This window comes from Archocentrus centrarchus, chromosome 24, assembly GCF_007364275.1.
Source record: "Archocentrus centrarchus isolate MPI-CPG fArcCen1 chromosome 24, fArcCen1, whole genome shotgun sequence".
Taxonomy (NCBI): domain Eukaryota; kingdom Metazoa; phylum Chordata; class Actinopteri; order Cichliformes; family Cichlidae; genus Archocentrus; species Archocentrus centrarchus.
The window spans coordinates 19,462,326-19,605,466 of record NC_044369.1 but is presented as its reverse complement, the minus strand read 5'-3'; the positions used below and the strand labels follow the sequence as shown (position 1 = coordinate 19,605,466).

Here is a 143,141-nt window from a genome sequence, read left to right as displayed (position 1 = left end):
TATGGAGCTGGACAGCACAGGTGACGAGGGACGTAGACTAGAGCCTGTAGAATAGATCAGTCGTTCACTCTGGTTGAACATTTAATCCTACAGCTACCTCCAGGGCTTCTGTTACCACAAACATGTTCCCTGTATTTTATCAGGTAATCTGGGTTTTAACAAGGCTATAAAAAATAAATTTAATATTTTAATCTCATTAGTAATTGAATATTTGTGATATCAGCTGATATATGATTTTGTGGTGTCCTCAAATAAGATTACAGTTAAGGTGGCAGTGGCTTTTATCACGTGCCACATTAACTTTGCTCTGGCTTTTTATTTCCCAGACACAATGAATAACAACAAAGCAAACATGCAGTTGTCGTCAGTCAAAAATTCACACAGAATTTCATATCTGTTGCATCTGTACTGATATAATTAAAAGCCAAATGCAAAGTGGCTGTATTATAGGCAGATTCAAGTATATTTCAAGTATATTGTAGGCAAACCAGTTAATAACTGGAAAGTTTCATCATACAGACCCCCACTGTTTTCATTACAGTTTGCATTTTAAACTCAAATATAAACCACACGGAGCCAAACAGCAACTATAAAGAAAATCTGATTAAACAATTAACCAATTAGATAAATTTGATAAATCCAAATTCCTGAAATAATTTTATTTTGTGTGTCTGTTTCCAAGAATAAACAGTGTATTAAGTGTTCAAGCAAAGTGAAATGTTTTATTGTTGTGGTTAGCTCCTGCAGACAGTTGCACAGAAGATGGCACAGGAGCAGGTTATGAAACAATGACAATAAATATTTAGAATTTGATCTAATTTAGCATTTAGTAACTTTTCACAAAGTTTCATCTCCTCATTGTTGGATGTTGCCGGCTTTTTTGCCTGCACATTTCCAGTCACCTGGTGCTCCTGTTTATTAAAAAGCCTCAGTTAGTTATACCTTAGGCATCAGTCTCATAGGCCCAGAAACCAGTTTTTGGCCCCTGTTTGCTAAGGAAAAATGTGAATTCCCTAACTGGTTGATGAGTGGTTGCTGGAGGTTGCTGACTGTTGCCAGGTGAAATCAGTCACACAATTGAGAGAGGGTGCTACACCAGTGATTATGATTACTTTTGTCATTAGCATATTGCTCATAGTTTGCATGGAAGACACAGACTTGTCTGAAAACACTTGCTAAGTAACCACCGAGCTGTAGTGAAACTTGAAAAAGTGCAAAAACAAATGTCCTGCCTTGTTGCTGCAACCAGCACATTTCAAGGGGTGCAACTTTTACTTTGAAGGCAAACAGTTTGCCCTTCCAGTGCGGCAGCACCGTGCACCTCTTTGTAACCAGTTTCTTACTAGCGACTGCCAGCAACCACTCACCATCCAGAGAGCACACTTTTTTTTTTTTTCTCTCTTACAACCAGTGTCTGTCACAGGGTCACCAACTGGTTTCTAGGTCCATGTGACCGGGGCCTTGTCAGGTGAGGCTATCAGGTTTCCTTAGTACATGATCTTACTTTGAATCCTGTTTTCAACAACCATCTGTTTGATTTTACTCAGTGAAGAACAACTTGGGCCATTAACTTTTCTGCAGGTCATTCCCCTTTCACTCTTGCCCATGTTTGCTTTCTCACTCTGCTGTCACTGTCAAATAAAGGTATAACATGCCCTAAAACTCGTCCTTAAGAGGGGTTTTTCATAGGTAGTGCAATATTTTGTCGGCCCCCAAAAGGTTTTAACTAGAGCTAAAGAAAAATCCCCAACATTGTAATGATTTTTTTAAACTAGTTTTGGTTATTGGGCTTTTAGTTACACTTTTTTTTTTTGTACAATTCTAACCTGTTCTGAATTGTGAGTACAAAAAATTCCCCTTTGGTAAACACTTTCCTGCAGCATTACTTTAGCTAGCTGTGCTAGCCAGAAATAAAACCCCTGTTATCTACAAAGTAAAATATGTTGAGTAAATGAGAAGCCTCTGACTGCACCTGTGTCAAGGTGTCATTAGCCCTAATTCTGACCCCTGGTGCCACCTTCATGCAATGACGTGGGAATGGATAGTGCTGTATTTTAGCGGGCAACTTCATTCAGTCCTGCCTTCCCTCAGTCTGCAGTCAGTCACAACCTAGTTGAAAAAGAAAATTGTTATCTAAAAATAAGAAGAAATTATCAGTTAACAAGCTAAGAAGAACCCTTTCTATTGTGGTCGGTCATTGTTACCTTGAAATGTTTTTCTACCTTCAAATTCTTTCATCCAAACATTATAGACTAGCTTCAGTGGACATGGTGTGTTGTGGATTGTTGGCTTTTAGTGTGTGATGTTTCTTAAGCTTTACTGACTGGTAGAAAATATCTACACTGGGGCTCTGCCTGGCTTTTTAAGGTCTTCTCCTGGCTGTGCAAACAGGGACATTGGTTTCTTAGTGCACTTAAGAGAGACATGAAAAGCCTCTATTGAAACCGCAGGGGTTTAAAATCTCATTGTCCTCCTGCTGTGTAATGTTGGCAGAAAAAGCTCTTTACTGTAGAAAGGCCTGCAATGAACTGCTGCAAGCTGTGCTTGAGTTTAGTGCTGTATTCTGTATTTGTGAGCTTGCTGCATGAGCTGCTGCTGTGTCCCCTTTAACCTTAGTTTTCAAAGCACTGAACTGCTACTCTTAGTGTAGCCACTACAGTCAGTAGATGGTGTCGACACAGTGCAGTACATTAGTCTTTACTAACCTCACTGTCCCCTCACCTGTCTTATAATGCGGCCACATCAAGAGAGAGGACACCTCACCGCAGGTACGTGAAAACGTTTTATTTCCATCCCGTCGAAATGGTGTCTGAGTCAACATTTAAAGGCATAAATTTCACTGCTCACTGACACAGTGCCTGTATGTATTTACCTTTCTCGTGTTGTGTGTACACTGTCACCCTGCTGTTTCCTGGTGCTGTGTGCTGCTGTTAAGGCTTTTACGGATATCATAAAAGGGAATGCTGCAACAATATGAGACTAATCACAGTAAAATAGCTTGAATGAGTTCATCTTTAGCTCCTGATTTATTTTTGGTCTTTGCATCTGTCTGCAGCTGTTTTTTAATAGAATTTTAAAAAGTAGGTAAACACTGCAATTTTGTGTAGAATTTCTTCTGTGGAACTATGCTGTATGGGTGTCATATATAAAAATCAAGGCTCTGCCTAATCAGAAAGTGTATTGTAATTGTTTCATTCAGGATCTGTATCTTGTGTGTGTGTGTGTGTGTGTTGCACAGTTCTGTCAACAACAGCGTATTGTTGACAGGAGTACAGTGCAGTTGTTTCTGTTGGAGGCAGAATCTGACAGAAAAATGTTTTCCACATACACCTGTCTTGTCTAATTATATTTCATTTGTTATAGCTTGTAAGTTGGACAGACGTCTGTGATGCTGCTGGTGTAAACAAGGTTTTACATAACATCTTTAATCTTGGTTCAGTGCTTTTCCCCGTACGCATGTTTTTCATTCCCCACAAAACTAAAAATCAATTACTGCAACTTAAAATTCAGTCTGCTCCCTGAAATCTGAACGCATCTTGTTTGAGTGTTTGTCAGTGTTTGTGTGGTGTTGGCTAGCAGAGTTAAAGCACGATAATCCACATCAGTTAAGCCAGATTAGAGCGCTGCAGGCTGCGGCCACAGATTACATAACTGTCAGAGACACATTCAGACATGGAAGTGGACACAGATAACATGGAAAGGTGGAAAGGGCACAGAGAGTCAGAGACAAACAATAAAGCGGGAAAAAGTAGAATGAGGCACACAGGCCCAGAGTGTGTCTGACATGGCTTATTTTAAAAAGCCGTAATGGCATCAAAACAAGGAAGTGACTCCTATTCTTACAGGAACTGAATCAGGATCGGAGACCAGTTTTTAGACAAAACTATCACCTTGAAATATTTAATTCACACGCTGTCATTATTTTCTGTTTCCTTCAGTCTCCTTCAGTTTTAAGGTCACACACTAACAGATTAAATACATTTATCCTTTGTGTGTGTTTCAAACAGGTTTTCTAGACTCTGAGCCGCTGAGAGAGGCTGATGAAGATTTGGCATCAGAGGTCAACCTGAATGTCTCCATGACAGAGGAAGAGAGGGAGGAGATTCTGCAAGAATTAGCTAAAGTACACACACACACTGGCGCACACACACACACGCATGCACGCACACATGCGTTTTCAGCTGCAGAACAATAACTTTTTGATCTGATGTATGAAGTCGTTTAAGTAGTTCTTCGTCTTTCTGTGCGTGTCCAGCTGGAAGAGGAGATCGGTACACTGAGGCAGGTTTTGTCATCCAAAGAGAAGCAGCATGCAGAGCTCAAACAGAAACTGGGTCTCACTCCTCTGAATGAGCTCAAAAACAACTTCAGCAGAGGCTGGCACGATATGCAGAGCACAGTGGCGTAAGTTAAAGTGTGTGTGTGTGTGTGTGTGTGTGTGTGTGTGTGTGTGTGTGTGTGTGTGTGTGTGTGTGTGTGTGTGTGTGTGTGTGTGTGTGTGAGTGAGTGAGTGAGTGAGAGAGAAAGAAAGAGAGAGGCTGCGTCATATAACTCAAAGACAAAGAGAGAATTTGTATGCTTAATAAGGTGTGTGTGTGTGTGTGTGTGTGTGTGTGTGTGTGTGTGTGTGTGTGTGTGTGTGCGCGCTCGCTCGCAAGTGCACACGGCAGAATGGCTTTTATGTTGGCTGTAAACACTGATGCCCTTCATGGAACACACACACACACTCAAAGTAATCACACAAAGAGCAGGTTTCTCTCCAGCATAGACTATCCAAGCTGAGTGCCAGATATCAAAAAGCTAATTAAAATAACATAATATTCTGCTCCTGGTTGCACAGCATGTGTGTGATTGGTTATCTTTGTTGTGCTCACTGTAACAGACACCATAAACCTGATCAAAACGTATCACACAGTGCTGAAGGCTATTGTTGTGCTCAGTGCACAATTAGTAGTACATGTTCCCTTTAGTAGCTGGAAGTCATTCTACTGTACTGTACTATTACTTTCTTGTAAATGTCACTTCCCTACGTGTAACAGAAAACATTTATTGTTTCTGTACTTCTTGTTTTTCAAAAGAGAAGCCGTCTGTGTGTTTGTATAAGGAAAAATATTGATTTCAAACATACTGTTTGAAAACGTGTACCATCATCTAACAGTCTAATAATGGATGAAGTGGAACAAAACGTGCAGCCCTGCACGTTTAAACTTCCATCCATCCATTCGCTTCCGCACATCCTGTTAAGGGTCGCGGGGGGGCTGGAGCCTATCCCAGCTGTCATAGGGCGAGAGGCAGGGTACACCCTGAACAGGTCGCCAGCCTGTTGCAGGGCCAACACGGAGTGACAACCTTTCACACTCACATTCACGCACTCAGTCACACCTATGGGCAATTTAGATTAGCCAATTAACCTAACCCCAGTAAGTGCATGTCCTTTGGAATGTGGGAGGAAACCGGAGTACCCGGAGGAAACCCACGCAAGCACGGGGAGAACATGCAAACTCCACACAGAGAGAGGGAGAGGCCTGGGCCAAGGTGGAATCGAACCCAGGCCTTCCAGATGGTATTCTAACTGTGAGGCAGCAGTGCTAACCACTGCGCCACCGTGCTGCAGGTTTAAACTTTGATTTTTTTTTTTTTTTTAACTGTGTTTTTGATGTTCCTGCAGCTCTGCATAGGACTTATTTAAAGATTCAAAGGAATAATTTAGAATTTTTGGTAAATATGCTGGTTTGTGTTCTTTAAAAAAAAAGTACAAGAAAAACCTGAAGCCTGTAGTAGGGGGATCTGGTGGCTGTCTTATGCTCTGCAGGTATGGACCTGTGAAGGAGCGGTAATCTGTCATGGATGTAGGCTCGAGCCTGTAGAGAGAAAAGCAGAGATAGTTGATGGATGGACGAACAGATGGATGTTTTAGAGGGGAGGGTTACTGCAGTGCAAAGTGATCACCTTTACCCCGTGATGCAGCATTTCTAGATCAATAGGAGTGGCCTCTTCAAAGGTGACATCCAGATGGTTTGAAGAGGATGAAAAATGTGAGTCATTTGGCCAGTCACCACATCTTATCTGAATTCAATGCTTGTTAGACAGCGCTCCTTGCCACTTTAATAGGGAATATCTTCTATAAGAAAGATTTTCATCCCTCCAGTAAAGCTCCAGAGACTTAAAGAATCAACATCAATGAAGCTGTTCTGGCAGCATGTGTTAGTCTAACACCTTACTAAGACACAATGTGGTGGTTTTTCTTTGTCTATATAAGACCTGATAGTAATAATGAGTTCCAGAGGTATTTGGTAAGTCTCTTGATGGCAATGCTAAGCTAAAGCGCTAGCTTCTCATCTCTAATCAGCCAGAAGGTGAATAAGCATATGTTCCAAAATGTTGTTTCTGTGAGATCTTTTAGAGCAATAATCAAATTTCCTGATCAGAGGGTCAGCACTGAGCTTTTATCCAGACAACAAGAGACAAGGAAGAGCAAGTGGATAGTCTCTAAAGGCCAGCTTTCTTATCCAGTTACACTTTACCCTGAAGATCACTTTACACACAGACTCCATCCTCATCTATAATGAACCAGGGTGACCACAGCGATGTGTGTTCTTAGAAAAAAACGGGTAACACAGACGTGTGAGTGCTTGAAGCTGTGATAGATGATCCAGATGCAAACAAACCCAGCATAATGTGAAACGCGGGCCTTTAAATTCACATCAAATTTTTACAGTCCAAAGAGCAAATTAGGGCCTTAAAGTAGTGTGTGCACCTTTTTACTTACCAAGTGTGAAGCGGGTAACTTTAATAAAGTAGAAGAAGGAAAAGTTAAAAGGTGTGACTGTTAAAAATGAAACCACAGTGTTGTGATGATAATTAAAATGATCACAAAGTATTTCAAAAGAGGCTGCATTGGTTTTATTACCAGTGATTTTGATGCTGCTTTGTAAAAATTAGTGCACACGTACGTGGATTATCAGCTAACACAATCACCCACAGTGCACTTTGACCTATTCCATTTGTTCCTGTAAAAACTCAGTAGTGCAGGTTTTAATTATAGTGCGTTTATGCTTTTGTTCCCTTCGTGTAAGCCTGTATTGTGTGTGCGTCTGCTTTTTTCATTGCACGCATGTTTGTGTGTTTTTCAGCTACAAGAAGACATCAGAGACGCTTTCCACAGCAGGACAGAGAACCTCAGCAGCTTTCAGCACCCTCGGCAGCGCCATCACCAGGAAGTTTGGAGATATGAGGTACAGACTGATGTCACATGGTACAAAGTTATCCCCCTGGCACCAAAGCTGTGTCACCGTTTTCACTGCGCTGAGCTAAATTTCCTGCTTCTCACCTGGCAAACGGCTTTTACAGTGACAACAGTCTCATGCAAACCGTGTGTGCACAGTCACCCACTGAATTTGTTTGAACTGTGGACACACCATATTGCCTTCTGTGTCACCTGACCTGCAGACAGCTTTAAACATAGATTAGACGAGCTGTTTCGTACATCTGATGCCATTTTTCCTGTACAGGAAGAATTTAGAGAAGCATGTTAGCGAAATATTAAGAAATGCAGAGGAATATGTGCTGATGAATTAAAACATTTTGGTTTATGAAGGTTTTCAGTCACTGTATGTCTACAGGTGAGTTTTAGCTCCATAGAAGTAGTTAATTAGTAGTTCTGATGGGAGGTCAAGAGCATCTTTTAAAGTAACCCCAGCTGCCTTTGTCTAAACACTTCCACATGAACAGATCCCACTAACTGCTTTAGGCTTTCAGCTTTTTCACTCGCATGCCATTCACAGTTTTTATGTTGTTGTGCTTGTAGCTCACAAGAGATGATATCATTTAAACATGCCCGTTGCAGTCATTTGCTCATCTTAAGGCTCCATTAATAACTCATCTGCTTAACTAACAGTCATACCTGTTTAACCCATCTGCCCCATGAGCACTTCCACTTTCATCCAGCCCAGTGACATGTTTTTATCTGCGCTGCCCATCTCTGTGTCTCAGAGAGCAGAGTTTTGACTCTTGTTCGAAACGGTTCAAGGGAGCATGGGATTATGTAAGAAGCATTAAGCTGCTTTCTGAGTCGAAGGGCTCGAGGCAACGGCTGTCTACTTTCTCTCTCTCTCTCTTGTTGTTGATCTGACAGTCTGCATTGCTCTGTTTGAGACACAGAAAATATATACACAAGGTTTTGGAGGGAAAACGTGTCCCTGTGTAAAATGTGCATGGATGTGTGTGCGTGCTGTGTGTGTAGCAGCACATTCATGATGCAGAAAGTATTTCCACGATGTGCGCGTGAAAGCACAAGAAAAGCTTTTGAAGGTTAGAAACCAAAGCCCATTGAAGACACCAGAAAATGTCATCAGGTCCATGTTGCTTGTACTTCATATTAGTAATAGGTGGTATTAATCATGTAATGATGGAACAGTCTGTCGAGGTAAGTGTTTGTGAACAGTTCAGCTTTTTTGGCTTTATTTCAGCAGAAGCATCAAATAAAAGGAGGAAAAGGAACGTTTATAGTCAGTTATACACAGATGACTCCTACAAATACAGATTTACTAACAGAAGAAAGCTGAGACTGTTGTACAGAAATTATTTTTTTTTTTTTTTAAAGTCATGCTTTTGGTACTTGTATAATCCAATGTATCCTGTTTTTGGGATATGGATTACAGATAAGCAACAACTTATTATCTTTGGTATATTCCAGCATGTTGGGTCTAGAGTTACTGTTCCCACGCAGGTATGTTTCCACAGGTTTGGTTTGTGCGTGCATGAACCTGATTGAATATTTTTGCTGTGGATGTTTTGATGTTGCACTTGTTTTGTGTTGCCAAATTTTTCAAACATGTAACCACATTTTTTTACATTTAGCTCCTGAAGAGTTTGATCTGTCTGATTAATGACATAATTGTCATTTTATAGTCAACAAAAAATGTTGAACTTCCAGATTTAGGAACAGACTATAATACTGTTCGACAAAATGTTCATGCACATATGAATAGGAGCTGCCTGTCTGGTATAATGTGTTAATGTTGTGAAATTAACACTAACCAATTATGCTGAGAGAAGCTTCCTACAATGTGCAGAAAGTCATGTTACATGGGGAAAAAAAGCTGTCAATCAGTTTAGTAACACAACTCATTTATACAGTTCCAAAGATGATTTACTCACTGTTTGTTTATTATTTCTCTTTTGAATGACATCTGTGCCTGTAATGAATGGTTTTCTTCTGTAATGTGTGGATAATGTTTGTTTTTGTCTCTATTAGCAGAACTAAGATTCTTTTTGTTACCTCAAATATAAATGTAGTAGTAGCAGATTTTATACTTAAATACTGTAGTTTTATGTTGATGGCATTCACGTTTGCTAAAGAGTTACTTTAATGTTGACAGTTGCTTGTCCAAGGATCTTAAAATGTTTTTCATCTCCCTCCATGCTTCCTAAGGTCCAACTCCATTGGGTAAGGAGTCACACAGTAGGTTATATCACAGCAAAGACTCAGTGAGTAGATCTCAGTCAGATCAGCTGGTGGCACTAAGTAACTGGACGTCAACGTTTGGACTCAGCTGACTAAATGTTGCAGCCACTCTGGACCGCAGTACTCGGTCAGCTGCTTGTCTGAGACCAGAATCAGATCTAATTGGTTTTGGTCTCTTAAAAGGCAGAGAAACCATCTTAATGAGTCACGTGAACGCCTGCAGTGAAATTTCCTGCATTTCCTAAGCTAATGACAAACTCATTTAGGACCACGTGGAATTTTTTACTTTTAAAGTCATAGTTTTAATGAATGAATCGATTAAAGAGCAATTAATGAAGTATACTTGTGAGACTGTAGAGTAGCTGCTGTTAATTCCCTGCTTGGATATCTTTTGAAATCTGTACGTAATCCTGTGTCAGACGCTGCACATGCAGAGTGAGAAGAAAACAGCTGAGCTGACTCTTGGCTTTGTTTCTGGTTTTGTGACCGCGTGCAACCTGTGCTAATCATTAACTCTTCTCTCACCACGCTCTCCGGGGACAGTTACTCTATCAAACACTCTATGAGCATGCCTACCATGAGGTAACCACTCTGTGCACGTGTGTGTGTGTGTGTGCGTTCGTGTGTGTGACGATCATTTCAGATTTGGGGTTTTTGCGCATTGACTCAAAATACTGTGTAGTTCTTAAGTGTTAACCTGGTAAACATTTTGTAAGGTGCTACGTCAGTGTGTGTTTAAAGAGAGAGTTCATGTGTCACTCGCACTTGGCTGCGTGGTGATGACGCTGATGCACCTGGAAAAATTGTAATACCTGGGATGCTTTCATGTGCTCACTTCTTTAGTTCAATTAAACTAAAAAAAATACACTGTTATTTCAGAAGATGATTTATCAAATCAAACATGCAGAGCTGCTCGCTATAGTAACCCTGTGTGACTAAGGGAGGAGCCAAAAGTAGCTGCTTTTATTTGCCAAATAATTTTGTTCTCATGTTCTAAAACAGCAAGCACGATTTCATTCATTTTAAAAATTTTTCCCCTTTTTCACAGAAACTCTCCCAGCTTCAGGTCTTTTGAAGAGAAAGTTGAGACCACAGTTTCCAATATCAAGGTAGTGTGTGTGTGTGTGTGTGTGTGTGTGTGTGTGTGTGTGTGTGTGTGTGAGAGACAGAAACATACAAAAATACCTTAAAATAAGTGAGACTACTTAGAAGCAAACACACTGAGGATTTTGGTGTTTGCTTCTAAGTAGTCTCACTTATTTTAAGGTATTTTTGTGTGTTTCTCACGATAAACTAAACTATTTAGTTTGAAAGTTGCACACAGTGATGCTGGTCATGTTGCTGTACGTGACTGATGCACACAACAAATGGGCCTACACTCTGACAGGGAAGCAACACTGTGTGTTGGTTAGAGGAACCACTGATTTATAGCATGCTTTAAGCTTGATATAGAGTCTCAGCTGTAAGAATACAGTTTACACAGTTGGATCATGATTTGTTGGACAAAAATGCAGTTTTTGCCTCTGTACACCACCACAGTGGATTTTAAATCAAACAACTATGTGGATGAAGAGTCAAAAGACACGTCAGACATGAGATTGCACAGACTGAAACAAAGCATGGGTTAGCAAAGGCCGTTAACCACAGCTTTAATAACCGTTATCTCTGACTGAGGTTCTAGGTTTTGTCAAGCCTGCTGACACAAAGAGAGCCTGGCTGTGTTGGAACTTGTTTCATAGTGCAAGCATCCACCCAGTCGGGGAAAAAACAATAAATTACTGCTTACTACTTTATTTCCTGACTTGCAGTTTTCATATCAACTTTTTTTTTTTCTGGGTCCTCAAGAAAAATACCAACTTCTTGAGTTTGAGACCCTGTTAACTACAGGTGCAAGCTTTAGTCATCAAAGTTAAATAAAAGCTGTTAAATTACTCGTCTTCATGCACACACCCTGCAAATGCCCGACAGCTTCAGTCTTTGCAAAAGTCTGCCACCTTGAGTCGACTCTGCAGCACAGCACACAGAGAAAGGAAAAGAACGACGGCTTCAGTGACATCTCCTGTTTTTGTGCCTTTTGCTTCTCATCCCAGACAAAGGTTGGTGGGACAGGGAGCGGAGGCAGCTTTGAGGATGTCCTGTCATCAGCAGCACATGCCAGCTCACAGGACACGCCCACCAACAACTTGATGGACAGCTCTGGGAGGCAGTGTTAAGGCTGCACCCTCACCTTGAGGCAGGGCTTAAACAGGAACTCGGCTGCTGACGTGTCACAGCACTTTGACTCAGAGCTCTGACTGAAACCGTGCAGAATACTTCTTTTGATCCTTAGTGTCAAGATGCTTTTGCAGACCATGGATTGTCTTACAGTCTAAATAATTACAGTACATTCACCCAAAATGACCCCTTAGGCAGCAGTTGCCTGGTTTTATTTTAAAAGCTCCACTCTGCACCTCATTTGATGATAAAAGAGGACTAATGAAAGCAAAGAGCCTCTGAGCTTTTCCTTCTATTTATGGTGTTAAAGGGTTTTTAGTGGATTTGATGAATGCCATCTGTCCTCCAGAGGTTTCCTAACCACAGATGTCGATCAGATGAGGTTGGGGAGGAGCAGCCAGCAGTTAGGCCTTAAATGACCTGAAACATGACACAAAAGGAGTCTGAACACATTAAACATCAGCTCCAGGAGACAGACTGAATCTCAACCCTGCATTTCTCATCTGTACTTCTTTTTTGTCATGCTTGTGCTCATGTGGTTCACTCAGCTGTCACATCACAGCTGGGTTTTAGACACAACAAGAAGCAATTAATAATTAATTCCTCCTGATATGCGCATTTGAGATGAGTGGAGAAAGACTCAGATGTTCAGCACAGCATCAGTGTGAGAGTTTAACGGTTATCTTATATCAGGACAGTGGAAAACTACAGTTTCACATCTTTATTAGAAATGTTAGTGATTTAAAAAAAAAAAAAAAAGTTTATCACTTAATGCTGTAAAAAGGAAAAGTCACTGATCATCCTGGGTGGCATTTGTATAAGTTATTTTGCACTGGTACACAAGATCTTGTTATGGCATTTAAAAAGATCTGTTACTAATACGTTTATGATATAAACAGCGCACTAATACACACACGTCCCACTGTTTGAATATCTAAATGCAAACTGAGAGGAACTACAGGAAGCAATACTGTCTGTATATGTGAAAAAGCATCATTATGATACTGCATCATCTAGAGTACAATTCCTGGGTTAGGGTTAGGTTATGTGATGTGACACATTGATCCAGTGCATGCTGCTGTTCATGTGCTGAAACTACATGAGGATTTGATTGCAGCTGTACGACTAACCTTTAAATGCTAAAGAAAAAAAAATTTCTGCTTGGATTCAGTTTCACTAAAACGTTCAAGGTGTCGGTGCCGTAAACGATTAAAATGATCCATTTATCTTTGCAGCTTTTGAAATCTGGTCTGTGGGGCGAACTCATGACTTTTTCTTTTGTATTATTTTCAGTAAATAATCATGTGTTTCATAGTTCTTGTGCTGTCTTTCATGTGTTAAAGATTTGTTTTTTTTTCTCTGCTTTGAGGGTCTGCCAGGTTTAAATCCATATCAGCAAAAAAAATCAGGCCCACTAAAAATAACTCAGCAGAACATTTTATGTTATGTCTTTACAGCATAAACACGAAAAGCCGTAACTGTGATCATTACGTACAATAACGCTGTATGTGACTGTATGATATATATGTTTTTAAGACTTTAGTATCTATAATAAAGATTTTTTTGACCCAAACCAAATGTTACTCCACTGTTTTTACAGCAGCGTCAGGAAACAAGAACTCACAGTATGAAACTAGAATTACCTGCAACATACTAAATACTTTATCTGCAGCTGTTTCAAAAACACTTTCACTTCTAGACTGTTAGAAAATGCGCTGAAGCTGAATGTACAGCTGGTGGTGCAGCAGCACTTTCATCAAATACTGAGAGCACTACACGAGCCAGATGTTATTTGATGTAAAAATGTCTGATAATTTAGCTCTGCATTAAAGCTGGACTTTGCCATATTTTTTGGTGTCACTGATCTGCAAACAAAGATCTGCAACAACCTTTCAGCGGGAGGGAACCAGATTAATCCGTCTCCTCTGGGCTCATTTGGCAGACTTCACATTTAAGTCTAACCCCTGACCAGAGACTTCGGCCAATCACAGGTCTAATCAGACCAGGACAGGTGAGAAATCTCACCACAATGACATCGACCTTTGGTTTTTGAAACCTCCGTGCTGCCGTTTTGGCAGCTGTCATGTTTGCTCTTTGGAGCCAAGGGTGAGCACGTTTGAACCGAGGGCTGGACTGCTACTTTATAATGCTAGCAGGACACTTCTTGGACAGGTTGCACTATAAAAATGCTACTAACATGGGAGGGAGGTTTATGTCAGTGCCTGAGCAGATGTGCAGCAGCCACACCCTCTAACTCCAGGTTTTTTTTTTATACTTAATTTCATTTTCCCCCTGTGAGACGGGTTCAAATCTTGTGAATTCATTTGAAGGGCGTGCATGTGCTCGTCTGGTGAGCGGAGCTTAAAACAGAGCCGCTGTGCCTTGAAATAATAAACCGTAAACAACAACATAAGATGTGCGATATGATGTAACCAAAAAAACAAGCTCACAAATGTAAGACCTAGAAATGTTAAAATAATAAGCAGTTAACTTGAATCCAGCATCTCCGTCAGCCCCCTGAGAAGTTCACTGTAACGCTCACTGTGTGTGCGTTACAGTCAGGAAGTGCGTGAAGTTGTGTGGTCTTGTTCAGATGCCCCATCAGCAGTCTCTGGTTTCCCAGACTGCCTTGTGTCATCAGCGTTGGTCATGTGACATTCTCGCTCTTCATTCAAAGAACTGACCAGCTGGAGAACGTCCGGATGCTGGAAACGACCTAAAGGAAGCCCAGTGAAAGCAGAGTGAGTTGAAGTCGAGCCCACAATAAATGCATAAATGCTACGATGGACGTGGTGGAGACGTGCCCGTGGTGGAGTCGAAGAACTCCTGCAGTCTTCCAGGTGTTCCCTCCAGCTCTTCATACTCATGTGCCTGCAGGATCATCTCCAGCTGGTCGAACTGTTTCACCAGCCGGGCCTCTGCACTGCTCTGATTTTCATATTCCTGCAGAAAGGATCACATCACAGTCTTAAGCGCATGGCTGGGCATCACCAAGCACCAGGTTTGTAGAGACATACTTCCCACAGTGCATAAATCTCCTGTTTGAGCCCCTGTGGCAGAAGACTTGTTAGATGCTTCATCGCTTCCTGTGAGGGGAGATGAGGAGAAGTTAAGACTGAAGCTAAAATTTCTTATTTGCCTCCTGTGTGATGAAGTTGGGTGCTGCTTGCCTCTTCTCTCCTGTGCTTCTCCGCTTTGCTGATGTTATCTGAGGGAGTGATGTCTCCCACAATGCACTCTGCCATGTCGTGAATTAAAGCCAGCTTTATGCACCTGGAGACAGAGCAGTTCACAACAACAGTGATCTCAAGGTGCTTTATACTGCAAAGTAAAAACCCTACAATATTAGAGAGTGGACTCCAACAATCACCTATGAGCAACACTCAGCGACAGCAGGAAGGAAGAAATCTCTTTTAACAGGAAGAGACCTCCAGCACATAGTTTTCCTTCATTTAAAGGTGTGCAAACAGATATTCAGGTGTGTGTAGGACTCACCTGTCCCTGTCCACCGTGGGGTCAGTGATGGTCAGAGACATTATGGCCATGCGGTACATGTGGTCCGATACGCTCTCCGGCTGCTTCACACTCCTGTACACCCAGCCGGTTCGCGGCACCCTCTGCAAGTAACATCAGCCCCAACACACGAGCCATCAGCCGCACAGAGGTCACGCAGAGATCTGTCTCAGGACTTTTCATTTCTGGGCCTTCTGGAACAGTCTGTGTGGATACTGACTTCACTGTGTTTGATAAGTTGTCACGATTGCAAGTAAAAACCTTTTAAAGCAGATGTAATTTGCAGTTTAGAGGTAAGATGATGAAACAGACCATTTAAAAGATAACATTTGGATAACCCTTTGTGAAAGGACACTTGTACAAATAAAAAACAGACATTTTAAAGCACCCTAAGCTTCAGGAACACATTTCATGTAGCCTGCATCTATATAAAAATACACAAATGGGTTGTCTGGTATCCACAACAACCTACTTTGAGTTGCCCAACGAGTTTCATGAATTGCAGCATTTTACTCATGCCGGCTGTTTTGTCCACGGTGGCCGCCATCATGATCCGCCGACCCGGATATAAAAAGACTGGGTTTGCTGATGCAGTAGCGCAAAGGAGCCGCCAGATGGCAGCATACACAACGCAATGAAACCAGGTGGACGGTAAACTGCGCGCTCACGACCAGAGCGTCGTTTATTCAGCGCTCACAAATGTCCTCTCCCTGCCCTCAAAATTCACATTGAGGTCTTTATTTTCCTGCACTTTGATTTTTTTAGGAGTTAATGCAAATTTGTGGATATTCATCTCTCTCTCTCTCATTTGCACATCACCAACAGTGATGCTGTGCATATACCCACTGTTATTGTTTCAATGGCACATTTCATACTTATGTAGGGTCTATGACACTGTTTTCTCCTTTGTCTTTAATTTACAAATGCTACAAATTGTTTTGGGGGGTTTTCTGTTGCCAAACGTGATATTTGAGCTTCCTGTTAACAGAGTAGCCATTCTCAAACTGCTGCACGGATCACAAAAAGACAATCTAATCCTCACAGCACAGTTAAAATTAATCATGATAATCATGGTTAGAAGCAATAAATGGTGAACATATGAAAGTGCAGCCTCAAAGTGTTGTACCTTGATAAATTTAATGCAGTCCAATTTGATGGATCTTTCTCAAAAATGTCTCAGTTGTTTATAGTTTTGTGTTAGGGTGGCTTACCAGGCTGCAAGTCGTCGTAAGATGTTTACTTGTGGACATGAGAGGAAGAAAGTGGTTAACAGTTATTCTTTGCTAAACTGTAGTATTCACACGACAGTTGCATGTTCAGCGCAGCCACTGAGTGATGCTGTGAGAGCAGGGCTTTCTTGAGAGTCACATTTTGAATTAGTTCTCATGTAATGTTTTCCAGCTATAATAATATTTTTATTCGGTGATCGGTGGCCTAAAGTTAGTTTATTTGAACAAAGCTCTGATGAGAAAATCAAATTCAAAGTCATCAGAACATGTTCTTGAATGGAAAAGAATCATTTTTTATAAATATGATATTTTTACTACTAAATAGTGGATTAATATTTAATGAAATATTTACCATAAATGTTTTCTATCCCTGATGGAGGTCAGCTTCTATGATGAGTTATGAGTTTGTGGCCTATTCTAAATGCTTGTATTCTTGTTTTTCTGTTTATTTTGTTTGATTTGAAAATATTTTTGTTGGTTTGAGACTTCAAATCTCATTTTAAAATAAACATAATTATTGTTCCAACACCTATAAAAGGTTATTTTTTTAGTCTTTCTGTCGCTTACGGCCACACCACCCTGAACACGCCCGACCTCGTCTGATCTCGGAAGCTAAGCAGGGTCGGGCCTGGTCAGTACTTGGATGGGAGACCGCCTGGGAATACCAGGTGCTGAAAGCTTTTGCACTTCTTTCTACACACTGCAGAGGACGCTACTGCTCAGGGAGAATCGTAAATGAACACATCTAAAAGATTTTGAATATCAAAAAGAATAAATATATAGAAATCAATGGATAAATTCTTTACGCCAAGTAAAATTTCTTTAAATGAAAATAAACAGGAGCTGACAACAGAACAATGCAGATAGTTGCACAGATGCATTCACGCCCTGATAGGTTTTCAGCATTCAGTATACTGTTGATTTTGGATGGCAAATATTATTCTATAAAATAATATTTTATTGGGAATCAGAACGTCTCACTGTAACCTCGGTGTGAGAGGACAGAGAGGGGCTGCTGTTAAAGCCTGATATTACTCTGAGCAGCAGACTTGATTTCATGTCTCAACATGAGAGATTTGGGCTTCTTTCTCAGTTTCCCCTGATGCTGTGGAGCATCTTATGAGTAAATGATTTTGTTTGCAGTCCCATGAGAAAACGGATGACAAGTAATAACTAGTAACAATAAACATTTTGGAAGCAGCGAGAACATCTGATTCACCAGCCTGAATTTGAGTTTGTGTGCATCTCATGGCATAAAAACATTAATTGAATACCAATTCTTTTAGTTTTCCAGGTTATTGGCGCCCCACCCGTCGCAACCCTGTGCCCCACGCTTTGAGAAACACTGATTTACACTAACACATTCATCCTGCTGTAACTAGGTCTCTGTAAGGCAATATAGATCGATATGTTGATAGTTTCTGTACTAATTTACTGTAAATGGACCACAAAAAAGACTACATAAATTCAACTGTAAGAGATCATACAGTAATTACAGTCTTCAGTGGTAAATGGACTAGTTCTTATATAGCGCTTTTCTGCTGGGCACTCAAAGTGCTTTATACACCATGTTTCTCACCCATTCCCATCATTCATACAAGCACTTCCTCCTACAGCTAAGTGCTTACTGTCAAACATTCACACACGTTCATACTCCGATGGCTGCATCAGAGAGCAACTTGGGGTTCAGTATCTTGCCCAAGGACACATTGGCATGCAGACTGGAGCAGCCAGGAATCAAAGCAGCAACCCTGCTATACCACCCGAGCCACAGCCACCCCAAGTTTTTTTAGAGTGTAGGAATTTCATTATTTTTAGTTTCCTGTGTGCTTACTGCATATCATTAGGAGTATTTAAAGCAAAAATGTCATCCATCTGTCCGTTTTCTTCGACTTTCTTCCAGGGTCGCAGGGCGGCTGGAGCCTATCCCAGCTGCCAGGGCGAGAGGCGAGGTGCACCTTGGACAGGTCACCAGTCTGTGTCGGGGCTGAGAGAGCCCTAGTTCATGTGAACCATTCACACTCACAGTCACACCTACGGGCAATTTAGAATCATCAATTAACCTCACCCCACTAATGTTTCCGTAAATTGGCTTACTGGTCCAGAGGTAACCACAAGTTTTATGCAACTTTCATATTTGTGTGGTAAACATTTAGCCTAATCATGCACAGAGACTGTAAGTAAAAATAAATAAGTGAACATCCACAAACAGAAGTAATTTTAGATGGAATATGATTGCCTTTATTATATATATAATATTTTATGTTATTACATTATTATTATTGTATCTATATCAGTATATCAAAAATGTGTCCTCATACACCTCAGAAAGTATATAGCTGAGCCCCTGCTATCTATCTATCTATCTATCTATCTATCTATCTATCTATCTATCTATCTATCTATCTATCTATCTATCTATCTATCTATCTATCACATTGTAGAAATGAGCACCAAACTCTAGATGGCGCTAATGTAACAAGCGAAGCTATAAACTGCAACTAAACCAAACAGGAAGAAGAATTTACACCGGAAAGTAGCGAAGCGGGAGATTAGAAAACCTAAACAAACTTTTTTGGAGGTCGACTTCTGAGTTATTGTTATTTTTTGTTTGTTTCATATAGAATATCTATCGAAATGTTGAAGAAGGCGCCCAAGCTGAAAAGTGTAATTAAAACGAGGGCGAAGGGCAACATAAAAGTGAGGCCGGCGTCAGAGGCGATGGTAAGGCAGAAGCTACGCACACGCCCGACTCCTCTATACCAGGCACAGCAGTCGGTTCAGTAACCGGTCACTTTTGTTACCGTTTGCTCAGATTGAACTGATGACTCTGCTGTTCCTGAACAGCCTGGCTGAAGAGGCGAAGACCAAAGCGTTTGAAGAGAAAGCTGTGACGATCAGAGCTCAACATGTTAGAGCAGTCTCCAAGGTCAGCCCGCGTTTATGTTCACGATAATGCCTCAAAGATTCCGTGAATTAGCCTCACGCAGATTTCACTGTAGTTTTAATCAACCTTTAATTTCCTGGCTTCAGATACTTTTATCCACTCCAGTGTCCAAACTATTACAGTTTGGGAATTTTTCTTTTAAGAAATGATAACAAACGATCTCATTCTGTGTTTACTGCATTTTACAGGCAGAGATATTCTTAGTTTTTAGAAGTCTGGACAGCATAGTGTGCTCCAAGTTTTGTTTAAATTATATTATATGAAGAAAATTTAGACAGTATCAACTATCAAACAAGTACATGAGTGTAAAATTGTAAATTATACTTATGTTATATCCTGATTGGATTTTTTTTTTCTTCTATGAAGTCTGAATAACCGGTAATTCTAAGACAGGTCCACTAAAAGGTGAACTAAGGTTGGTGAAATGCATAAATATTTCTTATTTACATTTGAAAAAAAAAACATTACAGGACTGGGACATATTTAAAATTTAGAGCCGCTGCTTCTCCACATCAAAAGGAGCGAGCTGAGGTGGGCGCCTCCAGACCCAGGACACACTGGAGAGATTATATCCTGCGGCTGGAGGAGGTTGCTGGGGAGAGGGGTTTCTCTGCTTAGGCTGCTGCCACTATGACCCGGCTCCAGATAAGCAGAATAAAACTGATGGATGGAGGATTTATTGTTTTGCTATCATTTTAGATTTTAACTTTCATTGAGACAGGTCATGAATTGTAGAATAACATACATTGTTCATACAGCAGAGCACAATGTGCCACACATTTCAGTTTATTAGTTTTTCAGATGTCAGTTTGTTGTATTTTAACAATACGTGAACATCTTTTGCTGTAATGCATTTTCATTTCATATTTAACATCAGTTTATTTGAAGTGTTTTTCTTCATCGTTGTCTGGAGTATAACATGAAATGTTCATAATGCACGATGCCACACAGTTAAGCAGCATTTAAAGTGCGAGTCATTATTGAAGGATGTGATTAATGGTTTCAAATGCCTTTGTTTAGACCGTTGTTGACATTGTCCATTAAACAGCCCTCAAATTTAACTTAAAATCTGAGTGTTTCTTAGTTTCAAACTAGTCAGTCTAAATTTTTTTCCTCGTTTAGTCGGCAAAGAAGTTAGTTGCCAGGAGCATCCTTATTCCTGATGCAACCGTGAAGGGATTTGTATCACCTCCTGGGATCAATCCAGGGATCTTTCACTTAGTTAGGTATAATGTGTAAACCACCATACTATGGAGACACTTAACAAGAGTGTTATTATACAGTATTGTTAGTAAAATATAGTTTTTTTTAAAAATGTCAATTGTGAATATGTGGAACAGTTACAGTATTAATTTTCCAGAGATACACCAGTGCTTGCTTCTTTTCTCTGTACACACGTGTGTACAAAGAAAAGCTCTATGTGAGGAAGCTTCCTCGTTCTATGTGAGGAAGCTTTATGATTGTAAAAATTGATCTTGTTACATTATTATATTTATCTTTTAATGCGTATTCTTAAAACTATACATAATACAACCATCATTTTGTTCCCTGAGTGTGTCGGCACTTCTTCCTGGTATTAATATTTTAAAGGTATTGTACTGAAGTCAGAAACTCCAGTGTTGTGACAACTTTAGCTCACAGAGATCTTTTCTTTCCTTGTAGAAAGTGCTGAAGAAGGCAAGAGGATGAAGAGAGTGAAGAGCATCATTTTATTTTCATAATCATTATTTTGGAAAGCAGTAGCAATAATATTTTTTGGAATATGACATCACATTTTGGTATTTTTATTGTATTTTTGTGCAATTTCTTTTTTGTTCTATATTAAATTCTCATGAATCTAATACTGCCTACTTTTTGTACCACAACTTAAAATATTGAAAATAATGGTATTCTTGTCTGAAAACATTTGTAAACAAATTCCTTCTAGAAAATACTGAAATGGTTTCAGGCACTTATTTGGACATTTATGTTGAAGTTAAATGAACTAACTAGCTATCTAAATTCAGCTGAATTTCAGTGTTCACTGATCCATAAAAACTGCATGTATTGAATCACCTGTCAAATCTGATAAAATCTGCTTAAGTTTGTTGACTTTGCCCCAAAATGAGGTTTTAAAAAAGCTTTATGTGACTGGATCAGTTCTCTCAAGTCTCTCAAGAGGCTGCTTTGTTCTCCTGCCATCCTTCATGATTCACAGCCTCTTCAAATTCCTCACTTCTTCACGCTACATATATTATCTGAGGTGATATCCTGCTGGTTCCACATCACTGCAGGGTTCCTCGCAGTGAGAAATTTGCCATCTCAGGTGTGCAACTAGATGAAAGGTCAGAGTTATGTTGTAAAAGTGCTCGATTGTGCTTGCACACTATCTGCTAAGTTATTAATGAAAACAGGGTCACATCTGCTCAACCAGAGCCCTGACAGCATGTGGTGACCCACAAGCTGTTTCTGGTTTCTTTTAGAGTGGACTCCAAACCCGACGTTAAGAATCGTCATTCACAGAAGAGCTTCGTTATGACATCGTCTGTAGCTGATGTCTCAGTATAAAAATAAATTAATCCCATCTGTCTATATGATTTTCCCCCTGCTCTCCAACCTTCACTTTATTATTCATTCAGCTCTCTTATTCTGTGTTGTCCATCTTTATAGTTTCCCTTCAGTTTCTGTTGGACAGTTAAGGCACTCCTTTGGCTTCTGGTGGTTTTCTTCAAGAATCTGATCTGGCACCCCAGTGAGCATAGCCATGTCATATTTATGTTCCCTGTCAGACAGAGCGGGGAATTTGTAGAGCCCTATCAGTCAGACCTTTGAAACCTTTCACACATGTCTCAGGAGTCTTTCTGTCTTCATATCTTTATGACAGCCTGAATACATTTCTGTCTTTGCCACACTGAGACACGTGCTTTACACATAATCTGTATCTATCTAGAAATTTAGTGGTGATCAGGCTATCATGAATCCAGGGACTCCCCTCAGGTATTGTTTCATTGGCCTTTGAAGGTTTGGACAATTTTTTTTAAAGGGATTTAAAGGAGGCTTTGCTTTTATAATGTTGGGTGCTGATATTTATTGTGGCCAAATTTCAAATAATGAGGTCAGTGTGTGTAAAATAAACACATCTTAAAAAGACAGGAACTAGAATGACTTGTTTCAGACAGTAGATAAATTGAGTGGTGGCATAAAAGGGTCAGTATAAGGTTAAAAAGCTGTAAATCATGCAAAGCTGCTCCAGTAGATTCAAGCAACACTGAAAGTGAACATCGAATCGCTTGTCCTGTGTATGGCTGTGCTTTTATCCGAGTACCTCGTCACAATTTAAGCCAGGCTGCGCAACCACTTTCAGTTTCTCAGTGTACCTCTTTTACTAAATTCTTGTCTTTACAGATAACTCCCCTCCACTGTAAAATCCCACTGCAACGCTCTTGTTGATTCCCACTGTCATTTTTTCACCAAACAAGCCAAGAAGGAAGACCTTGCTTTGCCTCTCGTGATAAGGAACACATGGTTTCACAAATCTGCTGTTTCTGATTCATGTCTTTCTCGAGATGTCAGATTGAAAGGCATTTAGAAATAAGCACATGCTGTATCATCACAGTTGGCTTCTTAGTCAAATTTGATGCACTGGCAGTTGACAGACTCTTTAAAGATTATGAATAAAAGCATAAAATCATGACTTAAAGAGGGAAAGCGTTTCCCAGAAATGGCCTGCTGCTTGAAATGGAACGTCGGTGAGGTCAGATCTGTTTTGGAGAAATGGGAGAAGAGTTCCCAAAACAGCAGATAATACACACGGAGATGCCAAACAACAAATCTTGAGGACAGAAACTTTCATCACCTTCCAGCATTTTGTGGGAATCGCAGCTCCTTTCTAGCGAATCCAGTTTTCTAGTTTTTTTTCCCTCACTGGGAGGTAGTCCAATAATCCCCTTACTTTTTTCATGGACTGTCCTAATGGGAAACATGCAGTTTCCAATCAGGGTTTAAATCGAACTAAATGTAAAAGGTGCTGACACATGGGAATTCTGCTGTGGAAGCTTTTTTTCTGTGTTAGGTTTTGATTTGAAATTTAATTAATGTGATATTTTTACCACTTTAGTTCTATATCTTTTAAAGGATTATCAAAAATGTACACACCTTTGGATTCCCTTTCACACAGTTGTTGCAGATTTGTCAGCTGCACATCGATGATGCGGGGCAGCATGGTGGTTAGCACTGCGACCTCACAACAGGAAGCTCCAGGGTTTGAATCTGTGTGGAGTTTGCATGGTCTCCCTGTGTCTGCGTGGCTTCCTCCCACAGTTCAAAGGTTAATTGGGGATTCTATATTGGCCAAAGGTGTGAATGTGTGAGTGTGAATGGTTGTCTGGCCCTGCGACAGACTGGCAACCTGCCCAGGGTGTACCCCACCTTTTGCCCTATTGGCAGCCGATAGGCTCCAGCAGCCCCCCCACCCCCACCTCCTGATGATGCAAATCTCTTGTTCCTCCACATCCCAAAGGTGCTCTATTGACTTGAGATCTGGTGACTGTAGAGGTCATTTGAGTACGGTGAACTTTGTCAGTTTGAGATGATGTGAGCTTTGTGACATGGTGTCTTATCCTGCTGGAAGCCATCAGAAGTTGGGCACACTGATCATAAAGGGACGGACATGTCAGGAACAATACTCAAGTAGGTTGTGGTGTTTAAACAATACTCGGTACTAAGTTTGCCAAAAAAAAATATCCCCCACACCATTACACCAGCAGGAGCCTGAACCGTTGATACATGGATCCATGCTTTCATAGTGTTTATACCAAATTCTGAGCCTACCATCCAAATGTTGCAGTAAAAACAGACTCATCAGACAGGAAACATTTTTCCAGTCTTCTATTTTGGTGAGCCCATGTGAAATGTAGCCTCAGTTTCCTGTTCTTAGCTGACAGGAGTGCCACCTGGTGTGGCTGCTGTAGCCCATCTGCTTCAAGGTTCAACGTGCTGCGCATTCAGAGATGCCATTCTCTTATTTTCTCTGTTTCAAACCATTCTCTGTAAACCATACAGATGGTTTTGTGGGGAAATCCCAGCAGTTTCTGAAATATTCAGACCAGCCCGTCTGGCACCAACAATCATGCCACATTCAAAGTCACTTAAATCGTCTTTCTTCCCCATTCTGATACTCGGTTTGAACTACAGCTGCTATGTGATTGGCTGACTAGATATTTGTGTTAACGAGCAGTTAAACAGGCTTACCTAAAAGTGGCTGGTGAGTATATAAAAATATCCCTCCAGAGATTTGATATTTAAAAAGATAATTTGCTTATGTTTTGTTAACTACTTTTAACTAAAAAAAACCCCAAAGCCCTCATAAAAAAGAATCCAGGACTTAAAAGTCCATTCTCAGTATGTGTGCTGGAGGTTTCAAATATATTCATGTATCACTGGCTTAAAGCTTTGATGTCATAAAAACCTGCTCACAGTCTCAAAAGCTCTCAAAACAGTCAAATCAGTGTGTCAAATTCTGCACAGCGATGATCAAATGTCCAGTGAGCAAAACACACTTCTAAATCCAGAGGGGCTCATAAGCTTTAGATAATAAATACAGAGTATGCAGAAGATGAGGATGGATATTTCCAGTAGGCTTATTTATCCTTTGGAAAGTGTTATTAATCACATTCTCCATGGTTTATAGTGAGGGACGTTGCTGATGTGATAATGGATCGGGGGGAGGGTCGAAAAGGAATGGCAGCACTGGAGAGGAGGGTGGGAATATGTGTGTGGGAAACAAAAACAAGCCCACAGGAGCTTACCCAAACTTTGCATTGCGGCTGCGACTGCGACTATCGTATGATGGCTTCACTTCTGTTTGCATTCTTTGTGACATTCAGCCAGCTTAAGTGATCTCATGGAATGTGCATGGATTCTTCAAGAAAACATCTCTGCGCTTAGGTGCCATGTTACCCAGGCTGGAGTTTCCACATGGAGCCATTTGAATGACTTGTGAATCAGTGTACATCATCAGCATGTGAAACAAGGCATCTTTGTTCACAGAAAATGCATTTACCATTATTAATTTGGATTCTGCACCTAATACACTTTTCAAAAAGTCAGGATACCACAAATGTGCTGCGACGCAGGCGTAAGTATCAGGCAGGACTTGTCATTCCTACCTCTTTAATTCTAGTCTTAGCGATGGCTCTTGTGAAATATGTTGATTTTGCCAATTTCCTTGTAGAAAAAAAAAGCAGACAGACATACATATGGAGGCAATGAGTGTGAATGATATGGTCATGGATTTCCATTGGATTTATGCATTTGCAGGCTAGAGATTTTTGAAGCTTGGCCATGTTCTCATAAAATCAAGCTGCCTATAAAATTGTGAGCTATGAATGGACTACAGCGTAGTGAGTTGAGTATTTCCTTTGCACAAAAAGAGGAAGTGAACAGAATCCGAACCACTTCAGATACAATCATTCATTTCCTGTCACAGGTAGCTCTTCGGTGAGCAGCTCGTGTCAGGCAGGTTGTGCGGCATGCTCGGCCCTGAACGGCTGTCTGTCCTGTAAACCTCGCTTCTTCTTCCACCTGGAGCTGAACGGGATGCGGCAGAGGGGGGCCTGCCTGTCCTCGTGTCCCCGAGGTCACTACGGCACGCGCTCACCACACATCAGCACCTGCAACAGTATGTACCAGTGAACATGTGACTATTTCAAACAGCTTGAATTGTATTTTAAATATTATAGAATCAACAAATGGAAGTACAAGGACCCTCTGTTGTCCCATGCAGGTGTATCCCATAAAGAAAAGTTATCTGGTAACAGATCATTGTATATACATTGATGTGCACCTCTGAGCACTTCTGTCAGACTGCCCCAAGGCAGCTGTGGCTACATTAGTAGCTTACCACCACCAAGTATGATTGAGGTGCGAATGAATAGTGCATGGAATTGTAAAGCGTCTTTGAGTGCCTTGAAAAGCACTATATAAGTCTAAGGCATTAATAATATTATCAAGATAATTCAGCTATTCAAGTTTCATTTTCTGCTTGGAATAATAATACAACTTCAATACAATGAAATATTGACTCTATAGCAGAAATTTCAAATCACATCAATTTTATTATTTATCACCAAATTATAACAATAGCCATATCAAGGCACTTCATAATGTAAGGTAAAGGCCCTACAATAGAGAAGCCCAGCAATCCTACTAATTTTGGGTGTTGATCTTGGCACTGGGCATTAGAGGAGAGGAAAAACCTCAGGGAGAGCAGCCATCTGTCATTACTAGCCAGGGTGAGAGGTCACCCAGCAGTCTGGGTCTGTAACACAAAACTAACGGATGTATCAACCTTAAAAAGAACTAATCTTGGTGCCTGGGTGGCTTAGTGGTGAAGCCGGCGACCACATACACACGTTGCGGTGCGGGCAGCGCGGGTTCGCGTCCCGGCCTGTCGCCAATTTGCCCGCATGTCTTCCCCTCTATCTTTCCCCCCATTTCCTGTCACTCTCCACTGTAGACAAAAGCCGCTGTGGCCAAAAATGCAAAAAAAACAAATCTTAAAAGATGGAGGCTGCCTCCACCTTTAAACTTAATCATAAAAAATGGAGGCTGCCTCCCAAACCCTAAACTGGGAGCTGGAGAGAAGCCTGATGGCTGAAGGTTCTCAAAACTCTTGCATGTGTTCTGTTGGGAAAATATAACACCACGAGCTCTTGAATGATGAAGCCGTTACATGGAGATAATGAAGTGATGCTAATATGGGAGGGATGTAATCTTTTAAGAGAGCTATTGCAACATCCTGTTAATGAGAAATGATGTAATGACTAGACTGTGCAATTTCTGGAGAAAATGCAATGGGATTGTTGCTACTGTCAAACACTGTTGCATTTCCCAGTACACATTGGGGTGTAGCCCTTTAACATTAGAACTCCCAGAATTTTAGAACTTCTCGAACTCCCATAGGAGTTCATTCTGACCACATACATTATTTGCTTAAATTTATTAAAAAAATCATATAATTTCTAATCCATAAAAACATTGAAGAATACATGGATCTGTAATGTTACCAGTCAACTAAAGATGCTTGTGGCAAGGAACATCAGCAGCAGGAATTTATGTCTGTGTAGATTCTCAGTCATCCAGGTCATAGTTTTCTCAACAGCTTGAAAAAAGGTGAGTGGACTTCTTTAAATTTTTTTGAAGTCGGTTCCTCTCTTATCCAAGAAGGTTCTTCAGTCTTCTCCACCTTTTTGTGGAGAAGCCCAGGCATTTAAACCCTAGTGGGAGTTGTCCCCTTTGGAGGTGGTCACTGACCCATTATTATTCATTATGATTCATTCATTCATTCTTGCATATAAGCTAAGGAGTAAAAAAGGTGTGGGTCATTACCACCAGGGTTTTCAGGTGGATCTCTGATAAACCTGCTATATGAGAGATAATTTTAGTTAGTGTCTGACTTTCTTTCCTGTGCATCCTCACTGATTTGATGAAGGACAAGTTGGGATAACCACGTCTTTTGAGGATGTCACTGTTCATATTTTGGACCGAGAACAAAGATTGTTTGAAAGAGGAGTAAAAGAGGCCATCTATGTCCACTGTGAATGACCATCATTGAACAGAGGTGGTGCCTTATGACACCAGCTGTCAGCTTCCTACAATACAGCCTAGAGATCCCTTCCAGGTGCCTCAAACCCCACTCACATCAGGTGACGTATTGAGGCCACCTGAAGTGACAAGGTCTCACAGGTCTCCTTTTGTGGTCGTGACCTACAGGTAATTTTCACACCTTGGCTCATGTGATGATGAATAACAATGGGTCAACAACCACCTTCAAAGGGGACAACCCCTACTAGGGTTTAAATAAGGCCCCGTTTACACGACATTTCCAGTGGAAACGGTGTCGTTTTGCCGTTGTTGTTTCCGAAAAGTGACGCATTTACATGGAGACATTTCAGAAACAATCTCTGTTTACATGGAAATGCGAAAACGCTGCAATTCCTATTGCCAGGCCACAAGTTGGCAGTGTGGCTATAGGAGCTGCAACCATAGTGCATGTGTGCGCGTGCCCCCGTTTCCAGAAAGCATTGTTTTTGTCCGTTTACACAGAAACGAAGGCCGGAGGGTTTCAGAAATGCTCCAGCCCATTTCCAAAAAGTATCATTTTCACTCCGTTCACGTGTAAATGGGAGGCTGAAACGCATGAAAACTTAGCTGTTTTCATTTTGAAATGGAGCCTAAAAGTACAGCCAATTTTTTTCAAGTTCATGAAAACACCAGGAATGACATTTTGCCCATCAACAGTGGGCACCAGGTGGTAACTATCAGGGATCAAAAAGCTTCCAATTTCACCAAATTACGCTGAATATACATATGGTCAATATGACTGCTATGACCATGGCCACAACCATCTTTAGTTGACTGGTAACATTACAGATCCATGTATTCTTTGATCTTTTATACATATATTTGTTTATTATAAATTTATGTAAATAATGTATTGTGGTCAAAATGACCACCTATGGGAATTCTAGGTAGAAACACTTCTAATAAAATGACAATGTTAGAATACAATATACACATTTTTAGGAAAAGTTAGGGTCCTACAGTTACATGGGATTTATAGCAACAAAGATATCAAAATGCAAAATTTAAAAAAGGTCAAACTGACCACCTCGGGAGTTCTAGTGTTAAGACCTATAGTAGAACAAGTCCATCAGACCATATCTTTACATTTATACATGCTGCACTAACCCACAAAGAAATTGAAAACCATTTTCTGTATCTACATATTATGCTAGATCAGGGGTGCCCACACTTTTTCAGCTTGCGAGCTACTTAAAAGATGACCAAGCCAAAAGGATCTACCCAAAATAAAAATGCAAAACGCATATTTATTTTATATTATTTAAATAACTATTATTGCATATTTTGTGCTTTTAGGATAAAGTATATTTTAATTGAATTAAAATTTTATCTATAACACATAGTTTGTATTAGTTTGTCTTGAAGATAATATTTCTGGTGTTTTTTTAAATCTCGCAACAACGAATCAGCTGCTTCAACAAATGCCTCTATGGTCATTTCTCCATCTTGGAAGGACTTCTTATGCCTAACAATTAAGTGGCTCACCCGGAATGATGCTTTGGTGGCTGCCTTCGCTTTTGTGGTCAGTTGTGAGAAAAACGAATGCTGTCCAGACAACTGGGATTTTAGTTCCTTCACCTTTCTCAGCTCGCTTTTCAGAGGAAAGTCAATGTCATAGTTTTTGTGGACAGTCCGAAAATGCCGCTCTACGTTTCCCTTCTTTGGAATAGCAATGGCGCTCTGACAGATGAGGCAAATGCACTTCAAATATGACATCGTGAGAAAAAAAAAAAATCCTCCTCCCATTCCGTATGGAAGTGGTAAGTTTTGGGTTTCTTATTTGGACCGGCTACGGAACTCATTTTTATAGCCTTTCCTTTCTTCAGTTTTGTTTAAAACAAACTGGAGACTAGCTTTGCGACACGGAAGCTTGTTAAAGTGGTTAAAGCAAATCTAGCGTGGTTAAATGCACATGCGTAGGGTGCCGTGCAATCTACATTTTTTCCCCAATTTCACTGGGAGTTCCATGCAATCTACCTGCACTCCTCTTGCGATCGACCAGTAGATCGCGATCGACGTATTGGGCACCCCTGCTGTATGCTGTAGTGTCACACTATAAATAAAATAATGTAAAAAAATAAGAGGCTGTACATTAAAGGAAAACTTAAAACATAAGGAAAAAATACAATAATAGGATGTGCAACTGGGTAGTATAATTTTGGGGAAAAAAAGAGCAAATTTACAGAATAAAATAATGTACAGACTGATGTAGTGACAACCGACAACAGCACAAATTGAACCTGAGCTCATGTTCCAACTAATAAAGCCGCCCATTACAGCACAAAGTAATCAAATTTTGTCATTAACTCTGGCATTAACTTTGGGTAACCGGAAGTATAAAACCGTACAGCGGAAGTAGCAGTCTGTCATGGCAGCCTGCGTACACTCTTACAGAAACCTGTGGATTACCGCCATAACCATAGCCTTCTTTTTTTTTTTTTTTTTTTTTTTATTTAGAACAAGGATTTACAGACAAATCAAGGTAACAATATCGAAAATAAAGTATCAACTAGATCTCACAGGCTGAATGGTACATATGCAGATTATTAGAGACAGTAACAGGAAGGAAAAAAATTAATAATAATAAAAAAAAGGGGGGGGGGGCATTTAAATAAGGAACAAACATCGAGGTTTACAACAAATCAAAATTGCTTGTGGGGGACCAAGTCAAAAACCAAGAGGAGTCACAGGAAATACTAAAAAAAAAAAATTGGGTTTTTTATTTTAACCCAAAAGATCAAAATTACAAAACGCTGAGCTCATAAAAGAGGTCAAAGAAACAAAACTGAACTCAGGCAAAAATGTGCACAACAAACAAACTCACTGCACAAACAAAACATAACTGACCCACCTAAGAAATGACACACAAGGGTATATATACTGGCTGATCAGACCATTGACACACAATAGGGGTAACTAAACAGAATACACCAATCACAAACACCACAATACAGGTAAGTTTGTTAATAAACTAAACACCAAAAAAAAAAACCCCACTAAAAGCAAAATCTTAAAGCTCCCATATACAAATAATTAACTTAAACGGAAAGCTTTATTTAACTAAAGAAACAAAGCCCCTCCCCTCTACCAGAGCTGGTGGTGCAGCCCAATTTATCCAGTGTGCAGGTGTGGTCAGCCCTGGCCAAAAGCTTGTCAGGCAACTCCCCAGGATTACAGCAGGTAAGTACCGGTAAAGAAACAAACTAATTATGAGCATCATTTTGTATTTGTATGAATAATGCATAAGGGAGTTACCGACTTTGCTGGAGTGTGGCCATAGATTTGGCCATCACACACCCCCCCACTTCTTTGTCTTCACCCTGGCAGCGAGAGAGATAATCAGCAGTGATGCTGTCCTTGCCAGGGATATAATGAACCTTAAACCGGTACGGCTGCATTGCAAGATACCACCTGGTGATTCTCCCATTAGTGTCCTTCATTCTGTCTAGCCACTGCAGGGCTCTGTGATCAGTTTGAAGGATGAATTCTCTTCCAAGCAAATAATACTTGAATGAGTCAAGGGCCCATTTAATGGCCAAGGCTTCCTTCTCCACAGTTGCATACCGCCTCTCCCTTGGTAACAACTTACGGCTGATGTAGGCGACTGGATGCTGGTCCTCCGGTGGTCCCTGCAGAAGCACAACGCCCAGACCCCTTTCCGAAGCATCAGTTTGCAATAGGAAATCCTTTGCAAAATCTGTTGAGTGTAAAACTGGAACCTGCTCAAGGACTGGCTGACATCCTTAAAAGCTGCAATGGCATCTGCTGTCCATCGAATCTTGTTGGAACACTTTGAGCCTGTCATATCTGTTAGAGATGCTGCTCTAGCTGAGAAGTTGGGAATGAATCTATGGTAGAATGCAGCCAAGCCTAGAAAAGATCGCAGCTGTTTCCTGGTTTGTGGGAGAGGACATGTTATTGCATCAATTTTATCAACTTGTGGTTTAATCATGCCACCTCCAACAGTAAAGCCAAGGTACTGTATTTCTGTCCTAGCAAGAGCACACTTTGCTGGATTGATGTAAGGCCCGCAGAACGCAGCCGATCCAGAACCTCCCTCAGATGGTCCACGTGCACATCCCAAGTCTCACTGAAAATGACAACATCATCAAGGTATGCACAGGTAAATGCGGAGAGCCCATCTAGTACCTGATCCATTAGTCTTTGAAACGTCGCTGGAGCCCTATGCAGACCAAACGGCAGGACGACGCGGCCTCTGAGAACGACGCGGCCTCTGTATGGAAAAGTTTTAGGCAGATTACCAACTACAAGCCTAAAACCCCCCACTCCACAGACGACCTACAAACTGCAAATAGACTGAACGAGTTCTATTGTCGTTTTGATGGTCAGTTCAGCAGCCTTCACACCTCCACCAGTCCCAACTACAATACAGCCAACACAAATATTCACCCCCCAACCTCCCCCACTCCCCACACCTCAGAGAAGCCCACATCATCAAGGACTCCCACCCCAGAGTCCCCCTCCTCCCCCACCCCCACAGTCTTTTGTATTCAGGAGGACCAGGTGCTAAAGCAGTTCAGGAGTGTCAAAGCTCGCAAAGCTCCAGGTCCAGATGGTGTCTCACCTGCCACACTGAGACACTGTGCTAACGAGCTTGCCCCATTGTTCACGAACATCTTCAAAACTCCTCACTGGAGGCTTGCCACGTGCCTGTCTGCTTTAAAACCGCTACCATTGTTCCTGTCCCCAAGAAGCCAAGGATCACTGGACTAAATGACTACAGACCTGTGGCACTGACTTCTGTGGTCATGAAGTCATTTGAGCGTCTGGTGCTGTCCCACCTCAAGTCCCTCACAGCCCCCCTTCTGGACCCCCTGCAGTTTGCCTACAGAGCCAACAGGTCTGTGGACGACGCCATCAACCTGACTCTGCACTTCATCCTACAGCATCTGGACTCCCAGGGAACCTACGCCAGGATCCTGTTTGTGGACTTCAGCTCTGCCTTCAACACCATCATCCCTGATCTCCTCCAAGACAAGCTGTCCCAGATGAACGTGCCAGATCCCATCTGCAGGTGGATCATTGACTTCCTGATGAACAGGAAGCAGCACGTGATGCTGGGGAAGAATGTCTCGGACTCCCGGACCATCAGCACTGGCACTCCTCAGGGCTGTGTCCTCTCTCCTCTGCTCTTCTCCCTGTATACCAACTGCTGCACCTCTGACCACCAGTCTGTCAAGCTTATTAAGTTTGCAGACGACATGACTCTCATCGGACTCATCTCAGACGGGGACGAGTCGGCCTACAGGATGGAGGTCAAACGTCTGGTGTCCTGGTGCAGCCACAATAACCTGGTACTGAACGCCCAGAAGACAGTGGAGATTATAGTGGACTTTAGGAAGCACACAGCCCCTCTACCCTCCATCATCCTGACTGACACCCCCATCACCACAGTGGACTCTTTTCGCTTCCTGGGAACTACCATCACCCAGGACCTCAAGTGGGAGCCCACCATCACCTCTGTCGTCAAAAAGGCCCAGCAGAGGATGTACTTCCTGCGGCAGTTGAAGAAATTCAACTTGCCAGCAAGGACCATGGTGCAGTTCTATACTGCCATCATTGAGTCCATCCTCACCTCCTCCATCACTGTGTGGTACGCTGGAGCCACCACTAGGGACAAACAGACTACAGCGCGTTGTGCACTCTGCTGAGAAGGTGATTGGCTGTAACCTCCCATCTCTCCAGGACCTGTACACCTCCAGGACACTGGGGCGCAGGTCGGATCACAGCCGACCACTCTCACCCTGGGCACAGCCTTTTTGACCCTCTCCCCTCAGGCAGGAGGCTACGGTCCATACGGACCAGAACCTCCCGCCATAAGAACAGTTTCTTCCCCTCTGCTGTTGGACTCATGAACAATAACCCTAAGACTGTTACCACCACCCTCCACAAACGCTGATGACCCTATGTCTATGCACCTGTCTGATTGCACTGATGTACATATTAGTGGAATATAGTTTACATTCTTTTATCTTTTAATTAGTCTCTGCACTGTATATTTTGTAATATTGTGTTATAGTTATAGCTCTAATATCTCTGTATATTTGCAATTTGTATACTTGTATATTGTCTTATAGTTTTTATACTTATTTGTTTTTTCTGTAAGCACGAAGTACCGCAGCAATTTCCTAATGCTGTGAACCTGTTCACCCATATGGCAATAAAAACCTTCTGATTCTGATTCTGACAGTGAACTCGAACAATCCCCAAGGGGTACGAAACGCTGTCAACTCTTGGGCCTGTTTAGTGAGGGCCACCTGCCAGTAGCCTTTTGACAAATCAAGAGTTGTTAAGTATCTGGCTTTCCCCAGGTTCTCAATGAGATCTATACGAGGCATTGGGTAAGAGTCAAATTTTGAAATGGCGTTGAGGTACCTGAAGTCAATGCAAAATCGTATTGTCTCATCCTTTTTTGGAACCAACACAACAGGGTTGCACCACTCACTTGTTGAAGGTTGGATGCTTCCTAGGGACAGCATAAGGTCCATCTCCTTCTTCAGCTCCACCCGGAAGCGTTCTGGTATCCTGTAACTCATGCGCTTTGCAACAGCATCAGGTTTTAGAATAATATTATGCTCCACCAAGGTGGTGCGACCTGGACACTCTTGAAATATGCTTGAAGTGATCAGAGGCGTTACCTGAGACTGTTGCTCACTAGTGAGATGGCTTAGGTCCAGGACCGAAGATGTTACTGAAGGCAAGTAATCATTAACTTCCACCTCCTCATCCACGCTGTGAATAAACAATGCCTCTGTTTCATTCTCAGTACGTGGTACCCACTCCTTGAGAAGGTTGACGTGAAGCACTCGACTCCCTCGCTGGAGACCTGGTGTGGAGACTTGGTAGGTAGTCGGTCCAAGCTTCCTCAGAACTTGGAAAGGTCCCTGCCACTTTGCAAGCAACTTGCTGTCAGAAGTTGGCAACATTACCAGAACCTTCTGACCAGGGACAAAACTTCTATGGCGAGCTTTTTTATCAAACCAACCTTTTTGGCGTTGCTGCGCAGCTGCCATATGACTCTGAGCCAGTTCACTCATCTGCTGTAACTTATCCCTCATTTGAACAACGTATGAAACAATGTTAACACCTTCCTCTTTACCTTGATTTCTTTCCCATGAGTCCCTTAGCAGAGTCAGAGGACCCCTCACTTCACGGCCATAAAGGAGCTCAAATGGAGAGAATCCAGTGGAAGCCTGAGGAACTTCTCTGTAGGCAAAAAAGAGATATGGTAGCCACTGGTCCCAATCAGACCCTGTGTCATTAACAAACTTACGGAGCATTTGTTTCAAAGTTTGGTTGAAGCGCTCCGTCAGTCCATCTGTCTGGGGGTGATACGGGGTTGTCCGCATACTCCTGATGCCCAACAGTTTATAAACCTGTTTCAATAATGTTGACATAAAGTTAGTGCCTTGATCAGTCAAAATCTCCTGTAGAAATCCAACCCTTGAAAAAAAGTTGAATCAGGAGGAAGCTACAGGTTTTGCTTTGACAGATTTCAGTGGAAAGACTTCGGGATATCTTGTGACATAGTCTGTAATGACCAGCATAAAATGATTTCCAGCTTTACTTTTTTCCACAGGACCAACTATGTCCATGCCAAGATGTTGAAATGGTGTGCCAATAATTGGAAGAGGGTGGAGTGGTGCTTTAGTTGGCATTCTAATTGAAGTCTTCTGACACTGGGGGCAACTTCTGCAAAACAAGTCAACATCTGAGCGTAAACCAGGCCAGAAAAAGTGCCGCTTAATGCGAGCAGTCGTCTTATGCTTCCCAAGGTGGCCAGCCCAGGGAATAGAGTGTCCCAAAGTAAGCACTGTTTCACGAGCCACTTTAGGGACCACTAACTGCTTAGCCTGGCTATGTTGGTGATATAAAATGCCATCTTGCAGAATGTACGGCTCTTTATTTGGGTCAGATCCTGCAGCATATTCCTTCTCCCTAGCCCTCAAAAGTATGGCAGACAAAGTTGGATCATCCTGCTGCATTTGCGTAATGTTCATGGGTATTTGAAAGCCCAAAGGCATATCTGGAGTAATCTCAACTGAAGCCTTTCCAACTGAATGTTTAAATTTTTCACACCTTCTTTGACTGCGTGTCTTCCGAGACTTCCCAGGTTTTGTCTCGAGCTCAACCTCAAAGAAGGGTAAAGCACTAAGTGTTACATACTCTTCATCCTGGTTTTTAGCTTGGGCCCTTGTTATGGCAGCATTACAGCTCTGCACTCCCCTTAATAAGTCATAGATAACTGGCAGATCCTCCCCAAGAACTACAGGATAGGGTAGATTATCAGCTATCCCCACCTTTAACAGATAGGAAGACCCCTGCACCTCAATAAACAGATCAGCAGTGGGGTACGATCTTTCATCCCCATGTACACAGCGAACAGATATTGTTTCAGAAGGATATGTATAGTCCATTGGTACATATTGCCTGTGCGCTGCCAGTATCTATTAAAGCATCCATTTCTTGTTCACAGATCTTCACCGTGATGATTTTATTGGAACACTTTATCTCAGGTTTAATATCCACATTCTGGTGAGGCACAAAACACATCTGAGATAACTTGCTTTGATTCTTAGCACACATAGGCTTGGTGTGACCTTCCTGTCCACAAAGGTAACACACAGGTGGTCTTTTACCTGACCTGAAAACATTTAAAGGAGGGTTTTCCCTTGAAGGGAGCTTACCCACACCTGTTGCAGACTTCTGATGGTGCTGAGAGGGCTGTGACCGGCGTGAGTCTCTATCAGCCCTCCATGCACTATTGCTCCATGGCTGGCTCCTATTTCGGGCAGCTACAAATACATCCGCCAGTGTGGCAGCTTCTGCAGCAGACTTTGGATTATGCTCCTTGATCCAAACCTGCAGCTCAGGACACAGCATTCTCAAAAATTGTTCCAAGATAATCAGTTCACCAACTTCCTTCACAGTCTTATTTTTAGGCTGAATCCATTTCTCATACAATTCTTTTAACCTTGCATACAGTTCCTTCGGACTCATCAACATCATCAAGGCAGCGGAACCTTTGCCTGTAAGTTTCTGGATTTATATCATATTTTTGCAAAATGGCAGCTTTTACCTTCACATACTCCTGAGAATCGTCCACATCCATATTAACATATGCACTTCGAGCCTTACGAGTCAGAAGAGGAATAAGGTGTAAAATCCAGTCTGACTTGGGCCAGTGATAAACAGCTGCAATTCTCTCAAAAGTGGTCAGGAAGTGTTCGATATCATCTTCAGCAGTTAGTTTTTCCAATTTAGGATGATAAATGTGCCCAGACTGACCTGTTAAGCTGGAAACTGAGTCAGAACCCTCAGGTTGAGATGCCACTTGAATCTGTTGATCATCTGGAGTTTCAACAGGCTCTGGATCATTTGACGTAGGCTCAGGAACAGGGGTTGTCCTGGACTGCACTTCCGTCTGCAAAAGCCGAAACTGGTGTTGCAAACTCCTGAAGCGCTGCTCTTGTTGTGCTGATTCCTCTCTCTGCTTTTTATGCCGAGTTTCCTGTTGTCCCATGAAAGCCTGAAGAATTCCTGCTATATCACGCAGAGTTGGCTCCCTAGTACCTTCATCCTCAGTTTCTTCAGCCATGGCTGCAGCTCCTCCCTCCATCTCCGTCTCCGGCTGTGGCAAGGCCTCTTTAATCTCCACTCTATTTCCTTTTCTTGGGCGCCCACCATTCTGCATAGCTCAAAGAGATTGTTTGGCGGAAGAGGGGGGGAAAAAATGCTGCTCAAACTCACAGCAAAAAGAAAAATGGGAAAAAAAAAAAAAAAATCCTGTCTCCTCAACTCAAAGGATCCCACTCCTGACACCACTTGTGGGGGACCAAGTCAAAAACCAAGAGGAGTCACAGGAAATACTAAAAAAATTGGGTTTTTTATTTTAACCCAAAAGATCAAAATTACAAAACGCTGAGCTCATAAAAGAGGTCAAAGAAACAAAACTGAACTCAGGCAAAAATGTGCACAACAAACAAACTCACTGCACAAACAAAACATAACTGACCCACCTAAGAAATGACACACAAGGGTATATATACTGGCTGATCAGACCATTGACACACACAATAGGGGTAACTAAACAGAATACACCAATCACAAACACCACAATACAGGTAAGTTTGTTAATAAACTAAACACCAAAAAAAACCCCACTAAAAGCAAAATCTTAAAGCTCCCATATACAAATAATTAACTTAAACGGAAAGCTTTATTTAACTAAAGAAACAAAGCCCCTCCCCTCTACCAGAGCTGGTGGTGCAGCCCAATTTATCCAGTGTGCAGGTGTGGTCAGCCCTGGCCAAAAGCTTGTCAGGCAACTCCCCAGGATTACAGCAGGTAAGTACCGGTAAAGAAACCAACTAATTATGAGCATCAACAAAAATGAACCATGGGTTGAGAAAAATACAAGTGAACTAAATGTGCGCGTTTACAAACAGAACAAATGCATTTAAACCAACCAATTTATTACAAACTAAAATAATGGTATTTGTATGAATAATGCATAAGGGAGTTACCGACTTTGCTGGAGTGTGGCCATAGATTTGGCCATCACATTGCTAATCAAAGAATAGTCGTTGGGCAGTTTTACTTTTAACCATCTTTAGAGCCTCAAAGAAACATATTAGGAAATTCTTCAAACTATCTAAATTTGGATTGACTTTAAAGAATCTGCATTTATGAACAAAAAATTTTCCCAATAAAATTAAGTTATTAATTAAAAATTCTGTGTTGGAGTTTTGAAAATATATACCAAATTTAATTATTATTAGGCTCAGTACTGGCAGTTCAATTCCCTGAGCGTGGAGCCATTCCCACATCCTGCTCCACATCTCTTGAATGACAGCAGTGAAAGAAGAGATGATCTAGATCCTCCTCTTCATTATGGCAGAATTTACATCCAGCAGTATCAAATTTGAATTTAGACTTTAGAAAAACATTAGTTGGATAAATGTCATTTAGAATTTTAAAATGGACTTCCTTTACTTTTGGAGGTAGGGGAAAAGAGATATATTTTTTCCTAATTTTAAAAATTGTATCTATTTAAACCTCTATATAAACCTTTAAGAATATACTGCCGTTTAACTTGACCAGGGTACAATTCCTTTTGTAAAACTCTCCGAGTAAACTTGTTTGTCATTTTTTTTTAAACTTTAAAGTCTATATCTTATATATACAGTTGACTCAGAGCAGGGGAGATTTTTGAGTGACACACATCTTCTCTAACCATAGCTTTATGAGGAGTTGGGAATGCTTTTATCAACTTGTTATAAGTTTTGACATCAAAAATAAGATTGAATTTCAAACAAAATTCATTAAATGATAATATATCACCTTTGTCATCCATAAAATGTGAAATGGCCCAAATACCTTTCGAAAACAGGTTCTCTAAAAATATAGATTTTCTATTCAACAAAATATACCTGTTGTTCCATACTGGAGTATTATGTGGTGTGAAATTATGTTTGTATAAAAGTTTCCAATAAAGCAAAACCTGTTGATGAAAATCTGACAGTTTGATCGGTAACTTATTATAGTCAAAATCGCATCTCAAAAGAAAATCAATTCCACCTACAGTTTGAAAAATAAAATTAGGGATAACAAACCAGAAAGACTGAACAGTTACAAAAGGATTTCAGCCAATTAAGTTTTAGAACACCATTCATGGATACTGTAGCCTTCTTGCTGGTTTTCCCGGGCTTCTCTCACTTCCGGGTACATCACTTCCTGTTTCTTGCCATTTGCTGACAGTCTTAAAGGGACAGCAGCTATTTTAGGGTGAAAGCCCAAAACAGTCATCAAAAAACTAATTCAGTCATCTCAGACAAAATAGCCTTGAGGTATCAGCCTCTATGAACTAACAATACATATAAGAATATGAAACATGAATATAAGAATAAGAATATGAAATTAATACAAAGTCAAAAGATCAGTGCCAAGAGACTCCATTGTTTACATATTCTGCACAGAGATTAGACACCTCCTAATATGTTATTAACATGTCTGTAAGTTGGTGCCACATCAACCAACCAGTAATCTTCCCCATAAATAATTCCAAAGTATATAAAACTACTAAGAATATTTTATGAGGGGACAACAACCAGAAAAATCACCTTAAAGGTTTGGTTACTTAATTTGTGTGTCTCTTATTCTGAACTACCTAAAAGATGCAAAACAAATTTCAGTGCAAGCTGACAACATTGGATTTTTGATACAGTTTAATAAAAACGTCAAGTTGTCCCTATACCAGCTCACAAATAAAAGTGAAATGAATGTGAAAAAAAAATACAAAGTGAATCTCCCATCCAGTATCTGTAGAGTAAATGATTGTGAATGCTGATTAGATTCATTTAAAATATCCATCCATCCATCCATTCGCTTCCGCACATCCTGTTAAGGGTCGCGGGGGGGCTGGAGCCTATCCCAGCTGTCATAGGGCGAGAGGCAGGGTACACCCTGAACAGGTCGCCAGCCTGTTGCAGGGCCAACACGGAGTGACAGACAACCTTTCACACACTCATTCACACCTATGGGCAATTTAGATTAGCCAATTAACCTAACCCCAGTAAGTGCATGTCTTTGGAATGTGGGAGGAAACCGGAGTACCCGGAGGAAACCCACGCAAGCACGGGGAGAACATGCAAACTCCACACAGAGAGAGGGAGAGGCCTGGGCCAAGGTGGAATCGAACCCAGGCCTTCCAGATGGTATTCTAACTGTGAGGCAGCAGTGCTAACCACTGCACCACCGTACTGCCCACATTTAAAATATATTATTTCAAAAAAGGAATAGTTTACATTAGTTTAGAAACTCAAAGAATTAATAAAACAAGTCTAAATTATGTGGACTTATTAGACTATATGTCTTAATTATAATTTGCCGGATATATGCTTTAAGTAAAAGGGGATCAAGTTTCTAAATTGACTGAAATCTTTATAGCAAAAATGAAATACAGTGCTGTGAAAAAGTATTTGCCCCATTCCTGATTTGATTTTTTATTTTTATTTTTTTGCATATTTGTCACTGTCATGGCTGGCTGTGTGGTAGGCAGGATTGGACCCCAGGATGCAGACTCTGAGACAGAACTGAACTTAAAACGTGATTTATTAATGGAATGACATAACACACTGTACACAAATAACTGGACCAGAACTAAACAAAAACTAATGGGCAAGGTAACACACAGCAGGGATACAGTGACAGGGATACATTGACGATGACGCAACAAAGTAACCATGGTTACTGCATAAAAACCATAGTTAACCATAGTGGATTTTCATAAGGGAAACAACAGGATTCAGGTGATAGTTATTGTTGTAAGTAAGTAAAGTTTATTTATATAGCGTTTTTCACAGACAGAAAGGCGCTGTACAATAATTAAAACACAGTACCCCCCGCCCCCAGAAAACACCATGTTAAAAACATAATAACATTACCATGTTAAAAGAAAAAGAATAAAAATAAAGTCAGAAACCAGAAAGCCTGGTTAAACAGAAAAGTTTTCAACTGTTGATTAAATGATGCCAAAAAGTCAGCTAAATGGAGCTGGAGTGGTAAACAGTTCCAGAGCTTTGGTGCCACTGCCTGAAAAGCTCTGCCCCCCTGGTCCTTAGTCTTGTATGTGGGATAACTAAAAGACTTTGATTTTGTTGTGAGAGAGACTGTTGACTTCTTTTTTTTTTATGTTTTTAAATGCCTGGATCAATTTTAAATATCGGATTTATATCGGTATTGGCCCATATCCAAATGTAAAATATCGGTATCGGTATCGGACATAAAAAAGTGGTATCGTGCCATCCCTAGACTGGAACAATTGCAGGGTAGGTTCTGGACTGTAGGCTGCATGTTTTGACCCCCCAGCCTCACACAATTAAAATGGGTTATATAAATAAAACTACAATTCTCATGAAGGGAGAAGCTTTAACTTTAGAAACCAAAACCATTTCTGTACCAGACTCTAAACATGTTCATTTCTGCTGTAAAGTTGGGCATTTTTAGCACCGCTCTTTTAAAGAGGAAAAACTTCTTCCTGTTTGGCATTTCAGGTAAATGTGCTGAGTCTGCTGATCTGAATGAAATGTGAGTTTTGACTACAGACTGCATATAAGATGGAAACAGTCACTGTGATGTCACTATTGGGTTTCGGGATTCCAGATTTTGAAGCCTCAACAAAGTGGGAATAGAGCATGGCATATTGTTTGTGCTCTGGTAATCCCATGTCTGCATACAAGCAAGAATTCTTTGGTCAGAAATCACAAGGTGAAACTAAAACCTTTGGCTGAGTTAGCCTCATTGTATGATGCCTGTGTGGATCTGAATTTTGTTAGACAAGCATATGAATGCACAATAAAGTGTCAGGCTTTGGGAGCTCCATAGGTTTACAATAGCAAAAACTTGAGTAGTTCATCTGGTTCTGATCACTAATGTGGCCTGAACTGATTTGTCTGCATAAAAAACAAAAAGAAATTAAATTTTTTTGTATGTGTCCTCACGTTCCCGCTGGCCTACAGGGTGCAAGGCCGACTGTGCTTCCTGCTTCAGTGAGAACTTCTGCACACGTTGTCATCCAGGTCACTTCCTGTTCAGAGGCAAATGTGAACGCACCTGTCCACAGGAGCTCACTGCAAACACAGCACTGCGAGAATGCACAGGTGAGACAATGTGGCGTGTCACTGAAATGAGTTTGTCCTTGTCCAAAAATAGGGTTACTTTTGTGATTTGTGCCCATCTGTGTCAGAGTGCCCTCCAGGCTGCGAACTGTGTGTGAGTAGGAACATGTGCGTGAGGTGCAGAGCAGATCTCTTCTCTCTTCATGGCCGCTGCCACCTTACCTGCCCGCAGGGATTTGAGCCTGACATACAGCTGATGCAGTGCACTCCCCAAAGTTTGAAATATTCCTTTCTCATATGGCAATTCACTGTGGAAGTCTTTTATATTCCCTACATCATAATTTGATCATGACTTTTAATCAACACAGTGTCTTTTCAATGATCTCCTCTAGCTCACTGTGAGGTTGGGGAATGGACACGTTGGGGTCCATGTGTTCGGAAACAGAATGTGCGGGCATACCGGAGAGGAGAGAAGACACGCACCCGGCCAGTCCTGAGCTTTCCAAGTGTATACGGTGACCCCTGCCCACATGTGTCAGAGATCAGGAAGTGTACCATCAAAAAGAGTCTGAGTAGCAAGCGGTAATGCATTCAAAGAAGCCCCCTACAATTTGATCTTCTTCTTTCAGCTGCTCCCTTTATGGGTCTCCACAACATTCATCTGTCTCCATCTCACCCTATCCACAGCATCCTCCTCTGTCACACCAACCCTCTGCATGTCTTCCTTCACTGCATCCATGAATCTTCTCTGAGGTCTTCCTCTTTTCCTCCTGCCTGACAGCTCCATATTCAGCATCCTTTGTCCTGTAAATCCACTATGATGCTATGGCATATTCTACATTGTCCAGTAAATTAGAAACATGTAAATTTGAGTGATCTAAAGCAAAACAGATTTTCCTATACAGCCCAAACAGTTGGATGAAAAATGGATGGATGGATGAATGTGGCTATCTTTAATAAAGCTCTTGTATACATCTGTGTTTGCCTTGTCTGGACATGCTTGTATGTTATGTATTCATTTCCAAGCTTCATCTGTGGTTCAGTTTATGCCCTTAACATTTCCTGGTAGCAAGAATCCCACAAACAGGACCCTAAGGATTCTTAATTAGGCAGGTGTTTTTAATGGTAATGTTGAGGCTGATCAGTGTATATTTACAATTGATAATTTTGTCATCCTGCCTGTCCATCTGATATAAGACATTCCTGTGGAATACTTTCAATGCTTTACCCCTGATCTGTTAACACAAATAATAAAGTTCAGAGAATTTAATTATATTTGTTATTTTACTTAGCAAATATAATCATGGTATGTAGCAATTTCTTGATAATGTAATAAAGCTACAACATTTTCTGTGTCATGAGATGGAGTGTTGTGGAAATGAGGACCCAAATGCAGGCAGAGTTAATGAAAAATGAGTCGTTTATTTTGTCTGAATGTTCAGAGCTCTAAAGATGAAATAAAATACAAGGGGAACTCTAAAACTGAAAATACACTAGCGTTAGGGAGTGCTGGAGCTGGAAGAAGCAAAAGGATGGTGAACATATGCACACTGTCAAAGAGAGGCTGAGACAATTTAAGCACAAGGAAGTGATTAAAGGAAGTGGAGACAGCTGGGGAGGACAAGACAGGTGAACGAAATCACAGCAGACAAGACAAAAGGAAGCAACACTAAAAACAAAGAACACCATTCTCAAAATAAGATGAAGTGCAAAACTACACAGGGAAACAGACACATGAATGAACTTTATACAAGGAACTTGACACACAAGGAAGGAATTAAACGCTAAAGCAATTTAGAGCAGAGAACATGACTAAATGCATTGAGGAATACAAAAAATACTGTTAACATTACACAACCGTGGAATCTCATAACCACAACTAGAAAGTCTAAAAAACCAAAACACTCAGTCCAATAAGCCATTACCATGACATTCTGACAATACATGAATTTAAAAACAATTCGTGCACAATGCACTAAAATTTATCTGCCCTGTGAAAAAATGTAAACCTAGTTATTGAAAAAGTGGTTCCAAAATATTTCGAATACAGTAGGTAAAATAAGTATTGAACACATCACCAATTTTCTAAGTAAATATTTCTAACCGAGCTACTGACATGAAATTCTCACCAGATGTCGGTAACAACCCATCCAATCCACCCATGCAAAGAAATCATAGATGCCTATAAATTAAGTTACTGTATGTGTAATGATGAGAAGTGACAGGGGAAAAAAAAAACATAAATACGCTTACTGAAATTTATTTAAAACTTTGTACAAAAGCCTCTGTTGGTGATGGCAGCTTCAACACACCTCCTGTATGAAGAAAATAGTTGCATGCATTGCATAAGTGTGATCTTGGCTCATTTTTTCACACAAACATTCTTCAAATCCTGAAGGTTCATGGGCTCCTATGAACTCTGAGCTTTAGTTGTTTCCATAGATTTTCAGTTTGATTCAGGTCAACTGATTGGCTGGGCTATTCTAGCAGCTTTATTTCTTTCTCTGAAACCAGCTGAGTTTTCTTGACTGTGTGTTTGGGATCATTGTCTTGCTGAAATGTCCGCCCTCATTTCATTGTCGTCCTGGTAAATGTCAGCAGATTTTTTTATTAAGAATGTCTCAGTACATTTTTCCATTCATCCTTCCTTTGATTATATGAAGCGAGCCAGTGCTGTGTGCTGAAAAAGACACACACCATGATGTTCCCACCTCCAAACTTCACTGTTGGTATGGTGTTTTAGGATGATATGCAGTGCCTTGACCTCCAAACATGGTGTGTATTGTGGCATCCAAAGAGTTTAATTTTGGTCTGATCTGACCAGATTATATTCTCTCAGTATGTCACAGGCTTGTCTAAATGTTGTTCAGCAAACTTAACATGCTTCAAAATGCTTTTTCATCAATAATGGAGTCTTGCTTGGTGATTGTGCATACAGGCTGTGGCAGTTGTTTTCTTTGAAACATTTCTACATGCTGATTCCAGGTCTTTCTGTAGCTCTCTACAAGTGGTCCTTGGCTCTTGGACAACTCTTCTGATAATTCTTTTCACTCCTCTGCATGTGTGAATTGGATGGGTTGTTATGGTCATCTGGTGCAAATTTCATGTCAATCTCACAATAGCAAATATATTTATTTAGAAAACTGATGATGTGTTCAATAATTATTTTATACACTATAGGCCTTGAGAACCCCCCCAGAAATTGCATTTTTTTCTTGTCTCTACTTTTTTTTTTTTTTGGTCACAGCAGCTTTTATGAACAGTGGAGAGAGACAGGAAATGGGGGAAAGACGTGGGCAAATTGGCGAAGGGGTGGGACACGAACCCGCGCTGCAACGCGTGTATATGGTCACCGGCTTCACCACTAAGCCACCCAGGCGCCCTCTTGTCTCTATTTCTTGACAACCAAACTGCATGTCAAATATAAAAGTTAAAATAAGTTATAAACTCACTTTTCTGTTTTGATTTTATTGATACATGTCTTTTATAGCTGGTAAAGCTTTTCTAAACATCAACATGTATTAAAGAACAATAATTATCCACTGCGAGTTGTGTGCCATGACATATATGCAGGGCCATTACTCAAACCTATTTAGTCTGGAAAAGAAAGCAACAAGGCAGTAAGATGACATGAAAAAGAGGAGGTGACATGATCCAGTCATGTGCCAGCACCGTGGGTAGACCTAGGGCCAGTCCTCTTTAGTATATTTTGTATTTTTCCAATCTTTTCTGGCTAGATTGAGTCATTTTAACCAATGCAACACTGTCACCCATATTATCAAAAGAAGACTGATTAATTCCAAAGTTTCCTCCCTTTACTTATAGAACTACTTTTATCCTTGACTTTCACAATCCATTACATCCCATGCTTCATTTTGTTGTGCCTTTTCCACATAGTTATTTTTCCAGGTATTGCTTGTTCTGTTTTGGTATGTTGTCTTTTTTCTGTTTTTTTTGCAGTTGCAGCATTTGAATTGTTTTGGTTAGTGTAGTGGTGCTCTGTCCTCTTTTTCTGTTTTCTCCCCTTTCTCTCTCTCTCTCTTTTTTTTTTCCCCCAGCCTGTCAACTGGAATTTAATTATATGTATACAAATAAATAAATAAATAAAACAAACAAACAAACAACAAAAACACAAAACATTAAGAAAAGCTTATAGAGACTCTATAGAGCTTATCTTGGAAGAATAAATATGTTTGGCACAACAATGCATTCAGATCACAATTCTGCTTGCAAACAGTGCCAGATATGACAGGCTTAAAAAAACAAAAACAAAAAAAAAACAATCCATTACATCCCACAGCTACCATCAGTTTCTAAGAAAACTAATGCTAGCATTGATTTGCAACCCTGTTACCATACATATAAAACATGACAAGCATAAGTGAAAAAGATATAAAATTTATTAAAAAGTATTCATGTGGTCCTGAGTATTTATTTGTCACATGTATGTCATAATCTACAAATAGAAGTAATATATCCATTCAGCCATGTTAACTTGTGCAATTTGAAACCTGTTTCCATATCATATTTAATAAAAAATAATCATAAATGTTTTACTTAGCTCACAAGGATTTAATATATTGCCTTTGTGATACATTGAACAGTGCATTTGAGCAAAGATTTGAAAATAAATATAAAAAAAATTTTTTTTTAAACGTCAGAATATTGAAAAGTTGGATAAGGTAGGTTTTGAAAGTTGTTTAAATTAATATAAGCTAGTATTATCTGAAACTGAATGAGTATTAAGTATGAATGTGACTGTCTTAAACTTAATGATCAAAAATTAATTAAAAATTTTTTAAATCATAGTTTTCAGATTTTGGAGTACCGGGGACTGGGTTATACCAAGCACAGCACACATCAACTAAAATATTTCATATAAAGTACCGTTGATGCCTGAATTTTTGTTGGTTGATTATTTGTTTTAACTAAATACATAACAGAAAATTATGAAAGCAAAGTTATAGAATTATGGAATGGCCCACTAATAATATGAATAAAAGGATGAGAAAAATACTGTGGCTAATAGTTTGAACAAAGAAATTAGAGGAATGGCGTTGTGCAACAATTTTTTAAAAATTTTTTTTTATAGTGTGTAACATATAAAACCAAAACTATGCATGGGTTTAATGAGGCGCTATTTCACTGTGAAACACTCACAGCCACAGTAGAGCTAAACAACGTGTGCATCAGCGGTGGTAAGTGTATGGGACAGATTCAGCAGTACTGAAGTCAGCTGGGCAGGGCATAGAGCTGAAGAAACGTAGCAACGCAACTCATTTCCTGCCATACATGATTTCATAACCAAATTTAAATGCAGTTGTGTAAATATCTCAACCTGGACTTCTGCTGAGGACGCTGCTTGAGACATCCCGTGTTCAGGTGAGTGTGTTTATAATAAACTTTAGCTGCCCGGAGACACACTGACAGCTAGCAGGCTAACTTCATACACTAGTAGTGCTGTCAGGTCAGCGTTAGCTGAATGAGTGTTTTACCTTATCCGACTGTAAATTGGTTACAGCCACAATAACACGGTGAGAGTTTAACACTATGACACGCGTTAAAATATCGGTTTATAAAATGTGCGACTAGAAAATAAGTCAAAAGCTAACGTTAGCACAGCAGTAGCCTAGCTGGGTGGCTACGTTAGCTCTGTCAAGCAGAGAGAGGCCTTTGTTGTTCTACTTGTAGCCCGATAAAGTCATGAGAAGAATGCTAGCCTGTTTGTTGCTTTACATGTTTGTTACGAAACTACAGTAATTTAGGAACATGTTCGCGGGGGTTAATATATGCCCAGAAAATAGTCGTGAGTTATATACGCAGGAGGGCGTTCCCAGAAGTGTCAGCAGACTGCATTCCCATGTTTTAGTCAGCGAGTCATTAAACCTGTTTAGCCCACAGCATGCGTGTCCCATCAGATGTACTGTGACTCTCTTTCCCTACAGCATGGCAGGCTATGGAGAGGTGGACCGCACAGTAAACGCCCTGCGACCCTCCAAGCTCATAGAGGACGTAGGAGATGCTACCTCTTCCAGCTCCAGCACCACCTCAGAATGTGCCATCTGCCTGCAGAGCTGCATCCATCCTGTACAACTCCCGTGCTGCCATGTCTTCTGCTTTCTGTGTGTGAAGGGTGCCTCCTGGCACAGCAAACGCTGTGCTCTCTGCCGACATGAAATCCCTGAGGACTTCCTGGAGCGGCCAGTTCTCCTGTCACCTGAAGAACTGAAGGCGGCAGCTTCCGGGCTGAGCCGAATCGGAGGGACCGGGGGTGAGTCCCACGAAGACTATGCATGGTACTATGAGGGGCGCAATGGTTGGTGGCAGTACGATGAGAGGACCAGCCGAGAGCTGGAGGAGGCCTTCACCAAGGGCAGAAAGAGCACAGAGATGCTGATTGCAGGGTTTCTTTATGTGGCCGATCTGGAAACCATGGTGCAGTACCGCAGAAATGAGCATGGTCGCAGGCGTAAGATAAAGAGGGACGTTCTAGATATCCCTAAAAAGGGGGTGGCGGGATTGAGGTTAGAGCCTGAACCTGCCCCTCTTCCTGTTTTACCTGTCGTTGCTTCAGCAGCAACAGAACGTGTCAGCTCAGCTGATGGATCGGACTCTGCCAGCCAATCGCAGTCTTCCTTTCCTATTATGGTGTCTTGTCCCCCTATTAGGCCTCAAACACTACTGGGGCGTCATCATCTCACCAGTCCTTTGTCTCCATCACCTTCAACTCTGGAAGACTCTTTCTCTCAGCTCCTAATAAGCCAGCCTGAGGGTGAAGAAGTGGAAGGAGACGATGAGCTGCAGACGTACGACTTTGCGTCCGGCAGCAGTGAGAGTGAGGAGGAGGAGGAGTGCGAGAGAGGTAGAGCAGAATCAGTGGCACGAAGAAGACATGGGCAAAGACCGCTAAGAGAGAGCCAGCCAACCAGAATCCCTCCAAGAGGTGGGCCTTCCAGCTCTGCACTCAGTGTCCGCTCACGTAGTCCTGACGGACAGTGCACTGTGACAGAAGTGTGACTTGACCATGTGAAATGTTCTCAAACTCTTCTCAGTTCAGCAAAAAAGTTCAAAAACCAGTGTACATCTTTAAAAGGTCCCATGGAAGGAGAAATACTTTTATTGTGTTGTTACCTGTGTCACTGGGTGGATATTCACCTGTCGATTGATGTGCCAAATATCATCCTAACATGTATTCGGCCAATTTTTACATCCGGTAATTGTCAGGTTAATTAATCCTTGTAATGTCCTGGGGTCATTTTTGACCCCAAATGAAATCTGCCATCAAAATATGTTTTGTATTCATCAAATAATAATCTAAAAATAATAAGGGTTGTTCGATACTATGCTCTTCATGATTAAAATAAATTATTAGAGTAACTTGATTGGTTTATGGGTTTTTATTAAATTTAATAACATGTTGTCAAATCATTTGAGGTCATTTTGACCCTAGAGGACAAAAGGTGTAGGGCAATCAGGAGGACATTACAAGGGTTAAAGATCTCAATCCACTTTAATGTAAACTTCATTTTGTTGGTGGCTCTGAGCTGTGTTCAGACTGAACTCCTGAGAATATGGAGAGAGATATCAGTGAGCAGGAGGAGGACAAACAATAGCTGGAATCAAGTCCTCCATTTCTGAATGGTTCGTACGCACCTGACAGTCTATGGGAGAGTCTCAGCAAAAATTTTCACTGAAGTTGAAATATTTCATTTTGCATGGACGCATACTTGCCCATGTTCCCTGTCACCCATAGCAAATTTGCATTAGTTTATATCTTTGCATAACTTTGGACTTCTTGGTCTGAATGCCCCATAACAGTAGAGATCTTTGTAGATCTGTGGGAGTACCCACATTAGAGGTTACAGCTCTCTCTACACAACTAACATAATAGCTAACACCTATGATATGGGATAATCCCATCTTGTCTTTGTTGTCCTCCACTGTTGTGTAAGCAGAAATGGGTAAAACTGTAGACGAGATTACGTTTTTGTTTTAAAGGCTTTTATTAAATTCTTCTGAACTGTTTTCAGCCAGCAGTATATGGAGCAGCGGTGGTTATGCAATCTCTCTCAGCAACAGCAGACTTGTTTGTAAAACAAAACAAAACAAAAAAAAGTGAGGAGCTTTGGAAAGTTATCCAGTCCATAAACCACCATCTGTCATCTGCCTTCGCATAAGTTGTGACAGCGCAATACAGCCTCTTTGAAACAATGATACCCTGCTCACAAACTCTGTGAGCTCAATGTAGATGTGGCTGATATTTATAGTCTCTCTTTTAGTGATGGTGTAAAAATCAAGCCTAAATGTAGCACCTTACATACGAGTTACAGAGGATTAAAATTGCTTAATTGCTGTGGTAATTTTTTAAATTTTTTTTTTAAAGCTTAATCAGGCTCTAATAATTAGCTATTTGAGTTTGTGTGCGTGTGTGTGTGTGTATGAGGAGGAGGGAGGCCACATTCCCCCCGTTTTAGTGTGAAAGTCTTGTTTTAATAATGTAATAATGACGTGTTTGTTTTGTCGTGAGCACCATTGGGTGCTGAAAAGCTACTGGCAGAACCACTGGAAAGTGTTAGGTTATATATGTAGAGAGACACATTTGGGTTTCTATTTCTTGTCATAGGGCTACTATCAAAGCTTTGGCAGTGATCTGTACTTGGATGGGCTCACACTGTGTTCACACGCTCTGTCCCCCACCCGCTGTTGCCTTTTTTTTTTTTCCTTTTCTCCAGCTGCCCCCCCCCCCCCCCCCCCCCCCCCCCTTCCCAATTCTCAACTTTTCACTGTACCTGTCTTACTGAAGTCTGAGTCATTTCTCCTGTGGTGTTCTGTCAAGTTATTAAAAGTGTTTACCTATGATTTAAAATCACATGCTGGCTGTGTTTTTCTTTTTAAATGGATGCATTCATAATGCAAATCATTACAAGATTATGGGAGAACTGGGAGCTCTGATCCATGGGGCTGTTTGTGAGGTGTGTGTCGCACTGTACTTTAAGAGTCCACATGATGGAGGTGTTGCTCAAATTTGTGAGGGCTTTAAACGAGCTCCACACAGACTGGCAGGTTTTCAAGCAGCCGATGAGGCAAATGAAAAGAATGTGTTTGTGAATATTGTGAATAATAACTTTTAAAATTTGAGTGGCAAACTCAAGCAAATATTGGTATTAAGATGTTCCTAAATTTGGATGCAGATTTTGGCAAGAAAGTTAACGTGTAAACATATTTTTCTTTAAGAATGACTTGCTCTTAAGCACTTTGATACTTGAGCTGATCCAGTCCAGAACGCTGATTTATTCACAGCCTTTAAAAGGTGCAAACAGGCTAACAATTAACACCATTGCACTACTACTGTGTCTCCATCAAAGTCTCACTCACACTTGCTTTAGTTTATAGCGCTTAGTCTGTGCATCATTAAAGGCTGTGAATTAAACAGTGGACTCCAGTCCCTTCTGTCCTTTGGATTTATTTATATGATGGTCTGAAACATCACCAAAGCCTCTGAGCTGCAGCATTTGCCAAGTGAAGAAAACCACAGGCTCTGTGTGTGCAGTTGGACTGTGACTTGAATTAGAAGCATGGCTCTGTGGGCGAGACTTTGTCCTGTGTCTTTTCAGAGCTTTCACAAAGCTGTGTGTACTTTATATTCAGTGGTCATGGTGGCCATATGTTTGTGTTTTGATAAAATAACTTTTATTTGCAGTGTGTAAAATAAATTAATGCAATTAAAAATTCTTCATTTTTAATTGCATTAATTTCATTCTTTCAGCTGATCTAGGAAGTATTTACCTTTTGTATACTTAGTGTTTTAGATTACTTCTATAAGCAATTGTGTAAGAATGGGCTGCTCTCTGGAGCTCAGTGAATTCCAGCGTGGTACTGTGATAGGATGCCACCTGTGCAACAAGTCCAGTCGCAATATTTCCTCACTACTAAATATTTCACAGTCAACTGTTAGTGTTATCCATATTTTATGGCAAAATATATTGGCTGTTCCCAGTGAGCTGTATACAAATTTTGGGGTAACTAAGCAAAATGGGAAGGTCATAAAAGGAAAACATACAGGTAGATAGAAGATGTTAGACGCTCAGGACAGGAAAATAGAAAATGCACAACAAAACAATAAAAATTAAATGGGCAGAAAGGAGTTAATGTTTGTGACAGAACTGTAAAAATGTGAGCTGCATACAGAACAACCAAATGAAAATCAGCAGTAACACCTAAACAGAAGGAAAACAAGGTTATTGTGTATTATGAAGAAGCAGTCAAGGAGTGTGAAAGTTGATATTAAGTGACGAATCACATATCTGCATTGGCCAAGAATTTGTCTGATTGAAAAAATGGTTCAAGACAAGGCTCGAACAACAAGGCTGTCAACAGTCACAGGTGCTGCAAAGCAAATTGTGTTGTTTTATTGTGTTTTTATTGGTAATTCCATAATCCATTCTCTTCTGCTTATCCAGTTCTGGGTTGGGTCAGGTTGGGGAGTAGCTATCCCACCTACCATAGGGCGAGAGGTGGGGTACACCCTGGGCAAGTCACCAGCCTCTTGCAACTTTTGATCTGGAAAAAAATCATCCATGAATTAAAATAATTATTTGATGGTATGTTTCAATAAACCGAAAATGTTTGGGTATCAAGCAAAAATAGTTTTGTGTCAAATCTTTTTCTTGTTTTTTGCTGCTTCTTCTTTCAGCTTCTCCCTTTAGGGATAACCACAGAGTAGATCATCACCTTGTCCCTAGCATCCTCCTCTGTAACACCAACCCTCTGCGTGTCCTCCTCTACTACATCCATAAACCTCTGCAAATGTCCAAACCATCTCAACCTCGTTTGCCAAATTTTCTTTCCAAGCTGCTCAACCTGAGCTGTCGCTCTGATGTACTTATTTCTACTCCTGTCCATCCTGGTCACTCCACAACGAAAATCTTAACATCTTCAGCTCGGCCTCCTGTCTTTTTGTCAGTGTCATACATCATAGCAGCTATTTTATAAACCTTCCCTTTTATTCTTGCTGCTATCCTTCTGTCACAAATAGTAATAACCAAAATACCATTTGTTGCTGAGGAGGTGGTTTATAGTGAGTTTTGGGATTTTCTTGTTCACTAAAAACAGCCTCCAGCTGTGGCTGAAAACCAAACCAAAACAGTAAATCAGATCAGACAGGACTGAAACACAACGCCTTGTAGAGCTGAGGGGTGCCGCAAACTCAGGGGCATTTCTATGGGTGGTTGTCACTGCAAACAATCACTTTGACATCACATGCAATTTGATCTATTGTTTCTATAAAAGTATTGATTTACAGTAGCTTTAAATTTTCCCATTAACAAATATGGAAACCTATGCCATCACTTACATATTTGTGTATTTCCCATTCATTTAGACATGCAGGCTGAACAATGTCACATTTACAACTATCAAAGGCATTCATCAAATATGCTTAATAGAAACATAGTTGACAAAATTTTGTATACCTTGTTATGCAGCAGTCAAAACATAACTATCATCTTGAAATGCCTACTGTGACGCACAACATGAATAACACATATTACATAGGGCATCTCTTCTACTGCTTGCTACACTGACAGATCTACATCACATGGAAACAAAGACTGTATTTAGACTGAACATGTATGGAGGAACATCTGCTGATGATGAGATGTGGTGACCGTGTGAAGGACAAGTGAAGAAGAGCAAAGAAACAAAGAGATCTTTCTGAATTCAAAGGAAAAAAAAAACCTGCTTGTGAGTCTCATCGCGTGCATGAAGAGAGGTCAGGGCTACTTCTGGTCTGGGCGTGCAGTATATGATACGGCAAATGCTGAACGCAGACAGACAGACAGGAGACAAGTCTGCTATATGTTTTCAGACACATAGCTGCCCACTAATGCTCTCATGTGAGCCTCATGTGCTGATCAAATGCCTTCTGTAGCCTAACTTTTCACACTACATAAAATACATACCCTGTCTCCAATACATCCACAAATAGTCCCATCATACTCACATCTCTCGCCACCCTGAACCCCAAAGTGGAGCATTGTTGCTACAGGGATTATTTCTAACTTTATTTTGTTGAGCAAAGTTGTACACTGGTTGAGCCTATTAAAAGTAGACGAATGTTTTCTTATACAAATTCTGTTTAATACTGAAATTATTATTTTATAAGACAATGAAAAATATGGATGCTACATGCTGCAAGTAGCTCATTGTTGCAAAAACCTTTAGTATCTGGTCTCTGTCTTGCAGCTGTGCATGATGTGTCTGTCTATACATATGTGCATGGTATGCCACCAGTATTTCTACCCATAATGCAGAGATGCACAGACTAGGTACCTCACTCATGCAGGAGCCAGGAATGACTTCACTTGTACTGTAACTCTCATCGACCTAACACCATTAGCCTATCAAGTAACATGCCTCACTAAGCTCAGTGCTACTGAACCATTTATAACAGTGACATATGACGTTATTACTATGATGATCATAAAGTTTATATTATGGGAGTGCTCCATTTCTAAAAACAGTTTCATATGATTTCACACTGTAATTTCTGTTTGGAGTCTTTGTGCTATCAGATGAAGACTGAAAAGAGAAATAGCTAGGTTAGTACTAAGGTATCGTTATTGGCTTTTACACGAGAAGAAATGCTCTGCAGGGATCTTGCTACTGTCGAGTTTGTAAGTGCTAATTTCATTGGCACACACCTTTTATTTCAGTGTGCAAGGTTAACACTGGAAGTTGGAGCACTTGTAGAAACCAGATGCAGAGGGCACCTGTCTGTATTTACACTCATTGGACACTTTATTACGTAAACCAAGCTAATACTGAGTCAGACCGCTCTTTGCCTTCAGAATTGCCTCAATTCTTCGTGGCAAAGATTTAACAGGGTTTCTTGAACACTGTCATGTTCAAGAAACCCTGGACGCTTTACAGAAAAATTCTGTCCAATTTTGATGAGTCCATTTACACTGTCATGTTCAAGAAACAAGTCTGAGATGATCTAAGCTTTGTGACATTGTGTTATACTGCTGGACGCAGCCATCAGGACATGAGTACACTGTAGTCGCAAAGGGATGGCCATGGTCAGCAACAACACTCAGGTAGGCTGAGGTGTTTTAACAATGCTCACTCGGTACCAAGAAGCCCAAAGTGTGCCAAAAAAATATCCCCCACACAATTACACCACCAGCAGCAGCCTGAACCACTGATGCCAGGAAGGATGGATCCATGCTTTTGTGTTGTTTACACCAAATTCTGACCCTACAATCCAAATGGTGCAGTAGAAATCGAGACTCATCAGTATACTCATCAATATATTTCTGTCCAATTTTGGTGAGTCCGTTTACCGTTTACTGTTCTTTATTGTCAGGAGTGGCACACAGTGTAGCCTTTTGATGCAGTTGCCTGTCTGGTTCAAGGTTTGACATGTTGTGCATTCAGAGATGCTCTTCTGCATACCTTGGTTGTAACAAGTGGATATTTGAGTTACTGTTGCCGTCCTATTAGTCTGAAGCAGTCTAGCAATTCTCCTGTGACCTCTGACACCAACAAGGTATTTTTGCCAAGAGATCTGATACTCACTGGATATTTTCTTTTTGTGGACCATTCTCTGTAAACCCTAGAGATGGTTGTGTGGGAAAATCCCAGTAGATCAGCAGTTTCTGAAATACTCAGACCAGTCCGTCTGGCACCAACAAAGTGAATGTGAGAATGTAATCAAACTGTTTATCAGAGGAAATGTGCGGTTTTTAAGCTCACTGTCATATGTCCGGGTCTCATGTCTAATCTGTGATTAATTCCAACAATATCAGGAATAAATAACATGTTTATGCATGTTTCCATGTGTTAGAGTCCTTACTTAATTTCAGATTAGGCTTGAGGTCATAGACATACTTACATGTTTGTCTATGCTTGAGGTGCGGAGGAAGAGGATGACATTTTATCCAGATGCTGGTCGCGTTGTCTCTTTCCTTTGCATTTTCACTTCTTTGGTGCAGGGGACTCCTCAGATGATAAAACAGAGGTATGATCCTTCATATCTTGAGTCTGAAGGTGCAGACATGAAATCAAATTAGCCTCCACAGCATGTGAACTCCTACAAGTTCTTTTCTCCTCCACCTTTGGCATGCTATGCATGTAGCTGGTCTCTAGCTACTTACATAAAACATGATTAGGTGGAACAGAGATGTCCATCTGGGGTATTGTATTCAAGATGGTGGGGCAACACTGTGCCAAACCGGTGCCTGTGTTTTTTTAATGGATTAATTCTAAGTTTATGAGAGTTCATCAGTTTGTTGGGAGACGTAATTACACACTAATCAATGTGTATTTATAAGTACAGTCTTTTTTTTCTAAGCCTCAAAACATAACTTACTGTACCTTTAAAGGGATCCAGTAATTTAATTGTGTTGACTGCTTTTACAAAACCTAAGCTATAGTTATGAAAAACAATAGTTACAGAGGTACAAGGAGAAATGGAGACAAGGAGCCTGCAGCAGACTGAACTCAGCCCTGGATGGCATGGACACAACCTCCACAGTGTGAGACATCTCCCCACTATTAACATTTTACATGTCATCTCAACACACTTTAAACTTTTCACAGAAACTTGTCATCTTAGTCTTTTGTGGTGGTCATAGGGGTAGTGAGACATTAGTTTGTGGTGGCTGTGGCTGCCCCTTGATTCCAGCTTTGCTGGATGGCTCTCCTGCACTGAGATACATACACCCACTGCAACAACTGTTCCAGCCATGCAGTCAACAGCAGCATCCAGGTGCATATTAACAGCCAATCAGATGACATCCCTTCGTCCTGAAAATATGTGTGCGCAGGAATATTTATGTGAGGTGATCATGGGCACACCAATTGGCCACAAGCTAGTCGTGGGGCCATGTTGTCGCTCCTAGCTGACCACTCCACTGAAGCCAAATTAAAATTGGTCATTCGTCACACGATAAATGGACCGCTATAGTCACCTCTGCCAAGCAACACCAGCTAATCCCACGAGAGCGCCCCGCTCTTGTTTTGAAAATCGACCCCCGTGGGTCGTCTTTCAAAGGGGAGATATTTGGGCCCCATTCTATTTTAATGAAGGGGTCTGGAATTTTCAAGAACACTTTAGGCTCCCCCCTGGCTGTCCTTAATGGTCCAACCTCTTGTATTGCTACACTCATCATCCGGCATTTGAGATGGTCGGTTCAATGGACAGATGCAGGCACACTGACAGTTTGGACAGGTGGACGAAAATAGAGCAGGACAAACTGTGACACTAGCTCCAGTCAAATGGGACATTTTGTACCATATGGTTAAGGTGGGCACAAAATGGGAGTGTAGAGCGGTGGAATTTGAAATTACACCTATGGCCCAACAGTGTTGACCCTTATATTCATAATTTAAGCCGTCAACACTCCTGGGAGATGAACAACATGTTACTGATACAGGCACTCAAGAGGAGCAGGCTCAGCAGCTACAGAAAATGTGTGAATCTAATTGCACTTGAATTCTTATCATCCTATATCTTTGAGAGACAAGTAGATAACTTTATTTACTAATGTGTGATAGGAAATGTCAAGTTCACATAGGTGTCTGAAAGAACATTAAGCAAATGGTCTTACAAGACTAAACAAAACAGGTGCCAGTCTAACCATGCTTGTTTCTGCAGCTGTGCACTCACATGTGCAGTGGCAGGTGAATGCCAATGAGAGGACACAGGCATGCTTGTTGTTTGAGACATGCAAACATTTCTTGCCTGTTAAATTTTAAGAAGAGAAAACATACTATAAGATGTAAAGAAAGCAGAGAACCTCGTCAAAACGGCTGTTAAAGAGCTCTTTTTAGATGAACATGCAACATAATGACTGTTAACTATTTTGAGTCTGTTGCAGAAGCAACTGAAAACATGCTGAGGATGTCATTGAAGACCCCCAAGCCCAGCTTTAGAGAATGACAGTGAAAGACAGAGAGGCAGTGCAGGGGTGGAGAGCAGAGGGCAGAGGACAGGTGGATGTGGGTGAGAAGTGACAGGAAGGAACTTAAGATTTTCACATGCTTCAGACATCCAAGAAAACATTATGTCAGCAACCAGGGTCTCAGATATATTTAACACTCATAATAGACATTTTTCACAGCACACATCCTGGCATGCCTTCACAGGAAAAGCACAGGTGTACAGGTAACATAAAAATGACCTGGATTCTTGTTGTTCATGCTGGCTCAGTCAGTGGTGTACATGATGGACCTGATTCATAGCTAACAAATTTGTTCCACCTGTGCTTTCCTGCTGTGACTAGTCAGATGTGCACAGTGTAAAATCTGACGGCTGACAAATTACTGGAAAAAATAGTGTCTTGATAAGGTGTGGATGGGCACATATCAGTCCTTCTTCTGATTCTGCGAGTCTATGGAACTCTCCTGGAGGGATGGAAAACCATTCCTCCAAGATTATCCCTGTTTTAGATGAGCTCTGGTCTGAAATGGTTTAATTGAAATCTAAAATCAATTAACATTTTTCAGCTGGCTTTAAATAAATGTTGCCCACATGTACAGCAAAGTAACTGCGTGTTCAAAGTGTGCATATCACAGACCCAGAAGTGTTTTTTTAATAATATTAATGCCTCAGTTCCATCAGTAATCCAGCAGTTATTTTATTAATTACACTTATGCCTTTCTTGTTTTCACACATCAGTATAATGATGTGAAAAAAAACACCCTTAAAAGTGATGTTCCTGGCATACAAGATTTGTTTTTGAATAAAGTTAATATTAAGTGTAAAAGGACTACATTTAATCCAAATCTGGAAAAATGGCTGAAAGACTGATAAGCTCTTTTTGTCTCAACAGAGGTTAAGTTAGATTTAAATGCTGACCATCACTGCTACGGGTTTAAGTCTTTAACGGGGCACAAGTGCTGCTTTGTCTGGGCTGTTCCCAGGATCTCAGCACGCTGACACACACACACACACACTAGCAACTCATTCAAAAGGGCAGTTCATCGCCCACAGCATGGTCAAAGCCATGAGGCCAAATGCTGCTGGTGTCATAAATAAAACACTGCAGCTGTATGGACAGATGTATCATGAATGAGTGTGTTTGGACAGTACTGTACTTTTACAGCATATAATAAAACTTTGATGACCACCTTTTGGTGGGTGTTACCCCCTGGGTTATGTTAACTTGGTTGCTGACGTCAAGGAAGCCAAGGCTACACTTCAGCTGTCTGCTCCTCTGTTCTCGTCCTTTCTCCCTCTGCCATGTGTCTGCCTCTGCTCTCATGAATAGGCTTACCAGTGTGCCAAGCTCTGCCATGCTGTGCTGCTCTGATAGCAGTGTCTTCAGTCAGGGAGGCAGGGAAAAGGGGGAGCACACTGGAGCGAGGGTGAAGAAGGATAAAAAGTATATGGCAAAGGACGAGATGCCTTTCACACTTTATACAGCAGATCTCCCGTTTAATAGTTCGCTTATGCAGGCGGGAGGTCGAGTTAGCAGGGGGCCTGATGAGGATAGCTGAGATGGCGGGCAGGCTGCCTCGTTAAAATACCGCCATGCAGCCTGTGGAGGTGTCAACCTGTAAGCCAGGCTGTCATTTACTCACACAAAGAACCTGGAAGCAGAGATGGAAAGAGTGAAGAGTAATACTGTAATAGGGATAGCGGAAGAGAGCAGTAATATTTTGATACCAGATTTTAAGGGAAACCATTATGATGTGCCCAGAAAACAAAAACACACACACAAAAAACACAAAACAAAACGACTTTAAAGAAAGAAAATGAGTGAGTATATCTTTGATGAGCAGATGACACCCCCAAATTGAAAGGCATTTCTACCTTAGGAGGCAGAAATGGAGATGGATAAGATAAAGGAAAAAGAGCTAAGGAGATACAGAGAGGCACCAAAGCTCCCTTCCTACTCTTTATTAATACCCCTAAAGACAGCAGGATAAGATTTCTGGCACCAAAACACACGTCACGCTTGCTATTTCTGTCTGAGGTGCCACATAGCACCGAGAGGTTGGGTGACAGGCATGATGCATCATGGGGCCAAGAGACGTCCACGCACCCACGCAGCCTTTACATGACATTTCACACTTGAACTGCCTCTTTTATGGGGTAAAGGGTATAGCAGTGCATGAACGTGTGCACAATGTCTACTAAATATATGGCTTGGTGCTGAAACTGTAAGATATATGTTTTTATGAAATGGAAATGTTCTTTGATGTAAACGTGAGAGTGCATGAATGTGTTTCCTCACCCTGCCCAAAGCAGGGGGGTGTCAGGGACCCCTGAGGTTGTTGATGGAGTCTGATGAGGCGAGAAACACAAAGCATGGAACATGATCTCTGCCTGTCTGGAATATCTGGATAACAGCGGGTAACATAACTGCCCTTGAACAAATGCTGCACAGTGTTAATGTGCTTCACGGCATCATCATTGTGACAAATGTTTTTTTAGAATATGATTAAACCCGACAAATCAAAGCACTGTGTCATATGCCAATCTGGAAGTTGCAATGTAAGGATTTTAATCATCCAGCTCCTTTCAACCAGCTTATGTCATGTTGAAGATGGTGGGCAATTTGCAAAGTCATCTAGCACTAGAACAGGGGTGTCAAACTCAGTCACGGAATGGGCCAAAATTGAAAACACAGTCAAAGTCACGGGCCAAACAGGATTAACCTTTATTGAACAGTCTAAAACTGAAAATATTTTTATCAGTAATATGAATTTAAATGGCCATAATACAACAATTTTTTCCTTACCACATAAAATAAAAAGCTTAAATGTCACTGTAAAACAAAAAAGAAAGTGCTGACTGATGTTTTTATCCGCTCACTGATCACTGTGTCATTGGCAACACTGGAAAACGAGTTAGTGCACAGGTCTTGCCCTGCGCAGCAGCTGTTGCAGTGCATAATGGGATTTGTAGTATAAGTGGTGGGAGCGCTATTTACCAGCGGACCATTAATCATAACCATATTAAATTATCTTGCGGGCCGGATGTGGCCTGCGGGCCTTATGTTTGACACGTGCACAGGAAGATGGGCTGCCATCTCACTGACGTGCTGAAAGCTGCTGGTATCAGATATCAGTAGACATCAGTGGGCAACATCCTGCAATATGAGCCATTATTAATGAAACAAGACAATGTAATGCTGCAACACACAGAGAGAGAGACAGAGTCTTTATGTCAAAGCACTGTCATATTTATTACCAAGAAAAAATACATTAAAGGCATAATATAGTCATTTGTCACGGCTGTTATTTGAACATCTTAAATATGTTTTGACAATATAATACAGTACAACACGCTGTTGTTGACAGAAGGTTGCTGCTGGGAGGACAGTTGCAACTCAATCCAGGCTGAAAACAGCCATGAGGCTCAAACACACGGGCTTGCACCCTCAAAAACAGGGCTGCATGCTTCATCACATTACACAGAAAACACCTGAAATTCAATACAAAGAAAAAAAAAGTTTTATGGATACGGAGCAGGACTACAACAAAGCCAAAATGCTGATGTGTTGGCAGAGTTTAGGCACAGGACTTACAAGCCACAGCAGCACTGGAGAATGTAGTGGATATGTTTCATTTCACAACAAAATGAAGCATTTGTTTGCAGCGCTCTTGTTGGACAGAAACTATTTACAAAGTAAGAGGAAGGGAACAAGCTCAGTTCAAATGGAACTATTACATAATGACAGTCTCAGTAGGAAGAGAGTAAGAAACAAGAAGCCTGTGCTTCAGCGCGGGGCTTGGGGTTCTGGTCATGGGGCTAGGGGGGCGAGTCAGTGGGCTTGGCGGGCGGTAGATTGGGCCCGATGGGGCGGTGATTCTGGCAGGAGGGGTGCAGCTGGCCCATCTGGAAGGAGGTCGCTGGTTAGCTGGCCGCGCAGGACGAGAGAAGCTCTTCTTAGGTGCAGCTGGTGACAACTCTGCTAGATTTACCTGGTTACAAACACAATGACATGAATGTTAGGGTGTCTCACAGTTTTCTGGTTTCTTGAATTGATACTAAAAAAGAAGCAGACATTCCCCTACCTGCTGTGGCTCTTGTCTATAAGCTTTGTATCCTGTTCTGGGACCAGAGCTGTACTCGTGCTGGATCTCTAGCATGTCCAGCAGTTCAATGAGTCCTTCATCCCTCAACTGGCTACAATGAACCAACTCCTGTCCTGACAGCATTCCCCTCTGGATGCTCTGAGCTCCAGAGGGAGCACTTGAAATCCTGTGCTCCATTTTGGGCTCCACTTGCTCGACTGCAGCCTTCCGTGATTTCTCTCCTTGAACCAGTCCTCCATCTCTGTCTGCCCCACTGTGAGCCCTGGGTCTAATCTTTGGGCTCCCTGCCACCTGTGATCTCCTCTGAGACTGCTGGGGACCAGGCTGGGATCCTCTGGAACTGCTGTAGCCTCCTCTTTGATCCTTGTAGTTCTGCCTACCAGGGTCTAATGCTAAACCCCGTTCTTGGCTGGGCTCCATCTCTGCTGTCAGCACATCAGAATCTGTTTGGCACTTTTGGGTAGACAAGCGTGTGGGCACCCTGCCGGTGACTGCAGCAGCTCCCAGAGTTCTGCGCTGACAGCCGGGAGTGGGGCACTTTGCTTCTGGAGCCGGTCCCTGATGGGTCACCACCCCTGATTCTGTCAGCATTTTACCCTCATTCTCCTGCAACATAGCTCCAAACTTCCTGAGAACAGAGGGGCTGCTGCACTTCCTATCACCCAGGACTCCTGCACTGAAGGATTTCCTGTCCAGAGCAGGAGATTCAGCTGCCAATGGGAGCTGCGAGCGTGCTTGTGCAGAAGGAGCATCCCTTTGTCCAAGAGGGGGCTTGGCCGAGTTTTCTTTATTGGGGGAACTCTCTCTGCGGGTGAAGTTCTTCATGTGAGAAACTCTGTTTTTTCTGTTTTCAGTCTCCTCAAAACTGCCCAAAAACTGTTCTTTACCAAGCCTGGTTCAACACAAAGATGAAAATAATAAACACACAAAACAAAGCACAAAAAGCTTCTCAGTCCATAAAGAGTTGATGATTGAGGTGTACAACCTCTTACCTTTTATCTCCAGATGTTCTGATCTCATCCTGGCATGCAGAGGGGTCCTGGCTCACTTTGATTGTGTCACTGAAGTGCTAAAAGAGATCAAAAAAATATAAAAATAACTGTATCAACATACTGGAAGATTACTGGCAAGGTATCTTTTACTGTACCTTTACCAAAACTGAACCTCAATGCTTGATATAGCACAGCTGAATCTATCCTTATCTACTGTGCTTCCATGTTGCACGTGGCGACTCATGTGGGAAGAGTCAAACATCTTGGCTTTCTTCTCGACTGCTCTGTCAGGTGTTGAGACTGAATGTGAAACTAGCTCCTATCTGGCAGCTTGTCTGTGTAAGCAGACTTGAAGGAAACTGTAATCAATATGTTCCTAACTAAATCCCTACTTTTACTTTTACCTATCGGGTTTCTTTGGACGTGCAAATGCCAATGGAATGAGGCACCCAGAAGGGAAATAAAAGAATTTCTTTCCTCTACTTACCACGTGGCGAGCTCCATTGTTCTTGCGGCTCAATTGTTTCCCTTTCCCCAAATAATCCTGCAGCAAGTCTCCAATCTCAGAGACGCTGTTGGCGTTGCAGAAACTGTAGCTGTTCTGATGAGTCACAGGATAGCTGTACCCATTGGGACCACAGCCATTACTATAGTGATGTGGCACAGTTATAGCTCTAGTGTGGCTCTCTCTGTGATGGTCAGGCACAAAAAGGCCGTTGCCATGGTGACCCAGGCCACACTCCAACAGGCTGCCATTTTTCTGGTTGTCAGCGGTGATATCGTTTGCTCCTCTGCGGGCCTGAACATCATTGTACAGCTGGAAAGCAGAAATATTAATGATTACAAAACCACTTCAAGAGCTAACCTAGATTTCTGATGAACACGTTATTCCACGATGCATCTGTTTCCCTTTGCAATCTGTAATACTTTGTTAGTATCCATTTTTGGACCATGCGTGTCTCTGTATGTGTCCAGCGTATCTGTCAGCACATCGCAGTTTAATCAGCTTGTTAACATCTGTCTGTATCATTGCTCCAACAAGGCCAAACGGTTGAGCCAGTTTGTGTGCTGCCAACAGTTTATTATGGGACAAGAAACACTGTAGGGACAAGAAAGGCTCCTCCCTGGAAATAGAACATGTACCACACGTCTGCAGTCATGTTAAGAGATAATTGATAAATCTTTCTGGGAAAAAACTTATTAACTTCACTTTAAATTAAATATTGGAAACAAAATTTATCCCCAACACAAACTAGTGAATTTTACTTCTGCACTTCTACATTAGTAGGTGTGTTATTAGTAAGTAAAATTTCCATGCGCTGTTCTAAACTGTGCACAAATCCAAATTAAGTTTAAACATAGATCCATTAAGTTTTTGTACCGATGCAATGTGCGACCCTCAGATTACAGATCCAAGTTTTGGCTCAAGTTTAACCTGAGATTGTTGCAGTTCCTCAAATGGCCACTTGAGGCTGCCACTGAAATGGAGTCAATTCCCTGACTCCCCTGTTAAACTACTCAACTTTACAGCAGAAATAAACACGATTAACCAAAAACTGATTTCCACAAATATACACCTTCAGAAAAACTGTACAGGACCCATTTAAAGCCTCTTATATTTTATTAAAACTATAAATTTACATACATTTTTGTTTTAAACCCATTTTTTAGTCCAATTTAGCCTTCTATTGTCCATTTATGCACTTTGGTAAAACTAGCAAGCGTGGTTAGTGACTCTCCCAGATCAGATCAGTTCAGATCTGGCCCAAAAACAAAAACAACAATATAGTGATGATCATAATGCTAGTGCTGAGGTTTCTAAGCATATGTCCTCAAGCTAATAGGTGACATCCCAGTGGCTACATCCATATTTTATATGCAGTCTATGCATTTAACAGTCCAGCATTTTTCTGTAAGGTCTCACCTCTTCAATTTTCCTCTGGATGTCCTGCAGCTGGTCTTCCCACTCCTGCATCTCGGAGTCAAAGTTGTCCATCAGCTCTGGCCTCTCTTGCCCCCAGCCATGACCCCTGTGCTCCAGCCCTCGCTCCAGATCTATGGCTGCCATGACACAGGCTGTTTAATAGCCAGACGCTCTTTCAGATGGCTGTTTCGCTTTTCAGTCAGAGGTCACTGTCGGGCTGCAAGCAATGGGCAGAAGGATTGATGGCCTGAAAACACTAAAAAGTCAAAGAAATGGAAGGGAGATGACAAGGGTTGTTAATTAATTTCAGTGTGTTGCTATATAAAGTGGCCTGAAATCTGGTTTTGTTATAGAGTTTTTGACACTGAAACCAAAAGTTGGTCAACCTATTCAATCAAGACTGTTTTTTTTAATTCTATGCATCTGACATTGTCTTGAATATTTAAGTTAAGCTGAATGTTTTCTGCCCTCGGAAAGGTCAGATATTTACATTCTTCACCAAAAATTACAGGCATGTAAGAACTACCAATGTGGCACGTGTGGACAAGACCGTTACACGACAGCACCACGGCCATCTGTTTCAACTCTCAGTCAGTTTGACCTCCAGCTTGACCCGGCACACCTCATTATAAAGGGAGAAAAAATTTCATGTGTGAAATGGGATGGCCATTGTGCACGCGTGGTGTCATCTGTAAGGCATTTCATTCACACCATCCTTCTAATGCTGTTCACCACCAAATGTCATACACCCATCTGTCTTGTCAAGGCATTATTAATTATTACACTAAGATTTGTTGATTAAAAAAATAAAATAAAATGTGGAAAAATCACTGATATGTGACAGACTCAGTTTAAAAACAAAACAAATTAATTATCTGTTCTGCATCTGACCTTCAAAGAACCACCTGAAATCCACCCTAAGCTCATTGCCTCTGAAGTGGGGTTCAATATCAAAGATGTCCTCCTGCAATACACCTCAGATGCATGCAAGACAGCCAGTCAGTTCCCTAAAACCAGCCAAAATAAAGTGCCTAACTGGTGTGATAAATTCAGACAACCAGGCTTCTTTGTTGTTGTTGTTGTTGCCCTCACTCAATATCACAAGTATCCTGGTAGAAAGTGCCCGAATTTACCAGCCACTTCCCTCCCACCTGTGATGTAAGACTAGAGATATTAATAATCTTGTAACTATGCATAGTAAACTGACAGCATGTCCTGTGGAGATGGGAGGGGCACAGAGAGACACAAAGTATGTCAGACACCGAGCCCAATGAAATGACTCAGAATATATATATAAAGTCATCTTGCCTTTTTTAATTTTAAATTATTTTTTAAAGCTCTTTATTTACATTTTAACACCGCTTTTTATATATATATATATATATATATAAGCTGTCGTTTCTGCTAAAGTAATTAACAGCTTTTCTTACCTGCCTCAACACAAAAGTTTTCTCTGCCCTCCGGTGTAACTCCTCAGTCTAGTCCCTGCTTTCTCTGGTCCTTTCAACCGTTCCTGCTCGTCAAATGTTTTCAAGTACCCTCTCTCCGGTGCGTCCCCCTCGTTTTTGCCTCCGCCGTGTTACGTAAAAACCCCTCACGGGTTGAATTTAAAGGGCCCCCTTGTCCTCCGCCTCCTTCTCCGTTGAGCTAAAGGGTAAACAACTTCTGTTCCAGCCGGGGTACCTACTCTTTATACCGCTCCCGGGTGTTTACGTGAAGCCGGGGTCAAATATCATAATGTCAAATTTATTCCAGCATTTGAAGTCTCGATGGGACAAACTGTCGTCACTAGCATCCCTGCTATAATTACCGGGGATCACGAAGAGAGGGGAAAGTGTTTACATAGCTATTTCAGCTGCTGCGGTCTCTCGGCCAATCAGCTTCTCTGTTGCTACTCCGCTTTAGGACGCTTGGGCAGATTTTGCCTTGTGACCGTCCAGTGCTGCAAATCATTTTTCCAAGCGATGCCAAATGAGTGCGGGTGACACGGTGAGTAATAATGTGTCACACTTAGTAATATCTTTACTGGAGATAGTCACGAAAAAAACAAAAACAAAAAAACAAAGTAGTAGTAGTAGTAATACTAATCAGCTTTTACATCTAATTTCTTTAGATTTCAAGTTTTAATATCTTAAAACAAATATTGCAAACTAATAATCAAGCCACACATTCAGTAGAGGCATCACATACTTTATGCTTCAAATGGTGCAAAAGAGCATGAATGAACAATCCCATCCAGTGCCCTGGAGTAACCCCAATCTGTGACTCATCCTGCTGCAGTTAACATCTACAGACAGTTGCTACTGTTCATCAGCCACGCCAACAATTACTAATACCAGCCCCTAATCAGGACCCTGTTGGGAATTTTGGGGGTCCTTGACCCTTCACATGATGATGATCAGGATTCCTTCCAGTGTGAAGTTGCCCGGGATCATCAGTGTTATTCCTCCACCTGTTGTGTTCCCGAATGAATAATAAACCCTTCAGGAGTTAAGGAGAGGGACACAAAGAAACTTTCACCTTACTTTACCTTGAGGCAGCAGCAGCGGGGCGGCACAGCAAGTGTTGTTCTGCAAAACAAAGAAGAGGTTACTGCAGTCACAACCTGTTACAAGAGCAAATGTTCTAAGTAGCAAAGTCATTCAGATTGCATCTAGTCATGCAATCACTGTATGCCCACATTTTCTAAACTATGAAGTCTTTTGTCCTTTTACACTGTTCTGCACAAATATGCCAAAAATATCCCTGTAAGATGGGCTTTAGCTCAACATTTAATACTCCCATAGAGAAGAAATAAATAAATAATAACAAATACAGTATTTCTGTTGGTACTGCAGAGAATATCCCACCTAGTGGTTACATTTCTAACTGAATAATCTCTGCAGAGCCTATTTGGGATGCCCGTAGATACAGAATAATAGCACTCTGTCCCATAAAAAGTGCTGACATACACTTGTTTCTTGTTTTAATTGTCGTCATTAACAACTGCAGTCCTCAGTAAAACCTCTCTGACAGCACAGTAACTCACCATCTCGAGGGCCGTATATGGATAGTAATGTGTTATGATAATGCAGATTCCAGTGCTGAAGCTGGCCGCGCTTCCTCGAATGTGAGTGCAGCCTTGGTAAGTGCTGTGCTTTTTCTGTGCTGTCGGTTACCTTGGCAACAAATGATGCGGGGATGGAAAGAACAAATCAACGGAGCAAAAACAAATAAAAGGATGAGGCGTATTAAAGGGAGGTGTATATCACAGAACAAAGAAAAGAGTAAAAAGGAAGACTAGTTTAAAGATGGTGGCGTAAGAGAGGGATGAGAATAACACGAGTATGAGGATGAGTAAAATGATTGGCTGGAACATCTGGGAGAGAGAGGAGTGACAAACCAACAGATGAGAAACAGGAGGATGGATCAAGTAAGAAAAAGGAAGAAATATAATTAACTCTTAAGGATATTTTAAATGCTCAAATTAGATACTTTAGTCTTTTTCTCACCGACAGCGGCTCTTCTGTCTCCCTGTCCTCTAGTTTCGGCACTTCTAGTCTGTCTATGAAAGCCTGTAGTTCCTTTCGGAAGGCTTTCATTTGGGCATTAATGCGATACAGTAGCTCATGTTCCCTGATTCTGCTCCCGTCGTCCTCTCCGCCCTCCTCTCCCGGCCTCCCGAACATTAAGTCGCCATTTGAAACATAGACCCTCGCCTCAGAGATGATGGTGGCAGTATCGGCGATGAGCCTATCGATGGTGCGAACGAGCCTCTCCGCTTCCACGCGAATGTCTATCATCTGCTGCCTTTCACGCAGGCTGCACCGACCACCAGGCAGGAAACGGGCCAAGGCGGAGGAGGCTGCGCCCTCTGGCCCAGTAGGGGTGTAGAGGCCCCGCGTGGGTGTCAGGCAACGACTGCTGCCGTTATTGTTTCTCACCTCATCGGAGTCACTTTCCCCACCAACAGGGCCCTCACGTTTGCGGTGAGGCGGGAGTAGGCGGGAGGAGGTGGAATCTTCGTCACTCTCGCGGCGACCGCTCGTTGCACCGCCGGCATCGCTCTCTGCATCGCTGTCCCGTGGGCTCGGCCGCAGAGAGAGATGAGAGGCCAGATCATAGCGTTGCATGTTGGAGAGGAGCACACGGTTCTCATACTGCAGCTGCATTACCTGATGGGAAAGAGATGGTAGAGAGATGAGAACTGTTTTTCGATGGTTTAGCCAAGCAATGACCTCCAGGGTGGGAAAATAAAGCCATAAATTGCAGTTCCTTGAATGGCCTTTCAAGGCTGGTTCCAAAAAGCAAGTCAATTACAATAGACTGTGTTAAAATACCCAACATTGCAGCAGCAATAAACATGTTTACAGCCTGGTATAAAAATGGTTTAGGATTCTATGGGTAATTTTTACTCTTTGCAACAGCTGTGCTGTAATTTCACCTGTTTAAACTGCATAATTCAGCTGTACTAAAAGACAACATAAGGAATTCACTGTTTAGTTTTCCCATAAGAACATTTGTTTTAAGCCTGTTTTTCACCAAATGTTAGCATTCTATTTATTATCACAGTGACTTACAGATACAACTTCCTAACAAAGCTTGCCAGCAAATATGGCTAAAACCCTGACATCATCTCCCTGATCGAAACTGACTGCAAAAACTGAATTATAGACACAGTATATATGTAAGTAGTAAGTAGGTATCACACAAGCACTGATCCCAGTGTAACTGTGCAATACCCAACACTGTGCAATATTTATTTATTACTCATACTGGGCAGCATCTTCTACTCAAATCTTTTTATGTTTTGTGTTTCTGAAAGGAAAAAAATGCAAATATATCAGAATATCGTCTCTTTTAAATATCGGTGTATATTTTAAATATTGGTATTGGTAGCAAATATTGGTATTGGTGATATATATCAGTATTGGTAACATATCGGTATTGGTACTGGTCTTTTTTAGGGTTCCACTAGCTGTCTGCTTGGACAAAAATCGTATATTGGTTGTGCTCAGAAGTACTTTCAGTTCAATGTGAGCTAATTAGAAAAAGATTCAAACACTAAATGGTTAACAGAGAAAACATCATCCCTAAAATCCGTAAAATTCACGATGGTATTGTTATTACTGCTACCACAGAGCCGTTAGCATAGCTGAGGACTGTTTGTCTTGCTAAAACGGAATCAGTTACTTCTTAAAACTACATATATTTACACTGATTATATAAGCATTAAATTACTTTAATAAATCCTCATCTTATTTTTTTGAATGTATTCCACCTTTCATACCTTGCCACTTAGATCATTAATCTGTAGCCTTGCAGCTTTCAGCTCCTCCTGCAGGGCTTCTGCCTTTGCTCCATCAATGCCTCCTCCCCCTATAACCCCTCCTCCTCCATGTCTGGCACCTCCTTCATGAGTGCCGGCCTTGAAGCGTAACTTATTCAGCTCAGCCGTCACCCTCTTGTTCTGTTCCTCAGCATCAGCCAGGTTCCTCCTCAGGAGCTCTGCCTCATCCTCCACCAGCTGCAGCTGTTGTCTAAGCTCCGTCAGATCATCTCCCAGGCCTCGCCCCGTGCCTGGCCCACCCATCGCTCCACAACCAGAGCCTCCAGCGCTCTCTCCTTCGCCACGGAGGTCATCAAGTTCAGCCCTCAGGCCACGGTTCTCAACCTGTGTGATAAAAGGGAGACGTGTTCAAAAATTAGATGATCTTCCATTCAGAAAATTCACACAGCACTGTCTTGCTCTTACCTCTAACTCAACTATCTTTCTCCCCAGAATGTTTGCTTCCTCCTCCACCAGGCGAAGCCGCAGCTTTAGTTCTGACTCACGCGTGGTGGGTGGCCCGCCAGCCTCGCCTTTAGGATGGGTACTGTCCAGTTCTCCATAGAAGGAGCGGTACTTCTGTAACTCTTGCTCTAGACGGTCCTTCTCCTTGTCAATCTTGGCTGTTTTCTTCCTCATAAGCACAGCCTCCTCTTTGATGAAAGCTAGTTGGCACTTCAGGTCCTCATTGTCCTCCTGGAATACGAAGAAAAACAAACTGTAAACACTAATGTGCACTGAAATGGTTAAAATCTAATCATTAAGTTAAGACGGCTGGTCTCTGCATTAAGACCTGAGACTGACGATTAAAGTAAAGAGAAGATTTTGTGCCACAGTCTTTCTGAGCCAGACAGTTATCTCTCATTGGACCGAGAGGATTTTGGCACATAAGTTGAACAAAATTGCTGCAGCTCTGCAAACTCTCAGCTTAAAACTTTGTAGCCCGAGGTGAAAAGCAAAACATCTGACACAAAGGATATAATAGAAGCTCATACATAAACTGCATAAATAGGATAAAAACTGTTTATTCTTTGGCCTGACTGATTCATACATTTGCATTTGCACTCCAGATAATACTGAAAAAAAAAAAAAAGCTCAAGGCTGTACTGCAAGTTTGAAAATGGCTAAACCAGGAATAGCTATTTACAGATATGTCCACACAGTGTGAAAAGTGATGTACTGTAGGATAGCCCATTTTACTAAGAGAACTACATTATAACAATTCACTTGAAGCAAGTGTTTATGTTAAAAAAAAAAGAATATATATATATATATATATATATATATATATATATATATATATATATATATATATGAAAATACAAAGGAAATTAAAAAAATAATGAATTGTAACAGCTCCTCACCTCAGTAGGAATCTGTGCTGCTTTCTTGTCACTCTTCTGGACGTCCTTGCTTCCTCTTCTCTTTTGAGACTATTAGAGGAAATTGAAACTAAATCACATTTTTTTAACGTATGTGTTGTGTGTATATGTGCACTCACTGGCCACTTTGTTAAGTACATCTGTTAAACTGCTTGTCAACACAAATATCTAATCACCCAACCACACAGCACCAACTCAATACATTCTGGCATGTAGACATGGTCAAGATGACCTGCTGAAATTCAAACTGAGCATGGGAATGGGGAAGAAACACGACTTAAGTGCCTTTGTTGGTGCCAGGCGGACTGTTCTCAGTATTTCAGATCTACTGCTGATCTACTGGAATTTTCCCACACAACCATCTGTAGGGTTTACAGAGAATGATCTCAAAGAGGGAAAATATCCAGTGAGCAGCAGTTCTCTGTGTGAAAATACAATGTTGATGCCAGAAGTCAGAGGAGAATGGCCAGAATGTTTAGAGTTGATAGGAAAGCAACAGTAACTCAAGTAACCACCTGTTACAACCAAGGTATGCAGAAGAGCATCTCTGAACACACAACATATTAAACCTTGAAGAAACTCCTGTCAGCTAAGAACAGGAAACTGAGGCTACAGTTCACACGAGCTCACCAAAACTGGACAATAGTGAACTGGAAAACATTGCCTGGTCTGATGAGTCTCGATTTCTGCTGTGACATTTGGATGGCAGAATCAAAAAACAACATGAAAGCATGGAGCCATCCTGCTTTGTATCAGTGAGTCATGGTGGTGGTAGTGTAATGGTGTGGGAATTATTTTCTTGGCACACTTTGGACTTTTTATTACCAAAAAAGCATTGTTTAAACACCACAGTCTACCTGAGTACTGCTGCTGACCATGCCCATCCCTTTATGACCACAGTGTACCCATCTTCTGATGGCTGCTTTCAGCAGAACAATGCCCCATGTCACAAAGCCCAAATCATCTCAAACTGTTTTTTGAACATGACAATGAGTTCACTGTACTCAGGTTGGCCTCCACAGTCACCAGAGCTCAATGTAATAGAGCACCTTTGGGGTGTCATAGAACAGGAGATTCACATCGTGGATGTGTAGCTGACAAATTGGCAGCAATTGTGTGATGCTATCATGTTAACATGGACCAAAATACTGAATCTATGCGATAAAGAATTAAGGCAGTTTTAAAGGCCCAGTATTAGCGAGGTGTACCTAATGAAGTGGCCGGGGAGTGCATATCTCTCAAACATTTGCTATGCATATGTGCATATCTACACTGTAAACCCAGATTTTGATTCCTCTTAAAAATATTGAGTTCATATTACTTAAAATTGCCTAGAATATGATTGCCTTGTTAATGCTGAGTAGACTGTACTTTTTGATGGTCTATCTTATTGTAATCATGTGTTTGAGTTCAAACAACTTAATATCATCAAGTTTTGCACCTGCTAAAAATCTAGTTTATACCAGTGTTAACAGACTGGCTTAATGCGCAGCTGCATGGTGGTGTGATGGTTAGCAGTGCTACCTCACAGGTAGAATACAATCTGGAAGGTCTGGGCTCAATTCTGGCTTGGCCCAGGCCTCTAGCTGTTTGGAATAGAAGACATTTGGTGTTTTTGTTCACAACGCTCTCTCGTATAGTTTTTTTTATTGTTCCATGGACAAATGTTATTTGTAAATGTTAATGTACCAGCATTCAGCAGGGCTGAGTTTTATCATGTTTATTTACCAAATTTAAACAGACACAGTTCAACACTGTAAAAAATATCTGTTACTTGGCAGCACGGTGGCGTGGTGGTTAGCACTGCTGCCTCACAGCTACAATAGCTATCTGATAGTCTGGATTCAATTCCACCTTAGCCTGGGACTCTTGCTGTGTGGAGTTTGTATGTTCTCCCTGTGTCTGTGTGGGTTTCCTCCCACAATCTGAAGACATGCAGTTACTGGGATTAGGTTAATTGGTCTCTCTAAATTGCCCACAGGTGTGAATGGTTGTCTGTGTCAGCCCTGCAACAGGCTGGTGACCTGTATGGGGTGTACCCTGCATCTTACTGCCTTGTCAGCTGGGATGGGCTCCAGCCCCCACCACCCCCACACAACCATGAAAAGGATAGGGGGGAATTGATTGATCAAAAGACATTTTATTTTTTCATGAACTATAAAAGATAAGTTTGGTCAATTAGAACATACAATTTAGTTCAATTGGATATGGAGTAGTGCTTACTTAATAGGCTGAGTTAAATGAACTGTTTCATTACTTAAAAAATTTAAGGCAATGAGTTACCTTGGTTGTTTTTTAAGTAGATTCAACTTATCCGGGTTTACAGTGTATGATGCATTACGTCCAGGCTCCTCTGGTATATGGTGATGGATGTGTGGAAGCGTTTACGTACCTCTTTGGTTTTGTCCAGTTCATTCTGCAGGGCTTGTTTGGTCACTTCCACCTCTATGAGTTTCTGCCTCAGCTTTTCATTCTCCTCCTCTGTCTTTGTGCGTTTCTCCTCCACTTTTTCCAGCTCATGGTGCAGCCTCACAGACACATCCTTTGCTACCTTTAATAATCATAATGGTTAACTTGAACCTGCTGCTTTGGTGGTGTGTGCTTTGCCTTCATTTCTAATTACTTTTTCACACTCTTTCCGCATGAAATAATGTATACTTTATGCTTTAATCATTTTTACTCCTATAAAATGCATAGGAGTTGAGTTACTATGATGCTTCATCTTAACTTATAGTAAAATCTTGCATACTTACCGTATTAACCTTGAAAATACAATATCAGAAAAGACACATGCGGAGTCTTCTCCTCCCCTCCCCTCCTCTACCTTAAGGTCCTGTTCCAGACTCCTGAGCAACTCTTCATCGATCTCTCCAGTCTGGGCGTAACGCAGCCTTTTCCTCTCAGCCTTCCGCAGACGATACTGCAGGATTCTGCAGTTTTTATTGGCTCTCTCTAGCTCACGCCTCATTTCCTGGAGTTGGCAAGTGTCTTCTTCATAGAAAGTGTCTCGCATCTCTTCCATCTCCGCCCTCATTTCTTCAATCTCACACTAACAGAACCATAGCAAAGACATGATTACTGCATGTGTCACACTGATAGTAGGAGGTGTGTATACTTCAAAAAAGAGCTGTCAGAATCTACTGTTATGAGTTTAGAACCTGACTGCTAGCTCCAGATGTATTTCAGCCAGCTAGATACAGTCAGTGTAGACTTTAAAATATACACTCTGATTTTTTTAAAATTATTTTCTGGATGTCAGCTGCATCATTTTATTTTTCCACAATTAATTTCAGTGATATGTATAAAGACGCCAGCAGGGCAAATAAAACATGCATACAAGAGCTGGAATTTAGATGGTTCCAGCTGTGGCTTTGTGGGTAGTCCTCTCTAAACACAAGATATAATTGATCCCTATGGATCAATACCACTATGATCAATATCCAGTTACAAGCCAGTGCATTGTCAGGGAAGACATGGAGGATGTCCCACAAACAAACTGACTTACTTTGCTTTATTCCATTTCATGAAAATTAAAGCCTTTATGGATTTTTGAAATCCTAATATGATCAAACATTTTTCATCTCTTTAGCAGTGGCCTACAATTCGGGTTTGGCGTCATATGTTACTGTATTTTTTATTATTTTCTATTTTACATAAAAAAAAAAGTCTATCAAACCTTGAGATCTTCGTTTTCCTCCAGCAGCCTCTCCATCTCCTCTTCCAGGGCCTGGTCCTGCTGTGTCACGGACCCCGCCTCTGTCGCTTCTGCAGCCGGCTCTGGCTCTTCCAGCGCGGCCTCCGACGTGCCCGTACTATCCGCTTTGGCTTGCATCTTGGCACCCCTCCTCTTGAGTCTCTTCTGCAGGTGGAAGTGAATCAGCTCAGCCTGTAAGCATCCCCCTTTCCAAAAACCCAAACGGAGGCCCGCTCCGCAGCCCGCGGACACTCCGCTGCTCTCCTGGCCGCCTTTCTCTGCCGGTTTTTTGTCCTTTTCTCTCAGAGAATATGCTCTGCCGGACAACAAACGCTGTGTGGAGTCACCTTTAAAGCAGGGCGTGCGTAAAACAGAGCGACGGCCTGGTGCTGAGAAACGATCTGCCGGATCTTCCTCGACAGCATCCGCCCTGTTTGGTCTGACGAGATCAGCTTCAGCACCATCCGGGTGAACAGCTGCCCCGCCGCGGCTCTCGGGCTCCCTCTCCCTTCCGTCAGCGGACCTCAGGCTGTCCCTTACCCCAAAGTTCCTGCTTCTTCCTGCACAAACAGGAGACCTAGACCTGCCCGGGAGTCTGGGAGCAAGCTTGGTTGGCCCTTCCTGGGCTGCAGCCGGCGAGGGATCCCGGTGCTGCCTCCTCCTCCCTGCGCTATTGTCTGCTGATGCTGTTGACGGGGTTGAGAGATCTGCAGCGCCGCTCACGGCCGGCTTCATTTCCCGCTACACTCAAGTAAACTCCACACATACACTATTTTTGTGTTTGTGTTTTTGTTTTTATACATGATAAAATTAAGTAACCGTACAAGATTTTTTAGAAAACTTAACCCAACTGGAACATGCTCAAAAAACTATAAACGTTCAACTCCCAGAAAGATAGTGACCCAGTAACCCACTAGATGTCGCTATTGTGCAGCTGCTGTAAGCGCCCCTCTCCTCTTATCCCGAACCATCTGCATATGGCCTAAAGCTTTAACCCACTACCAATAAAGGGGGGAACACTCGAGCGATGCGACGGCTCTATAAATGTATAAAAAAAATAAAACAAATGCCTTTTAACACTGATTTAGAGTTTTACATAGTGGCTGAATCCTTACCACGGCGCACTAGAGACGCTGACACAGGGTACCACCAGGCACTGCAGGGCAGGGGCACGGGGGGGGGGGGGGGGGGGGGGGGGGGGGCGTAAACGTTAGGGTGCACGTCAGAACCGGAAGCCAAACAACCTCCCCCAACAGCCTCTTAACCATAGACATGTCCCACTGTTGTCTCTCTCCCACTGTGCACCCTTTTACTGTGCAGTAATAACAAGCAGCATGGTCCCTCTCATTTTTAGCCCCCATAATTTTCAAAAATTATTTTCCTTAACTTTACTTAATATTTTTATTAACTGCTAAGCTGTTTGCTTCACATTATTTTTTACAGAGTGCTGACCCTCATCCTATGTTTTTTTTTTTTCCCTGACAAACTCAGCAGTTGATGCCTCTCTTATTTATTATTATTATTATTAAAATTTTCACTCTGTTTCATTGCAGCCACTTGCTAAAATCAAAAAAGTTCATTTTATTTCTCATTGATGTACACTCAGCACCCCATCTTGACAGAAAAAACCCAGAAATTTAGAAATTTTTGTAAATTTATTAAAAACTGAAATATCACATGGTCATAAGTATTCAGACCCTTTGCTCAGTGTTGAGTAGAAGCACCCTTTTGAGCTAGTACAGCCATGAGTCTTCTTGGGAATAATGCAACAAGTTTTTCACACCTGCATTTGGGGATCCTCTGCCATTCTTCCTTGCAGATCCTCTCCAGTTCCGTCAGGTTGGATGGTGAATATTTTTGGACAGCCATTTTCAGGTCTCTCCAGAGATGCTCAGTTGGGTTTAGGTCAGGGCTCTGGCTGGGCCAGTCGAGAATGGTCACAGAGTTATCATGAAGCCACTCCTTTGTTATTTTAGCTGTGTGCTTAGGGTCTTTGTCTTGTTGGAAGGTGAACCTTTGGCCCAGTCTGAGGTCCTGAGCACTCTGGAAGAGGTTTTCTTACAGTATATCTCTGTACTTGGCCGCATTCATCTTTCCTTCAATTGCAACCAGTCGTCCTGTCCCTGCAGCTGAAAAACACCCCCATAGCATGATGCTGCCACCACCATGTTTCACTGTTGGGATTGTATTGGTGATGAGCAGTGCCTGGTGTTCTCCACACATACCACTTAGAATTAATGCCACAAAGTTCAATCTTCATCTCATCAGACCAGGGTTATTATAGTTAACGAAAACGAACGAAATAACGAAAACTGAAATTGAAAAAACATTGTCGTTAACTGAAATAAATAAAAACTATAATTAAAAGGAAAAAACGATAACTAATTAAAACTGAATTGTGAGTTTACAAAACTAACTAAAACTAACTGAAATTATCGATAAACTGACTTTCATTTACTTGTTTTTTTGGGTTTTTTTTAAGCCTTGTGGATTGATATGAAATCATTGTTTCCGCTCTCCGAGTTTAAGCTGGGAGCGCCACAGGACAACTGGGTGAGTGCGCATGTGCGTGCGCTCACCGCGCTGGTCCGCAAAGTAATGGCTGCGGTCTGCCGAGTCCCGTATGGAGGTTCTTTGAGTACAAACACCTGCACACGACCACAAGGTAATTAACACACACAATCCAGCTACACAAGCATAAATGCGGACATGAGGTCGGCAACTTCTGTAGGTTGTGTACAGAAGCCGCAAAGACCCTGCAGGTTTAATTAGCGAGCATCTAACCAAGCTAGCTCCTAAACAGAAGCAGCTTCAGGTGGTGAGAACATCAGGATGCAGATGGATTTGAGCTTTGACTCCTTCAAAGAGTTTGTTTTTGTTTAACACCACATGTAGGCGTTATTAATCTACTGCACTGATGCTGAAGTTTATTGTGGAGTTTATTGTAGAATTTATTGAGTTTGGGAGTTCATGTTTTTCTTTGTTTCTCTCTGATTATGCTCATGTGTGTCCTTAATATTACACAAATTTAGCATGTCTTGTGAACAGTTGGTTGTTGACTATATTTCTTTAAACTGTATCTTTTGTCAAGTTTTCATTACACAATAGTCACTTTTGCGCCTTGAATCTTGCACCTGATCAGGTATGAAAATACTAAAACTAATACTGAAACTAACTGAAACTAACTAAAACTAAGCATGAAACCAAAAATAAAAATGAGCAAAACCACTCTGAAAACTAATTAAAACTAACTGAATAAGAGAAAAAAAAAGTAAAAACTAACTAAAACTAAACTATAATGTAAAATCCAAAACTATTATAACCCTGCATCAGACCAGAGAATCTTATTTCTCATAGTCTGGGAGTCCTTCATGTGTTTTCTGGCAAACTCTGTGGGTTTTCATATGTCTTGCACTGAGGAGAGGCTTCCGTTGGGCCCCAACTGGTGGAGGGCTGCAGTGATAGTTGACTTTGTGGAACTTTCTCCCATCTCCCTACTGCATCTCTGGAGCTCAGACACAGTGATCTTTGGGTTCTTCTTCTCTCTCACCAAGGCTCTTCTCCCACGATTGCTCAGTCTGGCTGGACGGCCAGTCCTAGGAAGAGTTCTGGTCGTCCCAAACTTCTTCCATTTAAGGATTATGGAGGCCACTCTGCTCTTAGGAACCTTGAGTGCTGCAGAAATTCTTTTGTAACCTCGGCCAGATCTGTGCCACAATTCTGTCTCTGAGCTCCTTGGGCAGTTCCTTCGACCTCATGATTCTCATTTGCTCTGACATGCACTGTGAGGTCTTATGTAGACAGGTGTGTGCCTTTCCTAATCAAGTCCAATCAGTTTAATTAAACATACCTGGACTCCAATGAAGGAGTAGAACCATCTCAAGGAAGATTAGAAGAAATGGACATCATGTGAGTTAAATATGAGTGTCACAGCAAAGGGTGTGAATACTTATGACCATGTGATATTTCAGTTTTTCTTTTTTAATAAATTTGCAAAACTTTCTAGATTTCTGTTTGTTTTTTTTTGTTTTTTTTGTCAAGATGGGGAGCTGAGTGAACATTAATGAGAAATAAAATGAACTTTTTTGATTTTAGCAAATCCCTGCAATGAAACAAAGAGTGAAAAATTTAAAGGGGTCTGAATACTTTCCGTACCCGCTGTATATCCAGTGAGGGTACTGAGTTAGTCACTGGTTGTGAGATGCTCCATCAGATGTGTGTTTTCTCTTACATTAATTTTGGAGTCTTAGTTGCACATTATTATCTTCAATTTTATTTACATTTTTACACATGGTGCCAACTTCTTTTTGGAAACAGGTTTGTATTACTGGGCTCATCCCACCTCCAAGTAATCAAGAAATATAACTGTGGCCCAATAGAGGGTGCTCTACATACACAAAACTGCCTCTGCGGAAGCGCTGAGGGTAATCTGTCTCACAGAGACGGGGAGATTGCCAGTAAAACACTGACTGTTTCCACTCTCTGTTCAACTACGAGGAGCTCCTTAGTCATATAATTGCTAATGAGATGAGTGAGAGACAGGCCAGGTTTGCATGGATTTAACCCTCATCCGGAAAACTGACCCTTCACCCTCCAGCATACTGGCCCTTTTGGGTCAGTATGCTGGACATAGCTTCTATTGTCTGTGCTTAGCTTGTTACTTTAAGTTCCACATCAAAATGTTGACATAGTGGTCCATTATACGCATATGCATATATGTTTTTGCGCCTTTCTGCAGCAGCAGGTTTGCAGGTTATAGTGTCCTGCGCTAAATGCCTTTGATAGAAAAGCCTTGGCCCTTCTGCAATCCTATTAGTCCCTGGCTTAGATCCTTCTGTGTCCCTGAGGAGGACAAATACACCGCCTCTCACTCATCTTACCCAATCTATCATTCACATCTATGCTCTTCTACCTCCTTCCCCCTCCATCCTGATGCCATCAGTGGAAAAAATATAAAAATAGCCACTGGTATACAACAATAAGAAAGGAGTTTAAAGCAGTGCATATGCACTAGGATGGAGGGCTAGGAATGTGGGAAAAGTATGTAAGGAAAACATGGAAAAAAACACAAAAAAGGATGCAAAAAAAAATGCAATTGATTTTTCAGACATGTTGTCATGAATTATAGCATGAGCATCAGCGGAGTCTGCGGGACAGGAAAAGGCATAGACAAGGAAAATGATAGGGCCTAAATAATTGAATAGATGCCATTAGTGACTCACAATGTGGCGAAAGAAGACTGGGTTGTAGTTTGCTTGTTACAAGAAATTCATGGTGAGTGTATGGGAAGAACATAAGGGTGATGAGAATGGTAGTCATGAATCAGGTCACTAAATTTGCTATTTAAGTAAAATATTTTTAAGGTGTTAAGTCCGTGTACTATAGTCGTTCACACTAACTTAACTACATTTCAAGGCCAAATATTAAAATACAGTTTGAGAGTTACAGTAGCAACCTGGTGGCAGATTAGTGAAGGCTTCTCTTTCAGTGACCTGCTTTCCTGAGTAACCTATGGAGTGACGTGGAAATAAGCTCTTTTGGAGCTAAAGCCAATTTGCCCCCAAAGATTAGGGCAGATCTGTCTGGGCAGGCCAAACACACGCCCTACCTCTGCCTCTCTCTCTCACACTCACACCTTTCCATCCTACAGATAGAAACAGGAGAGATGAAGTAAGTAGGGCAGAGGGTGAAAATTGGAGGATGGAGGATGGGAAAACTTCAGGCTGAGATTAATGGGTTTAATCTAGCTTCTAGGTGTTTAGTACATGATTTGCAGCTAAATGCACAAACGCTCACACTAAAACTAACACAGAGACACACAAACACAGCCTATGGGATACTGACACTGTCTTTATTTCAGTTACATGTGCAGCCAGGGAAAGCTGTGTCACCTTTGTTTTAATAAGACGATTCTTTTCCTTAAGAAAAAGCTCTTTTCAAGACGAGTTTCCCCTTCAGTCCTACGTGGCAGTGAGACAATACTGAGCTGTACATCAATCTCTTATTCTTGCACATCAGCTACATTGCACAGCAAAAAGAATTAAATCATGAGGACCCTCACAAAAGTGTGTTATAACAAAGATAATCATAAATTAGCATTGACTCTATAAAAAAACTAATTTCACCCTCCCCCCACAAAGTGTTTAAAAACAGCTTTTTAATCCACAAAGAACATAAAGAAAACAGTGTATCACTCTGTAAATGCAGCACAGGTATATAAGTCTGAAATGACGATAAAATGTGAAGTGCGTTACATGTTGTCTGGTAGATGGAGCCGGTGACTGCAAAATAGGTAAATACAGCTGATGGCATATGTGAGTGTTTTGTAGAGATTTATTTATTTATTTTTTTTGCTAACCATGTTTAGCTCAACTAAATATTTGTAAACATTGATTACCCCCCCCCCTCCCCAACCAAAAAGAAATTTAATTTAACTGTTAAATTAATTAAAACTCTTTTAGAGCACTAAAAAATAAATTAGCATATTAAACACTATTAAGCTTTAAAACAGTGCTGGACTCCAGAGTACAAAAGTTGGAGGTGAATTCTGGTTGCAAGTAAGTGGATGCTGAGCAGGTTGCAGTCCCTTTTATATTTTGGTCCTAATATGGTCCAAAACAGAGCTGGACAGAGGAGCGGGGAGGCCTACATGAACAGCATTTTTCTTATCTTGATTACAAAAAACAAAACAAAACAAAACACTGTTATGGAGACATCCGACACTCGTCCTCTCAAAACCAGAACCATTTACAGACACACCCATGAATACACACTGCTACCCATTCACCTCATCAAGTTGGTCCCAAATCACATCCATCCACTTAATTTGCAGGGATGATCATCTGGTTTGAACTCTCTGTTTATCCCTACCCTCCCCTCCTTTCTTCTCTGGCCCGTACAAAACAACTGTCCGCTTTATCGCAAAGCAAGCCCCTTTTTCCTTCTTTAATCCCTTTTTGCCCTTCCTTTCTTTTGCCTCTTTCCGTTGTCCTCTTCCTCCTCCTCCTCCTCTTCCTCCTCCTCCTCCAATTTGCTATGACCATTAGTCACCATGGAGGAGCCATTTGTGATGGGCTTCCCTCCTTTCCGCAAAGAGGCAGGCTTGCGTCGGTAAGCGTGGTAGTAGAAGTTGGCGAAGAGGATGATGAATGTGACAGCGTAGCCAATCAGGGCCCACTGCATCCAGCAGGGGAATGGACAGCCGCTGTAGAGGGAGTGGCCGGCGTGGCCGATGGTTACGTGGAACTGGATCTGTTGACGAAATAATAAAAAGATGTTGTTACAGCAACAAATGTTACTGAAGCAGTCACATTCAACACAAAACTCTGTATCCTGAGAATTTTTTAATTTATAGAGTACTACCCATTTAAAAGCTTTTTTATAGGAATTATCACTGAAACAGACAGAAATGAACAAATTACTAAGCACTGGCACATTAACTGCTTAACACTGCAGCCTGAGTATGTCTTATTTGTCTTTCTCAGTATAATCAGTGCTAAAGGTACTTCTGGTTGCTCCCTTATTCCCAGTGGGTCACCACTGTGAATGGATCTGCATATCTGATGTGGCACGTTTGGATGCCCTCTCTGATGCAGCCCTCCCATTTATCCAGGCCTGGACCAGAACCCAGAATGGGTTTGTGTCTCCGTCTCAAACCAGGAATCCTTCTCATGTTAGGATATTGTGCTGACTACCACACCATGGAGCCCCTACAAGTATAATCAATGCTAATAACATTTATTTTTGAGAAGCATATTATCACTATATTGGAAGATTACGCTATAAAGTAATGTGATTCATATTGATACAATAACCAATAACATTAATCTTTCAATTGCAAAAATGTAATATATTATTTCAGTTTTTAAAGATTTTCTAATATGAGATTATTATTCCTTATTAGTCCCCATCTTTAGAATAAAGAATACAATAATTCACTGTCAACCTATTTGCAATAATAAATGTAGCTGAGTTAAAGAGACTCATTGCTGGTGGAGAGGTCTAATTAAGTCTGTAAGAGTTCAACAAATTCAGATATAGTTATTTAAATAAAATATATTTAGTGCTTATTTTTAAAACATTTAAAGCAATTCTTTACTAGCTCTATGTATAAAGGGTATTATGTTTTAGGACAGTGAGATGACTGTGGCAAACTCAGTGTTGTTGACATCTCTGCTTTTTTTTTTTTTTTTTACAAGTTTATTATGTTCCTGTTCTGCAACAGGCATAAACTGAATATAGGTGCTTCATATACCAGCAGATCAGTGGCTCTATGGATAATAACCACTGTTGTGATTAGCACTTTGAGGTAAGTGAAACCTTAAGTGTGTTTCTTTCTCCATGCAATCATCTCGAGTAAAGAGAGAGAGAGAGAGAGAGAGAGAGAGAGAGAGAGAGAGAAAGCAAGAGACTGAGAGTAATAGCCACCAATCACACCATGTTAGCGTACAAATTACTGGCTAAACTTTTACAGCCAATAAATTCATGTTATTTAATATATTTTGCATCCCTAAAAGTACCACTCACCATCTGGATAATGGTGAGGTATTTCTTCCACCAGAGGTACTTCTGCATCTGAGGTCCCAAGGCTGCCAGGCCATAGTACCCGTACATGAGGACATGGATGGAAGAGTTGATGGTTGCACCAAAAAATGCTGTGAAAAGCGTTACATTTATATCAGAGGTAATAGTGGATGTATTATTATTATTATTACTAAATAGCTATCATTTCCAGTTCCAAGTACAAAGACAAGCTCTAGTCTGATCCTTTGACTCACATTGTCCACCGGGGACCCATTTGATTCCAATCCACCAGAGGATGAACATGGTGCAATGATGGTAGACGTGGAGGAAGCTGACTTGATTGAACTTCTTCCTCAGTATGAAAAAGACTGTATCCAAGAACTCCACTCCTTTGGAGACGTAGTACCACCAAAGAGCTGAGGCTATCTAAAGAAATAAAACGGGGCAAAAAGGTCCTATTTAGGTCATAGTCATCTCTTTACAACCTCTTATTCTTTTCCTGCAAAATGAAATAGTAACAACTCTTCTGCAAAGGACTGTTTTAATGATTACATGGGCCTAAGATAGCTGTAAACTGAACCAAGGGTGACTGTAGATGGAATAATACATAAATATCACTCATAAAATAACACAACATATATGATCATATATTTAGCGTTATTGGTACAATATATATTTATATTTCTTTACTGGTGAACTCTAACTGTATTGGTATTCTCAGTACACAAATAAACGAGACAAATTCTTAGCCTGACATCCTTGTTTCCTTTGTACAGATATACTGCTCAAAAAAATTAAAGGAACACTTTTTAATGAGAGCATAGCATTAATTCAGTAAAATATCTGGGATATTGATCAGTTAAGTAGCAGAGGGGATTGTTAATCTATTTCATCTACTTTAGTGTTAATGAATTGGACAATAGGTGCACTAATGGGGCAACAATGAGACAACCCCTAAAACAGCAAAAGTTTTACAGGTGGAGGCCAATGACATTTTTTCTCCTCCTAATATTTTCTGACAGTGTTTTTTTTTTTTTTTTTTACTAGCTTTGCATTTGGCTAAGGTCAGTGTCACTACATGGGGTGATACGTGGACCCTACAGAGTTTGCACAGATAGTCCAGCTTCTCCAGGATGGCACATCAATACCATAATCACACACACACACCTATTTGCCTATTGGCAAAGGGATGAAATTTTGTTGTAAGACTTCTGTTTTCTGGCAATATCATTGCCAGAAAGTTTGCTGCATCTCCCAGCACAGTCTCAAGAGCATGGAGAAGATTCCAGGAGACAGGCAGTTTCTACAGGAGGACCTTCTACAGCCCTGTCCAGCGCTCCTAGAGGAGCTGGACAGGGCTGTAGAAGGTCCTTAATCTATCAGCAGGACCGGTGTCTGCTCCTTTGTACAAGAAGGAACAGGATGAGTATCGCTAGAGCGCTAGTAAAATGACCTCCAGCAGGCCCCTGGTGTGAAAGTCTCTGACCATATGATTAAAAACAGACTTTATGAGGGTGGCCTGAGGGCCCGACATCCTCTATTGAACCCTGTGCTCACTGCTTGGCACCGTGGAGTCTTACTGGCATTTGCCCTAGAATAACAGACTCAGCAGGTCCACCACTGGTGCCCTGTGCTTTTCACAGATGAGAGCAGGTTTACCCTGAACACGTGACAGATGTGAAACGATTTGGAGAAGTCGTGGAGAACGTTATGCTGCCTGTAACATCATTCAACATGACCACTTTGGTGATGGGTCAGTGATGGTCTGGGGGCAGCATATCCATGCAGGGTCACACAGACTTCTACAGGCTAGGCAAGGGCACCCTTGGTATTAGGATGAAATCCTACGCTGGTCCAGTGGGTTCTGGGTTCCATCTTGGAGGATGAAGGAATTGATAGGTTGATCATTTTCATTTCTATCAAATGATGCGGCAGCCTTTCATTCCTAACAGTCAGTATGGATATCCAACATGTTTTTATTTCCCTTTGAGAGCTGATATGTTTTTCAAAGTGTTACTTTAATTTTTTGGAGCAGTGTAGTAGACAATCTTTAGATAAAGGAAAAATGAACTGATTGATCACCAGTAACAACTGATGGGCTGTGGAGAGATCAGAAAACCAAATATTCTGTAGATTCTTTGCTCTAAGTAATCCCATTATATTAAAACCGAATGACAAATTCTCTCTGTATGTTTTCCTATTTAACTCTGTTACAGTACACATGCCTGTGACACACACGCACACAGTACACAAGGTTGCTCTCTAAGCCATCTTGTTGTGGCCTCTTTTATCCCTTAGTAAGGCCATCATGAAATAGCAAGGCCTAAAGGTGGAGATGGGGCGGAGCTTAAGGGTGGTGAGACTGACTGGTCCCGCCCCTCTGAGTGTAGGGCCAAAGCCTCTTTGTGCTGAAATCAGTAGCGTTATAGCGTATCTCTCAGCCCTTGCTCTCCTTCATGCTCACAGTGATATATGTATATTAAACTATACTATAAGTATGTGCTTGCTCATAGAAGGTTGTTTTGATTGTTGGGTTTTCTCTGTATTGTAGGCATATAAAGTGCCCTGAGGTAACTGTTGTGATTTGGAGCTATATAAATACAATTGAAGTGAATTGAATTAAAGAAATGGAGATCTTCCTTAATCAGCAGTGGATACATGTCAATACTGCAGCCCCACTGCTTTACAAGGGATTAGTAAAAATTTAAAAATCAATGTTAGATTAATATTTTTTCCAAAAATATCCGGTTCAGAGGTTAATTTTGTGCACTGGATGTTCATATACTACCTTTGAGATGTATGTGTGTGGGAGGGAACCTACCACACACATACATCTCAAAGGCAGTATGTGTGTGTGTGGGAGGGAACCTACCCTGACTTCATTGACATCATTCGAGTAGTTGACAGGCTGACAGAGGTAGCTGTACCCGGCTGCTCTGGAGCCTAGTAGGAGCTGATGAGAGGACACAAACCACAAAGACAGAACAAGGATGAGAGCAGAACAGTACACATTTCCTGCCTGTGATCTGGCGAGAGCAACAAGCACTGCAGCAAATGCAAGTCATTCCTGTCCAATTACCCCTTTTTCATGAAAGCAGTGTTAAAACACTAACAGCAGAGAGAGCAAGACCTGCAATTTATTTCAAATTATAATAACAAGGTAAGCAGATACTAATCTGGCTCAAAAAGGTCAAATTAGTAAAAGACATTATGTGCACCTATAATTCACATGAATATCCTCTCTTCTGTGTCTTTCAGAATCAGATATGTTTAGTAGATGCACTGCCATGTGTGGAATGCAGGACTCTGGTAATGTAAATTGCTAAATATGATGCCTTAGTTGTAGTCATTTATAGTCACATAGATTTTAGACGGATTAAAAAAATACGTATTAAAAATCTATTTTCTCCTACATCTTAAGCTTCTAATCGAGTGGATCTATGACACAACAAATTAAATATTTATTTATTTGTTCCACAGTAAGCTTATTGAGTGCCATGCAGCTTCTCCTCCAGTAGAGGGTAAAAGTAGTTCAATGCACATGATGTAAGTACAAGAGAAATGAGGCGATCAGTGAAGCTACTTTGAACTTCCTCAGGTCAGAGTTTTGAAAACTTTGAGGGGATCAAAATGTTGTCATTTGGTCAGCTTGGTATAGTGCCTGCAGAGACAAATGTTGGGGGCTTCACTGCAAACATGTTATGTTTGCATTCTTGCTGATATAAAAAGGAAGAGATAGCTACAAAATATTGCAGCCGCTTCTGACTTGTGAAGACAGATGTTATTAGAGCAGTAAGATTACGTTGAAATAGCTTCTCTCTATTGGCAAAGGGATGAAATTTTGTTGTAAGACTTCTGTTTTCTACAATCTTTAAAGCCAGATGATGAATTCACTAATAAGAGCTACAGAGCTACAGAGTTTGTGTCATAATTTCTTTAATGAGCTACAAGGTATGCATTTATAAAATACATAGTGCTTTGTAAAGTTTTTTAGTATGTTTGCTTGTAAGTTTGCTTATCAAATACGGCATTTTCAGTTTAGTTTCTGCCAAGAGGGTCTTTTCAAGATCTAGTACCTCATCTTTAAACTATCATCTGTCCTTCAAAGACTACAGTGACACTAACCTCTTTCGCGATGTAAAAGTTGAGAACCACCATGCTGAAGTTGTAGACTATGAGGGTCTTCCTGAGTGTATAGGGCTGGCGATCTTGCATGTATCTAGGTCCCGCCCACAGGAAGATCAAGTACAGGCAGCTGATAGCCAGAGTAGGTAAGGGAGAGGACATCATCGGCCACTTCTCCACCCTCTTGTCTGATGGGTAAAGGGTTACAGTTCATGTTAATGGTGGAAAACAATGCAAGGTACAGATGTAGAAGTTAAGATGCATCCAACAGAAACATTATTAAGCTCATGTTATAAATTTCATCCACAAACCCTCACAATCTTCATTAATCTCTTGGTATTTTTGTGTGAAACAAGTGTTTTATTTAGGACATAGGCTGTACAAGCTATAGTTTAGCATTATGATAATTTTTAGTTTATTTTTTGCAGGTTTTACTTTTCTTCTACTCACATTTATAGAAAACATCAACAAAAGGGACAGCACAGAGGATGTGAGTACAAGGTAAAAACACACTTCCTGCTTCAAATATAACCTGCCAAATTTATTTATGTAATTCCTCTTTAACATCAATGCTAATATATGAAAATACACACATGCAGACATGTAACCACACTTGCCACGCGTCAAGTATGTTTACTTTGGTAGTTTTCTGTGCACTCCGTGTACTACGTACAAGCAAGAAAATCTATACATTACAAATGAATGCATGACGATTAAAACAAGGGACATTGTATCCACTATTAGGATTATGCAGCCACTGTTGAACAAACTGTGGTTTTCAAATGAGAGATCCCAGCTTACCTGCTATAGTAAGGCTCCATTTGTAAAACTCTACAGTGTCATTCACAAGATGTGTTACAGCCTCCATGGCTCTGCCTTTGGTATAGATTACACTGTGGTGGAGAGCGAGAGAGGCAGAATGTCAAAATCAGTTAGAGTTACTCGTGCTGGCATTTAGTGTATAATATATGTACTTTGCTTAAACTACATAGGTAAGTGATGTCTGGACTAAACTCAAACATTTCATGTTTAAAGCAGCTCCTGGAGTCAAAGCCTTTAGTACTGGCATTATCATGTTGATGTGTAATACATAACTCAAGCAGCTAAAAATAAATGCCTAGTGAAGTTTTTCATTTCCACTCTTTTCTCCATCGAAGGTGCACATCGGTCACCTCTTTACAACAAACTCTCCAGAGGAAATTAATGCACTCTCCATCGATTCTTATGATTGTTGGCCAGCCCCAACAGTTATACATAACTACAGGAACGTGGATGGGGTTTACTGGGTAACACATGGGCATACAAATAAAAAACAGACACGTATAAGACAGTAATAATGCAGAAATTGATTTGTCCCATTGATTAGACAGCATTACATAACAAAGCCTTTTTATCCACTTGAGAGCTGAGAGCAGGTGTCTCTATATTAATCTATAATTAATCCGATGCGTCAGATTAGCTGCCCTTTAAATAATTAATTGCTAAATGTACAGTAACTACTGTCCACCAATGAATGTTCAGTGGAAGGAAAACGCTCAGTGTTGAGCGCAGCGTTGCTCTTGGGTTGTAAGGACGACTTAATCTGCAGGATGGACACTGTTGCAGGACTTCAGAATAATAACACATCCAGTCAGGGTTTAGTTTAGCCGCAGAGGGCCGCGGAGGGAAATCAGATAAGAGAGGGTTAACCGGGTTTGTGCACGAACAATAAGACTGGAGCGCATGTGTCAGCAGGTTTCGCTCTGACCGCTCAAGAGGCTTAAATTCAATTGATCAACGAGCTTAGATGTAGGCCTAAGAACAAATGCCCAACCATTTGACAGCCTGTTGGATGGTCATCTCTACATGTGCTATGACATGCCGAAAAAAAAAAGAGAGAGAATACAACGTGCACACTGCACAGCACTGGTATTGCAGTTTTATTCTCATTATTGCAATAATGAGAATAAAAACAATAAACAGATTGCCCTATTTATTTTAAAAGGGGTCCAACAAATAATTAACTCTAGTGAGCTTTATTATAATAGTGGTAACAGGTGGTAGCTGAAAGCTGCGGAGGCCGGATATTATAATTATTAGTAGCTCTAAGACTCAAAGAGTCTCCATCGTGTGTGAATAAATGATTTCTGGTAGACAAAAGGCTGGACCCCTCTCTAATGAACTTCAAAGTAACGCTCAAAACTGACAGTTTTCATGTTTAACACACTCAAAAGGACTCAATAAACACAAAAGCCCATTATAATAATACTTAAAACCCACACAACATTTAAGAAAGGTGCTGTTACTTACGTCCTCGATATTTAAAAGCGTATAATGACATCCGGTGCAATATGATGCCAAACTCCTTTCCTTACTCTTTCGCTCTTCTTCTTTCTCTTCTTCTTCTTCTACCTTTACAGCGTATCAATTCATTCGCCGCTCCGCTTCCAGTTCGACATCAAACAGCAAATTTGGCAAGAAACTAAAAAAGAAAGGCAAATGAAAATCTATGACTAAGACTGGCCCGTTAAGCAGTCGGTCCGTGCCGGCCGCTCAGCCGCATCTTCTCCCAATCTCCTGGAAGCAGAGAAGCCAGAGCACATTGCGCATGCGGGAATTGGTTCTCGCGTCTCGCGCGTGACAGACGCTTGCAGCTCAACTCGTGGCCGTGCGCGTTGTTAAACTTGGGTATTTACTCCGCGTGCATACAAACAATTAGACAGTTAAGCAGCAAAGTAGCTCATTACGTTTCCGATTTTTTAATAAACATAAATAAACTGATATGTTTTTTCCTTTCCACAGCCTAAAACAACTCTGCAGGTTGCCAAGCTCCTGAGAACGTCCCTGTGCGGGTTTCTCCACTAGATGGTGCTGTCAGGCTATCGTTGGGCCTTCAGTTCACCGTCCGCCTCAGCGCGCCAGCTCCTTTGCCGCTGTATCAGGAGAGTTTCCTCTGAAGGAAAGCTGGCTTCTGCATTTTGGTTGAGCGAAATTCCCTTTTCGCTCTACCAAAATGTACTGCCAAGGCACAGCGTTAGTCACTGAATTAAGGTGGTAATATGTCACTGTCAGAGTTTGTTAGGTTAGCTGTCATAGCCTAACCTACAAGTGAAAATTAGTTTTGACTGGTGTGGCAGACTGTTGTTTTGGAGAATCCAGTGTATTTGAACAGGCTCCATTGCTGCACCTTTTCACAGTCGTTTATGAGCTTTTCTATGAGGGTGACAGATCCAGCTGGATGGCACTAACCTGACCCCAAAACCAAAAAATGCTGTTGGCATCCAGAACAGTGAGACATGTTAGTGTGTTCCTCTGTGTGTGTGTGTGTGTGTGTGTGTGTGTGTGTGTGTGTGTGTGTGTGTGTTTGAACCAAGCTACAAGGAACAGGTATGATGGGTCTGATTAATTCCTTTCTCTCAAAGTACAAATGGACGTCTTTAAATGTAAATGGATGTTTGCTCTCAAATTGTTGCAGTTTGGTTAAATGCCGTTTGATATCTTATAAATGAAACTAACACATACATATTCACATGTGTGTCTGTGAATTTAATCATGTCTACAGCTGCAGTTTGCCATATCCCTAATAAATACCTTAATCTTCAAAGAGTGACAGTCATTACTACCCTCTGAATTTGGCATTGAGAAGTATATGCAGAATAAACTGAACAGTGGAGTCAGTCTAAACAATGCGTGAAACAGCGTGCTTCCTCTGGTGCAATTTATTCAAATTTGCCTCGATGGTTTATTTGCATGACTGCTGTTGCACTGTTATTATGGTGCTTGCAGTTATTTGCTCAGTTAACAAAAGACCTCTCATTTTTTAAATTGACCATTTTTGCAGGCCTGCCTTGCCTCAACCTCCCTGGGATGAGAAAAATAACTTTTGCCTGTGCTTTCTTATAGTTTCACTGTGTTCTTGTGATTACAAAAAGCAAAACGCAAGGGTTAGCCCCTTGCCTTTCTTTTGCTCACTAATTCTTTTAGTATTGCAAGAAAGAAATAAAGGAAGTTGATCATAATCTTCCTTCCTTTTTGCTTGTTTACTGCAGATATTTCAAAATTTGCAATCTACAATACATCTGCAGCCAAACTGCTGCTGCTTTTTTTTTTTTTTTTTTGCCCCATCTTTTAGGTGGTGCAATATTTCAGAAGAGTTTGTGAAATTCACAGGCTGTTTACTGTGGGTTTAACCTCTGTTGCAAAAAAAACCACACATATGCACACACATGCTTGCTTATCAGTTTGTTTGACACTTATTTTTACTTTCAGTGGCAAATGCACAACGTGAAGGAGGCACTTCGGCTGTCCTGTAGTCAGAGATGTCACAGTTTGGCTTACAGATTAAATATATTTAATATCAGCACAAACTCTGAATATTGCTCAGACAGCTTTTGTCAGCTACTGTGCACTGTTTCTCTGTAAAACAGCATATTTCATGTGACATTCCCAAAAGTCCTGCTCAGTCTCACTAAAATGTGGCTGTTTTTCTTTCTGGGGTTTAAAATTTTAAAGCATTAACATGCTATAAAGAAGTGCACCCAGGTATGTTTTATACTACACGTACTTGAGTTTTGATTGTCAGATGAGTGTGACAGTGGCTCCATAGTAGAGGTTAAAGAGAATATGTGCTGACTAAACTTCCTGTTTTCACCCTTCCTTTTTTCTTTGCTGTCATGTTTGCTCCATCTCTCATCTCACTTCACGCACAGCCAGCTGTATATTGTGCTTTCACTGCTTGTAAAGTTACCGTCTGCTGATCTCACACACTTTTATCACACTTTATGGGCTTCATATTTCATGCAACATCTGGCAGTGCCATTTTCAAAAAGGCTAAATATTCCACTGTTTCCATCTTAGCAAATGCCAGAGCACAGACATCTCTCAGAGATATATTAGTCTATGATTTATGCTGGAACACTCTGTGCACAAACCACCAAACTCTCTGGAAGGGAAATTTCCTTCTGTAGGGCACATTCACAGCCAGCAACCTGGGTTAAACTATTTTCCACATACCTCTGGAGCGGCTTTAAAAAGAAAAAAAAAAAAAAGTCTTTTGGGAATACCAATTTTCCAAAGAGTTCCCCGAGTACAGGGAGAATTTCATGCGCTTGGGGCTCTTGTAACTGGGATAGGCGGGACGTCAAAACTGCCAGCATGAAGTATCTATTTACTTTATATTTGCAGGAAAAAGGTCAGCACTGGAAGACCCTTACTGTATGTACATCCACATGTTGTCGTCATCCTCACACTGGCAGAGTTAATTATGATACTGTGTGAGACGAGTATCACAGATAGGAATAAGACCATAACGCAGTCAAGATGTCCGGCCTCTTTTTCGGCACGTGCGGCCAGGAAATTACAGGCCTGGGAAGATTTGGCTCCTCGAGTGTGTACATTACTTTTCTCAATGGTTTCTCTGTGCGCATGTTTGTTCTGTAGGTGTGTGATGACTGCATCCTTAAGCAGGATTAAATTACTGCATTTCATATAGGCCTGTACTTTTGTTTCAGGTTAAACACGTGTAGCACATTCTCACATGGCGCAAAGTGCAACAGTTTCCTATAAACAACTCAAGTTCGTGCTCCTTTAATTAGTCTCCCACCCTAACTACAGTTTCTCCAATTACATCTAATTGCCCTGAGTCGTTTTCTTTCACTGTTTCTGTATAATCTGGATCAGGATAATCTTCCATCAGAGTCTTTCATATGGTTTTAATTTTGAACAGCACATCCATCAGGCTAAGATTTAAATGGCTTCTTTCAGTAGCTGATCCCTCTCTGTGTGTAGTGGCTCGCTAGATGTGGCATTAGGTCACAGCTTGTGCCACTTTGGGGATAACAGGGCCGTTTTTTTTTTAACTGCTTCCCATAAAAAACAGGAATTGAGCCACACACTTTTCTCTACATGTGCGTGCACACACATACACTGTCTTGTCTTTTGGCCTCTGTATTAGCGGTGTGCAGTTTCTTTCTTTCTTTCTTTCTTCCTTTCTTTCTCTTCTCTTCTCTTAGACCCAAACCATTTTCATTCATCATCATCTTTCAAAGATAGTTTCTCTTCTGCTTTTCTTCACGTTTACTTGCTCATTCACATGGCCATCCACACGCATTTAGCCTTCAAGGCTAAGCACGCAGTTAATACTGCGAACAGACACAAACAGCTCTCAATAATTAGAAAGAAATGTTATTATTAACGTGACAAGTGGGATTATTTAGAATTTATAACAACATTTATTAAATGACTTTCATTTTAGTAAGTTAAGTATTGTGTATACTGTACTGTGTATAATGCACAGATGTGATATGACAGTTTTTCTGAGTTTGTTAGAATAAAAGAACAAAACAAAAATTCAAGTATTACACGTCTCATTTAGGGAGGGCCAACCCCATATAATTTAAAACGGCAAGTATTGTAATTATCTCCAGTACTGAATCTAAGACCAGACCAGTTTAAGTATACAGGTCGCACTGACTGCTTCAGCAGTCCTCCTCTGGGATAAGAACCAGAGAGTTAATGAAATCACATTTGATCCTTACGTTTGTAGAGCAGAACGCAAAGTTCATGTTAAAAGCATAAAGTTTAAATGCTGCATTAAATGTGACTTGTTAAAACGTGTCTCAGAAATTGAAAAACCCTGAGAAACTTCCACACACAAAAACAGGAGCCATGCAGAAAATGTTCAGCTCTTATTGCAGGATGGATTTCAGTGGACTGACACTTTATCACTTCTAGGAAACTGGCAGCCAGATAAATTGAACAGATTCCCTGTAAGCAAAGTGAGCAGGTTGTAAGATTGTTGCTCCCGATAGCATTATGAAAACAGACTATATGGTCTGCTATAATATTTTCATTACCTATAGTACAGCCTGTCAGTCACTGCTGAGTGAGAAACCACAGACATAATACAGAAGGTGGTCTCAGGGGGCTCTGTGGGCGGGGGCTGGACTATGCCGGGCTGGTTGGCTCGCTCCCTTCTTTTTTCGCTCGCAGAGTCTCAGCTCTGAGCTGCAACTTCTGCTAATGAGGAACGACGCATATAAACTAACCTGTGCAGTGATCTTAAAAGGAAACTGCTGTTTCATACACTTAATGAAATCTAGACCTGTAAAATCTTTGGCTGAATAAATTTCAGTTAATATTATGAATGATGCCAACATGCCTAGTACACAGCAAGAAACCCCACTTAAAGCTTTGACCATACCATATTGAATAATTTACATTATACTTAACAGTGTGATTACACATTGTGAAAGTTACTGTACCTGCTCTGTGTGCTCAGATACAGTCACACTACATGAATGCATGTTTACAAAGTGAACAGCATTGTTCTCTACAGCTGTAACACATGATAATATTTTGAGGGAAAATATTTTCTCCTTAGACTAAAGCTAGCTGGAAGCAGTTACACTTGGTTCACTGACTTGGCCTTACTACGGGAAATCTGATTCCCAGGATTTTGTCTCATTGGCACCAAGTCTACCCTTATTTTGACTGGGCAGAGCAAAATGTGTCACAGTGCATCGTGGATGGTGTGATGTAAATCCACAAAAACAAGTACTGCCACTGAAAAACAAGAGTTACTGGATCAGTTTTAAGAAGCAAAGCCAGCAGAGAGAGAGGGCCTGCAACTGTGTGCTGGGAAGCAGGAGTCAACACGAGGCACTTCCAGCACAGTATGGTTACTAATTATATTTACAGCTGGTTCAAGATCAGCTCTGCCAACAAGCCTATAATGGGGACGTGGTTAATGGGCAGGCAGGCTAACAGCCTTCAACTTTGCTTGAGATCGACTGCCTACTCTGAGATTGGCTCCTGCAAACCTACCACTAAATCAGTGAAGAAATAAAAAATGCTATTTGCACTGTATTCTTCTTTTACACAGTTTTAGAGCCATTAATTAATGTGCATGTGTAACTATATTCAGGGGGAAAATGACACAAAACATGCACTAATGCTGCAAATCAAATTGAGATTTAGAGTTCCTTTTACAGACTGCATTAAGAAAATAGCCAACATAAGTGCAGCCGAATATTTTAACCATAAACTGTACGTGAAAGATGGACACCATGAGGCCACTCATTGTTTTATGGTGTGCCATTCTAAAGCCTTAAATTGAACATTTTGGTTTTGATGTTGTGCTTTTTCTTTTTTTAAAATCATATTTGGATGAGAGGGTAGAGCTGTGCAGCCGTCAGCTAATGTTACCCCTGGCTAGTAAGCTTGATTAGCAAGGTGCCTCTGTAATTTACTGTGATATTAAATTGAATGCTAATTTTAGGGAGTCAAAAAAAAAAAAATCTGAAAACAAAGTGAGATCAGAGCAAGAATGAGCAACATTCTTTCGTCAGGTAGCCAACCCACATTCTCAACTTTGCTGCTCAACCCACAGATGCATTTTTCTTACAAATGTGGCACCAATTTAAGGGGAAATAAAAAGATTTTCCAACGGTATAAGATTTATTGCCAAGAAGCATTGACACAACAAAGAAATTACAGAGTTTTTATGCCTGCATAAGTAATACTGTGTTGTTCATTAATGTATTTAAGAAAGCATGGATTCCCCTCTTTCACGCATGCACCCTTTCCCAAACCATTTGATTTTTGAGGAGTTGTTTTCTTTTAGGATGTCGGGGCTGGATTACGATGGTCTGGGAGACAGCTGTGTTTTGCCAGTTTAAAAACTGAATTCAATCACTAAAGTGGGGCATTTTAACATAGGAGCCAGTTTGGACTGACATGCTTTTGGAGCCAGCTTAAAGTTACCACTTAAGAAAGTGAAGTTTGTCTATGTTAGCTTTATTGCTAAGCTCCAGAGGTTATATAATGTTTAGTAGGCCACAGAAGGTACAGAAATCTTTATGCAACAACTTTCACTGGCTGATTAACACTTCGTCATAAGTAAGCTGACCTAAAATGTTCATGTGTTTAGATTACCAATGTCAGGAACCAAGTGCAATTTGCAGCTGTGAGTGACAAATTGACTATCAAATGCAAACATGTCATCTATCAGATCTTTAAATATACTTTAAGGCTTTTAGTAACTTTTCCAGCATGACAGCATTACATACTTTAGACCTGCTTATATTAGTATGTAGTATGGAATTGGGACAGCACTAGCTCTGCAGGTATTGCAGTAGTTAATCCTCTGCCTCACTGAGCGCAAAGTCTCTCAGCACTGTCACGTTCTCTTAAGGGTAATCTGAAGTGGATGCACTGCCAAGAGGCTGACCCATTGCCTACAGCTCTACTGAGGCCAGTGTCTGACGTCACTGGGAGAGGCTGGAGTGCCCTTTGATAATTACTGCCAATAACCTGGATTTAAAATGCCCATGACCTTTGATAACATTTAAAAACCTCAATCATCACCACACTTTGTACCACCTTCTTTAAGACTGTTCAGAAAGTTACTGTAACTCAAATATGTTTGAACTAAGTAAATAGCCAGGACAAATCAGGTATGAGGGTATTTTTTTCTTGCTGTGCTGCTAAATATTCATGGGACCTAGTGTATGTATCCGTATTCTGGGGGATCCTATGGATCCAGTTTAGAGATTTTGCTAAACACCTACTGGATTTTTATCAAAGACTGGTGCAGACAATCATGGTTTACAAATAATGTCTTACAGATGATTTGTCAGATCCTGTGGTTTGCCATCTCGTCACTATAAGCTAGACTTTAATTTTGTGTAAAATCTCCCAATAGTTAGTGGATGGATTTTTATAAATATGGCAAAATCATGCATGTTTCCTTCAGGTTAGAATGTAATAACCTTTGTTATTACTGACTTTTTTTTTTTAATCTGTTGCCCACTTTAGTGCATGTTTTAATCTGCTCAGTACTTCAACTTTTTGCAAAACCGTTCTTTGTACTATGCTAATTAGCAAATATTAGCATACAACATGCTAAACTACAGATGTCCCAGATGTGACAAACGTTATAACTGCTAAATCATTTTAGTTTGGCTAAAGGCTAACATTAGCCTGCTAATATTTGAGCTCAAAGCCTCATTGTGCCTAAGGACAGCCTCACAGAATCACTAGCATGGTGACAGGCCAGTCTTAACATACCCCCTCACCACTAGTGGAACAAATCAGAGCTGGCGGGGCAAATGACCGGGCCCTTTACACCCAAATAGTAAAGCTCATCATCATTTTACAACATACACATGCCTGCAACAGTTGTTAGTGTTAGTGTTAGCTTAGTCCATAAAAATGCTCCACTGAGTTTACAATCTGTTGCCAAGTGACTGATGATGACGTTGGTGGACGGTTGGTGACGGGTTTTACCCACAATACACTTGGAGAAAAATGTTATAAAGTTAAATGTAAGAGTTAAATCAAGCCAGTCATGCAGCACATTTTATTCAATATTTCACCTACTACATCACTAAAGTCAGTTGGTCTTGTAAAGCTTTAAGCAACCATGACTCAGTCCTGACTGTGGCAACCTTTAAAACCCCCGTGTAAAACATGAATGATGGGTGATGTAAAGTAGGCTATTTCTTTAATCATGTACCGTGCTCATCTGGATATACTCAGGAGCGGCCCGCCTTCTCCAGCGCTTGTCAGATGTGATAGAGGTCTGGCTACCTGAAATCCTATCCTCTCTCCCATCTGGGCCCCCTCTACGCCTGGGCCGGGGGCGTTCCGCCCTCCCAGCCCCTCAAGAAGCTCCGCCCCTGCCCCTCACTTCCAACCAGTCTCTGCAGATGGCTGCTCCTCCCTGATTCTGTCAGAGGCTTCTTCCTGTTAGAAGGGAGTTTTTTCCTTCCCACTGTCACCATGTGCTTGCTCATAGGGGGTTGTCTGATTGTTGTAGGGCAGGGGTCACCAACCTTTTTGAAACTGAGAGCTACTTCATGGGTACTGAGTCATACAAAGGGCACCAGTTTGACACGCTCTTCTGAAATAACAAATTTACTCAGTTTGCCTTTAGTTATACATTATCAATAATGATTAATGATACTCATCTATGAGAAGACACTGATCATGTTAATGGTTTCTCCCAATAATTAGCAATGAAAACAAGGTGGGAAACATATCAATATTCAGCACTTTATCTCTTTTAATCTCAGTAATTGTCACATTTTTAGATAATCACTTACATCACTACATTTCATAGGAAAAATGTCCAATTTTCACTAGCCATTCACAAACATTTTTTTAGCAAATCATGAACTATGTTGCACCATGTTTCAAAAAGTTATTATGTAATGTTAAAGAAAAATCAACTTACATATTTTTAAATAAATCTTGTCACATTTTGAACTCATGACCAAATCTGCTGCATTTTTAACAAAATTATAACTTATATGTCATGAACACACTTTTAAATTGAACACAATTCCTCAATATTTTAATTAAACTTTGCCATGACACTGCCATGTTGCCACTAACATCTGGCATTGGTTTCTTTATTAGTGAGAAGACTGGCATTGCATGCTGTTCACCAGTGCACTGTAATCTGGTGTGTAACTTGAAACTGCAACTGTGAGTGCATCTTTCAGATGTGCATCAGTGAGGCATGTTCTGTGTTTGTTCTTGATGAAGTTCATGTCAGAAAACGCTGATTCACAGAGATAGGTTGAACCAAACAGGCTGGCAACCTTCATAGCTGCTGTGCATACACCACTGTACTTCTCTGTGTCAACAAGGGACCAAAAGTTTGGTGCAGTCTGGTAAACTTTGAGGTGTAGGTCATTTTGCAATGTTATGATTTCCATCTCCACCTGTCCAGCATCCAAGTTGAATGTTGCACTTAGTTTCTCAGCAAAGTATGTTGTGTCCACATTCATGAAAGGATTGGAAATGAATGACACACATGGCTCAAGCTGATCAAGATCACAAAACCTATTCTCAAACTCTTGCCCAAGTCTGTTTATGACTTCACAGTACTTTTCTGCAACTTTGTCAAATGTGTCAGATGCAGAAGCATTGTTTTTCAGCACCAACTGCACAGAGGGAAAGTGCAGCACTTTTTTTCTCTGTAAATCCACAGAGAAAATGTTCATCTTGGCTTTAAATGCATTTAAAGCACTTATCATATCAACAACAGTTTTACCTTTGCCTTGCAGCTCGCAGTTCAAGACGTTTAGTTTCCCAGTAATGTCCGTCAAAAATGCAAGGTCAAGGGTCCACTCTGTGTCTTCTAGCAGTGAGACGTCTTCGCCTTTGGACTGCATGAACTCTTTGATTTCACCCAAAAGTGACAAAAAACGAAATAAAACTCGTCCTCTGCTGAGCCATCGGATTTCTGTGTGTAGCAGCAGTTCACCATATTCAGCTGACATCTCCTCCAATAGCACCTTGAAAATCCTGTGCTACGGTCGCCCCACAAATGAGACACACGCAGGTTTCTTTCACAACCGTAAAAAAGAACTCCTTCTCCCATTCCTCGTTAAAGTGATAAGTTTTCTTTCTTTTTTCAGCCATATTTTTGGGGAAAGAAACTGCACTCAGCGCCCATCTTCGCTGTGTCCGCTAGCCTACGTTCCATTAGCACTGGTTTTGTCATGCGCACAATACTGACCATTGAATTAGAACTAGAGTAAGTCAGAGTTCACCCTAACTTTTCTAAACGTCATGTATAATGAGGATATTTTTAAGATACTGTCATTTTTAAAGCTATATAAATGCAAGTGTGATTATAAAAAAGAATAGCAACAGAATAAAAATTTTTTTAGACACAGCTCACTAGTGAGTTGTGCTATTTTTAGAACGGGCCTGCGGGCGACTCATGTGGTCCTTGCGGGCGACCAGGTGCCCGCGGGCACCGTGTTGGTGAGCCCTGTTGTAGGGTCTTTCAATATAAAGCACCTTGAGCTGACTGCTATATAAATAAAACTGAATTGAATTGAACAGAATCATTTTAGCTTAAAAAAAATCTATTGAAAAGCATGCAACACTCATTTTATCATGTTCAAATAAACTGTAATGTTGTAAGCATTTATTTATTTTTTTTTTTACATTTAAAAATTGCAGAAAGTTCGGTTTTCAGTTTATTGTGACTCAGTTGCCGAGCTGGATGTTTGCATATTCACTGCACTGGCTTAACAAGAACACCACAAAGTAATGTTAAATCTCTAATTATCTTGAAACTCAAGTACTTTTCTCTAAAGAGAGAGAGAGAATGAGAGAAGAACAGAAGAAACAAATCTCTAAATTTCACCATGTAGAATTGGACCTTATACTTTAGGCTTTATACTAAGGCTACAGTTAGAACCAGAATTGTTGGACAAAGACAAAATTTCTGTAGTTATGCTTCTGTACATTAACACAGTGGATTTCAAATAAAACAATTAAGCCATGATTGAAGTGCAGACTTTCAGCTTTAATTCAAGGGATTTTCAAAAACTTTGCATTAACTGTTTAGGAATTATCAAGACTTTTATACACAGTTCCCCATTTTCAGAGTCTCAAAAAGTAATTAGACAACCTAGCAGAATTCTAAATAGAAGGATTGTTTATAAATCAATGTTCCTCAGTATAACATACTGTATAATCAGACATTTATAAATATATACAAGTCTACACACAATACATATATAAAACAATATATACTTCACCAACCAAGACACCCTGATTAACACCCCTCACTGGTCACTGAAGAATATATCCTCTTTTGTTGCCTTGAGAAACTCTTGACTTGCTTCTTTAGTTTGATTTGGGTCATTGTCCGTTTGCTCTGTGAAGTCTCAGCAGTTTTGCAGCATTTGGCTGAATCTGAACAGAGAGCATAGCCCTGTACACTTCACAGATCATTCTGCTACTTCTGTCAGCAGTCACATCATCTGTAAACACTGGTGACTCAGTCTCACTGGCAGCCAATGCCAAAACATTGCCTCCACCATGTTTGACAGATAATGTGATGCGGTTCAGATCATGAGCTGTTTCTTTCCTTGTCCATACATTTTTTTTTTCTTCCTATCATTCTGGGACATGTTAATCTTGGTTTTGTCTGTCCAAAGATTTTTTTTTTCAAGCTCTTCTTGTTTTTGAGTGTAACCAGTAGTTTGTTGAGGGTTTTTTGTTGTAAACCCTCTGTATTTCCATTCATGAAGGTGTCTCTTGATTTAGACTTCAATAATGATATGCTTCCCTCCTCGAGAGTATTCTTGACTTTGTTAAATGTTGTAAAGTTGTTTTTCTTAACCGTGAACCTATCTTCCAGTCGACTGTCCAGTTGATTTTGAGCCTTTGGAAATGGGGTAATATGTATAAAAATGTCTGTAATTCCTAAACAGCTAATGCAAAAATTTTGTAAAACCCCTTAAATTAAAACTTAAAGTCTACATTTCAGTCACACTTTTATTGTTTGATGTAAAATCCATTGTGGTGGTGTGCTGAGGGAAAACTATAGGGATGGCACGATACCACTTTTTTATGTCCGATACCGATACCGTTATTTTACATTTGGATATCGGCCGATACCGATATAAATCCGATATTTAAAATTGATCCAGGCATTTAAAAACATTTTTAAAAAAAAATTTAAAAAAAGAAGTCAACAGTCTCTCACATCAAAATCAAAGTCTTTTAGTTGTTCCACATACAAGACTAAGGACCAGGGCGGGCAGAGCTTTTTAGGCAGTAGCACCAAAGCTCTGGAACTGTTTACCACTCCAGCTCCATTTAGCTGACTCTGTGGCGTCATTTAAAAAATAGTTGAAAACTTTTCTGTTTAACCAGGCTTTCTGGTTTCTGACTTTATTTTTATTCTTTTTCTTTTAATATGGTAATGTTATTATGTTTTTAACATAGTGTTTTCTGGGGGTGGGGGGGTGATATTGTGTTTTAATTATTGTACAGTACTTTTCTGTCTGTGAAAAACGCTATATAAATAAACTTTACTTACAACAATAACTATCACCTGAATCCGGTTGTTTGTGTGAGAAGGTGATGCTTATGGCATGTTGCAAATTTCATTAGGGCTGCAACTATTGATTATTTTAGCAATTGTGTATTCTATTTATAAAACTAGGGGCTGCGTGAGCGCAGTCTTGTAATGCTTTATATTTACAAGCATTCTCCTAAATACGTTTCTACTGCAGGTCTATATTTAGTCACAAACCAGGGATTAAAGTATCAAAAATATTTTGATGGGGAAGGGGTTCTTCCGGTACCAGACGGTCACTAGTGCTAATAGCTGCGCTCGCTAGCAGTATGTCCGGGAGCTGAAGTAGAGAAAGAAATAACAGCTGATTCTCAGCACAGCGAGCACAACACACAAACAAGGCAGAGAGCGATGGATTCGGAAAAACATGTCAGCGATGATCGCTCAGTGTCAAAGGGAATCCGTCGCAGTGACAGAGGATCTGAGGGGGTTGTTTTCTATCTCCTGATCCCCCACTCCATTCCAGTAGGTGGCGGTAATGCAGCTCTAAGCTGGTTTGGTCAACCGCAAACCCACAAGAAGAAAAAGACGACTGAACCCTGTAATGCAGCTAATGTGAGCGAAACGTTATTTAGTGTATCGGATTACATTTTTTTATTTCTTTCCGATATCCGATCCAGTAATTTAGGCCAGTATCGGACCAATACCGATACTGAATATCGGATCGGCGCATCCCTAGAAAACTACAAAAAGTGTGCATTTGTCCAACAAATTACGTACCTAGGTTTATATACTACAAACCAGCCAACACTGATGGGAGACAAGGATACGTTTTTGTTTGGCAAGATGTGAAGTAGGAGTGGAAAAAATGAAAAAAGTTTTTTTTTTTCTCAAGCACTTTATACAGCATGTTTCATTCACACGAACACAGGAGCAACTCAGGGTTCAGTATCTTGCCCAAGGACACTTTAGCATGCAGACTGGAGCAGCCAGGGATCAAACCACCAACCTTCTGATTAGTATGTTGTATGTCATATTTCTTTCCTGTGATTCTTTGTTGATTTTCTAATTAAAAAAAGTCAAAAGTCAATAAAGAGCTATAATTAAGATACAATGTGTCAGCACATAGTGATAAATTATATTAGTATGACCTTGGAGTCTTTCGTTGTCACAGAAACGGTACATTTTAACAGACATTTAAAAGGAAATGGCTTATTATGCAGAACTGGCTCTCCCTGTTAGATCACCATAGGCTGGCTTCTTTTGTGAGTCACTCTAAAGAAAGTCTTTGCTGTCTGTGGTTGTGATGTAATTTAAAAGTTTAAGCAGACATCATTAGAATTTCGTCTTCGTCTTGACTTTAATTTGTTTATCCACCAACCAGGCTTTGTAGTTTTTGTTTGTGTAGTTATTTTCTAGTTGTCCTAAAGACTATTTGGATGTCTTGCAAACACATTTACATTGTAAATTTGATGAGTGCCATTATGTTGTTCTTGCAGTTACAGTTTAAGAGAAAAAAAAGAATAAAGTGCAAAGAGAAACACACAAGGAATGTTTGCATGCTTATTTGTGTTTGCCTTTGTGTGTGTGTGTGTGTGTGTGTGTGTGTGTGTGTGTGTGTGTGTGTGTGTGTGTGTGTGTGTGTGTGTGTGTGCGCATATTTTCAAGTCCATTGCCAGCTGCTTGACTAACCATACACTTACCTACATACAGTAAATCTGTCTCATAATATTTAATGAGAGACTATGTGCTACTAATAGCTCATTTTAATTACACTAGATATGTATCTTAATTGATCCTTTCCTGACCAGTACCCAAAACTTCTGTTATGGTTGTGTGATTGTGGCTGGGAGAGATATGATTAGCATTCTTTTCAATCCCATGTATTTTATTCAGCAAGAAAAGGATCTACATGAGAGAACTGGACCAACAATGCAACATAAGAGGGCTAATCACACTTTGGGGAGTACTTATTGGTTTTCTTGTTTTAATTATAGGAGAAGAGAAGTTGTTATTGTTAGATGCTTATTAGGTAGCTACAGCTAGCAGTATAGCTTAGCATAACTTACTAGTTAACAAATTACACTCATTCACCACTTTGTAGACCTGTTCAACTGCATATTTAACCAGTTTATTACATGGCATCAGCTCATTATATTTAGACATTCAAGACAACCTGCTGAAGTTTAAACCTAGGACCAGAATGGGGATGAGAGATGATTTTAATGAATGCAGCATGGCTGTTGATGTCAGATGGGCTGGTCTGAGTATTTCAGAAACTGCTGATCTGCTGGGATTTTCCCACACAACCATTTGTAGGGCGTACAGAGAATTGTTAGAAAAAGAGGAAACATCCAGAGTGCTGCAGTTCTTGGGGAAAAAAATGCCTTATTGATGCTAGAGGTCAGAGGAGGATGGTCAGACAAAGACTGCTTCAGACCAAGGTATGTAGAAGAGCATCTCTGAATGCACAACCCTTTGAACCTTGAAGGGTTACAGCAGCAGAAGACCACACCGAGTACCACTCTTATTAGCTAAGAACAGGAAATTGAGGCTACAGTTCACATGGACTCACCAAAATTGTAAAAACTTTGCCTGGTCTGATAAGCATTGATTTCTACTGTGACATTCAGATGGAAGGTCAGAATTTGGTATACACATGAAAGCATGAATCCATCATACTTTGTATCAGTGGTGCAGACTGCAGGTGGTGGTGTAATGTGTGGGAGATATTTTATTGGCACGCTTTGGGACTCTTAGTCCCAACTGAGCAACTTTTAAACATTGTAGTCTACCCGAGTATTGTTGCTGACCATGTCCATCCCTTTATGATCACAGTGTACCCATCTTCTGATGGCCACTTCCTGCAGGATAACGCACCATGTCACAAAATTCAAATAATCTCAAACTGGTATCAGTACGATTCAGAAAAATGCATGTATTTTTTATTCAGTAGGTGTGGTTGGTGTAATAGCGTTTCTCTAAAAAGTCACTCTGTGTGTGTGTGTCTGGTTTTAAGGTACTGCTGTTGGTTTACAAAGCGCTGAAGCATGAAAGCATGGATTCATCCTGCTTTGTATCAATGGTTCAGGCTGCTGTGGGAGAATTGTTTATGCCTAAACTATTTCTGATCTGTGGATATGTTATGAGCTTTCTGGGACAGGTTTTCTTTCTGTTCCCCGAATCAAAACCAAATATGGGAAAGCAGCATTTCGTACCAAATATCTGAAACAAACACCAACAGAACTTGAGGTTTGCTCCAACTCTTAGTTGTTCTTAAATCAAGCCTTAACACCCCCCAACTGCCTTTCACTAAATCAAGTTTGGGAATGGTATAATTTATCCAGTTTCTTTGTGCTTGGCGGGTGTTCCCTTTAAATGTGTCTTTCTAAAAATTCAAAGCATTCTGTGCTTTGCTTTCATGTAAAGTTGCATTGCTGTTGAACAGTGCTGAACAAATAAACTTGCCTTCCTCTGTAGACTCCAGGAAGTCAATGCGGTAATATACTGAAGAATTAAAAACATTGAATTTGTTTCTAAAGTAATTAGCGAGCTTCAGCGCTTCTGAAAATCTTTATTATGATCAGAGTAGAGCTGGTTCTTTGTCTTATTCTTACTCACTGTACTGATGTGAGAATGAGTTTTACAAAACCAGAATAAATTATATACATGAAATACAAAAAGAGATGATATCATTATTAACATTTTTGCATGATAAGCATGCAAATTAGAATTGGAAACATGTGCTTGCTGATATTGTAATTATTTGTTTAAAACAGTCAGCTCATTGCAACTTTTGCCAGAGCAGTTCTTCAAGAATTACTGGATAATTACGAGACCTCTGGCAGAGACAGCTGGCAGAACGGTTCATCAGAGTGGTCTGCGTTCTTGAGAAACAAACATTCTTGCTTGCACACATAGATCAATAGCTGACCAGAGACCTGGTTGCATTTTTAGCTTCATCTTATTCCCAGAAGCATGCTCCCTTATGAAATTTGAAAGGTGAAAAATACTGGGTTTCATGGTTATCTAAATAGTGGCCGTATGAAAGGTAAGAACAACTGTCAGAAGAAAATAGCCAGACACACAAAATGTCAATCAGCTCTTCACTCAAAACGACAAGACAAGATTTCCATTGCAAATGTGATCACAGAAACCACATCTCCACATCCCTACACACACACACACACACACACACACACACACACACACACACACACACATGCAAACCATCCAGACACCCCTTTGAGCCTCTTCACAGATGATTCATCTGCAGTCTGATGTGGCTAACAATGACCAGTGTTTCTCTTTGCTCCGATTCCGCCCTCGCAGCCACATGGGATGATACGGTGAGAAGCTGCTATTTTGCTGAATCGTCAGCAAGTTTTCTTCATTCCCACATTTTTTCCTGAGGCTGCTGACTCAGTGAGTGAAGCCATTTTTCCTAATGAAGCAACATAATTACACTTCTTTTTTTCATATGCAAATTTAGAATGAATTTTTCCTAGTTACAGCCATTTACCAACATTATCTGGGTAAATGTCATAACAAAGACCTTATAAGAGTACTTCCCTGATTCAGAATTGTATACTAGTAGTTGTTCATGTAATATCAAACTGCTAGCCTTCAGAAATTTTCATCAAAGCCAATGCACCTTAAACGTGCATTCCCTCTAATGTCCATCAGGGGGAGACTCGACTTCCATGCCAAGGGAAGTCTGATTGCATTAAAGTTGGTCAGAAGCATGATGGTTGTTATGTAAATTATGATCCTATTTAAAGTTAAGTTGACAATAAAGGAGGCTAAACTCATTAATCACCCCTTTTGCCCTTCTCCAGCTCTATCCTCTCATCCAAATATAGTCACATCTGGCTCCAAAGGAATAACAAGATGGTGACAGCCAAAATGCCAGACTTGAGGTTTCAAAATGATCTAGTTCTTTTAGAAGGTCTGTGGAGATGTGAAGCAGGCTCAGTGTTTTCAACAATGGAAAATAACTAAAGTCTGCTCAAAACCACACAGTATAAAAAATGGCCATCACCCACTGGTTTCTGAAGTCCCATTTTGAAGGATCGAGAAGAGCAAAAAACCTGAAGTGACCAAGTATGACCAAGATTTACAAAATAGCCTTAATTTTATATTTACTATAACCCAAAATGAGTGATTAAACCCATAAACTCAAGTCAGAAAGCCATTTTCCCATACACTTTTATAGGAACCTAAGTCTTTTTTGAACTACAGCTATCGCCATCTGGTGGCCTTCAGATAGAGTGCAGATTTAAGGCACTTCTGCATTGGCTTAATTTTTCGGACACAGAAGCTACATCCATGTTTTACACTGTCTATGGTCAAAATGTTGCCAAATGCCAATAGATGATGTAATGTACCGATGCACATTCATTCAATTGGAATATATTTGCATTCTGTCTCAGGCCAGCCATTTAAATCTGTTCAGTTCTCTCCTATCTGTTGAGCAAGGAAATATACTGTATTGTCATGATCCTCAGTGTTCAGATTATGTGTTTTTTTCTTCCTTTTTTGAGTCCATGCACCAAGTTTGGTGTCAGTATATGAAAAAGTTGTCTTTGCTACTGGTTTGTTGTCTGTTTCTGCCATGGTCCCCAGGTCTAGGACCCATAGGTTTAAGGTTTTCAGTTCATTATGCCTTTTGGCTTTGACTATGATTTATCTTTGAGTTGTGTTTCATTTTGGAAGACTGGTCAGCATTTAAGTCAATTCAGTTTTATTTATAGCACCAGTCAAAAGTTTGGACACACTGGTACTGTATATAGTTCCAAATCACAACAGTCACCTCAAGGCACTTTATATTGTAATGCCCTACAATAATACAGAGAAAACCACAACAATCAGACAACCCCCTATGAGCAAACACTTGGCAACACTGGAAAGAAAAACTCCCTTTAAACGGGCAGAAACCTCCTGTAGAACCAGGCTCATGGAGGGGCAGCCATCTGCTATAGATGCTGTAGATTTCAATACGGTTGTTGTTATTTACTTGTGTTTGCAAGTTATTATTGTAACTGTTGCATAGTTATTTATGGTTTATTTTCTGTTCTTGTTATTTGAGTTTTCTGTTAAGTTACTGATGCCTTTAGGTTTATAATTAGTTTCCCTTTTGTGTTTCCATTCTGTCTCATTTCTGCATTGCTCTTCATCTTTCAGTGTTCCCCTGTGTCATGTTAGTCTTCTTCCCCCGTTTATTCATGCTGCTGTGTTCTCTACCTATTTACACTCCCTTCATTACCCCCAGGGTGTAGGAGTCAGTGGAAGGAGACACGAGCAGGTATGTAGTCTCAGCTTTATTGGCGGTAAACTCACAACAAGCTAGGACTCAAAAGATGACTGCCTCTCAAAAGGAGAAGTCAAGCCCTTTTATTCCAGGCCTCTCTCTCCCGCCTTTTCCAGATCTATTCCGGTCTCTCTCTTCGCAATAAGAGCTTGGGGCATTCTGGTGTGAAATGTGCATATATGTGGCCACCACACAGGCCCCCCCTGAACACACAGAATGGCAAACAATACAATAATAAAAACAGCAACCATTTTCAACTCAATATAGCAAAAATAAAATACCACATCAAGAGTATCTCCTAGGGGGTTTAACAAGGCGGCCGCTACGGCTGTGCTTGGCGACCACAGGTGGTGAAAACGAGGGAGGGGCATAGCCCCGACTACGGCGAGACTGCCCCCTCGCAGGGGAAAAAACAGCAGCCGGGGGCAGGTCCTCCGAGTGAGGCATAGAAACGGGAGGACGACCGCGGCGCGGAGGTTGGGCCAACTCAATAGGACCATCCGGAAACACGTGAGCAGGCTTAAGGCGATCCACCGAAACCCGCTCCTGACTACCTCCCGCTCAACCAAAAAATCCTTAGGTCCCACCTCTAGCACACGGAATGGATCATCATAAGGAGGTCGAAGTAGAGAACGGTGCGCGTCATGGCGGATAAAAATGTACTTGGCAGACATCAGGTCCTTTGGCATATATGACTGTGGAAGGCAGTGATGCGCCGCTACTGGGGCCAAAAACCTATCATTCCCCGGGAAAACCGGCCCGCGCCTTTTGTCGGCCCCCGAAGCAGATGCGCCAGGAAGGAATTCCCCTGGAACCCTCAAAGGCTGGCCCAGGACCAGCTCAGCTGAAGAAGACTGCAGGTCCTCCTTAGGTGTCGCACGCAGGCCCAGCAGGACCCAAGGAAGGCGGTCAACCCAGCTGCTGTCCACCAGCGCAGCCCGTAAGGCAGCCTTCATGGTACGGTGCAACCTCTCGCAAAGGCCATTGGCCTGCGGGTGGTACGCGGTAGTGCGATGGAGTTTGACGCCAAGGTTCTCCGCCACAGCAGTCCACAGCTCAGACGTGAACTGAGGACCCCTGTCAGATGTCAAGTCAAGCGGTACGCCAAACCGAGATACCCAGGAGGAGACGAACGCACGAGCAACATCTGCTGAGGTGGTTGACGACAAAGGAACTGCTTCAGGCCACCGAGTCGTCCTGTCCACCATTGTCAGGAGATAGGTGAAACCCCGGGAAGGGGGAAATGGACCTACCAGGTCTACATGAACATGCTCGAACCTTCTCTGGGGTATGGGAAAGTGCTCCAGAGGGGATTTGGTATGTCGTTGCACTTTGGCGCGCTGACAAGCAACACATGAGGAAGCCCACGCCCTGACCTCTTTCCGGAGGCCGGGCCACACAAACTTGGCCCCCACCAACTTAACTGAGGCTTTAACTCCTGGGTGTGAAAGGGAATGAACTGCCTCAAAAACCCGCCGACGCCAGCAAGCAGGAACCAAGGGGCGAGGCCTGCCCAATGAGACGTCGCAAAGTAGGGTTACGCCACTGTCCTGAAATGAGACATCTTCCAAATGCAAACTGGACTCAGCCATCTTAAAAGCCTAAATCTCCATATCCGTAAGTTGGTCGGCAGCCATGGCAGAGTAGTCCACTCCCAAATGCACAGAACTAACCTGCGCCCTGGACAGACAGTCAGCCACCCGATTACACTTGCCGGCGATGTGCTGAATGTCAGTGGTAAACTCTGAAATAGCAGAAAGCCGCCGTTGCTGCCGTGCAGTCCATGGTTCTGAAACCTTTGCCATGTCAAATGTGAGAGGTTTGTGGTCTACAAAATTGGTAAAGTCACGGCCCTCAAGCAGGAACCGGAAATGAAGTGTCGCGAGAAAAAGGGCAAGGAGCTCCCTGTCAAACGTACTGTATTTCCTCTCCGCATCCCGAAGCTTCCTGCTAAAAAAGGCGAGGGGCTGCCAAGCACCACCCACCCATTGTTCGCACACGGCCCTGACTGCAAAATCGGAGGCATCGGTAGTAAGGGCAACAGGCGCCTCGGGAGACGGGTGGGCCAGCAGGGCAGCGTTGGCAAGAGCAGCTTTGGCACTATCAAATGCCTGCACCCGCTCAGGTGTCCACTCTGTCTCTTGGTTGCCTTTCTTGCCCTTAAGTGCATTGTACAGAGGGTGCATGAGGTGAGCAGCCCGGGGGATGAAACGGTTATAAAAGTTCACCATCCCCAAAAACTCCTGCAGGGGCTTCACTGAGGGAGGGCGCGGAAAAGCAGAAACTGCCTCCACCTTAGCAGGCAGGGGAAACGCCGCTTGGGGCGAAACAAGGTGTCCCAAAAACTCTATGGCCGGCAGACCGAACTGGCATTTAGCTGGATTCACAATCAAACCGTGCTCACTGAGATGCTCAAACAACTGGCGGAGGTGCACTGAATGCTCCGCGGCGGAAGGGCTGGCAACCAGTATGTCATCCAGATAGACGAACAAAAATGGCATACCACGCAAAACGGAGTCCATGAGGCGCTGAAACGTCTGTGCCGCGCCCTTCAGACCGAAGGGCATTCGCAAAAACTCGAAAAGGCCAAAAGGAGTGATAACCGCGGTCTTGGGCACATCATGCGGATGGACAGGAACCTGATGGTATCCCCTCACCAAATCCATCTTTGAAAAAATAGTTGCCCCCGCAAGATGAACCAAAAAATCTTGAATGTGGGGAACCGGGTACCTGTCATTAGTCATCGCATTATTAAGGCGCCGAAAATCCCCACAAAGGCGCCACCCACCGTCAGCTTTAGGGACCATGTGCAACGGGGACGCCCACGGGCTGTTCGAGCGGCGCACAATACCAAGGCGCTCCATGTTTGCAAACTCCTCCCTGGCTATCGCTAACTTAGCGGCATCGAGACGGTGTGCACGCACAAAAACCGGCGGACCCACAGTGGTAATGTAATGCTCCACACCATGTTTAGCTATGGCTGCAGAGAAGGTGGGAACCGTGAGGGTGGGAAACTCGGCAAGCAAACGCTGGTACTCATCACCTGTGGCAAGCATGTTAGCGAGGGGCAGGGGGCCAGGACTACCAAGTGTACAGGGGTAGGTATCAAAAGACACAGCATCTATCAAGCACCTATTAGCTACATTGACCAACAACCTGAAAGCACACAAGAAATCAGCGCCGAGTATAGGTACTGACACAGACGCTATCACAAAGTCCCAGTTAAACTGACGTCCCTTGAAACACAGTCACCAACCTCATTCCATATGTGCGAATGGGGGTACCGTTCGCCGCGTCCAGCAGGGGTCCGTGACATTGTCCCAAGGCGTCCGCAGCTGAAGCCGGCATGATGCTACACTGAGCACCCGAGTCCACAAGCAGACGGCGTCCCGAAGCAGTGTCCTCAATGAAGAGCAGCTTGTCCGAGCTGCCAGCGCACACAGTTGCTAGTGAGCACCGGCCCTCTCGTTTCCCTGGTGCTTGAAGGTACACGGCGGAATGCAGCGCTTCGCCTTCACTCCGAACCGGCGATGATAGAAGCAGAGCACGCTCTCCTTCCTCCGGCGCTCTGCGACGGCGGCCACAGCACCAGCTTCTCCAGTCTCCGTCCCTTGTAGAGCCGCACTCGGTAAAAGTGCATACACTCCGGAATGCCTGGATGCCAGCAAAATCTTGTCCGCCTCTTCAGCTAGCCCGCGGTAATCCTTGGCCCATATCAGAGCGGAGCTGGCTAGCGCGGTGCGTACGGGAGGGGGGAGCTGGCGCAGGAACAGATGCGTAAAGAGAAACGAAGCGTCGCCCGGGCCGAGCAGAGCCAGCATGTGCTCCATCAGTTCGGAGGGTTTACCATCTCCCAAGCCATTCAGGGACAACAGGCGATCAGCCCGCTCTTCGTCTTAAAGCTGATAAATCCGCAGCAGGTTCTCCTTCAGCGCTCCATACTTGTTAGCAGGCGGCGGGTTCCGGAGCAGTCCCATCAGCCGGCGGGTAGAAGCAGAGTCCAGCGCCGCGACGACATGGTAATACTTGGTGTCGTCTGAGGTGATCCCGCGGAGGTGAAACTGGGCCTCCACATGCTGGAACCAAGGCTCTGGATCGTGCTGCCAGAACTCCGGGAGCTTGACTGTGGCTGCAAAAATAGCGGGAGAAACAGCGGCGGCTGGTGAGGAAACAGCGGCCGCGGCCGTTGAGCTGTCGTCAGCAGACATGTTCTTTCGTCGGGGTCACCAGAAGTGGCAAAAGTACTGACATTCTGTACTTAAGTAGAAGTACAAGTACTTATGTTAAAAAATACTTTAGTAAAAATCGAAGTACTGGTTCAACTTCTCTACTTGAGTAAAAATAAAAAAGTACAGGCTCTGAAATGTACTCAAAGTAAGAAAGTAAAAGTAGTTCTTTGGAGGATGTTTCTACCTGCTATTTTTGTGTAAAACAAACCGAACCTCATTATATATTATTGTAATAATATAAAATAATATTACATGAGAATACAAATGTTATTCCAATCTAAATTTTAATCCTAATGAATGCACTCAGCTTGAATCTGTTATGTTGGACACAAACTGTGAAAGGGAATTTAAACACAGCTCTGTTCTCTGTGTCCTCCATAGTAGAGGGTGACTGTGCCTCCACCTGAACACAAACATGAGGATACTCAGGGGTTACAGTGGGATTCAGAAGGTGGAGGAACCCTAAGATCAGCTGTAGTGGCTCTGCATGGGGAGAAGAATCACAACTTTCTATTGTGAGCTGCAGTAAATGATGTTGGTGTGCAGGCTGTGATCAGCTGACCTGCTGCTGCTCTGAGGTTTACTGCTCTGTGTGGATGAACTGAATTCACAAAGATGTAACCCAGTGTTTCACAGCTATCTGAGCTGATCTCCATCCCCTACACTGACAGCATACAGGCTGCATAAATGTTGGACTCAGTGAATGAATCTCAGCATCAGCAGCTTTGATTCAAACTCATCTCTGCTGCACTGATGTAACCTGTAACTCTGACCATCAACACAAACACTGTGCTCCAGTCCAACACAGAGCTTTATAAATACAGTACAACAAGCTAACCTATTTATTAAACACTAAACTGCAGTATTTTCATAGAATCTTTGAATTACACAAAGTCAGCATACTTCAGTTTATTTTCCAGTCCTTACCTTTAATTCTAACCTCTCTTCTTCCTCTCCTGTCCTCTTTCTCCATCTCTGAGTGAACTTCTCTCTCTTTGCTCTCCCTGAAATGCAGCAGCTCTTCTTTTAGCTAGTAGACACACTGTGTGACAAACTGCACACACTTTGTGTGTTTGCTGATATTTGTTGAGCATTTAGAAACGTTGCATTTACCTGCCACACGTTACTCCCTTCATGCTCGCTCCTCTTCAGTAGCGCTAGCTAAGCTGTTTATGTGCCGCAGCGCAATTTACGGACTCGGTCCGGCCCGATTATAGCACTATAAATGATACATTAATTATATGGGTTTGCGTATTTAATCGTTTTGTACGAGATATGCCCCGATGGAGGATACGCCAGTACGATTGTCTCTTATGTGTTATTATCCCTCCGTTTAGGCTCAGATCGTTTGATGTTTGACGGCGCACTGACCGGAAATGCAAACTTCTCTCTGACGTGTTAAAAAGTAACGAGTCTGTTTGAAAATGTAAGAAGTAGAAAGTACAGATACTTGTATAAAAATGTAGGGAGTAAAAGTAAAAAGTAGTCAGAAAAATAAATACTTAAGTAAAGTACAGATACCTGAAAAATCTACTTAAGTACAGTAACGAAGTATTTGTACTTCGTTACTTCCCACCTCTGGGGGTCACCAATGTAGGAGTCAGTGGAAGGAGACACGAGCAGGTATGTAGTCTCAGCTTTATTGGCGGTAAACTCACAACAAGCTAGGACTCAAAAGATGACTGCCTCTCAAAAGGAGAAGTCAAGCCCTTTTATTCCAGGCCTCTCTCTCCCGCCTTTTCCAGATCTATTCCGGTCTCTCTCTTCGCAATAAGAGCTTGGGGCATTCTGGTGTGAAATGTGCATATATGTGGCCACCACAAAGGTACATATTACCTGTCTTTCTTTGTCTTTTGTTGGGTTGTCCCTTATAGCTGTGTGCTTCCAAGTGTCTCCTGGATATTTGTATTCCCTGGCTTCACTTTCCATTTTTTAGACTTTGTTTATCTTTGGACTATTAACCATAATTATTGTCTTATGTTTACATCTGTCTCCTGTGTTCTGCGTTGTATTGTCTGCATTACAGTTTAAATTGGCTGTAACAGTTCTGAAAATATCAAAAATATCTGACAATGTTTGTGATGATTGGAGTGAAGATCATCCATGCTAATTTTAGTTAAGAAAAAAAGTGAAATTTTTTGATAAAATTCAGTGTGGAAAATCCATGACAAACCTTAATGCACTGATGTTGTCCTCTATCTATCTATCTATCTATCTATCTATCTATCTATCTATCTATCTATCTATCTATCTATCTATCTATCTATCTATCTATCTATCTATCTATCTATCTATCTATCTATCTATCTATCTATCTATCTATCTATCTATCTATCTATCTATCTATCTATCTATCTATCTATCTATCTATCTATCTATCTATCTATCTATCTATCTATCTATATCACTGTTATACCAAGTGTGCACAAACCACATGCCCACACACACACTCAGGGCAATGTCTGGAAGAGATTGTGCTAAAATAAGAGACAATTACATATATTACATCTGTCATCACTGCAGTGTCTTTATTCTTCCTGATAATTATCCAGACCAGTGATAAAATCCGCTGTTCTTCCTATAAACATGTCTGAAAAAAAGGCAAGACTCATGCTTTTGAACCTTCAAACTAAAGCCTGTGGAGGAAAAAAAAAACTAAAACAAAACATTCAACTTGTGCTGTCTTCAAATGTGCATTTTCAAACCCCAGCAATGATCGGAACTGGAGATAGGCCTTTCCATCTGATCAGTAAGTGGAGCATGCAGCCACTGAGTAATTTAGGGTCTGCTAATAACAGTTCAGTCAAAACATAAGGGAATTTTTGCAGTCATCTTCAATTGAGCGTGACATGAAAATAAATGATTATACTTTTGAACATTAAGCCTTTCTACATCACTAACCTTGATGTTACATTTATCCTCCTGCCTCTCAAATGACTTTGTGGAGTTTTTGAGGAGGCACTTGTCAGTTAAATTTACTGGAAAAAAAAGTGCCATTCGATTAAAGTTACTAATAACAATATTTGTCTTTACTAAGGGATTACTTTCAAACATTTCTTTTTAAATAAAGTTTATATCACTCTGTTGCTTTGTATCTTTCTGCTCTGCAGGCTTCCATTCTTTTTTGCATATTTCCAACAACAACTCAAGTGCAACATCATCAACTTACAAAGAGTTCAGTGTGCATGCCTAAGAACAACCTGAGCTGCCATGCCTATTTCCCACCTGCTACAAAATCTAAGATTACAGTTAAAGTGTAACACTGGTTTAGCACATATAAAAATGATGTTAAGATGGAAGTGGTGAATGCCAAAACTGTGGAAGCATCTGCAGCCTATAGAGGACCTTTCTGGTTTAGTGTCCTACTTAAAACATTCACTGGAAAAATAATCAAAAAGCAAATCCATCAGGTTACCTTGAATCATTTAAATTAGCTACATTGCTTCACACATGTTAACAGGATACACTAGTGATCTGCAACCTATTACAAACTAACCTTCTAAAACTGGGCGTCAGGCCGTGCTAGTTTTGCACCTTTGTGAGAAGCTTTGTGAAGCTTACCAAACACATAGTGGTGTAACAGTGGAACTCACACTGAGCCACATCAATCATTTAATGGGAGCCAGATGATGCATTGAACAAATAAAACATTTTGGAACATCAGATAAGTGTTTTTGTTGTAGCACAATGACTTGCCAAAATAGCCCAAAGTCTCAGACTGAAGGTGGTCCTTTGTATTTGGTCTACCAAAAGCAACCATTCTGGTTCCAGTTTAGTTTAAACAACTTGCAGAATCCAGGACTAGAAAGATGTGGCCCCAAGCAGCAAAAATGTAAAACCAGTGGCTTATTTTGTTTTTTCGTCACTTGCGCTCAAATTTTCTTGTTCACAGATACCTGTCTTGCTTGCCATCAAAGCGAGGGATAGAGGAACAAACTTCAATAAATGATGTCTCTCACACTGACAGATGACAGCACAAATTGTGACCATGTGCTGAAAGAAGGTAGAAGGCTGTAATTTTGGGAGAAGAGAGGAATTACTCCTATCGTTTTATGGCTCTTCACATCAGCCATTATAGCGTAATTTATTATTCTGTCAGTAAGGAGCGCATAGGAGGGATTCTTTTGTAAAGGATGTAAATTTAACTTTGGAAGTAGAAATGGGATGAACTGCAGTAAATTACAGGGTGGGAAATACTCAAAGGATGTCAACAGGTTTTCAACATAAAGGAAATATCTGCGTATGTGCAGAGAACCATATTCATTACACATGTTGAGCCTTGCTGTAAAAATAGTGCAGTAAACATGGAGGTTAATGGGTTTTATAATTTTTATTATTATTCTTTGTCTTGCTTTTCTTTTGAAAATAATTCTGCTTGATGACTTACGCCTGCAGTTCCCAAAACTTAAAGAGAATTTGGGAATGTAACAAAAACTGAGCTACAAATGCATTTTCCTTACAAATGTGGCACCATTTATTACATAAGATTTATTACCAAGAAGCATTTTTACAAAAAAGAGATAATCAACCAAACACAAAGTTCCTTAATTTTTGGACTACGTTTAGAACACATCCTAATTGCCATGCATTCAAAAGGTTAGTTCATCAGACCAGGGAACATTTTTCCAGTTTTCTATTGTCCAATTTTGGTGAGTCCATGTGAATTGTATTCTCAGTTTCCTGTTCTTTTCCTGTTCTTAGCTGACAGTAGACCCAGTGTGGTGTTCTGCTGCTGTGGCCCAACTGCTTCAAGGTTTTATGTGTTGTGCATTCAGAGATGCTCTTCTGCATACCTTGGTTGTAAAGCGTGATTACTTGAGTTACTGATACCTTCCTCGGCAGCACAGTGTTGCAGTGGTTAGCACCAGCTGGCTGGGGATTTTCAGTGTGGAGTTTGTATGTTCTCTCCATGCCTGTGTGGATTTTTTCTGGGTACTCTGGCTTCCTTTCACAGTCCAAAGACATACTTGTTAGGTTAAATGGCAATTCTAAATTGGCCATAGGTATGAAGATAAGTGTGAACAGTTGTCTGTCTCTACCTGTCCAGATGTACCCCACCTTTTGCATTATGACAGGCTCCTATAACCCTGAAGTGGGTACATGGAAGACATCAACAAAGCATTTTCACCCAGAGAACTGCCCCTCACTGGAAATATTTTTTTTTTCTGTCCATTCTCTGTAAACCCTGGAGATGGTTATCTGTGAATCCCAGTAGATGATCAGTTTCTGAAATACCAACATGTCTGGCACGTGTCTACACGTCTAATGCCCTGAGTTGCTGACATGTGATTGGGTGTTACAATATGTGTGTTAATGAGCAGTTGAACAAAGTGGCCAGTGAGTGTATATTTCTTTTAACATTATTTTAATGTGATACCTCCAAAGGTTTTCTATAATCAAATAAAAGTTGCTATATTCTTTGTCAGGGAAGACATCCGTGAATGTCCAAAAATTCTCCCAATACATATGATACATTTTGTATATTTTGTATATTTTATACATTATTTATTTTCTGTATATTTCTTGATTATACTAGATTATAATATTTTTATTTTTATTTTAGAGAGTTTGATTTTCTGTTGCATGGCACTGAACAGGAGTGGCCCTCCAATCTCATTGTACATCCTGTATAATGACAATAAAGGCATTCTATTCTAAAACTAAAAGTCAAAAGATTTTTTTTTTTTTATGTGCAGCCCATATTTCAGTTGGCAAAGATTTGTTTTTAAAGCACAGACTTTTATTTTAGTGGCTTTAAATTCTGCCAGTGCTGCATTAAACCTGCTAAAGATGTTAAACATGTGAAAGAGTTTAATGACCATTTAGGGAGAATTAAAGCAACAAAACATGAAAAATTACTTTCCAGAAAAGCTGCACTACAATAAAAATGTCTTAGAGGATTTATATCTTTATCTTAATGTTTGTGGTTGAAGCTGTATGTTTTTAGGAGCAATTATGACAAAAGTAAATCACTTTACACAAGATGTAAGAAAAAATCTATATTGTGCTACTGTAAATTTTCATCACACTTCAAACACATTTATTAATTTTCTTAGTCGTGGTGCATGTTTCTTTTTTGTTTTTGTGAGAGGAAAGTGGTTTAGCAATGAATTCAGGGCCTTTGTGTTTCATATACTTTCCTTTTATTGTTTCAAACATTAAAAAGGAAAAACTGCCTTTTGAGATGATGAATCATCTCTTATAATCTCTCATTTCTCTGATAAACGGTGCCGTCATCTCTCCTTCCTTCACCGCTCTCTGGTGATCTCACCCTCGTTCCCTCCTGCTGTAGGACAGCATTAATTTAACTCAAGAGGCAGGAGCTCATTTCCTTCTTTTTTCCCCACCCCCAAGTTTTCAATAGCAGTGCCACACAGCACGCACAGACGCGCACGCGCACGCACACACACACACACACACACTAAACAGCTGGTTACAGCTTGCAGCTTTTCGCTGGCTGAGGTTTATTTATGTATATCTGTGTTTTTATGATGTCATTATGAAATGAATTCCTTGCTGGGTTTTTGTTGGACCTTAAAGGAAGTGCTTGCTGTTGGTGAAATCTCTTGCTCTGCACTATCTTTGAGAACTATTGGTGATGAATGAGGCCACAGACGCTGCAGTGCACTCACTCCTCCAAATAAAATGACATGTGCATAAACAGACTGAGGGATGGAAAAATACAATATATAAAATGCTTTATAGTTCTTCATGTTTTGTATATAGACAACTCTCCGACATCTGCTCCCTCCTGAGAGAACTGAGACATGTTTTTCTCTAAGCGATAAGACTCTAAATGATAAGCATGATATTAATACAGCTTTCACAAACACTACGCAGGAAGCCTAGCCCTTAAAACACAGCTGTATCCATTTCCAGATGCCACTTGAACCCTGCCTTATGTCTCCTTTCTGTTTCTCTATACAAGTTCAGTCTGTCTCACCCTGAATTACCTTTGTCCCCATCAACCCCTCTGTCTGTCCCTCTCTCTCCTCTGTGTCCTCAGATATCTGCTCACCAGCTGCGCTCAGATGGCGGAGAGGAGCAGGCGGGATGGGTTTTTAACAGGACGTGTGCGCGCATGCACACACACACACACACACACACACACACACACACACACACACACACACACACACACACACACACACACACACACACACACACACACACACACGTGCTCTGACACACATGCAAACATGCATTCACAGGGTGTTGCAGAGTGACCTGCTAATGCAGGGATCCAGGACGTTGTCCTGCATGCCTAAAAACTCGTTTCTCACTTTCCTTCTTCCCACTTTTCACTGTCTGTGACCACATCGATATGAAACAGATGCCCCTAACTTGCAAGCGGCTGCCGACAAACTTGGGTTCTGGACAGAGAAAGTCAGGAATTTGGCTGTTTCTCTGCTCTAATCGGATTAGTGTTTCTTTTTTGTTTTTTTCTTTTTGTGTAACTAATATGAAAGTGATTAGACAGCAGCCTTCGGTCCAGAGAATGAGGACAGTTTAAACAGCCTTTGTCAGACCAACTATCTGTTCTTTAATTGTTTCTATGTATAGGATTAGACCGCATGCATGGCGTGTCACAACCTAGAAGAAGCAAGAGAGAGGGCATGAGCACTAACAGTAACAATTCACTGTTACACGGCTCTCAACTCAGTCCTTTCAAATTTTTGCACTGTTCACAGGCAGTTTATGGCTCTAAAGGAAGTAGTTTGGGTCAGTATCCTTAAACTGTGCTGGCCGCGTCTACTGTCAACACAAATCCTATGAAGTTTTGCATTGACTTGGCTCATAATTATCAATACAAAAAGCCCTTTGCTACATTTCCTTATTATATGTTGTGCTCACTGCATTTTTAGTTGAAAACAACTCAATTTTTGGAAACACTTTCCTCTAACTGAGGAATTAAAATCAGGTTCGAGATTTAGGATGCAAAAGCAGTGTCAGCTAATCCTGGCTCAACCACACCAAATATTTATGATGTAATATTTAAGAAAAAGCTTTTCTTTTTTTTCTTTTTTTTTTCCTTTTAACTGAGCAGCAATAAACACTTTAAAGAAGAAGAGGAAGAAGAAAATAAGGTGGGTGCTTACTGCATGTTGACAGAAACTCATACTGTTTGAATTTCTTCACAATTACTAGCCAAGTGTGATAGATTTTTTCTTTAATCTGTTGAAATGACACTAAATGCTAAAAAGATTTGATCATGCACATTCATCTCTTAAGCAGAAGTATTGATATTTGTGTTAGAAAAATACAGCAGTAAAAGTTGAAGTACTGATTCAAGTAAAATTGAAAAAAAAAGCATGTGCTTTAATGTACTTTAAGTATAAAAATAAAAAGTAGCTAGTTGGAGGACATTTCTACCAGCTAATTGTTTTTGCCAAGCTTACTAAAACTTATGTCATATTTATATCATAATCAAACTATATTACTATACAGGAGTACAAACTTTATTTCAACTTAAATTCTAAGTCCAATGAATGTACTCACACTATAACACAAGCAGAGAAAAACAAAGGGAATTTAAACAAAAGCTCTTTTGCCTCCACACCTTAACAGGGAAATGAGTGCAGTCATTAAAGTGGGTTTCGACAGAGGTTACAGTGGGAACACTAAGAGTGCAGCAGTGAAGCATGGGGAAAAGAATCGCTTAGAAAGAAGTCAGTAATTTCTATTGTGAATTCCGGCAGATTTTCTTTGTGTACAGGCTGTGATCAGCTGAGCTGTGCTGCTGCTGCTCTTTGTGGAGTTACACACCCGAATTCCAAGCCCTAGACAAAAAGCCCAAAATAACATGAAAAAAGGTGGAATTGAGAAAGTGAATCTAATCAGCATCATCACCTTAAATTGAATTTGATGTCTGCTACTCTTAATGAGGTTATGGGTGCTTATGGGTGCACCCAGTCATAGGTGGTCATGGTCTTGGGTGCTAACACTGACCATGAATGCCACACCCACTCTGCACCAGCCCAACATACTACATCACTGTAAGCTTTACCACGGTATTGCAAACTAAGCCTGCTCTAAACTGACCAGTATTTTCATGCAACCTTTTAATAACACAGTTAGTACCAGGGTTATTATAGTTAACGAAACCGAACGAAATAACGAAAACTGAAATTGAAAAAACATTGTCGTTAACTGAAATACATAAAAACTATAATTAAAAGGAAAAAACGATAACTAATTAAAACTGAATTGCGAGTTTACTAAACTAACTAAAACTAACTGAAATTATCGATAAGCTGACTTTCATTTACTTGTTTTTTTTTTTTAAGCCTTGTGGATTGATATGATATATGCGCCACAGGACAACTGTGTGTGTGAGTGCGCATGTGCGTGCGCTCACCGCGCTGGTCCGCAAAGTAATAGCTGCGGTCTGCCGAGAAAGCGGCAGAGTCCCGTATGGAGGTTCTTTGAGTACAAACACCTGCACACGACCACAAGGTAATTAACACACACAATCCAGCTACACAAGCATAAATGTGGACATGAGGTCGGCAAGTTCCGTAGGCTATGTACAGAGGCCGCAAAGACCCTGCAGGTTTAATTAGCAGCATCTAACCAAGCTAGCTCCAAAACAGAAGCAGCTTCAGGTGGTGAGAACATCAGGATGCAGATGGATTTGAGCTTTGACTCCTTCAAAGAGTTTGTTTTTGTTTAACACCACATGTAGGCGTTATTAATCTACTGCACTGATGCTGAACTTTATTGTGGAGTTTATTGTAGAATTTATTGAGTTTGGGAGTTCATGTTTTTCTTTGTTTCTCCCTGTTGATGTTCATGTGTGTCCTTAATATTACACACATTTAGCATGTCTTGTGAACAGTTGGTTGTTGAATATATTTCTTTAAACTGTATCTTTTGTCAAGTTTTCATTACACAATAGTCACTTTTGCGCCTTGAATCTTGCACCTGATTAGGTATGAAAATACTAAAACTAATACTGAAACTAACTGAAACTAACTAAAACTAAGCATGAAACCAAAAATAAAAACTAATAAAAACGAGCAAAACCACTCTGAAAACTAATTAAAACTAACTGAATTAAAGAAAAAAAAGTAAAAACTAACTAAAACTAAACTATAATGTAAAATCCAAAACTATTATAACCCTGGTTAGTACACAATTTGTTTTTCTTTTTTTTTTTTTTTTTTTTTTTTTTTTTTTTTTTAGCCTGTCATGTCTGGTAGATCTTGCAAGCAGAACTGTGATCTGAATGCGTTGTTGTGCCAAACATATTTGCTATTTCAAGATGAGCTCTATAGGTTCTCAATAGGCTCTTCTTGTTGATGTTTTAACCCTTTATTTTATTTATCTGAGTTATTTTTCCACATACTTATGTAACAGCCAGAGCTGACAGGCTGAAGAAGAGGAAAATAAAGAGAAGAAAAGGGAGAGAGAAAGGGAGCAAAAAAAAAAAAAAAAAAGGGGAAAGAGCACAAGTCTATTAATCAGATACTTCATCACTTTAACATATAAAAAAATACTATCAATACTTGCAAAAATAAATTTGTGTGTGAAAAACAAAACTAACAAAGCATGTTACGCACACCAACAATTTTGTTGAGTTGTGATTGAGTGGGCGTTTGTGTCTGTGTCATGTTTGTGTCTGTGTCATGGAACGTACTTACCAATGAGGGCACAATTTGTTTTTCAAGATGTTTCACATGGTCCTGGTTGTGGAATGCTGGACCAGTTCTTCATCCTCTCGAGGATATTCGAGTGTGTGTGGGAGTTTGCCCATCCAGTCTACATGTGTTTTGTGGACTTGGAGAAGGCATTTGCCCGCATCCCTCAGGGTATCCTGTGGGGGGTGCTGCGGGAGTATACGGTGTCTGGCCCGTTGATGCGGGCCATTCAGTCCTTGTACAACCGCAGCGAGAGCTTGGTCCATATTGCCGGAAATAAGTTGGACTCGTTTCCTGTGGGTGTTGGACATAACCAGGGGTGCCCTTTTTTATCAATTCTGTTCTTAATTCACAGACAGAATTTCTAGGTGTAGTCAAGTGGCGGAAGGCTTCTGCCTTGGCGGCCTCAGACTCTCATCTCTGCCTTTTGCGGATGATGCAGTCCTGTTGGCTTCATCAGGTGGTGGCCTCCAGCTTGCAGTGGAATGGTTTGCAGCCGAATGTGAAGCAGCTGGCATGAAAATCAGTACCTCTAAATGTGAGGCCATGGTGCTTAGCTGGAAAAGGGTGGAGTGCCCACTGCAGCTCAGGAACGAGTTGCTGCCCCAGGTGGAGGAGTTCAATGACATACTGTTTGAATTAAAATACACTGTGGCGGTGTACAGAGGCAAAACAAACCAAAACATGTGTGGACATTACTGTTCTACAGAGTTAGCTACACAATCAGGGCCTGGAGAGTTCACTGACTGTCTGCAGCAAAGAGCTGGGCGACAAACAAACTGGTGACTTCGTGGACAACAATATTTTTGAGGCAGGGGTTCAACAAAATGTCAACTGGTTTCAGTTCTCACATGTAACACTAAAACTGCAGTCTGTGTCTCCAAACAGTGATATTGCTAAGGCAACAGGGTGGATGATGTTGCCAGTCCTCCATACTCCCACTCCCCAAACCACCACCACCGCCAGTTGGGCCATTTAAAGACCACAAAGCTGACGAGTGGGTGTCTATATGTATGTAAATGCTGGTCAGACAGAAAGGGGTAAAGGAAGTGGTAAAGTGGGGGAAAGGAAGGTGAAAGTGGGGTCACAGGGTGGCTAGACTGAGCAGGTTAGAGGATGTTAAGATGGTGGGCCTCTTGCGTAAACATAGCTCTAGTGTGGCATGTGAGAATGCATCTGCATGTGTACACATGAGGATAACTTTTCCACAGCCAAGCCCCTCAACCCTGAATTTCACAACTCTGTGATGATGAATAATCGTCTCAGCTAGTCAGTCAAGACATGAGAAAGTTCTAAGCATGAAAGGAAGAATCTATTTTTTGCTCTCTCCTTCACACCTTTTTCTCAGCAGCTTGTCTCCCTTTGTTGTACCCTCACCTCTAACCTTAGACCTTAAAGCCCTGGCTCTGGTCAGTTAAGAACCCACAGTGGAAGAGCATAAATCTGCTATTAGAAAGACAAGCAGCTCAGTGAGCTAAAATGCTGGACTTCCCCTTCACTGGCGTGGGATTTTTAAAGGATCACATCCATCAGCTGGTGGGAACTACAGAGGAGCTTGTCCACCAGAAAAGAATAAACAAATAAAAAAAATTATTATATTAAGTATGAGATGATCTTACAGGAGCTTGGACTGATGAGAGTTTACATCTCACTTTGTATTCAAACAGGTTCCCTCACTTTATTTTTACTTTTGATTTACTTACACAAGAACATGAGTTATTCAAGTAGTGTGGAATTATTTAGACCATTATTTTGCCGATTATTGCATAAATGGGCTCCCACCTGCAGTCAGACAGAAGCAGCATGCTGAAAAAAAAACAGGATTTGGGGGAGCAAAAAAAAAAAAATTAAAAATTCAGGATCAATGGGAGATCTTAAACACAATCCAGATGCACCCTGGAGATTCATGTTTTGACTGAAATCAGCACTTTAAAGAAGTTTATCTACAATAAAACTCAAGAGGTTTTCCATCCATTAACAACATGCACCAGTTAAGAAATCTTAGATTTCCATACAGCCAGAACATGAGTATTTGGAGAAGGAAAGGAACAGCTCCCGATCCTAAGCATACCACAGCATCTGTCAAACATGGTGGAGGAAATATTATGGCACAGGCATGCATATGGAACTGAGTCACTACAGTTTACTGATGATGTGACTGTGCTGATAGAAGTAGTAGGATGATCTGTGAATTATACTCTGCTCAGTCAGTCAAATGTTGAAAGACTGCTCAGATGGTGAAAATGGATAATACTAATAACACACATGGTTGTACAGTCATCCTGCACACACACTCCCATACACACACATTTGAAGAACAAGAGCTATAAATGGACTAGTGCTTTTCTACTCTGAGCACTCAAACAGCACATTTCACCCATTCATACAAGCACTTCCCAGAGTAACTAAGCTAAGTGCTTTTATTGTCTAAATTCACACACACATTTATACTCCAACACTTGTGTTTTAGAGCAACTTGGGGTTCAGTATCTCGCCTGAGGATACTTTGGCATGCAGCCTGGAGGAGCAAGGAATTGAACCACCAACCTTCAGATCAGTAGACGTTCTGCTCTACCTCCTGAGCTACAGCCACCCCTGTAAGTAACAGCTGGCAAAAGATTAAGGAAACACTAACCTATAGAAATGATTTTTCAGCAGTTGTTTAAAACAAATCACAGATTCAGCTGACCTGATAGGCTGAGGAAGGCTGCTCCAAAGTTTGTAGGAGCTACAACCTCAAAAACGTGATCGGGGTGATGTGCAAGCGCTGGATAGTTCTTGTTAGCAGACTATCTCATGCAGTCTGGACCAATTGAATACAGGCTAGGGAGCATTGAGAGATGCATGTGAAAACTGAGTTACAATCATTGAGATGGGAGAAAATTAAAGTGTGTACTAGAAGTTCCACATTATTGGGTATCAACAGATTCTAAATCAGACAATAAAGTTGTGACTGAAGTGCAGGCTTTCAGCTTTAATTCAAAGGGTTTTGTAAATTAAAGCTGAAAGTCTGCACTCATCCACATTTTTATTGTTTGATTTAGAATCTTCTGCAGCAGCGTGCAGAGGCAAAACTACAAAAGCTGTGTCTTTGCCCCAATGCTTTTGAACTTAACTGCACTTTGAAAAAAGCAAAGTGGTGAGACATTAAGGTAATTTGGTCCAAATTTCCTTCCGCAGTGTTTTAAGCTGATTTTCATATTCTTTCTGTTATTTGCACCAACTCTCAGTCTTTTTAAAATATCTGCAGCACAAGCTAACAACCCTTGAAACTTTACCTTTGAGCAAGCCTCAACCACAAAACATCCTCTCTGCACATCTAGCATTTTTTCTTTTTCCGAAGAGAACACTAGATGAGCACAACAAACAAGCACAGTTCTTCCCTCTGCATTCATGCCATATGTCTGTAAAAATTAATCCAGAACAAAACAAAGAAGAAACACAAATCCTGTAGATCCCCAAACCGCCCTTGATTAACCAAAACCACCCATCATATGATGCAGGAATGTGAAGGCCAAAATTCAAAACACCAAAACAGTGAGAAATACCAGAGAAATGGAAGAAAGATCCAAGAAAAGGGAAAAATGTTGTTAAAAAAGAAAAAGAAAAGGTGGTGGTGGTGGTGGTGTGTGTGTGTGTGTGTGTGTGTGTGTGTGTGTGTGTGTGTTTCAGGGGTTATTTTTCCCTTAATACAGCACAGCTAGAGTTTACTTCACTGCAATTAAGATACACATTATTATGCAGTTAGTTGTTCTGTTTTGAAGATTTTTCTTCTGTAACAGCACTAAAAAAAAAAAAAAAAAAAAAAAAAAAGAAAAAACCCAGATACATCTGTTTTGCAACGGGCCAACACTAAATACAAGCAAATATTTTACTAGACCATCAGGAAGATTGGTGATGGCTGGACTGGAACCACTGGTTTGTCTGACAGGCCAGAATGAGAATACTGACATTGGCACTGTGAGCTTCTGTGACAAATTAATAGTCTGAGAAACTTAATGAATCCAGGCTTAACAGTTACTTTGCAGACGCAGCAACCAAAGAATGAAGACATTTTTGTTTTGTAGTGTGAGGCTAACTCTCAAGTGTTAGTGTGAATAAAACATATAACTGTCATACACAGAAGTCAAATTCCTCCTTTACATTCTCTGTGTGCTTATCTTTCTCCATGCTGAGTATCTGAGCTTCTTATTTACACTGGAGGTCAAGCAGCTTTAAAAACTCAACTTGCTTGTATGATTTATGGATTGGAAAATATCAACCAACTTAAACACTTTGTTTGCACTGCAAACATGATCAAGTACATGCACATGCAGTAACAGCAACACGTGCACGCAGGACTCACAGTTACAAACAGACATGCACTGCATGACTTCATGTATTCAAGTGTGCTTACCAAAGACCAGGAAATGGGAGGTACATTCATCTCTGTTTGGTAAAGAAACTCTTCTCTTCTCTTCTGTTCTCAGTCAGCGCTAATTAAGCACATTAGCTTGTCATCTCACTATTGATGGCCACAAGATTAGTGTGCTACAATGACTAATGACATACCAGCTAGAGTTTGATTCATATCTGATCCTTTTAGCTGATTTTGGCTACAGAAGAAATGATTAACACTGTGTGTCTGCTGAGTTATTCATATTCCAGAATTGGCTCATATATACTCATACACATATATTTTCAACTGCTTTAAGTTTTAAACTTCTCTGCTGATTGAAATTAAATATTTAGCAATCACATCTTGTAATTCTGAACCTCATTTAGTATTAGCAGATCTGAATATTCTAATTGAATCCTGCCTCCTCCCTTAGCCACATGCCTGCAGCCTGCTTCCATGGTACCAGTTTACACTGCCAAAGATGTGTTTTGTTAGGCCAGTTGAGGCCAGTTGGAAAATGTGTATCACCTGACCAGTTGGCACATAGTTGCTGGAGGATGCTGGCTATTACTTTGGAGGATGCTAGCAGATTGTTGTGGTCGCCTGCAGTTTGCACGTAGGAGGCCAACTCATCTGCAAACATTAACTACTAGCTGAGCAGCAGTAAAACTTGAAAACGTGCAACACAAGCTGGAAATGGAGAATGTTTGCTTTCATAGTAAAAGTTTTGCCTCACTGCTACAGCTAACATGTTTCAAACAGCGCATCTTTTACTTTGAAGGCAAATGTTTCTGGTCACTGGCCAACCAAAGTAACCACAAGGACATTTTCAGTGCACTGTGTACCTCTTTGCTGTCAGTTTTGCCTTGTGACTGCCAGGACCCTTCAGCAACCACTTACCAAAGGGTTGGGGAATACACATTTTTCCCTAGCAAGTGGTGGTTGCCATGGGGTTGCTGATCGATCACTAGGCCATTGTAACTGATGTCTTAAACATGAGAAAATGTTTAATAAAATTGCACAAAAAAAAATAAAAAATTAGTTCTGGTGCATAGTGCTTCTTTTGCACAGTAATTTTGCAGCATTGTTGTCAACTGACTGCTAACATTGATATTCTGAATCAGTCAAACTCAAAACACATACATAATGGTATCTTTGTTTCTTGTCATTCTTTATTAGAAGCAAAACATTTCACCTCATCTTTGTATTTTCAAACATGACATTTCGCTGGTACTATCTAATCTCTTCAAGCAATAGTATGCCTATGAAAATGCAGAACCAGTAGGTTAGGACATGAATTTTTGGGACCTGAAAGTTTCGAGTTTCCGAGTAGTATGGACCAGTGGCTTTCGAGGGCGTGTTGGCTTCATGCAGGTAAAAAGAGTGAAAGAGACGTGTGTTGGCTGAAGTTGGGATGGAAGAGAAAAACTTTGGCTGCAGTGTAAATTATCTTTAATCTCTTAATCTGGAATCCCTGCAGACTGGCTGTTGAGCCCAGAGTCTAAGTCATCAAATTGCAGCTGAGACTGAGCAGTATCAGACACTGATACGTGCATAGTCTTTTACACAAAAACTCAAAGGATGGTTGTAGTTTGTTTTGTTTTTTTAAGTCCAAGAGAAGCAGGTGACACCCGGGTTCATCGAGGCTGACGAGACTTATCCGATAAGGGTCGTGTACGGGTCAAACAGCATGAATGCCTTTTACATTACCTAAACACATCAGTGCTTAGCATTAGCACGATAATATCAATAGTTGTACTTTAGGCCCCTAAAGATTTGTTTGTCATGCAAAACCTCTTAGCTTTGCATGTTTGAGATGTTAAATGCATTCAAGTCATTTGCAGATGTCATGTTGCTGCAGCAGCTGAATTTAATGAGTACCTGATTCAAACTGTAGAGCTTCAGTTGTGTAGCTAGAAACAATACACCTCAAATCTGCAGACGTTGCATAGTCTGCTTGTGATTTTCTGAACAGCAGCACCAATAATGCATCACTCATCAAAACACTTGCTGTTTGGAGACAATTTGCTGTGAGTAAGATCGTTTCTGTGATTAATTAGAGTCCTACTTCACATGGTTGCTGTAAGATTTCATCCTTTGTCATTTGTTTTTATTTCTACAAAGATGAAAAAAGCAATAATTAGTGACTTTATCGAACCTTCATGAAGCGAACACATACATTATCAGTGTCGCACAGACCTATACATCTGATGATATACGATGCCATAAACCTAAAAACTAAACATGCCGCACATACCCAGCACATTCTTCAGGTCAGTTTAACTTTCCATTTCCCTATATAGTGGCAGAGCTATACTTAACCAAATACAGGTGTGTTTTTGGCACGAGCAGCAAGCTGGCAGGTGTGTTTGCTGCTACAATGTGATAATGACTATCATTACAGCCCAGGTAAGAGCAGGCTTGTTAGCAGCAGGCCGAGACGGAGACAAGAGGAAAGCAATAATGCTTTAACTAGGATGTGAGTGCACAACTGGCACGTTCCTGCACCCTAATCACACACAGAACCATAACACATATTTATACAGAGATACACACACGGCAAAACAGTAAGAGAGAGACACACAAACAGAACTACACACAAATTAGGACCTTGCTGATTTAAATTTAGCTCCAAATGAACCCTTCAGAGGTATCAGTGCTGAAAATAAAATGACACCCGTTATTTTACTGAAGGAGGAGAGTGCAAATTAGTGTTTTATACTATAATGTAATGATGAAATGCAGACCCTACGCTACTCACACACGCAGACTATTGGACAACTATTTTACAGCCAATAAAATGTTTTATAAATACTGCAAAAGTAACTTTTCATTTTAAACTTTTATGCAAACTTGTGTTTCATGTGTTAGTATGGGGCTCACGTGCTAAACTACTGTTCAAACTGAGTTACTTATCTGAGTTTGTTATCCCTCACATGGCACACTGTCACACTCACACATATCCAGGTAACTGTAGTTAGAAAACAACTGGATATTTTCTCAGGCCTGCTCTCTGTCTCTGCTGCCACACCATATGGGGTAAATCCATCACAGTTTTTCACTACCTCCTTGGAAGCTGTAAACCGAAACAAGCAGATGTGTGCACACGTGCACAATTATGGTACTCGTGAGGGCATAACTGGCTATCTTAACCTCCTAAATTTACTAAATGCCCACTTTGACCCTTATTTCTAATTCTGCCTATAGGCTTTAATATAACTCTCAAATGTTTCTTTGGTTTTCTATGATTGATACAAACTTTAATTACTTCAGAAACAAAACTGCACACACACAAGCATGTACTTGAGGCCTGTTGTTCTGGAGTCAGTCTGGGGAAAGGTCCAAAGAAAGCATTATCCTCTAAGTGATGTTTAAAGTGCCAAGGATCTGGGGCCAAAACAAAGGATACTTCAAGATAAGCACCAACTGCACCACTGATAAAAGCGTAAATGTTTTTCTAATCACCCACAGTATATAGTATAGTATAGTAATGTTGATCATAATTATACTGATTTCATCAGGACTGGATTGAATATTTGAAGTGAGCATTACAGTTGACTCTTTGAACTCTTAGCAGCTTGTTTTGTGGCTGAAGTGCTTTCAAAGTTGGCATGTGCTTAAATCATAATGCATCTGTAATACTTCATGTGACAAGTTAATGGTTTTTCTCATATATGTACTTCCATTGTGCTCTGTCTTTTCTTCACTTCTCGCCCTGTCTGCTTGCTAGTTAATTGGTACTTTAGAGCATTGTGCAGGTTAGTGTGGGTGTGTGTTAGACAGCAATGTACCAGATGTTATTTTATAGGACAGAGGAGGCGGCTCTCTCATGGCTAGTTGTTGCAACACTGGTGATTAAAATATAACTGCGTCTGTGGCTACACCAACCAAACACAGTCTGATGTACAAACAGAGGAACCATTTCAATACAACAGTCTTCATGTTTGTGTAGTTAATATGTTTCAATTAATGGCTTTATTAATCTTTAATAAATGTGTCTCTGTGGTTTAGTAGTTAATGCATTACATGCAAAAGATCCCTGGTTTGATTCCAGAAGGAGACACAAACCAAGCCTCAGGGGATCACAAGCTAGTGTACTCCTAGTGCTGGTTGGAAGCCTGGATAAATGAAAGGGTTGCATCAGGTGTAAAATCTGTGCCGAATCAAATATGTGGATGTGTCTGCTGTGGTGACCACTTGGGAAACAAAGGAGCAGTTGAAAGCACCTTTTATTAATCTTTTATGAATTTAAGAAACACCTCCACCTTCAGCCTGACTTTTACCCATTGCTTTTTAGCTAACTCTTTAACCATACCTCCAGACATGGAAATATGCAGACATATTCTAAGGTCTTGTTCCTTAATGATTTAAAAAAAAAAACTTTATAATTCCTTTCTAATTGGTGTTTAACAGTCACAGTTTCTAATAATGCAGTATTTATGTATTTATTAATGGATAATAAGTGTTTAGTATATAATAAAATAAGAAACCCATGGGCAGTTGTAAATGAACGTCAGATTTTTGTAACTGTAATTATACAGAATATTTAGCCACAGCTTTGTTTTTCAAAGACTCTATTATCTTACAGATATGCAGAAGGTATGGAGTAATAAAAGTATCCATTAAATTTGGTAGATTTTTCAAGCTGGTTTCAATCCTGGTTGTAATTTTCTGTGATTCTGATTACTTCTAAACTCCACAGTAATGTTGTCCAACAAGTTGTTGACATGGATTGTACTCACTTGGATCATTCTTTCGCTGTTATGGAAACCAGCAGTATTGACAATCCAATACTCGGCTGACAAACTTTTACAACTTCGATTCAGTTTAGCCGTGCTGCTTCCGGTGCTGCATCTTCACTTGGACGTCACCTGGCATGTCCGCAGGAGATATATTCACCGAGGCTCCCGTCGCAAGTATTGCACTGATGACACCAAACTAATCCGAACTTTCTGGTCAACTTCTCCACGACCACTAAAGAAACCCGGACAGACTGCTGACTGCAGAGTCCTGGCTATCCTAGCCAGGTTGGCCAATGCATCATTAGCTTTGTACTCCTGAAGCTTTGTTCACTAATCAACAAGGGACTTCTGCTATTTGATCACATCACTGATCGTAATCTCAACTTTATGTGTCTAACTGAGACATGGCAGCAAAATAATGACTTTTCCCTGCTGAACCAAGCTACCCCACCTGGATTTGTTTACATGTCTCATCACCGGTCATGGAGGTGGTCTTGCGATATTTTACCAGGGGAAATGGAAAGCCTCATTTGTCTCCGTACCCCACTTTGCCTCGTTTGAATGTATTGCCCTGCAGATAAATGGAGCTGTGCCCACGATTTTAGCAGTTTTGTACCACCCACGAAAAAGAAACTCAGATTTTTTTCAATGAACTCTCTGAATGTCTGACCTCATTATTCACTATCTCACCCAATTTTATCTTGCTGGGTGACTTTAATGTGCATAGATAATGCCACAGACCCACCCACCAGGGATCTCACATCCTGCTTGGACAGTTTTGGTCTGCAACAATATGTCAACTTTCCCACTCATACCAAAGGCCACACACTGGACCTTGTCTGCTGGTCCAGAGTAACTCCTTTTAACTGTACTACATCTGATCTTATCGTATCTGATCACAAACTAGTGTCTTTCAACACCAACTTACCAGTCTCCAATATTAACCCACCTTGTTCCATCTCCGTCAGGAATATTAAGAACACTGAAAATCAACCTTAATCAACAGACTTCATAGCCTTCCCAGTAAAGACAACCTATCCACCCCAGATAAACTGGTTTCCCATTACAATAGTGGACTTAAGACCATTTTGGATGGCCTTGCTCCTGTTAAAACTCAGACTGTCCACTCTTGCCAAATCAAATCATTTTATACTCACTATCAACAACTTCACTGTCCCTATCTCTTCCCAAGTGAAGAGCCTGGGTGTCATCCTGGATGTATTTTTTTTTTTTTTTACATCAGTCTGTCATTTTTTGTGGGTGAAACTCTGAAGATAAGCTAACTATGGCTCCCAGAGCTTTGTAAAAAGTCCCCCAGACTTGAGATGTAAACTGAGGCCCTCGATCACAAACAGCATTTAGAGGAATGCTGTGGAGGTGGAACACATGTTGAACCAGGATGCTGTCAGTCTCCCGGGAAGTGGGTAGTTTAGGGAGGGCTACAAAATGAGCTGCCTTAAAAAAGTTATCAATTATATTATCAAACTTAGGGAGACCAGTGACAAAATCAACAGTATGTGAAATGATCTACTTGGAGTGGGCAGTTTAAAGCCTTGAGACAGCATGTCCCTACCCCGATATCAGAAGAACTAATTTCAACAATAAACTGAAGGCTTGGGGTCAGGCTGAACAAGTACAGGAGCAGAGGAGAATTTCACCATGAGGCATTTGAAGGATGCTCCTATTTCTGGGGACCAAAAAAGGACAGTTTAGGTGAGGTGAGTTAGGAGTGCTACAGTCTTACTTTAATGAGCCTCTCATAGAAATGATCAAACCCCAAAAACCTTTGAAGTTGTTTGTACTTGTAAGGAGTGAGCCAGCTAGTCGCAGCATTGATTTTCTCGGAATTGGTCTTCACCAACCCAGGGAAGCAACAGAGGACACGTGAACCTCACATTTTTCAGCCTTTACACATTTTATTTTCAAGCAGTCTCTGAAGCACTCTTCTAATATGCTGTTCATGTTCAGGTCCTTGGAAAAAATCAAAACGTCATCCAAATACACAAACACAAACAAGAGGTTAATAGTCCCTGAGAGCATCATTTACTAGGGGCTGAAAAACTGCTGAAGTATTTGTTAGTCCAAAAGACATAACCAGATATTCATAGCTCCCAAGCTGAGCGCTAAAGGCTGTCTTCCATCCATCCCCTTCTATAATGCGTACCAGGTGATAAACATTTCTGACACTGAATTTTGTGAAAATGTTTAGCAACCTCAGGGGCTCAAAAGCCATAATAATTAGTTGTAAAGGGTATTTGTTTTATAGGGTTATGTTGTTTAACCCCTGGTAGCCTATGCATGGACAGGAAGTTTTGTCTTTTTCCTCTACAAAGAAAAATACTGCACCAACTGGTGAAGAAGATGGCAGAATTATCTCTGCAGCCAGTGACTCCCTAATGCACTTTTCCACACCCTCCCTTTCAGGGTTTGACAGCATATATAAGGGGCTAACTTTGAAGGGGAGCACTGGGTAACAGTCCGATGGGGCGGTCATAGGGTTGGTGGTGGGGGCAAGGGGCAGTGCTTTGGATTTACTAAATATCTCACTAAGGCTGCGGTATTCTTTAGGAACCAGTGTGAGATTTGTGCAAACTCTGCTTCCCATGTATGTTTGCACATGTTTCAATAAATGGCTGCACCTATTTCCCATTTTCCTAGCAAAATATTTTAAAAAATGAGGATTCTGCACAGTACTTTAAGCAGGTTACTATGGTAACCAAGAGAGTAGTTTATCATCTTAATATCAGCATGTTAGTGTTGTCATTGTATATCTTTTCATTTTTTTTAAAGTTAAAGCTCCTCTGATAAGCCTAAATTTCACAGACTCAAGCAGAATTTACGTGAAAGGAATTTGTGATATGTTTTTATCAGCTTCATGCAGGCATGCAGAACCCAGTTGATCTTTTTATGGATTTATGACAGAGCATGTCTGGCTCCTATTGAAAAAACAAGCCAATTATTTTTACTGATGGAGCAAAATTACCAATTTGCGTCTTTATCTCTTTAGTATTTTTGCTCTGCAGCGAGCTAGCCTGTATTCCACTGTAGCCTAGTTGTCCAAATTATTTACACAACCAGGCATAAACACTTAAGATTAGGGATGAATCTGATTTAGTGCTCCAGCCAGCCAGCTGTTTGGCATCTGATGTCACGGAAAAATCTCTCAGTGGTTGGTTTGTTCCACAAGTCTGAATTATTATTATTGTGTTGCCTAATAATCAAGGGGATCAAGTTTTGCTTATGGCTGCTATTCATAATCTCTAAAGGCAACATCGTCCCCAGATGTCTGACACTGAGAGCTAGACGCTCGCTCATGTTTTCATGTAACACAAATACACAGACAGACGGTCCGAACACACTAACGCAGTCATGCACGTCTGTACGCACTCTTTTCTTCTTCATCCTGCTTTATCTCTCTTGTTCTCTTTCGCATGAGCACAGACACACAAATCACTGTTTCTCACAGTCTCGTCTTGCTGTTGTTTGATTTACTCGGTGACCTCTGACCCCAGCTGGGCTGAGCTGGATGGACTCTCGGTCGTGTTGCAGCGCCAACTGGTTTGTCTCCAGCGTGACCCTGCTGGACCTGTGTGTGCGTGTGTCTGTCTGTGTCTGTCTTTGAATGCCTAGACACACATCTTCATTTGTTTTTCATGTCACTCTGTGGTTTGAAAAGCTTCAACGTTTACATGCAGGTCCTTTCTTAAGTTTTGTATATTTGAACAAAATCGCTGTACTGCATATTTGTTTTAATTGCTGCTTGTTTATATCTGTCATATCTGCACCTGTGTTGCCTCTAAATAACAGCTCAACTAAATAAAGTTGCCTTCATGTACGGCTTCTCATCAAATGAAAGCCTCCTGTCAGCAATGCACCCACAATACCAGTGTTTTAGAAGCTGCTAAGTGACCTTTTGGTGTTACTCATTTCCTGTTTTTGTGAAGCCTAAATTAATTAAAGATGGCAACAGTGATTTGGCTCAGTCTGACCTTTGCCTGTGAAAATACTCACATAAGAGGCTGAGAGCATAACAGTGGGGAGAGATCTGTTCATTAAAACACCCCAGGGCCAAATTAAAAGCATTCTAAGCCAATTCATTCAGTTAAATAACAGATAATTCTCTTTAAACCAGAAAACTGCAGAAAATGACTTCATTTCGACTCAGCTGTGGTGCACATTGGCATTGTAGCCCACTTGATTTTCATACTGTTTTGAAACATTTAGTGTGTCCGTTAAAAAAAAGAAAGTCGTATCTTTTGAAGAGGTTCACTGGAGTTTTAAGTTTAGTTGTCTTCAACATGACCTTCACTGCAATGTGGCTCACTCTAAGCTATAAGCATTATATGAGTTAAGGCCTGGAGAGCTTAAACAGAACAGCATGGTCAAACATCTTATATCTACCTAGATGCTGAGAAATAATTAACTCTGTAGTAAACGAATCTGTCAGCACTTGTCTGAACCCATAGACCAAAATATTTTTTTCTCTTCATGTTTCTTTGATGGGTCTTCTTTAAGTCGTAGATGTGGTGTTTTTTTAAACATAAGTCTTATCTTTGAAGGCAGCTCATAGCTTTGAGTTTTTGAACAGATGTGGGATTCCCGCTGCTCTCTCCTTCTCATGCATCTTGAACTAATAAGGTCACGGTGGATTACAGCTTCTTAAAGGGACAGTTTGACATTGTGAAAATTCATTGTTTTCACTTTTTTACTCAGTGTTAGGGAGAAAAAAAATGTGTCCGTTCTAATATCTCTATGTGAAATCTAATATGATAGCTTAACATGGCATGAAGAGTGGAATTTGAGAAACTGGGTCTATTCAGGAAAAACAAAAACCACACTGTATTTTTTCATTTGTTTAGAGACAGACCGCCCAGAGCAGAGAGGAAACAACTCTGACTGCTAGTAAGAAAATGCAAAACGACTTTTTACTTAAGTAAGAGTTATAATCCTTCTTGAGTAGATTAATAGCATGCATCAAAATATATTTAAAGCACCTTTAGCAAACATACTCATTATGCCATTATGGCACTTTCAAAATCACATGCATGACATAGTTGGACTTAATGATTAATTCCTTGATGTGTATATATGCCTTTAATGTTGCAGCTTTTGATTACTTTAATTACTTTTATACTCCTGGGTAGTTTGAAGTGTAATAATGCAATTTATCTGCAAAATACTAAATAATATAATCTTTAAAATAAATTACATGGAGCAGAAACTTCAATACTTGCATCCAAAAAAATAGTGGAGTACAGTTGCACTTTCCTATCCATCCAATGTGTGGACACTGTAAGATTAATAGTTCCCCTCTAAACACGCACGGGTTGTCACAGGTGAGTCAAACATCCATATGCCAGTTTCAGGCTGCTGTATTTCTGTGAGATAGAATGTGTCTGTGTTTGTTTTTTGAAATATCTACTCATTAATATTAACAGTGAGTCAGCTGACAGTGTTTTTTTTTTAAGTCTGTAAGCTGAAGTTGACATTTTTGTAGCAGTTTGCTAACACAGCTGCTATGAAAGGGGTGCTAAAATAGTAATTTGACATATATGTATGACGGCTTGCACTCTGTCTCTGTAAGTTTTTAAGGGGCTGTTAAGTGGCTTCAGTATGCTCAGAGACGGCTAGTTTAATGCTTTCTCCTTTTCCCAGCCTTCATTAAAAGCTTTGCTAAGCAGCTGTAGGATGGGACTTCTTATTTTCTGTGAGGAAACAACACATTCTGACAGCAGTGTGAAAACGTCATGACATTTGTCTATTAAATTGCATTCAAGAACAAGTATTCTGCACATACAGCCTGACAGCAGTTTGTGAAATGGTTATAAATTATTATTTGTTAAATAGTTACTAAATGTAATTTATTCATTTGTGTTCATGGACACGGTTTGTGGTGCTTCTGGTTTAGACAGAGCAACAAACTTCACCTTAAGTGGCTGGAGGTGGTGGCATTTGTAAAAGGGACTTTAGTTTGTATCTGACATGGGACCAGCAGCAGTCATTTAAGGTCTGAATGACATATTGTCTGATAGTTTCAGAAATATTAAGTGTTTGTAGTGTTTACTGTAAGTCTGTCTGTGACTTTCTTCAAAAAAACTGACATGCTTCCTTTGCTCAGTCCACCAGTCAAGACGCTCTGTTATAGCACCATAGTAACACACTTCCTAAGCTTACTGTACTATTAGGTTAGTTGTTTTCCTTGTTGTGCAACACACTGAAGACCTCAATCCCTTGTTTTCCTTAAGCTCCCTGATAAGGAAGTGGACTCTTTTTTTTTTCCTATTCAAGCGAGAGTGACCTAAAAGACGGGATGGGACAGGTATGAGCTGCAGTGCAATAGCCAGTAAATCTCTCCACAATAGCCACACCAGAGCCCTGAGTAAACGGTTATGGAGGGAGGCTAATCAGCTTTTGGCAGATGGGCTAATATCCTTACAGTGGCTGAGAGGGGGGCCTATATTTAGTGTTCACTCTCGTCCTCTTAACGGGGGATAAAACTGGCCCTGTTCTCCTTTCCACAGCCCATCCATAGCTGCTTAAATTCCCTAAGAAACTGACTGAGGCAGAGAGGAAGGGAAATGAGTGAACACGAGATAATAAAAATAATGTTATTTAAAACCTAGATGATATAAAGCTGTATTCTCAAATGAAACAAAATAGAAATGTCACTAGAGTTAAACACAAGAAAATATTTTCAAAAGTTGAAATAAAGGCAAAAGCAAAGATAAAGAGGAGGAGAGGAGGAAACATAAGCAGAGTGTCAAGGAGACAGACAGAAGAAAGGAGAAAAAGAGATGAAAGAGATCATGAAAGACAGACTGAGTATTTTTTTTCCAGTGTTAGCAGGGAAAGTGACATCTGGAGGCTGAGGCTTGCGGGCATTAGAGTGATGCAGACCTGGATCCAATCCACTCACCAAGTTGCCATGTGTCCCTGGAGACCAGGGCTCTGCTGGTAGTAAGGTTTGTGTGAATTCATGATATCTGCTTGCTGTTTCAGATTTACTTAAAGCTAATGAGGTTGGCAAACAGTGTGATGACGGTCATTGACGTTCATCTGTGACGTCTCACGGAGGGGAAATCCTTCACGTTCAGCTGTCACTTGCTGGCAGCAAGAGTCGTGCATGTTGGGATTGTACGGGCACTTCAGAGTATTGACCTAATGAGGACTTTTCCTCTTAATGTCAAAGCCGGGCACCAAATCTAAATGCCAGAGCCACTTACCTTGGCTAAACTGAAGTTTAAGAAGGGGAAACTTCTAAAAACTATCATGCAAAGTGCTACTGTGGCTGGTAGTGTGTGTGATAAGAAAAAAAACATCTCTTGTCTACTGAACTTTAACACAATCATAAGATATTTATTTTCAGGTTCAAACAGGGTTGCTGTTGAAAACACTGAAAAAAACAACAAAACAATCTCTTTACAGCAACAGAAATCCACATGAAACAGCTCAGAGCACACGTACAATGAACATGTGTGTATATCTCACCCACTCCACCAATGTTCTGTTCATCAGCCAAAATTACAACACAAAATACACCATTAAATTCAGTGACGCAGCTTTGTCTGCTAATTTGGTCGAATAGAAACTGTACAAAAATAGAGATTGATAGAAAAATAGAGGATCTGACTTGTTTGAGAGAGAATATTCTGAGTGAAGTGCATGTTAAGAACTGAAAATATACTCCTGTCACTTCATGATCACTGAAAGAGTCTACTTTAAATCTCAGGCGACAGGCTTTAATGCCATTCAAATATCTGTGTAATTATTTTCAGACCAATTTCAACAGCTGTCATCTGTGTTCTCCTCTGCTTGCTGGGCCTGTGCTCTATTGCAACATGCTTGCATGCACAATCTAACTTTCACTCCTCTGACAAACTCAGAGTTTGTAACACAGTTCTTCTTTTTTTCTCTTACACATAGTAACATTTTTTCTTTTCAAGCAGATACATTGTGACAAAATGCATTCAAACTGCACACAAAATATGTTTAAATCTTAATGCATTTGATTAAAAAAAAAGACTTAAAAAATGTCTTCTATGTATTATAACTTTCCAGTGTAAATTTTGGAAAACTGATTGCCCATGTTTTAAAACTTTCTGTTGCATTTATGCATTTATGACTAAAAGGTACCCTGTAGAGTTTTTGATTTTAGGCGCTCAATAGAGCAAGGTTTTTGGTCGTATCGTGTGTTTGAGGATGCACATGCACATGTGATGCTATGCATGAGGTCCGGGGATGGACTGGTCATCTGGCAGACTGGACACTTTTCCTGTAGGCTGGTCTTTCAACAGCACATCAGGAAAAAAGTCAGAGAGCCAATATGGATAGGAGAAAAAGGCAAGGCACTTGTGGAGAAATCCAAAAGACAAAACACAGGTGCTAAATTCATCAGATTAACCCTAGAACACGTGAGTGAGAAAATCATCTGATCTTAGTGTTTTAGGGTTGAGGACCCGCGGGCTGCAGCAGATGATTAGTAGGTGCTGTGAGAAGAAGACAACCTGGGAGTAAAGGGAATAGAAAACCTGCAGCAAGCAGAAACCAATTAAATTCAGTTCAGTGTTTTTTTTTTTTTTTTTATATAGTGCCAATTCATCACCTCAGGGGGCATTTATATTGTAAGGTAAAGACCCTACAAAGGGTGAGGGAAAAAAGAAGAGGAAAACAGGAAAGCATAGAGAGTCAGCTAACAATGGGCTGCATTCTTGGCACAGATGATGAGGATGATGATGATGATGAGATGACGATAATTAGCATAAGGCTACAGTACTCTGGATTCCATGAACCAGTTAAAATCCCCTTGATAAAAGTAGTGCACAAACTAGCTTTTTAAAAGTTCTGTTGATAACAATTAAACTGTCTCTGCAGCCTTTGCTTGAATTCATTTGGCTGGCACTTCTATGAATGATGATGTAGTTTCCTAGCTAGCTAGTTATCGTTTCAGTGTTATAGTGGAATGTGAATAATTCCTAATTATGTGAGTGATGTCATGTGTCTCAGGTAACTATATTAACTTTTTAACAGATAAGACTGTGACAGTTAATCTGATATTTTGTCCCTGCTGTTTCTTGTAATGCTAATAAGTTGTCTAAATGGAAAAGTTTGGTTATTTTTGTTAACCTCCACTTATCATTAACAGTGTTCATTTCCTGTGTTTTTAGGCAGTCAGTCGATCATTACTCTTCTTGGAGCTGACTTTTATTTGGCCCTACAGTTTGCTGTCTACTTTCTCCCTCTCACATTTGTTTTAGGATTCATTGCAGAAAGGTGGGCATGTTTGGATAGCCAATTTTTGAAAGTGCATTTCCAATTGCTTAACCTTCCTTGATTCCCTTTCGCTCACTGCAAACTTTAGTGTTTTAAGGGAGTGGCATGGCTAATATGCATACTCGGGGGACCG

The 143,141-nt window shown here is 40.9% G+C and overlaps 9 protein-coding genes and 1 non-coding gene across 17 annotated transcripts in view; 5 read left to right on the top strand and 5 right to left on the bottom strand.

Moving 5' to 3' along the window:
* Positions 1-13,253, top strand: part of tpd52l1 (tpd52 like 1) — a 16,605-nt gene extending 3,352 nt beyond the window's left edge. For 3 of the 7 annotated variants that reach the window (XM_030721081.1, XM_030721077.1, XM_030721078.1), the window contains 9 exons: positions 1-20; positions 2,748-2,768; positions 4,008-4,123; positions 4,256-4,404; positions 7,134-7,235; positions 9,434-9,448; positions 10,010-10,048; positions 10,515-10,575; positions 11,557-13,253. The exon at positions 1-20 is cut by the window's left edge and continues 190 nt beyond it. In XM_030721081.1, the coding sequence (XP_030576941.1) occupies positions 1-20; positions 2,748-2,768; positions 4,008-4,123; positions 4,256-4,404; positions 7,134-7,235; positions 9,434-9,448; positions 10,010-10,048; positions 10,515-10,575; positions 11,557-11,679 (646 nt within the window). In that variant the 3' untranslated portion in view covers positions 11,680-13,253. The remainder of the gene's footprint in view (positions 21-2,747; positions 2,769-4,007; positions 4,124-4,255; positions 4,405-7,133; positions 7,236-9,433; positions 9,449-10,009; positions 10,049-10,514; positions 10,576-11,556) is intronic. The other 4 variants (XM_030721082.1, XM_030721083.1, XM_030721079.1 and 1 more) reach the window with 4 other exon arrangements.
* Positions 13,254-13,387: 134 nt separating this feature from the next.
* hddc2 (HD domain containing 2) lies at positions 13,388-15,756 on the bottom strand. The gene is made up of 6 exons (XM_030721085.1): positions 15,666-15,756; positions 15,176-15,297; positions 14,851-14,953; positions 14,698-14,766; positions 14,485-14,623; positions 13,388-14,396 (listed from the first exon to the last, which is right to left on the bottom strand). Exons 1-6 carry the CDS (start codon positions 15,741-15,743, stop codon positions 14,239-14,241), a joined length of 669 nt encoding a protein of 222 aa, XP_030576945.1. The 5' UTR covers positions 15,744-15,756; the 3' UTR covers positions 13,388-14,238.
* Positions 15,757-16,983: 1,227 nt separating this feature from the next.
* LOC115774959 (5S ribosomal RNA) lies at positions 16,984-17,102 on the top strand. Its single transcript, XR_004019234.1, has one exon. It is a non-coding gene; the product is annotated as a 5S ribosomal RNA (ribosomal RNA).
* Positions 17,103-18,939: 1,837 nt separating this feature from the next.
* On the top strand, positions 18,940-21,188 carry cenpw (centromere protein W). Its single transcript, XM_030722105.1, has 3 exons — positions 18,940-19,146; positions 19,238-19,351; positions 21,032-21,188. The coding sequence occupies exons 1-3, from the start codon at positions 19,060-19,062 to the stop codon at positions 21,056-21,058; spliced, it is 228 nt and encodes a 75-aa protein (XP_030577965.1). The 5' UTR covers positions 18,940-19,059; the 3' UTR covers positions 21,059-21,188.
* A 3,872-nt stretch (positions 21,189-25,060) lies between these two features.
* LOC115774642 (R-spondin-3-like) lies at positions 25,061-43,455 on the top strand. The gene is made up of 7 exons (XM_030721998.1): positions 25,061-25,108; positions 25,397-25,484; positions 25,836-26,027; positions 42,532-42,672; positions 42,759-42,905; positions 43,023-43,212; positions 43,318-43,455. The coding sequence occupies exons 1-7, from the start codon at positions 25,061-25,063 to the stop codon at positions 43,406-43,408; spliced, it is 897 nt and encodes a 298-aa protein (XP_030577858.1). The 3' UTR covers positions 43,409-43,455.
* Positions 43,456-47,822: 4,367 nt separating this feature from the next.
* On the top strand, positions 47,823-51,365 carry LOC115774820 (E3 ubiquitin-protein ligase rnf146-like). Its single transcript, XM_030722245.1, has 2 exons — positions 47,823-48,012; positions 48,576-51,365. Exon 2 carries the CDS (start codon positions 48,577-48,579, stop codon positions 49,645-49,647), a length of 1,071 nt encoding a protein of 356 aa, XP_030578105.1. The 5' UTR covers positions 47,823-48,012; position 48,576; the 3' UTR covers positions 49,648-51,365.
* Positions 51,366-61,817: 10,452 nt separating this feature from the next.
* Positions 61,818-67,535, bottom strand: LOC115774761 (uncharacterized). Its single transcript, XM_030722163.1, has 6 exons — positions 67,026-67,535; positions 65,596-65,812; positions 64,159-64,488; positions 63,672-63,748; positions 62,659-63,571; positions 61,818-62,565 (listed from the first exon to the last, which is right to left on the bottom strand). The coding sequence occupies exons 2-6, from the start codon at positions 65,737-65,739 to the stop codon at positions 62,308-62,310; spliced, it is 1,722 nt and encodes a 573-aa protein (XP_030578023.1). The 5' UTR covers positions 65,740-65,812; positions 67,026-67,535; the 3' UTR covers positions 61,818-62,307.
* LOC115774760 (protein SOGA3) lies at positions 65,765-76,720 on the bottom strand. Its single transcript, XM_030722162.1, has 10 exons — positions 75,962-76,720; positions 75,110-75,334; positions 74,678-74,836; positions 72,268-72,336; positions 71,330-71,599; positions 70,865-71,248; positions 69,087-69,749; positions 68,624-68,953; positions 68,126-68,165; positions 65,765-65,851 (listed from the first exon to the last, which is right to left on the bottom strand). The coding sequence occupies exons 1-8, from the start codon at positions 76,712-76,714 to the stop codon at positions 68,843-68,845; spliced, it is 2,634 nt and encodes an 877-aa protein (XP_030578022.1). The 5' UTR covers positions 76,715-76,720; the 3' UTR covers positions 65,765-65,851; positions 68,126-68,165; positions 68,624-68,842.
* A 5,089-nt stretch (positions 76,721-81,809) lies between these two features.
* On the bottom strand, positions 81,810-91,195 carry LOC115773918 (elongation of very long chain fatty acids protein 4-like). The gene is made up of 7 exons (XM_030720848.1): positions 90,917-91,195; positions 89,429-89,520; positions 88,628-88,815; positions 87,375-87,455; positions 84,757-84,928; positions 84,506-84,633; positions 81,810-83,230 (listed from the first exon to the last, which is right to left on the bottom strand). Exons 2-7 carry the CDS (start codon positions 89,493-89,495, stop codon positions 82,925-82,927), a joined length of 942 nt encoding a protein of 313 aa, XP_030576708.1. The 5' UTR covers positions 89,496-89,520; positions 90,917-91,195; the 3' UTR covers positions 81,810-82,924.
* Positions 91,196-141,068: 49,873 nt separating this feature from the next.
* The window catches only part of LOC115774048 (terminal nucleotidyltransferase 5A-like), a 6,327-nt gene continuing 4,254 nt past the window's right edge, over positions 141,069-143,141 (bottom strand). For both annotated transcript variants that reach the window (XM_030721089.1, XM_030721088.1), the window contains one exon: positions 141,069-143,141. This exon is cut by the window's right edge. The gene's annotated coding sequence lies outside the window, so the exon portion shown is untranslated.

What these genes read in the sequence shown, in the direction of transcription:
- LOC115774642 (XM_030721998.1), top strand. Translation starts at nt 25,061, where the DNA reads ATGGATCGGGGGGAGGGTCGAAAAGGAATGGCAGCACTGGAGAGGAGG. An exon ending in ACACATCAGCACCTGCAACA is followed by an intron (nt 26,028 to 42,531) that starts GTATGTACCAGT and finishes GCTGGCCTACAG; the next exon opens with GGTGCAAGGCCGACTGTGCT. An exon ending in GATGCAGTGCACTCCCCAAA is followed by an intron (nt 42,906 to 43,022) that starts GTTTGAAATATT and finishes GATCTCCTCTAG; the next exon opens with CTCACTGTGAGGTTGGGGAA.
- LOC115774761 (XM_030722163.1), bottom strand. Translation starts at nt 65,739, where the DNA reads ATGGCAGCCATAGATCTGGAGCGAGGGCTGGAGCACAGGGGTCATGGC. An exon ending in ACAATGGAGCTCGCCACGTG is followed by an intron (nt 63,749 to 64,158) that starts GTAAGTAGAGGA and finishes GATCTCTTTTAG; the next exon opens with CACTTCAGTGACACAATCAA. An exon ending in AGAACATCTGGAGATAAAAG is followed by an intron (nt 63,572 to 63,671) that starts GTAAGAGGTTGT and finishes GTGTTGAACCAG; the next exon opens with GCTTGGTAAAGAACAGTTTT.
- LOC115774820 (XM_030722245.1), top strand. Translation starts at nt 48,577, where the DNA reads ATGGCAGGCTATGGAGAGGTGGACCGCACAGTAAACGCCCTGCGACCC.
- cenpw (XM_030722105.1), top strand. Translation starts at nt 19,060, where the DNA reads ATGTTGAAGAAGGCGCCCAAGCTGAAAAGTGTAATTAAAACGAGGGCG. An exon ending in GGCCGGCGTCAGAGGCGATG is followed by an intron (nt 19,147 to 19,237) that starts GTAAGGCAGAAG and finishes CCGTTTGCTCAG; the next exon opens with ATTGAACTGATGACTCTGCT. An exon ending in ATGTTAGAGCAGTCTCCAAG is followed by an intron (nt 19,352 to 21,031) that starts GTCAGCCCGCGT and finishes CTTTCCTTGTAG; the next exon opens with AAAGTGCTGAAGAAGGCAAG.
- hddc2 (XM_030721085.1), bottom strand. Translation starts at nt 15,743, where the DNA reads ATGATGGCGGCCACCGTGGACAAAACAGCCGGCATGAGTAAAATGCTG. An exon ending in CCCACGGTGGACAGGGACAG is followed by an intron (nt 14,954 to 15,175) that starts GTGAGTCCTACA and finishes CTCTGTCTCCAG; the next exon opens with GTGCATAAAGCTGGCTTTAA. An exon ending in AGAAGCACAGGAGAGAAGAG is followed by an intron (nt 14,767 to 14,850) that starts GCAAGCAGCACC and finishes CTCCCCTCACAG; the next exon opens with GAAGCGATGAAGCATCTAAC.
- LOC115774760 (XM_030722162.1), bottom strand. Translation starts at nt 76,714, where the DNA reads ATGAAGCCGGCCGTGAGCGGCGCTGCAGATCTCTCAACCCCGTCAACA. An exon ending in GAAAGATAGTTGAGTTAGAG is followed by an intron (nt 71,249 to 71,329) that starts GTAAGAGCAAGA and finishes TTTATCACACAG; the next exon opens with GTTGAGAACCGTGGCCTGAG. An exon ending in AGACAGAAGAGCCGCTGTCG is followed by an intron (nt 68,954 to 69,086) that starts GTGAGAAAAAGA and finishes TCTCTCTCCCAG; the next exon opens with ATGTTCCAGCCAATCATTTT.
- LOC115773918 (XM_030720848.1), bottom strand. Translation starts at nt 89,495, where the DNA reads ATGGAGGCTGTAACACATCTTGTGAATGACACTGTAGAGTTTTACAAA. An exon ending in ATGGAGCCTTACTATAGCAG is followed by an intron (nt 88,816 to 89,428) that starts GTAAGCTGGGAT and finishes TTTACCCATCAG; the next exon opens with ACAAGAGGGTGGAGAAGTGG. An exon ending in ACCTCACCATTATCCAGATG is followed by an intron (nt 83,231 to 84,505) that starts GTGAGTGGTACT and finishes TTTCGTCAACAG; the next exon opens with ATCCAGTTCCACGTAACCAT.